This window comes from Antechinus flavipes, chromosome 2 (assembly GCF_016432865.1).
Source record: "Antechinus flavipes isolate AdamAnt ecotype Samford, QLD, Australia chromosome 2, AdamAnt_v2, whole genome shotgun sequence".
NCBI classification, from domain to species: domain Eukaryota; kingdom Metazoa; phylum Chordata; class Mammalia; order Dasyuromorphia; family Dasyuridae; genus Antechinus; species Antechinus flavipes.
Window position 1 is genome coordinate 467,968,357 of NC_067399.1, and position 144,179 is coordinate 468,112,535.

The 144,179-nt window shown below is 34.9% G+C and overlaps 1 protein-coding gene across 8 annotated transcripts; it reads left to right on the plus strand.

Moving 5' to 3' along the window:
* The first annotated feature begins 4,514 nt into the window (after positions 1 to 4,514).
* GAPVD1 (GTPase activating protein and VPS9 domains 1) lies at positions 4,515 to 92,882 on the plus strand. 8 transcript variants are annotated; one of them, XM_051979637.1, is made up of 27 exons: positions 4,516 to 4,703; positions 34,565 to 34,781; positions 35,590 to 36,433; positions 40,215 to 40,301; positions 40,770 to 40,904; positions 43,735 to 43,924; positions 45,500 to 45,580; positions 49,386 to 49,546; positions 54,259 to 54,388; positions 55,183 to 55,308; positions 55,821 to 55,994; positions 57,255 to 57,395; positions 59,679 to 59,813; positions 60,516 to 60,635; positions 62,736 to 62,813; positions 63,684 to 64,051; positions 65,564 to 65,651; positions 66,660 to 66,740; positions 71,029 to 71,151; positions 73,084 to 73,213; positions 75,962 to 76,071; positions 78,314 to 78,473; positions 80,230 to 80,417; positions 81,842 to 82,055; positions 83,552 to 83,624; positions 88,710 to 88,907; positions 92,039 to 92,882. In XM_051979637.1, exons 2-27 carry the CDS (start codon positions 34,597 to 34,599, stop codon positions 92,177 to 92,179), a joined length of 4,461 nt encoding a protein of 1,486 aa, XP_051835597.1. In that variant the 5' UTR covers positions 4,516 to 4,703; positions 34,565 to 34,596; the 3' UTR covers positions 92,180 to 92,882. The 8 variants fall into 8 exon arrangements, with proteins under 8 accessions (XP_051835600.1, XP_051835603.1, XP_051835597.1 ...); XM_051979638.1 differs by having other exon boundaries at positions 54,259 to 54,325; XM_051979640.1 differs by lacking the exon at positions 66,660 to 66,740 and having other exon boundaries at positions 4,515 to 4,703.
* Positions 92,883 to 144,179: the final 51,297 nt, after the last annotated feature.

Consider the following 144,179-nt stretch of genomic DNA (forward strand, 5'->3'; position numbering starts at 1 on the left):
TTAAGGCCAACAAAAAGGGTTTGTTTTTATTTTTAAAAATAATGTTAGGACATGTAAAGGACTGCTTGCCATCTGGGGGAGGGGGTGGAGGGAAGGAGAGGAAAAATCGGAACAGAAGTGAATGCAAGGGATAATGTTGTAAAAAATTACCCTGGCATGGGTTCTATCAATAAAAAGTTATTAAAAAAATAATGTTAAGAGTTCATAATAAATTCTATCTCTTCTGTAAGATGAGTAACTAACTCTTAGACTCAGGATAAGTTTCTTAACATTTATTTGCTTCAAGCAAATGCCTAGGACTTATTTACAAAGTTCTGAGTGGGTTGCGATCTATGTAGGAGACTTATCACATTAGAATGAAATCAAAGGTGCTCTGAGTGTTAAGGATAAAAACATTAAAGAGATAGGCCATGTTCAGATTGGATGAGATAATAATAATAGAGTGCAGAGAAATGGTAGAATTACTCAATTTTCATTTTGCTTCTATTTTTATTGCTAAGGGGAATGATCTTTGGACTAGAAAGGATAGAGGAAAGATGTTTAACAGAGAATTAAAACCTTACCGAAAATGAGGACATCATAAGAGGATGCTTAATTGCATTCATTGAATTGAACTCATCAGGTACTAGGATTGCTGAGAGGTTGGTAGTGAGCTTTGAAAGATTCTAGAGAATTGGAAAGAAGTTCAAGGATCTAAGAAAGACAAATTTTGTACAGATTCTCCAAAAAAGGGAGATCGGTATGGTCTACAAGTGTTAATTCCCATAAAATCCTATGATACATCATCAAAAGGATGGATTGAGAACTTTAAAATGGAAAATAGAGATAACTAAGGGTCAGTATCACTTTAACAAGAATGAGTCATGCCAGAATACCTTCATTTTTTTTTTTTTTGACAGGATTTTGATGAGACTGGTGGAAATGCTTTAGATATATTTTAGTGGCGCATTTGACAAAGTGTTTCATGTTCTTTTGGTATATGGATAGGCATCTGGTAGCACAGTGCTAAGCTTCAAGTTAGGAAGACACAAGCTGTATGACCCTGAACAAGACACTTAATTTCTGTTTACCTCAATTTTCTCAAATATAAAATGGAAAGAATAACCACCTATCTTGTAGGGTTGTTGTAATGATCAAATTATATATATATATATTTAAATCCTTAGCACAGGGCTAAGGCTCATAATAAACACTATATAAAAGTTTATTCCTCTTCCCTTCTCTGGATAAGATGGAGAGATATGAGCTAGATAATAGAACAGGTAGGTGGATTCAGAGCTTGTTGAGTGAGTGATTGGACCCTCCCAAAAGAAGCATTTGTGAGTCATTATCAATGTAGTAGGCAAATATTTAGCAAAAACAGCAACCTGTTTTTGATCCTGTGCAATTTATTTTTTTTTAAATCAGATAGCTTGGTTGAAGATATAGGTGTCATGTTTTTAAATTTGCTGATCTCGGTGGGTTAAGCTGAATAGGCTAGCTCTATCATGTTGAATTACACTTGGAATTCAAAGAGATCTTGACAGGGTATAGCATGAAATGCTAAGTGTAAAAATCTTAAATTTGATATAGGTATATGTCAAACCATATACTTGGCTTAAAAAAAAATCTACTTCATGAATAGGACTATGATTAGTCCTATAAAGCTACTGTGAAAAGGATGTGATATTTTTAATGGATTGCAAGCTCAGGATGAATAAATTGTGGCAGCTCCACTGCCCGAGGGGCAGAAATTGTATCCCCCAAAGCTTTTATGATTCTAAAGTGTATTTAAAAATGCAGTTCTTACTTCTGTCCTGGTCAGAACCTGGAATATTGAGGTCAGTTCTAGGTGTCACATTTAAGGAAAGATATTGACAATCTGGGGCTCTACAATCCATTTGGAATGGGGTGAGGATTCATGTGGATGCTGAATCATTACTTCTTTGGGTTGTTGTGAAAGAAATATCATGTAGAAGTTGGATGTGATAAGATACAAGATCCCTTCTAACTCTGAGACTCAGAGCTTCTGAGAAAATTTCAAGGAAAAGGTAGCACAGGATCTGGGTTTTTCAGAATGGAAGGACTTCGAGATGAAAAGTAGATAAGATAACTGAGGTTATGATGGTTGTACCCAGACTTTAGCTGAACTTTCTTTCAAGACCTGATTATCAACATTTCATGTATGAATTTATACCTCAGAAATTTGTCAATAAACATCGGGGATTAATTTATTGTTTTAATGATTGTATGGACTTAGTAAAGGGTTAATAATTCAGATTAAACTGTATATGTCCATATATCCATCATCTATCTATCTACCTACCTATTTATTTGTTTTCCTGCAAGGGAATAAAGATCTCAATAAACTGGAGGCCTGGTAACTGAATGTTGGAAAATAATAATAGCACTTTTTTTTATATAGTGCTTTAAGGTTTGCAAAGTGCTTTCAAGTTTTATCTCTTGTGAGCCATATCCCTTGTTGTATTTGTTTCAATTATAGGTAGATAGTGGGAGAAAACATTCTGAGATGGAAAGGAGCAGGAATCTAGTAAATGAATGGGAGTAGCATGACATGAGATCACTTAAACATTAATTTTCTTTTTTATTTAAAAAATGTTCATTTTATTTACGACGTTTGGAAGGAGAAAGAAAAAAAAAAACCCTGGTGGAAACAAAACATTGACTTTCAATGAGGTATCAAGGAGGAAAAAATCCTATTACAAACAAAACATTGACTTTCCATCAAATGTGTTGTTCTCTGATGTAGGATCAGAGGCCCTGTGTTCAAATTCCAGTTCTGCTACTTCCTACTGTTGTTAACTGAAAGAAGTTACTTTTCTTCTCTGGGCCTCAGTTTCCTCATCTGTAAAATGAGGGTGTTGGCCTGGACAATTCATTATTTATTTATTTATTTTAATTTTTAATAGCTTTTTATTTACAAGTTATATGCATGGGTAATTTTACAGCATTGACAATTGTCAAATCTTTTGTTCCAATTTTTCCCCTCCTTCCCCCACCCCCTCCCCTAGATGGCAGGATGACCAGTAGATGTTAAATATGTTAAAGTATAAATTAGATACACAATAAGTATATATGACCAGACTGTTATTTTGCTGTACAAAAAGAATCAGACTCTGAAATATTGTACAATTAGCCTGTGAAGGAAATAAAAAATGCAGGCAGGCAAAAATATAGGGATTGGGAATTCGATGTAATGGTTCTTAATCATCTCCCAGAGTTCTTTCACTGGGCGTAGCTGGTTCAGTTCATTACTGCTCCATTGTAACTGAATTGGTTCATCTCATTGTTGAAGATAGCCACGTCCATCAGAATTGATCCTCATATAGTATTGTTGTTAAAGTATATAATGATCTCCTGGCCCTGCTCGTTTTCACTCAGCATGAGTTCGTGTAAGTCTCTCCAGGCCTTTCTGAAATCATCCTGTTAGTCATTTCTTACCGAACAATAATATTCCATAATATTCACATACCACAATTTATTCAGCCATTCTCCAATTGATGGGCATCCACTCGGTTTCCAGTTTCTGGCCACTACAAAGAGGGCTGCCACAAACATTCGTGTACATACAGATCCCTTTGGCCTGGACAATTTATAAAGTTATTTTCCAAATCTAAAGTTATGATCCTATGACCTGCTCAAAGTCACAGAGTTAGGATTCTGATTTTTTCTTTTTTTCTTAAAGCTTTTTGTTTTCAAAACATCTGCAAAGATAATTTCCAACATTCGCTCTTGCAAAACCTTGTGTTCCAATTTTTTTCTCCCTTCCTTCCTTTTCTCCTCTCCTCTAGATGGCCAGTAATCCAATACATGTTAAACAAGCACAATTCTTCTATACAAATTTCCACGATTATGGTAATGCACAAGAAAAATCAGAGAAAAAATTGGAAAAGGAAATGTAAGCAAACAAAAAAGGTGAAAAGACTATGTGGTGATCCACACTCAGTTCCCACCGGCCTCTCTCTGGGAGCAGATGGCTCCCTCCATCACACGTCTATCAGAACTGGCCTGTAGGATTCTGATTTTTGTGAGTGAGGTGTTACATAGGGCATCTGGGAGGATTACTGTGAGGGAGAGGCCAGCGGGAGTCGTGAAGAGGGCTGGATTAGAAAGGCCTGGCTCCAAGTTCAGCCTCTGATACCTGCTGGCTTCTGACGTCGGGCAGATCGCTCAAACTCTGAATGTGCCAGGTAACTCTCTGAGACAGTAAGATGTAGCTCAGGGCTGACACTGCCTGCTGCACAGATGATTTTCGACTCACCGTTTGTCCATCTGCCTTGGTAGGTAAAAGCTTTTCACCGAAAGATTCCAATACCAATGAAAACACAAATTCGAACCAAAAAGAAGGTTCTGTTTTATAGATAAAGTATCTGAGGCACAAAGCAAGGTCGTTCAGCTGAAATCTAACTACTACTCGCCAAGAGACCTGGAAAAAAAAGACAGTGCAGAAACTACAAGTCCCAGCGGCCCCACGGACTGTCCCGCTCTGCGCATGCGCATCGGTGCGGAGGCTGGTGTCCCGGCTGAGTGAGGGGAGGCAGCCCCTGGACGCAGCGAAGGCAGCGCGGAGCTGTGGCGGCGACGGCGGTGGCCTGAGGAGCGGAGACAGGCGACGCCTCAGCCCCAGTTCCAGCCCTAGCCCCAGTTCCAGCCCCAGCCCCTGCTCGAAGATTGCCCCCGCCCTCCCGCCCTGATCTTCTCTGGTGAGTGTAGATTCCCACGGCCCTCTCGCCTCTAGCCCCTCGGAACCCTCCGCCCTTCCCAGGCCCGGTCCCGGTCGTCTGGGCCTAGGCCCCCACAGCCAGCGCCTCACGGCAGGTCCGGAGTCGGGAATGCGGAGCCAGGCCATGAGAGGCCTGGCCTTGCCCTCTGCGGGTGCGGAGGTGGGGGGAGAAGGGGATGCAGCAGGAGAGGGAGGGGAAATATGAGGGGGTGATTGCGAAGGGGGAGGGGACGAAAGAGGAACCCGGGCCGCGGCAGCCAGGTGGGAGAGCCCGCCTTGCCGGATCGAGAAGGTCGGCCTGCGTGGCGAGGCCGAGGCTCGGGCCCGGCCGGGGAAGAGTTGGGAGGAATGGAGGGGAGAGAGAGGAAGCGAAGACGGAGGGAGGGAAGAGGGAGGAAAGGGCTTTGGGGAAAACAAACAAAACTGAGCAGGTGGAGACAGCAGGAAGTGGCGGGGCAGGGGGTCTTGAAGTTTACATTCCTAACTGGTAATTCATTTGAGAAATAGACATCGACCCCTACAGGAAGCCCTTTTAGACCCTTATTAATTGTAGGGCCTTGCCTCTGATCATCTCCGATTTACCCCCAATACATATCTTGTTGGCACATAGTTGGTTTTCATGTTATCGTTCTCCTCTCCTTCCTCTCCCAAGTAGTGTCCACCTCTCAGGGTATTGTGAGGAACTATTGAGATATTATTTCTAAAGGGTTTAGTACAGTGCCTGGCATATAGTAGGAATTTTATAAATGTTTATTGACTGTTTGCTTGATTGTGCAGTGGGTTTATAAGGATGAAATTTGACAGAGGGATACAGTCTAGGCACGTGAGTATGCTGTAAGTGAAAGTGTGAAAGAGGCAAAGAAGAAATTTAGATTACTAATTGGATTGAGAAGGGAGAAGCAGTGAAAGCTTTGTGTGAAACAGGTCGAACCCAAAGAAAAAAAGCCTATATGGAAAGAGTGGCTTCTGCACTTGGTACCTGAATGTACAGAGGCAGGAGAAGGCTGGATGGAAAAGAGGTATGTAGTACAATTTGGTTAGAAAGAGTGCATGAAGATTAGCACATTGGAACTAGTTTCTGGAGGGTCTTTAATGAAAGACAGAAGAGTTTGTTGTTCATTCTTTTTAATCCTCTGAGACTCTTGGGGATCCCATTCAAAGTCTTAATGTTTTATATTACAGGCATATAATAGAATTTGTGGGAGTAGAAAGAACCTTCTATTTTTATTGTTAGGACAAGGGAAGATGCTGCTTCTATCCCATCTAGTATAGCCATTTTTGTAGGTAAATTTTGCTTCTCCAAATTTTATAGACTTTTAGTACTGAAAGAGACCCTAATGATTTTCTAGTCCAGTGTCTCATTTTATAGAGTAAGAAACAGGCCTAGAGAGGGAAAGCAAATTGACTGATGTTACAGAGCTGGTAATTATCAGAACTAGGATTTGAACCCTTGGTTCCTTGAACCAAGGAAACTTGAACCTATTTCCAGGTCAGTGCTTATATGAACTGATGACTTTAGATTCCTATTTTCCTTTCCACTCAAGTTATTCAACTTTTCTGAACCTCAGTATAGGTTCAGTAAAATGGTGATAACAACATTTGTAATACCTGCCTCACTAGTGTTCTAGTTTCAACTGTATGTAAAATGTTTGGAAAACTTGAAGTTCTATAAGTTATTAGAATACTAAGACTTGTGTTCTTTCAATTGTTCCTCAGAGGTAGTCAGAACAGTTCATTCTGTTACACCTGGCATAGTCATCTACATCAAGAAAGATGTTGATAAGAAATTTTGTCTTTCGAATGCTCTAGGGAAATTTTGGAAGGCATCTAGGAAGTGAGTTCTGAATAGAAACTGTTGAGATATTTGGCTTGAGATAACAGTGTATGGAGGGGTCTGTTATTTCACTGTCAAAGTCTACCTCTACTAAGATAGATCGCAATCCATAATAAATAAGTATATTCACCTCACAAAATGACTAAAAAGGGGATCAGCCATCCACAGTACTTTGCTAATTAAAGGAAGGGAAAATATTTAGATTGCAGCCAATTTATAGTTTTGAAGGCTAGCATAAAACATTCATTTATATTATACTAGGGTACAGTAGTAAGCCATGGTGATAATTTGAGGATAATAAAATGACTTTGTTGCTTTTAGATTTTATACTGAAGCCCACTCTGCTTCTCAGATATGGGAGCCCTGTAGAGATCTCTTGGCAGAAAAATTTTAGTTGTTAGACTTAGTTTAAATGTTCTGTTGACACATGCTACTACTTTCAAAGACCAAATGCTTATTCTTTATTGAAAACAAAAGGTGTGTGATATGTCAACAATAGCCTTCTCTTTAGTGAGGAAATTTGAAGGTACATAAGTTTGGTGAGTCATTCTCTTACAATTCCCTTCTGAACCTCTCTAAAGTTTTTTTGTTTTTCAGCTTCTTGTTGGAATCAACCTTTACACCAGCAAATAACTCTTAACTATTTTCTCAATATTTGGATGACTTTATAGTTGCAACTTTTAGTAGAATAATTGCTAACACCCTGTGTGAGACTTTCCTCCCTCAAAAATAATAAAAATGATGGGAAAAGAGTGAAGCTAATTCTTTTTAAAGGGAAAAAGGTGGTAAAATAGAATTTTACTGTATGTGATTCAGACAATTGAATACCGAGTAAGTTCTCTAAGGAGAAAGATTACATCTTTTCTTTACATAATGGGGATGATAATAGTAAATGAAAAAATTCAGTTTTTTATTCAATAGTTGAACCATCTACTTCACAAGACTGTACCTTTTATATAATTACTTAAATGTTTGTTGAAGAGTCAAATGGTTTTCTAAGACTAAATGTTTTATTTATGTAAACAAACTATTTCACTGTTCTTCTTCCACAAATATTTTAACAGAAATTTGAATGTTTTTATTCATTTTACATATTTATTGACTTCTGGTGTTTTTAGTAGAGATTTGGTTTGGGAGAGATAATCTTACACATCACTATTAGATGAAAGACTTATGTATTGTGAGTTTAGGTGATTGTCATCTTCCATTTATCTATGTTAACTGAGAGATAATAATCATCCAGAGTGAAAGATTTGGAAATGAAGTAGTTTATGAAGAGGTATAGTAGGAAGAATACTGAATTTGAAGTTTAAGGATCCGAATTCTATGACTGGTCATGATACTTGTTGTTATTTTGATATAAATCCTTTGGGGATTTTGGGGATTTTAAAAAATTTTTTGGGTAAATCATTTTGCTTGTCTTGGTCTTCATTTCTTTATTTATAAAATGATGGAACTTTGAACTATATTAGGTGTATTTTAACTTTTTTGTGTCATTGACCACTATGGCAATCTGATAAAAATTGTGGACCTTTTCTATGTATGTTTTGTTGCTTATATTCATAATTGAAGGAAATGCTAAATTTTTATTTAACTGTTAGTTAATATGAAATTGTAATTCTTTTTTATCCAAGTTCATGGGCAAATACTTTCCCCTTGATGTCTATGGACTTCTAGGGGAGTTAAGGATCCTTTGCCTCAATGATCTATCTCATTGATCACTTTCAACTTTAAATCCTGTCATGTCTTAGCTGAACTCACAGGATTTTAGACTTGAAGCTAGAATGAACTTTAGAGGTCATCTATTCTCTAACCTCTTCATATACTAGATGAGGAATTGAGGCTGGAAGAGGTTAAGTAACCTACCCAAATGTTAAATAGATAAGGAGATCTACCCAGGGTGTCCTGTCTTCAGATGGAACATTCTTTCTATTGTGCCATGTTTTATTTAACCTGTACATGTATTATGCCTGTCCTAAAGCATTTAGGTTACTAGAATCATTAAATGACTGTTCAGTCAAACTGGAGTTTACACTTTGATTTTAAAAAAGAAGGTGAGTCTCCAAAGTCTGTGCAGACAGGTGGCATATCTGGTGTTTGAATGGAATCTGCCTGGTTTTATTGATTCTCACTTGTCCTTTTTTGTTTCACTACTTCATTGTTGATAATCTGATTAACACTGTAGTCATTTTAAGAAAAACATCTAATATGAAATAAAATCATATGTAAAACTTTAAACTCTCAATTATATTCAGTTTGCCAAAAGGAAAAAAAAAATAGAATCATAGGATGTTCAAACTGGTCTAGGAGCAACTATCTAATTTTGTAGATGACATGGAGGATCAAAAAGGTTAAATTACATGCCCAAGGTCACACAACTAGTGTTAGAGGTAGAAGTCAGACTCTGATGTCTTCTGATTCTAATTTAGTACTCTTTTTCACCATTCTGAGCTATGTTACCTTTTCTGAGACAGAAACAATGTTTTTCCATTGTATCCTTTTCTTAGATCATAGTTTATGGAGCTAAAAGGCTCCACAAAGGTTCATCTATTACCTTGAACAGAATAAATGAAACCATAGAAGGATATTGGTGCTAACATTTAAGAATTAGAGTTTAACTTAAAATAATTGCACAGCATTATATGTTTGGAAATAGTCTTAAGCAACTATTTTACGTACTAGTCAACAGTAGGGGACAAAAAATTCAGTTTTTTAGTTTTTTTAGCATTATGAGATTTTTGAGCATATTAGAAAATGTTAGGTCAATATATGCTTATGTTAGGGAAAAGGGTATACTGTGATATAACTAAAAGTCTGCCTATTTATTAATTTCTTTCATAGAACCATGCCTAGAATTTTGAAGACACTTTGTCAGGTATTTGCCTTGAACTAAAAGATATTAGCATTGATAAAACATTGAATTTTTAAACAGATGACTTTTTTTATTTAATCAAAACTAGCTCTTAATTTAGATTTGTAGGATTTTATAATTAGAAGTGACTTTATAGTTAATTTAACTTGGCCCCTTTTTGACAGATGGGAAATTGAGGCCCAGAGAAGTCATTCTTAAAATCTGTTGAATATATCAGGCTATGAGCATAAGAAACAAAGTTTGGGAGAGACATAGACACAGTTACTGTCCTCACTTGCCCTCAAGTATGGTCAGGGAATGAGATATATACACAACAACTATTAATACCTACAACAAGAAATCACAAAACCATTAAGGAGTTATATAAGCAAAGCATTGTTTGGAAGAAATGTGAAATGGTCTTTATGGATGGAAAAAGGAGGATAACATGATGTAGGATATTAGAGAAAGCTTCACGTGAAGTTTAAATTTGAACTATAAACTTAGATTTTTTTTTTCCATAAAGACAAATTCTTGAAAAAATGTGTTTTATTGGCAAAACTTTCTCTAAAAGGGAATGGATTCAGTTCTTCCTTGCATACTTCTCATTGGAGTAAAATTAGTGACTAATCCAACATCTTCACTTTACAGATAAAGAAATTAAGGAAGTCTTAGATAAATTATCTGTTCAAATCAGACAGAAATAAGTAGCAGGGTTGATATTAAAACTTGGAACTTTTGACTCTAAATCTATTCATCTTTCCAACAATTACAGTTCTGACTTTTATTTGAAGTTAGATTTATTTTTTAAGTTCAACTCTGAAAAATAGCTAACATGGCTTAGTTGTAGAAGTTCTGATATATATATATAATTAGGAGGGAATATTACTGATTCAGATCTGTATTTTATATATCTCAGTTAATTCTCTATGATTAATAGGCTGTGGCTGTATTTTGAACTCTATTCTAAATCATGATTTCCTTAGTATGATTTAATAAGTTGGAATAACTTCTTAAATAAAGCTTTTATGCTTAGATGGATAGCCAGTTTTTTTCTTTTTAAAAAATATTTTTTGTCATCTGCATTCAGAGAGAGAAATGGAAACTGAATGCAGACGAAAGCATACTATTGTCATCTTTTTTTTTCCTCTTGTTTTTTTCTTTCTCTTGTTTTTCCTTTTTGTTCTGATTTTTCTTTCCCAACTTGACTCATGGAAATATGTGAAAAATGAATGTACATGAATAATCTATATCAGATTGCTTGCTAGTATGGGGAGGAGAATAAATAAGAGGAAGGGAGGGAAAAAAATGTGGAACTCAGAATCTTACAAAAATGAAAGTTGAAAGTCATCTTTCCATGTGATTGGAAAAATAATATACTATTAAAATAAAATTGAAAAAAAATTATTGATGTTTTCTGTTTCTATATTATCGTAGTTATACCAAATAGCTTTCCCTTTTCCACTCCCCCTCCAAAAAATGCATCCTATGTAGCAAAAAAAAATTTTTAAAGAAAAAAATTAGCATGGTCAAATTATGCATTGAAAAATTTTGAAAACATTTGCAATGTGTAACAATTGTGGACCTTTCACTTCTACAAAGGGGTAGGTTGAGGATATTATCTCCTATCTCTTTATTTGCTTGATGATTTTATTTTTATGATTTTGATTTATGATTTGCTTTTATGATTTTGTTGTGGTCACTTGATTTTTTTTGCTACATATGATTGTGTTTACATTGTTGTAGTTTCTGTGTTTTCTTGACTGTGCTTATTTCACTTTGCTGCAGTTCTGGATATTTCTATAAGTCTATTCATTCCATACATCTCTTCTTACAGCATAGTGACATTCCATTACCTTCATGTACCATGATTTGTGTCGTTATTTTCCAGTTGATGGGCATCTATTTAATTTTCAATTCTTTGCTATCACAAAAAATGATGTTATAAATATTTTGGTGTATAAGGAGACTTTCTTCTTATTAATAACTTACTTGGAGTAGAATACCAGTTATTGAATCTCTAATATGAAGGGCATTGATATTTTAGTTGCTTTACTTGCATAATTCCAAAAAGCTTTCTAAAATGGTTGTGCCGATTTTCAGCTCCATCAACAGTGTATTTTTCCTGTCAGTCTACAATCCTTCCAACATTGAGTATTGCAAATCTTTGCCAGCTTTCAGGGTGTGAGGGGAAACTTCAAGGGTTGTTTTGATTTGCATTTCTCTTATTATTACTGATTTGGAACATTTATTCAAGTGGTAATGGATATGTTGAAGTTTTTGTTTTGAGAACTTTGTTCATATTTTTTGACCACTAGATTTATTGAAGAGTAGCCACCATTCATATATGTATATATATGTATATGTATTTTTATAGTTTTACACACTATAGTTATATATCTTTACTAAGCCCTTATTGTATTTAATACAAAGTTTTTTTTCAATTTGGCCACTTTTTTTTTTATCCTAGATGCATTTATTTTGTCTATGCAGAAGCTTTTCAATTTAGCGTAATATAATTTATATTTTGTAATTGCCTTCTTTTTGTTTAATTAAGAGTAGTGGCATCAAATTCAAATAGAAACAATGGTAGCTTTCTGATTTAGAAATCCAAAAATTAATATTATCTATGCTGTATTTATTTTCTTGAATATTCCCTACTTACAATTTAATCTAGTTGGGCCTCAGGAGTTTTGCTGGCCTATAATTTCTACTCATTGCTGTGAGAAGTATAGAATCTCATTCAATTTTAAAAAATATCATTAATGTTGTGTTTCTGTTTAAAATGTATTGTAGAATATAGTGTGAGGTATTGATCTAAATCTGATTTCTTCCGGATTGTTTTCTAGTTTTCTCAGTAGGTTTTTTTTTTTAAATCAAGTAAGGAGGTTTTTTAACTGGGTAATTTATGTTTTCTACTTTATCACACATTGGATTTCTTTTGCTGTCCCATTAGAAAATACCATAACTCTTCTAACCCTATTTTCTCTAGCAGTTAGTTTTATATTTTCTCTTTTGTTTATTCTTAGTGTTAGATATCCAGAACTGGGAGAGATATTAAAGTCTCCTGTCACTATTTTAATACTGTCTGTGTCTTGTAACTCAGTTAATATTTCTTTTATGAGTCTGGATGATAGCATTTGGAGCAGATTGGTTTATTTGCTGATTGATTTATTGTGTGTATTTGTATATTGGGGGGGATGTTTTAGCACAAAATTTGTTCCCTTGTTTATTCCTTTTTACTTTTCAGTGTTTTTGCTTTTTTGGCACAATGGCAGCTCTGCTTTTTTGGATTCACTTGATACGTAGTAAATTTTTTCTCTCCTCTGTTTCATTTTTAAATGAATTCTTTGTAAGTAACAAATTGTAGAATTTTGTTTTCTTGTCAGATTTGTCACTTTTTCATTTTACTAATTTATTAGTTTTCATTTACTAGTTTACTAATCCATTCACATTTAAAGTTATGAGAATTAGATGGATATTTTCCTTCATTTCTAATTTGGATTTTTTTTCCAAGTATGATTTTCCCCCTCTTCTGATATAAAAACACAATATTATGTTACTTAAGCTTGTTTTTTTTTTTTTTTTTTTTAAGGTGGTCTTCTTTTCACCAACTCTACTGACTCTCACTCTCCTATATTTTGTTTCCCATTTGTTACTTCTCTCTCTCTCTCCCTCCCTCTCTCCCTCTCCTCCTCCCTCCCTCTTTCTCTTTTTCTTTCTTTTCTGAGGCAATTGGGGTTAATTAAGTGACTTGCCCAGGGTCATACAGCTAGCAAGTGTTAAGTATCTTAGGACAGATTTAAACTCTGTCCTCCGGACTTCAGAGCTGGTGTTCTATCCACTGCACTACCTACCTAGCTGTCCCCATCAGTTCTTTTTCTAGAAGTGAATAGTGTTTTCCATCATGAGTCTTCCCAGACTTTCTTACATCATTATATTATTGAGAGTAGCTATGAATTCATTCACATTTGATTATCATAAATATTGTTACTGTCTACAGTGTTGTTCTGTTTCTGCTCACTTCATTTTGCATCAGTTCATATAAAATTTTCCAGGTTTTTCTGAAAGCATCCTACTTGTCATTTCATATCACAATAGTATTCCATCATAATCATACCACAACTTGTTCAGCCATTTCTCAATTGATGACTTTCACTCAATTTCTAATTCTTTGTTAGTATAAAAAGAGCTGCTATAAATCTTTTTTTTACATATAGGTCTTTTTCTTTTATTTTTTTTAATCTCTGGATTACAGACCTAATATTGTTGTTATTGGGTCAAAGGAGGTAGGTGAGTTGTACAGTCTTTTGGGCAGAGTTCCAAACTGTTCTTCAGAATTATTGAAACAGTGAACAACAGTGCATCAAGTGTCCCAATTTTCCCACATTCCTCTAACATTTGTCATTTTCCTTTTGTTAAGCCAGTCTAATAAGTGTGAAGTAGTACCTTGTTTTAATGTACATTTCTCTATTCAGTAGTGATTTTAGAACTTTTTTTATATGACTATATATAGCTTTAATTTCTTCTGAAAACTTCATATCCATTAACTATTTATCAATTAGGGAATGACTTGCATTCCTATAAATTTGTCTCTGTTTTTTATCTCTTTGAGAAATGAGGCCTTATTATGAGTAAAATTTTAAAATTTTACCCCAGTTTTCTGCATTCCTTCTAATCTTGGCCACATTGGCTTTGTTTTGTACAAAACTTTTAAATTTAATATTGTCAGTTATCCATTTTACATTCTGTGATGCTCTCTATCTCGTTTGGCCATAAATTCTTCCCTTATTCATAGATATGACAGGTAAATTATTCCATGTTCTGCTAATATGCTTATGCTATCAGCTCCCCCACCCCCTTTTCTAGTTTAAAATTCAATTCTTTCCTTTTTTTATTCAATAGTATTTGATTTTTCTAATTACATGTAAAGATAACTTTCAACATTCATTTTTGTAAGATTTTGCGGTCCAAATTTGCCCCAAGGCAATTGGGATTAAGTGACTTGCCCAGGGTCACACAACTAGGAAGTGTCTGAGGTCCCATTTGAACTCAGATCCTCCTGACTTTAGGGTGGTGCTCTATCTACTGTGCCATCTAGCTGTCCCGATCATTGTATTGTTGAGGATAATAACAAAGTCATTCACAGCTGATTGTCCCAATTATTGCTATTACTTTGTACACCAGACATTTCACTTTACTTGAGTTCCTAGAAGACTTTCGAAGTTTTTTTTCTGAAAGTATCTTGCTCATTTCCCATAGAACAATAATATTTTGTTATAATCACATACCATAATTTATTCAACTATTCTCCAATTGATGGCATCATCTCAATTTCCAATTCTTTGCCCTAAGAAGAGAGCTGCTGTAAATTTTGTACTGTTAGGTTCCTTTCCTTTTTTTTCCCCCTCTTAAAAATCTCTTGGGATTCATGCTTAGTCATGGCATTTATTAGAGACCCGTGAATCTTAAAGTTGTATCTCATATCCTAAATTTGAAATCAGTATATTTTGCTTGGATGGTGAACATGGTTTTTAAACTTTTTTTCCTCCTTCTCTCTTGGTCATCATCTCTGTGTATTTGCATTCCTAGTTCTTTTCTTTTCTCTTTTGTTTCTTTAGTGAAAATTACCACCTCAAATTCAAGGTGGTTTAAAAAAAAATTGCCCATTATTTTTGTTATTCAGATAATAAATTCTGCTTTCATAATTTTCATTTCTCTTTTAAACCTCTCAGGAACAGCATGCTTGTGGTTTCATGTTCTCACATTCTAGAGAATCCTCCTTCTCATCAAGTGTTAGCTGTTTTTTGTTTTGTTTTGTTTTGTTTTGTTTTACAGCATTTATTTATAGATACCTGAACTTGTTTAAGGTCTTTGAGTTTTCTTCCTGTAATTTTTGGTAATAATCAGTCTTTTCCCTCTGTTTTTTCTTTTTGCAAACTTTCTGAGTGAGTGCTGAAATCTCCATGGCACTGGAAAGAAGGAACTGGGATTGGGATATAGGTTTGAGTTATGTGGTAAGCCTCTATATTAGTTGGGTCCTTAAGTTGGTTAGTATGGCCCTACTGCTGATTATTTTATGTTAAGTGGTGAAAGGCTGTATGAGCTCAGGTTAGGCATTAGTTTATTATTTTTTTTAAACCTTCTTTGGTTTTCCAGGTTTCCTAGACCATGGAGACAACTGAAGTTAATTTATTTATTTTTAATTTTTTTTTTTCCCTGAGGCAATTGGAGTTAAGTGACTTGCCAGGGTCACACAGCTAGTAAGTGTTAAGTGTCTGAGACCAGATTTGAATTCAAGTCCTCCTGACTTCAGGGCTGGTTGTTCTATCCATTGTGCCACATAGCTGCCCCTGAAGTTACTTTATTTTTGTGATTTCAGAAAGAGGTTTGAGAAATTGAGAATTTCAGAGAAAATGTCTAGTCTTTCATTTTCTTGGTCATATGACCTGGCTGTCCAACCCTTTTTAAGAGAAATATTTGTTAGGATTTCTTGATCTATATGAAGTTGAATAATGTCTGATGAAGGGTTGTATCTCTAAGTAAGCTATGTTAGGCAACACTAGGAAGCACATTGGCATTTTGACATTTTACCTTTAGATAGTATCCTTTAAGGCTTTTCTTGTTTGAGTTTTTTTTTTTTTTTTAAAAGGAAAGGCGGACTGTTTATTAGCCTAAATTATCTACTATGATAAATGTTTGGTTGGTCTTAATTCTGCACAATGTCAATACATCCATTCTGAATGTAATGAAAAGCATTAAAGTTTTTTTTATTTAGGACTCTAAAGTCCTTATTGTTTTTTCCCCTGACTCTTTGAAGGAGCAAAGTATATTTTTCTGTTTTGCAATTTAACATTATGTATAGTCAGGAGATTTTATCATTGTTCTCCATTTGTAGGAACAGCATGAAATACTTTCTTCCCAAATATTCTAATTTCCCATTTCTGAACTGTAGAGAAAAAGAGGTGAAAATGACCTCAGAGATCATCTAGTTCAACTCTCTCATTTAAGCTTGAGGAAACTGAGGCCAGGAGAGATTGATTTCCCATGATTTCACATGTTTTCACTTTCAATTATTGAGTGGGTAGGAAAGCTAACTTTAAAACTTTTTTATTCCAAATCTAGTGTCCTTTTTTATTACGTTTTGTTGTTTTTCACATATTTTATTTGTGTCCAATTCTTTGAGACTTAGTTTGGGGTTTTCTTGGCAAAGATACTGTAATGGTTGGGCATTTCCTTCTACAGCTCCTTTTACAGTAAGGAAATTGCGACAGACAGTGTTAAGTGAGTTGCCTACAACCACACAGTGAGTGTTTAAGGCCAGATTTGAACTTATTGTTTTCCTGACTCCTGGCCCTGTGCTCTATCTGCTGTACAATCTTTTTAAGTCTGGGCTATTACCCTTCTGTCACTCAGCATGCTTATAGGCCACAGTTGGCATAAATTTAATCAGGGAATGCAAACTTCTTTACAGTGAGTAATTTTAAATTGATATTGTGTAGATATATAGTCCTTGTCACTTTGTAGCCACAAAATAATAACTTTCATTTACATGGTACTTAATTTTCTCAAAATATTACCCCATAAATACACTTAGATTTTCTAACTTGTCCCATTGTGTTACATGATTTAGACAGGGCTTATGTTCTTAAGTTCATTTTACAAAAGAAGAAACTGAGGCCTAGGAAGATTATTATTTTTCCCCAAGACAGAACCAGGACTAGAAACCACGGTTCTTAGCACCTAGCTTGGTGGAGGTTTTTTCTCCCTCATTAGACCATACTGTATGGGTGTATTTGCTGTTTGTAAAATGAGGAACTTACATTAGATGATCACTGAGGTATCTTATCTTTAAATCATATGGTCTGACCATATGTTTGTCTAATCACGGAGTCATAAAATCTCTGATATGGAAGAGACATTGGGAAACCATATAAGAATTCTCTTTAACAGCCCTCACAAATAGACTTTGAATTCTTTTAGTGAGGATGGTCCAGTTACATTGAGATATTACAATCTTCTTTTCAGTAAACCTACTTATTTGGAAGCCTTTCTTTACATTTGTTTCTATTTCTGACCTCTATAATCACCAAAAATTGTCTAATTCCTCTTCTGTGTCACTATTAAATAATTGAAAGCAACTATCATGTCCTCTTGATCCATATATAGCATGATTTTGAGACTGTTTACCATTATGGTTGTCTGCCTTTGGTTACTCTCCAACTTAATCAATGTCTTACTTAAAATATGATACCCAAAATTGATCAAAGTACTATATATGTGGTCTTATGAGTGGAGGAGTACTGTGTAGCTCTCATCTCCCTGTTCTTTACCTTGAGCCTGCTTGTATATCCTTTTTGGAATATGTTTTTGTAATGTCACAAAATAGTTGAAACATTTTAGGGCATTATTATGCTAATAACTTCTATATAGTTAACATCGGTAGTTAACATCTTTGGATTCAGATATTTTGATTCACATATTTGGCTCATTCATTTTTTTTTGCAATTGAGTTAGATTTTAATCTAATAATTGTATAATATTGGGTACCTTTTGTGAGTAATAGTCACAACTCATTTATATATTTATAGTTTAAAGACACTTTTTGTGTTATAACATGAAGGTTTATAAACTGAGGAAACTGAGTAGTGGACCCTCAAGCCTTTTTTTGTTGTTATTTCTAACTAGTACTTAATTATTTTGTTTGCTTATTGTGTTTTTTTTTTCCTGAGACAGTTGGGATTAAGTGACTTGTCCAGGGTCACACAGCTAGGAAGTGTTAAGTGTCTGAGTTCAGATTTGACTTCAGGGCTGGTGCTTTATCCACTGTACCACCTAGCTGCCCCTTATTGTTTTTTAAAGAAGAAACAAAGTTTATCCTAGCTTCCTCAAAGTAGAAGTGAGTTTTCTAAGAAGTATCTAGACAGTTTTGAAGTATTCTTCTTTTATTGTTTGTCTTATTTTCATATTCAACATAATTTGATAAATGCTGATTAACATTAATATAAAAATTTGATGAAGAGGAGAAAACTATTTTATTGGCATACTCTATCCCTTGTAGGAATTAGATTGTTAGAATTAACTGGGGGCTAATTTATATAGTAGATATATGCATGTTCCCACTTTTTATCTTTTATATTTGAAATAAACACTCTTGTATCATCTAAGCAGTCTGGAGAATGTAGGTATTCTCACTCTAATAACATATTCTTTGTTGGTGAGCTGAATCATCAGAGAAAGGCTTTGCAATATAAAGGAAAGAGTAGTGTATCTGGAGTCAGAGGATCTGAAAAGATTGGCCTATATCACAGGTCAGACTAGCAACCCTGACATGCCAAAGATATCATTAGGAAATATTTAACAAAACAAATGAAAATGTAGTATGACATAATGCTAACTTGTGGTTTTCTACATCAATATGTAGCTGCAATAGTCCATTTCCTTTGTGAACACTACTGAGATGACCTGTAAGTCTCTTTCTATCTTTAAATCATTCTCTCTTCTTATGATCAGGTGTTATAAGAGTTATAAAATATCCTAGAAACTTAACTCCTATTGTATAAGAATCTTTTGTAGAAGATAGAATCATAGCCTCTTTTAGTTTTAGTTTTAGTTTATTCTTTTTGCAAGGCAATTGGGGTTAAGTAACATGCACAGGGTCGCATAGTACATATTGTGTCTGAGATTATATTTGAATTTAGGTCCTCCTGACTTCAGTCTATCCACAGTGCCATCTAGCTGACTAAATCATAGTCTTTTTAGAGTTGGAAGGGACCTCATCTGGCCAAGCAATTTAAGTCATAAGTACTGTCTACAGTATACTAAAGAAGTAGTTATTTTAGCATTAGCTTAATAGGGAATTCACTAGCTTTCCCCAAGCTCATTCTATTTGATTGTTTTTCCTTATTGTGAAGTAAAATTTGCTTCTTTGAATACTCTTATCACCTCTATGAACCTTAGTTCTGTCTGGAGACAGACCAAATCTAATGTCTTTTCTAAATAATAAACCTTCAGAAATTTGAAGACAGTTCTAAAGTCTAAACATTCCTAGTCCCTTAAATAAATCTTTGAATAACATGATCTTGAGATTCTTCCTTATCCTGGTCCTTCTTCTCTGAAAGTTTGTTTATGCTGATACTAAAGCATGGTGTTCAGAATTGTGCACTGTACTTTAGATACAAGGAAAAGAGTACTTTTGGATTTTATAATGTTGTATAATCATATAATGTCAGACCCAGAAGGGACCTTAGTCTATCTACTTCTAACTCCCTCATAGATAAGAAAATTGGGGTTTAGAGAGATAGATAACTTCTGACTTTGGATCATGTACTTCTTTTAATGCTACCTAAGATAATATATTATCTCTTTTGGCTACCATTTTTCTGTTGACTCATAGTGAACTTGCAAGTAACTATCACTTCCTGATATTTTAAATACTAAATTTTTTATTAGAAATTTAAAACTGAACATTAACAAAAAACTAAATTTGTCTAATAACTTTAAATGTTAATTAATTTCAACAAATAAAGCATCAAAACTTTTTTTATTATAGCTTTTTATTGACAAAACATATGCATGAATAATTTTTTTCAGCATTGATCCTTGCAAAAACTTCTGTTCCAACTTTTCCCCTCCTTCCCTCCACCTCTTCCCCTAGATGGCAGGTAGTCCCATACACATTAAATATGTTAAAGTATATATTAAATACAATATATGTATACTTATTTATACAGTTGTTTTGCTACACAAGAAAAATCGGATTTAAAAAGAAGGGAAAAATAACTTGGGAAGAAAAACAAAAATGTAAGCAAACAATAACAGAAAAAGTTTAATGCTATGCTGTGATCCACACTCATTTCCCAGTGTTTTTTTGTTGGGTGTAGCTGGTTTTGTTCATTACTGATCAATTGGAACTGATTTGGATCCTCTCATTGTTGAAAATAGCCACTTCCATCAGAACTGATCCTGCCATTACACACCGCTCAGATTGGTTAAGATGACAAAAAAAGATAATGACAAATGTTGGAGGGGATGTGGGAAAACTGGGACACTGATGCATTGTTGGTGGAGTTGTGAATAGATCCAACAGTGGGATATCCCAAAGAAATATTAAAACTTTTTAAAAAAGTCCATATAAAGAATATTTGTCCGTTCATGCTTATTTATTGAAAGACAACGTGGTATAGTGGATATAGTATTGGGCTTCAATCAGGAAGTCCTAGGTTCCAGTCTTATTTCAGATACTTATTAGCAGGGTGATCCTGGAAATTACTTAATCCCTCTGAACCCCAGTTTCCCCATCAGTAAGATGATGATGATCATACCTATAGGAAACAGTTGTGAGACATAAAAGGGATGATTATGTAAAGTGCTTTGAAAACCTTAAAGCACTGTTTAAATGTGAATCATCATTATTATCATAATAATTATCATAGTTGGCATGTACTCTGTTTCTTTGAGAATAGAGATATTTTTTGAAGTTTTTTTCCTTCATTCTAACTGCTTCCTAAACATGTCTTTATCTTTTATATGTGAAATCTGTTTTTTTTTTTTTTTTTAAACACAACTGCAGGATTATGTAGATATCCTACTGCTCTAGCCTATCACTATCTTTCGGATCTTGAATCTGTTGTCTGTTGTTTTAATTGTATTTTCCTAGTTTTATCAAATGAAAATTTTATAGTATCCTACTTTCCTAGTTTGAGTTTTCCAAGATGAAAAGATACACACACACACACACACACACACACACACACACACACACACACAACTGTGATTGTAGAAGTAACTTTGAGTTGAGGTAGCTGTATGTTAGGATAAAAGTTTCTGTTTTTAATTTCTGATAAATCATTTGGAATTGAAAGAAGGCCTTTTTTGATCTTGTTTAAGATTTGCTACCAGATGGATTAACAAAGTAAATAGGGAGGATGAGTGAGAATACATATTATTGTTACAAAATGTTAAGTTACAGTGTCTAAGGATCTTTTTTTGAATTTTTGTATTGTATCTCTCTGAATCAAGCTGTTATTAGTTTTTGAATGGAATAATATAAAATATTTGCCTTAGCTCCATCAGGTGAAAACCAGCTAATTTTCCTGTTGCATATATTTCATTAAAATGTGAGAAGCAAACTCATGTTTGTATGAGGTATTATTTATATTGGTTTGTTAATACTCCTGACAAATTGAGATTAAATGACTTCATTTCCATTGTTAAGATCTGCCCTTACTGAACCAGAAACTCTTTGGAAATAACGTACCATATTTAAACTGCTGAAAATTATATAGAGGGGATTTTAGTACTGGTGCTAATTTGTATTAAGTAGTTCTGGACGTATCTTCACATTTATATCCTTCAAATCTGGAATTTCTCCCAGTACTTAAGACAGTGATCTATAAACAGTAGGCACTTAAATTTCTTGCTAATGTTAGCAAAGAGGTAAATAATTGGCTTTTTATAATTTTAATTTTAATTAAATTTGTCTCCTGATTTGTTAAGGGTTTTGTAAAAGTAACATACTTCTATAAGTGATTTTTAGTTTACAAAGCCCTTTTAAAGTAGGTAGTATGAATTTTATCATTCTCATTTTATAGATGGAGAAACTGACAGGAAGATTTTTATTTTTTGTTTAAAAAATTTTAATCTCAAGTAAATGAATTGCAGTGCATAAAATGTAGCTATACCATTTCTGTTACTGAAATACCTTCTTTTATCTTTTTTTTTTTTGGTTAGTACTTCTGGCATTTCTTTTGATATTCTATTTGCTATAAGATATCTGCCATTGTTTCCATCTTCTGTACATGCCTTTGGAATATAAAGTGGTCAATATGCTGTACATTGATGTCTTATTAGATGTTTCCCCTTTCAGTAGAATAATTTTTGTTGTCAAAACTTCATTCTTTAAGGCATTCGTGAGTTTACTTCCCCTGTAGAATGTTCCTACTCTATCTGTAAATTATTTAAGACAATTCTCTCTCTCTCTCTTTTTTAAATCTTTTTTTATTGAAGCTTTTTATTTTCAAAACATATGCAAGGACAAATTTTCACCACTGCAAAACCTTGTGTTCCAATTTTCTCCCTATTCCCCTCTTCTAGATAGCAAATAATCCAATATATGTTAAACATGGTAAAAATATTTGTAAATCCAACATGGGCATACATATTTATACAATTATCTTGCTGTACAAGAAGAATCAGATCATAAAGGAAAAAATGAGAAAGAAAATATAATTCAAGCAAACAATAACAAAACAAGTGAAAATGCTATGTTGTAATCCACATCTCATCATCACAAGATTATTGGCGCTGATCATTGTTTATCTTGCCATTGCTGTGTACAATGAAATCCTGTTTCTGCTCATTTCACTTAACATTAGTTCATCTAACTCTCTCTAAGCCTCTCTGAAATAATCCTGTTGATTGTTTCTTATAGAATAATAATATTTGAAACAATTCTCTCAAAATCTGGTGTGTGCATCTATCCCTGGCTTTTTTCTTCTTCCCTATCATAAATCTACAAATGGAATGGTCATATTTTCCCAAAGTTCTCATCATTTCTGTTTTGCCACTTTACCACCAATAGGTCAGAATCAGACTCAGACTATTAGTTCTACCTGTTCTTTTGAAAAGCAAAATCATCATAGAAGCTTACTAATTTGTCATCTGCTGTCAGCAGAGGAATAGCTCCAGAAATGGTCTTAACCTTCCATTATTACAGTATCCTGCCACAAGTTTCTGATGTTGAGTAAGATTTTTAAACTATTGGCTCATGTGACCAGAAAGTTCTAGAGCCATAGCTTAAAATGTGGTCCTTGATGCTAGTAATTATAGTAATGGCATTATGGCATTGACAGTTCAGTTCAACAAACATTTATTGCATCCATATTGTATGTACTATAGTAGGTATTGTTGATAAAAAAAATTGTTGATAAAAAAAAATCTGCCTGCAAATTTATTTTCTGATCTAGAGGATAATAATATATATGGTACTAAGTTGCAGAGAACATAATTACATTTCCAGCCCTTCTCCCTATAATTTGTTCACAAATAAGGATGATATAAAGCTTAGTGTGAAGGTAAAAGGAAGTGTTCTAGTCAGATTTAGGAAAATTTGAGATGGGAGGGAATTGGGACAAAAATTCACAAAAGAGGTGATACTTCACCTTGAACCTTGAATGATTTTAAAAAGGCAGAATTGAGTGCCTTTAAGGCATCAAGATCAGCATTGATTCATAGAAGTGGGCAATGGCAAATCAAATTCAGGGAATAATTTATTGCCTATTTCAGTTGGAAGGTATGATGTGGGAAGAGGAGTAGTTGAAATGTCAGGAAATTTGGTATCAGATTGTAGAGAGCCTTAAAATTATATGATAGGTACTTTTGTATTTTACCCTATAAGCAATTGGAGATCCACTGAAAGAAAGTTTTGGAAAGGTAATATGGTTAGAGATTTTAAATTAGGAAGACAGTTTTGGCAGCTGTGTGAAGGATTGAGCAGAGATTAGATTCAGGATGACAAATATAGGAGGGGACAAAAGCAGCAGAATGCAAGTAAAGGTGGAATAATTGGAATTTGGCAATTCATGAGAGAGAAAAAGAAGAGACAGGGAGTCTTGTGTATGTGGGCACACCCACGCACATAGAGAGTAGTTTTAGCTGATTCTAAAGGATGGAGTCTAGATGCATAGGAGGATAATAATGTCATCAAGAGACTAAGGAAGTTTGTGGAAAGGGCATGTTTATGGGGGAGGATAAGTTTAGTTTTAGATTTCTAGTTAATTTCTCTACTTCCATATTCTTTGCTCTCCAAATCCATCAATAATTGCCATTTTGAGAAAAAAGTACATGTTACTTCACTGTTCAAACGTTAATGGCTCCTCACTGCTTCTGGGGCAAAATAAAAACAGCTTTCTCTGGCATTTAAAGTCCTTCTCAGTCTGGTTCCATTCTGACTTTCTGGACTCATTGCCATTTGCTCCCTTTTACTCATTTTAATAATCCCACCATACTGGACTATTTAGTATTCCCTCTTACATATCCCTCTTAGTATTCCATCTTGCATAGGCTTTCTTCCCTTTGCATAGGTTGTCCCTTTATATTTGGGATGCTCTTTTTTCTTTGCATCTTAAAACCCTCTAGTTTCTTCCAAGGCTCAATTCAGCCTCTTTAACAATCCTTTCCTGATTTCTCTAATTATTCCTACCAACTCCATATAACATCGTGCTATATAAATTTAACAGGCATATATCTCATGTTTACTTATATACTTATCTTCCAAATAGAATGAGGTCATTGAGAGGACTGTTTCACTAGCAAATTGCCTAGTATATAGTAGGTATTTAATAATAAATGCTGACTGTTTGAAGTGCTTAGAGGATGTTGATGTGGAAGAGACTAGTAGGCATTTGGATTTGTAGAAATGAATTTCATGAAAGAGATTAGGATTGGATATATATAACTATATTTAGAAGAGTTCTGGAATCTCAGAATTTCAAGAGATTTTAGAGATTCAGTCCAACCTATATCTGGACAAAAATCCACCCTTCGTTATACTCAATAAGCCATAGTCTAGCATTGCTTTAAAAGACCTGTATGGGGTGGTCAGGAAGAATTAGTGCCTCTTGATGTGAGGGTTTGCTGAGCCCTTTTTTTTTTTTTTTTAATTTTAATTTTTTAAATTAAAGTTTTTTACTTACAAAACATATGCATGGGTAGTTTTTCAACATTGACCCTTGCAAAACCTTCTGTTCCAAATTTTTCCCACCTTGCCCCCAAACCACCTCCCAGATGTCAGGTAGTCCAATACATGTTAAATATGTTATGATATATGTTAAATCTAATATATGTATACATAGTTATATAGTTATCTTGCTGCACAAGAAAAATTGGATCAAGAAGAAAAAATAACAGAGAAAGAAAACAAAATGCAAGCAAACAACAACAAAAAGAATGAAAGTAGTGGTCCACTTTCTCTGGGTGTAGATGGCTCTCTTTATTATTGAACAATTGGAACTGGTCTGAATCATCTGCTGAGCCCTTTTCAGGGAAGATCATCCACTTTTGGTATCTACCTTCACTCACCTCTTACCTATGGCTCCAAAAAGCTGTGGCATGAATAACATCTAATAAAGCCATCTTATTATATGGGCTATCACTAGTTGAAGGTAACCTTGATACTACAACCTAACATTGAGTTATCTGGGTGTCAAAGCTAACTGACTTCCTCTACTAGAATGGAAGGATGAGAACAATTTGTTTTAATAGTGGCTGAAGCAGGGACTGTGGAACACTTTGAGCTTTGCTAAGATCATTTACTGCATCTTGGGCCATTGCCAGTCATCTTGACTTTTTTGCCTTGCCACTGGACTTCATGGCTCTGTAAAAGAGAGCCTCACTTAAATCCAATTCACACTTAAGTTAAGGCATCATCCCATGATGTCATTGATCCTCTTCAAAATGAAGGACAAACGAAGGCCAGTAGTCAAAAGGAACCTGCTGCTTCCTAAAGCATTTATTCCACTTTTATATAAGATGTAATTATTGGGAGCTTTTCCCTTACTTAGTAGGCATTTATTATGCATTTGCTGTGTGCTGGACGCTGTCTTAGGCATTGATGATAGTAATAAAAGTAGTCCCTGTCCTCAAAGACTTGCATTCTGGTGGGGGAAACAGCACATATGCAGATGAGTGTATACAAAATATAGGGAATAGGGACTGACTTGTGCCTGTGGTGTATAAATAATTCTTTGGTGAGGAAACTTCCTCTTTCAATGCAATTTGGCACCTTCTAGGAAATTTTAATGGGTTATCTAGGATATTGAGAAATGTAGTGAATTGCTTGATGTAGCTACATAGTAGTTATGTATTTGTCTGGAGTGAGATTTGAATCCAGGCTCTGAGATTCATTTTTTAATGGCATTTTCCCCAAATTATATCCATTCATTTTCCCTTGGTTCTATAGTTCTGAAATTTAGCCAGATATTCCTTGGGGTTTTAATTTGGGGTCTCTTTCAGGGGGTATTCGGTGAATTCTTTCAATGGTTATTTTACCTTCTGATTCTGATATCCAGGAAAATTCTCTTTGATGATGTACTGAAAAATAGTGTCTAGGCTCTTTTTGTCATCATAGTTTTCAAGGAGTCCAATAATCCTTAGATTGTCTCTCCTAGATTCATTTTCCAGGTCAGTTGTTTTCCCACTTAGGTATTTACATTTTTTTCTATTTTTTCATTAAAATTTTTTTTTGCTTGACTTATTCTTGTTGTCTTATTGAATTATTCATTTCCATTTGTTAGTTCTGAATTTTAGTGAATTTTCTTTTTTTACTTCTTGTATTTGTCTAATTGAATTTTTAAATGTGTTGTTTTGTTCTGTGGAATTTTTTTTTCCATTTCACTAATTCTGTTTTTTAAGGAGTTACTTTCTTTTTCCATTTCACAAATTCTGTTTTTTAAGGAATCATTTTCTTTTTCTATTTCACAAATTCTGTTTTTCTGGGAGTTGTTTTCTTTTTCCATTTTATCAAATCTATCTTTTAATGAGTTATATGCCTTTTCCAAACCCTCTTGCAAAGTTTTCATTTCCTTTCCCCATTTTTCTTCTAGCTCTCTTTTAAGATCCTTTAAAATTTCTTCTAGGAGAGCCTTGTGTGATGGGGATCAGGTTATATCATTTTTTGGGGTGATCTGCATTTAGTCTCTTTAGGGTTTGAATCTGTTCTTCTCTTTTACCATAGGAACTCTATTGTCAGAGTTCTCTTTGATTTTTTTACTCATTTTTTAAAAAAAAGTTAAGGTTTGCTTTTAGGGCAGGAGAGGTTTTTCAAGCTTCCTCTATAAGCAGCCTGGCTGTGCTGGTTCAGTGCTGACTCATTCCTGGTGCTAGGTGGGCATGGCCAGGTCCTGTGAGATTCTGATGTTTTGGAGTTCATTATTTACCTTTTGTGTTTGTGTTGGATGTTTTCTAACACCTCTGCTGAACTATAGGCTTGCAACCAGGGCAGAGTAACCAACACTGCTATAGATTCCTCCCTGTAGATTCTCTGCCACACAGAATCTGCACTGTTCCAGGACTCTGCTCTATGTGTGCTAGTGGCTGTGTTCAGCCTGCTTACTCTTGGCCTGCCTTTTGCCAATCCCGATTAAAAGAGACCTTTTCTGGCAATCTTCGAAATTATCTTCTGCTGGTAATTTGTTGCACTTCCTATTTTCATGGATTCTGCCGATTCAGAGCTAATTCAGAGACTGGATTTGCTAATTGGTTTGAGAATTTTAGGAGGTCAGAAGGAAACGTGAGTCCTCTCTGCCATCTTGGCTCTGCCCCCCATATTCATTCATTTTTACAAGATTCTGAATTTCAAATTTTCTCCTTCCCTCCCTTCACTTCCCAAAATAACAGGCAATTTGATGTAGATTATATTTGCGTCACATAAAACATTTTCATACTAGTTACAATTGTGAAATAGGGAACAGATCAAAAGGAAAAAAAGAATTGCAAAAAATAAAGTGAAAAAAGTGCTTTGATAATATTCAAAGTACAATAGTTCTTTATCTGGATGTGGATAGCATTTTTCATTGGGAGTCCTTTGTAATTGTCTTGGATCATTGTATTTCTGGGAAGAACTAAATTACTCATAGTTGGTCGTCACACAGTATTGCTGATATGGTACTGACACAATGTTTCCCCTATTCTTCTCATTTCACTTTGTTTCAGTTTGTGCAAGTCTTTCTAGATTTTTCTGAAATCTGCCTGCTCATTATTATTATTTTTTTCAGTAGTATTCCATTACATTTATATACCACAATTGCTTCAGCCATTCCCCAATTGATGGGCATTCCCTCAATTTCTAATATTTTACCCTCACAATTTACTGCTTTAAATATTTTTTGTATATGTATATGTAATTATTTGTATATTTATATTTGACCTCTTTGGGATATAAACTTAGTAGTAGTATTGTTGGATCAAAGGGTGTGTACAGCTTGATTGTTTTGGATCATAATTTAAAATTGTACTTCAGAATGTTTGAATCAGTTCACAACTCCTCCAATAGTACATTAGTGTCTCAATTTTCTCATGTCCTCTCCAAATTTGTCATTGATTTTTTTTTTTTTTGGTCATATTAGGCAATCTAATAGCCAATACTTCAGAAATTTCTCTTTTTGAAAGTGATTTAGAACACTTCTTCATATGACTATAGGTAACTTGATTTCTTCATCTGAAAACTTTGGGCTCTGAGTTTTTATACTATATTATGCTGACCCTCTTGAGAAGCAAAATACACATAAAACAAATACAAAGTAATTGTGCATGTAGGCATTAATAGGCAAGGGAATTTGTATAGGTCTCATATAGCGTTTGAGCTGAGTTTACAAGGAAACTCCAGAATCAAAGAGGGTGTGATATGGAGTGAATTTATTCAAGGCATGTAGAAGGAGGACAACAGTAAGTGCAGTGTCATGTGAAGAAGTGGAAGAAGACCATTTTGAATTGTAGAATGTGTGAGAGATACTAATGTATAATAAAATTAGGTTGGAACCAATTGATGAAGGACTTTACATGCTAGACAAAGGAATTTATTTTTATGTTGGAGAGAATACTCTAGCTTATTGAGTAGGGAAATGATATGATCATATCTGTGCTTTAGAAAGATTTCTTTGTCAACTGTTCAGAGAATGAATTAGGGAGGGAAGAGTTTTGAGGTAAGCCTTAACAACAAATCTCAGAGTTCCTATATAACTTCTACCCATTTATTTGTAATTCTTACCTCTTGAGGACAAACAGAACAAATTGCTAACCCCTTTTCTTTTGTTTCCTTTTAAAATTTTATTTTATTCTGAATTTAAGAAATAAAGCAAACATTTCCATAACCAAAGGGAATAGAAAAACAGATCCATTGCAGATCCATTATGTAGAACTTCCTATTCCTTTCAAATATATAATAATGTTATCATGTAATTTTCTTTTCCTCTTTCCCCATTTCCTCCCCCAAATTTGAGATGGCTACCATTAGACACAAATCTCTTTGTGTGTTATTTTTCTGGATTCAAACTGCATCTTTCTTCATGGGATCTTTGTGGTTAATTTGGATATTTATAATAATCAGAATGCCTTTTGTTGTTCAGTTATTCTCAAAACAATACTGCACTTAGTGTATACAATGTTCTCTTGGTTCTATTAACCTTTTTTTTTTTTAAACAAATTTTTATTAGTATCTTGGTTTTTGTGTTACCAGAATTTCCTGCTGTTTCCTTACTCCTGGAAAACTATCCCATATAACAAAGATTTTTTTCAAAATCAATCAACAAGTATTTATTAAATGTTTAATATGAGCTAGTTGCTGACAATACATATATGAAGAATGAAACAGCTCTTACCCTGAAGTAGCTTTACATTCTAATTGAGTAGTATATAGAAGATATTCAATTAAAATTTGTTGGAAAAATGAATGAACAAAACAACAAAATAAAACAGTGAATCAACTATTTAAGAGTAAATCAATTATTTAAATTGCCCTTCACATTATCTAGTTTTCTGACCTGGCAGATTCATTATTTTCTCTTTTAGTCACCTCTAGGGTAGTTGTTGATAATGCAGAAATGTTTCATTTTTGCTTATAGAGGAATAAGATACTGAATTGTGTGATATAGACATTAATTTGTTTTTCAACATTTTCAGAATTTTATTTTTCAAAATACATGTGAAGATAGTTTTCAACATTCATTTTTATAAGACTTTGCGTTTCATTTTTCTCCTCTCCTTTACTTCCTCCTTCCCTAAGATAGCAAACATTCTGATACAGATTAAATGTTTGGTCCTTTCAAACATATTTCCATATTTATCATGTTATGCAAGAAAAATCAGACCAAAAGCAAAAAAGAAAAAAAGGGAAAGAAAAAAACACAAACAAAAAGGTGAAAATACTATGCTTTAATCCACATTCAGTCTCCATAGTTCTCTCTTTGGATGAAGATGGCATTTTCCATCTGTCTGTTGGAATTGCCTGGAATTATTGCATTGTTGAGAAGAGCCAAGTCGCATCACATCCAAGACATCATTTTGTCTTGTTGTTGTGTACAATATTCTGTTGGTGGTTCTCACACGTCAGTTCATATAAGTCACAAAGATTTTTTTTAAAAGCAAAAAGGAAAAGAATAAAAAAATCAGTTACACTGATGAGTGTGGGGGGAAACAAATGGACAACATATACGGTGTTTCACATTCATGGATATGCCCTATAATTGTACTCCGTAGCTTCTTTTTCAAAGGTTTGGGGTGAGAAAGGAGGTACTTCTTATCACTTCATTGGGGCCAAATTTCTTTATAATTTTGTGTTTTTCATTTTTAGTTGTTTTGTGATTGTATAAATTTTTTACATGTGACAATCCTTTATATGCTTGAAAACAATTATCATGTTCTTCTTTTATCATCTTGGTTATTCTCCTTTAGAATTTCTCTAGAGTATTGATGTCCTTTTTTTTTTTTTAAATGTCCTTTCTAAAATATGTTACCAGAACTGAGTTTCATTTGTGATATCATCTGTACCTTCCTTTATCTTGGATATCTTAGTGGATTGATAGGATCTGATGAAATTATCAAGAGAGGAAGGTGAAAGAAGAAGGTCTTATTATGGGTTTAGATATATTTAGAGAAAATATTCATACCAACTTTATGTGTAATAACAGAAAGCTAGAATAGAAATGTATGTCCAATGATAGGAAAATGACTTGAACAAATTACATGAACAAATTGAAAAGTCATTGATCATAGTGAATGAAGAATATGAAAAAATTAGAGGAAGTTCTGAAAATTTGTGGGAATTATGCAGAGTGAAGGAAAGCAAAGCTTATAATATAGGCTGCAATAATATAAATACGGTCAGTAATAAAAGTAGTAAAGCAGACAATGTTAATATGAAATGAATAAAGTTAAAAAATATCCTCTTACTTTCCATCAACAATAAGTAAACTTCATTTATTCACTATTACTCTGTCAGTTTTGCAGAATTTTTGGGAATGTATTTGATCAGGGGTATGTTAGGTTAGTATCTGCTATGGTAAAATAAATTATATTGATTTTTTTTTTTAAAGGCAAAATGAACTCTTTGGGCAACAGTAGACCCATTAAAAATTCAAAACATTGAAGTCTATATTCAAACTTCAAAATGGAAGTTTGAGATTAAGAACATTAGAACTGTTACTGTTCACATTTGCCAGAAATGCTACAGAAAAGTAAATGAAAATAAAGACTGAGAATAGACTAAAGGATTTAGCAGAGGGAAAGTAAGTGGTGATTTTTAATTAAGGATTTTTATTACTAGTTTGAAGTAGTTTTGGAAGTTAGATTTCTTTTCTTTCTTTCTTTTTCTTTTATTATTATAGCTTTTTATTTACAAAACATATGCATGGGTAATTTTTCAACATTGATTTTTGCAAAATCTTCTGTTTTAACTTTCCTCTCCTTCCCCCCATTCCCTCTCCTAGATGGCAGGTAGTCCAATACATGTTAAATATGTTAAAGTATATGTTAAATCCAATATATGTATACATATTTATGTAGTTATCTTGCTGCACAAGAAAAATTGGATCTAGAAAGAAAAAAAACCTGAGAAGGAAAACAAAAATGTAAGCAAACAATAATAGAAAGAGTGGAAATGCTATGTTGTGGTCCACACTTATTTCCCATAGTCCTCTCTCTGGGTGTAGCTGATTTACTGAACAGTTAGAACTGGTTTGAATCATCTCATTGTTGAAGAGAGCCATATCCATCAGAGTTGATCATCTTATAATCTTGTTTCCTTGTATAATGATCTCTTGGTTCTGTTTGTTTCATTTAGCATCAGTTCATGTAAGTCTCTCCAAGCCTCTTTGAAATCATCCTGCTGGTCATTTCTTATAGAACAATAATATTCCACAACATTCATATACCATAATTTATTCAGCCATTCTCCAATTGATGAGGAGCCATTCAATTTCCAGTTTGTAGCCACTGCAAAAAAGGCTGCCACAAACATTTTTGCACATGTGGGTCCCTTTCCTTTCTTTAAGATCTCTTTGGGATATAATCCCAGTAGTAACACTATTGGATCAAAGGATATACACAGTTTGATAACTTTTTAAACATAGTTCCAGATTGCTCTCCAGAATGATTGGATTCATGGAAGGTGGATTTCAAGGACCAAGTAGGGAATTGGCTTTGAGGAAGTATAGCTATTATAGATTATGATTGGAAGTTGAGAAGTATTCCAAGACAGTATCTTGTGGGGAAATCAGGGTCAAGGGAATTTTTGTTTTTAAGTATAACAGACTTGAATATATTTAGAGTCAGTATAGAAAAAGAGAGACAGAGATTGGAAATTAGAAAGTGAATAAATAATTAATTGGACAAACTCTAGAAGTAAATGGAAAGAGTTTGCCTTAGCAAGGAGAGAAGTGTGTGAGATATAGAATAAAAGAGAAAGTATTCTATGACGTTGTGGAACAGTTTTGAGGTATGAAACAGGGAGAGATGAGCAAATAAGCAAGTATTTTTAATTTACAAATAAAGAATTTGGGATTAACCAGAGGTCATGCGAATTATCCATAATTCTATAATTTGTGATGCCTAGGTATTATATGTCTTGAATCTGGTCTTCCGACTCCCAAATTCAGTATTTCATAAGGAAGGAATGAAAGCAATAAGTATTTAATAAGCACCTACTGTGTGCCACATTGTGTTAAAGTGTTTTATAAATATTATCTCACTTGATCTTCATCACTTTGGGAAGTGGGTGCTATTATCATCTCCATTTTACAGTGGCAAATTGAAGTTAAATGATTTACCAGGATCACCCTTAAGTTTCTGAAACCTAGTTTGAACTTTCTGACTCTGTACCCATTGCTCATTCCATTGCACCACTAGCTGCTTTATTTAAACAATAGCTAAAAGAAATCAGATTGGTCAATTCATATATCAGTGTTTACATTGATTATGGCTTGGTAAAAAGAATACACTGGATATATAGTTAAAAGACTCAGATTCAAATATTCATTCTGCTATTTATTTAGTCTGTGACCTTGGACAAGTCATATAATCATTGGGTCTCTATTTATTCATCTTTAAAATGAGTTGTTAGATAATCTCAAAAGACGTTTCTTGTTTCAAGTCATAAGTCATTTGTCTTAGGATCTGACCAAAATTTTCAAATCTGAGATTCTGTGATTTTCACAATTAAGATATAGAACTCAGTTCATAGATTTAATTTAAGAATTTTTAACCTTTTAAAAAACTTTTTTGAGGAAGTTTCTAACAAAATTGAAACTTAATGCACCAGGTAAAATGAGTATATATGTGTGTGTGTGTGTGTGTGTGTGTGTGTGTGTGTGTGTCTATCACTATATAAAATGGGTGTGTATATAAAATTCCTTCTTTTCTCTTTTATATAATTCATGTTGTTACTGTTGTTTTTCTTGTTGTTTGCATGTCTGACCTTTCATGACTCCATTTTCTTGGCAAAGATATAGTAGTTTTCTGTTTCCTTCTTTAGCTCATTTTACAGATGAGAAAACTGAGGCAAACAGTTGACTGTGTGACACAGTGTCACACAGCTAATAAGTCTGTGAGGCCAAATTTGAACTCAGGAAGATAAGTCCAGACTTAGTATTTTATCCATTGCATCACTTAGCTGCCTCTCTGCATAGGTTAAAAAAAAAAATCTCTGACGAACTTTTTTTTTTTTTTCAGTAGAGAAGAAAAGTTAAGCAAATTTGTAATTTATTACATTATTATTAAAAAGTTTTGTATCTTAAAGTATTTAGTTAATCTTTTTGTTTTTGTGTCACTTTTAGTGTTTCTGAATATATCCTTCCTCTATCACCTACCTAATAAGCCATGTTCAGTAACAGAATAAAAAGACTGTAGAACAAGAAGTTCAGCAAAACTAATTAATTCATCATTTAAGTCTGATAAAATGAGAGGTTCAATAACTTATACAAGGTCATTAAGTAGAAGAAGTAGAATTTGAATTGTAGTCTTTTGTGAACTGTGGATTTCCAATTCATTGCTTTTTCTGATTCAGTATGCAACTCCTCTAATTACATTTATTTTAAGAAATATGACCTGGCTAAAAGTTGTAAATGGCACTTTAACTTTTTAAAAAAAGTATCTGTTTTCTCTTTAGTGTTCACCTGTGTACTTCTTTCACATCTGAAGATGGTGAAGTTGGATATTCACACTTTGGCTCATCACCTGAAGCAGGAACGACTTTATGTGAATTCAGAGAAACAATTGATCCAGAGGCTAAATGCAGATGTACTTAAGACTGCTGAGAAGTTGTACCGTACAGCATGGATTGCCAAGCAGCAAAGAATCAACTTGGATCGCCTTATCATAACAAGGTATAAATGTAATTGAATTCTTAATATTTATGATAGACAGTAATTCTTTTCTACTTCTAAATTGCATGGCATACCAAATAAATATGCTTTAGACATGTTACCAATATTCTTTATCAGCATCAAGGTGGCTGTAGCAGAACTTGTTGTTCTATGCTAGCCTAGAACTTGTGCCCTTTTATTTTATTTTCCCTTGGAACTTTTGCTGTAACATATATGTTTGACTTATCATATAATAAAATTGTTCACATACAATTATACGGTCATTAAAAATAAATTCCCATGAAATTGCTTGCCTCTTCTTCCGTACTTGCTATGTGGGGTTTTGATTTATTGGCAAGTTTATATATTCTATTTTATATGTAGAAATATTCCTTTTTTGGTGTTCACTGAGTTCAGAATTAAAAGAAACCAGCAATAAAAGTTCATATAGGCCTAATTTGAATTATCTCTTTCATTTCTTAAGTGCACAAAGCAAAATGAATAATCCAGTTTTTCATAAGTGATAGTTAATGCCCAGTATTGTTTTAAGCAACTCATATATGCTTGTTGGTTGACTGATTAATGTAAATTCAGCTAATATCAGAGAGAACAGTTGTATGCAATAGCTGTCAATATTTCATATTTTTTCTTTTTAAATCACACTTGATAACATGTAAGTTCTATCCCACCACCATTAAGTGTATGGTTTTATTCAAATGCTAAAAGGCTTAAATGGTTTTAATAACTTCACATAATCTTCCTTGATAAATGGAAGTATTACTCACCTATTTCATTGGGATGTAATGTATATTTTATGTGTGTTTTTTAGTGCTGAAGCTTCCCCTGCTGAATGTTGCCAGCATGCCAAGATCTTGGAAGATACACAATTTGTCGATGGATATAAACAGTTGGGATTTCAAGAAACTTATTATGGAGAATTCTTAAATAGGTTAAGGGAAAACCCACGACTCATTGCCTCTTCTTTGGTTGCTGGAGAGAAACTGAACCAGGATAACACTCAGAGTGTTATCCATACAGTTTTTACCTCTCTCTATGGCAACTGTATCATGCAAGAAGATGAGAGCTACCTCCTTCAGGTTTTGAGATATCTGATTGAATTTGAACTCAAAGAAAGTGACAATCCTAGGCGTCTTTTAAGGAGAGGCACTTGTGCATTCAGCATTTTATTCAAGTTATTTTCTGAAGGACTCTTTTCTGCCAAACTCTTCCTCACAGCAACATTACATGAGCCAATCATGCAGTTGCTGGTTGAAGATGAAGACCATCTGGAAACAGATCCAAATAAATTGATTGAGAGGTTCTCTCCTTCCCAGCAGGAAAAGCTTTTTGGAGAGAGAGGGTCAGAGAGATTCAGACAAAAAGTCCAAGAGATGGTAGACTTGAATGAATCCAAACTGGTGGCCTTGGTGAACAAATTTATCGGCTATCTCAAACAAAACACATACTGCTTTCCCCATAGTTTGCGGTGGATTGTATCACAAATGTATAAGACACTTTCTTGTGTAGACAGGCTTGATGTAGGAGAAGTAAGAGCAATGTGTACTGATCTCCTCTTGGCTTGCTTCATTTGCCCTGCAATTGTCAATCCAGAACAGTATGGAATAATTTCTGATGCTCCTATAAATGAGGTGGCAAGATTTAATTTGATGCAGGTATGTATTTTCTGATAACTTTCACAAGACATACAATATTACATGGATGTATTTTTGACATTATTTCTAAGAAGTATGAAAAAACTATGACACCTACTGATATTTCTATAGTACTTTATATATATTATCATTTATTCTTCATCCTGACCCTATTAGGTGGGTAGCTAGCTAGCATTTATATAACACCTTAAGGTTTTCAATGTGCTTTACAAATATTTTCTCATTTTGTTCTCATAACTATCCCAGGAGGTAGGTGCTATTATTTCCCCCATTTTACAGATAAGGAAACTGAGGCATGCAGGTTAAGTGACATGTCCAGGATCACACAAATGCTAAATGTCTCTGCTAGCCTTTGAAGACTGGTCTTCTTGACTTCAGGTCTATATTCTAACCATTACATTAATAGCTAGTATTTATATAAGGTACTTTAAAGTTTGTAGAGCTCTGTACATAAATTACCTCATTTGGGTCTCACAATAACCCTTTGAAATAGATACTATTATTATCCTTGTTTTACATATAAAGAAACAATTCAAGAGAGATTAAGTGACTTACCCCGAGTGCCACATCTGAGATGGTACCATAAGTGGAAGAGCCCAGAATTTGAGCATGGGCCTTCTCATTTCACATCTGATTTTCTTTTTCCCTATTATATTATGATGTAAGAAATCAGTCTAATTTTTTTGGCAGTACTCTGAGATAAAATATTATCTCAGTCATCTCTTTTACTTAAATTTTATCCCAGTTTATTATTTATTATACTTAAGAAATGTTGTGATTTCATCAGTGTAGTTAACTGCTGTTATTATAAGTCTTGATATGGCTTCAAATCCTGGCTCTGACACTTAGTAAATATTACCAAAAAATGACTTTGGACAAGTCATTCATTAACGTCTGGACCTCCATTTGTGTCTTTTTTTTCAAGTGTATCTCTTGTAAACAACATGCTGTTAGATTCTGGTTTCTAATCCACACCGCCATTTGCTTCCATTTTGTGGGTGAGCTCATCCCATTCACATTCACAGTTAGAATTACTAATTATGAATTTTCTTCCATGTCATTTTCTTTTGTTTCTTCCCTTTTTCTTTTTATCCTGTCCCTTTTCAAAAGTCTATTTTGCTTCTAACCAGGTATTGCCTCTCTTAATCTGTCCTCCTTTTTATCCTTCTTCCTCTTCCCTCTTTCTCTTATCCCCTTTGCTTCCTATTTCCCTATTGGGTAAGTTAGATTTCTATACACAATTTAGTATGTATATACTTCCCTTTTTGACCATGTGACAGTAAGGTTCAAGTCTTGCCTGTTCACACACCCATTTTCCCTGCCACTGTAAAAATTCTTTCTTATGTGCTTATGTGAGAAAGTTTTCCCTGTTTTATTTCTCCTTTTTCTCTTCTTCCAGTGCATCTCTCTCTCTCTCTCTCTCTCTCTCTCTCTCTCTCTCACCTTTTCCTTGTTTTTGGAGATAATTCCAATATAATTGACTCAGATCCATTTTCTCTGTCTATATAAGTTTATTTTAAATGTCTTAATAATGATAAAGTTCTTAAAGAGTTACATGTATCATCTTCCCATATAAGAATATAAATAATTTAACCTTAAGTCCCTTCTGAGTTCTCACTTATGTTTTCTTTTTTATGCTTCTCTTGAGCTTTGTATTTGAATGTCATGTTTTCTATTTAGCTCTGGTCTTTGATCAGGAATACTTGAAAACTCTATTTCATTAAGTGTCTGGTTTCCCCCTAAAGTATTACTTTTGCTGGATAGGTGATTCTTGATTATAATTTTAGCCATTTTGCCTTGTAGAATATCATATTTGAAGCCCTCTCCTGCTTTAACTTGGAAACCACTAAAACTTGTGTCATCCTGACTATGGTCCTGCAATATTTGAATTGTTTCTTTCTGATTGCTTGAGATATTTTCTCTTTGATCTGGGAGATCTGGACTTTTGGTTATAATCTTGGGAATTTTCATTTTGGAATTTTTTTCAGGTGATTGGGAGATTCTTTCAGTTTTTATTTTACTCTCTAAATCTAAGCTATTAGGGCAGTTTTCCTTTATAACTTTCTTGAAGTGTGATATCTTAGAGTCTTTTCCTTGGTCATTACTTTCAGATGGTCTTATAAATTTTTTATTCTTTTGCTTTTTTGCTGAGGCAATTGGGGTTAAGTGACTTGCCCAGAGTCACACAATTAGAAAGTGTTAAGTGTTTTGTGGCCAGATTTGAACCCAGATCCTCCTGACTTCAGAGCTGATGCTTTATCCATTGTGCCATTAGCTGCCCCCAGTCTAATAATTCTTAGATTTTCTCTCCTTGATCTATTTTTTTAGGTCAGTTGTTTTTCCAATGAGACATTTCATATTTTCTCCTATTCTTTTGTTCTTTTGACTTGGGGTTTTTCTTTTTTGATGTCTTGTGGAGTCATTAGCTTCTAGCTGCCAAATTCTAATTTTTAAGGAATCATTATTTACTTAGCTATTTTTTCATTTTTGCCAGGCAGTTCTAATGTCTTGGTCTTTCCTGTCATATAGCTTTTTACAGTCGGATTTTTTTTTTGTTGTTTGCTCATTTTTCTGTTTTTTTTACTTTGAACTTTATGTTAAAATTGGGCTCTTCTCATTTAAGGATGGTGAATTACTGTTCCAAACTTCATGCTTTTTCCTACTGCTGTATTCAGAGCTAAGTATGGAGGTCTTCAAGTTTTTGATGCTTTCAAAGTGGTATGATCCTGGGAGAGGTATGGTTGCTGTTCTCCTGGTCTGTATATTGGTCTTTATGGGCTCCTTTCTTTGCCTTGAAACTAGGATTAGGGATCCTGCTCCCTTTTGATTGACCCCAGTGTGCTTCTTCATCCTGGAACTATGGCCAGAACTGCATATGGACAATAGAATTGCTAGTCAGCACCAGTTGCGTACTCAGTACCAGCAAGAAGTGCCTGTAATTTTAATCTTTTGGTCAAGTTGTTCAAGCCCCTTTTTATCTGGTGAAAGCTGCTGAAGCTGCTGCAGTTGCTGCCATGTGGGTGTGTGCACTGGACTTGCTTCTACCCCAATATTACAAACTTCTTAGGCAAAAAAAAAAAGTTTCATTTTCATCTTTTGTTGGCACTGCCATTCCAATTTTTGAATTGAGGTGTTATTTTAAAGTTGTTGGAGGCTAATGTTGAGAGAGTTCTGGTGGGTCCTCTCCTTTGTCATTTTGATTCTAATATATCTTCTCTAAAGTTGATATTTTTAACCCAAGTCTAAGACTTTAGTTGAATTTCATTTTAATTGATTTCATATTTGATGCTGCAGTTTATCAAGATCTTTTTTAATCAAGGTTTTATCTTCTAGTATATTAGCCACTCCTATCTTCATCTGTCATCTTCATACTTCATGAGCATGTTGCCTATGTTTTATTCAGTCCTTTGATAAAAAAAATGTTAAAAAACACAGTCACACACAGATCTCGGGCATTTCACCAAGGACTTGTCAAATTGATTTCAACTTATAGTCAATGTATATGGTTTTCTAATTCTATTTTCTTAACTTTTCCTTCATACAGATTTGTATTTATCTTTTTAAAATTTGTTATAAGGTCATAGGTCATAAGATTTAGAGCTGGAAAGTACCTTAGACATTAGTTTAATACAATTTCTTTATTTTTTACATGAAAAAACTAAGGCCAAGATATGATAAATGGCTTGTCTGAGGTCACATAGGAGATGCCTTGGCAGTCTAAATTCATTAGTGGAAAATGACTTGTTACAGAATACATCCCTAATATTGTTTCTAATTGCAGGTTGGCCGCCTTTTGCAGCAGCTAGCAATGACTGGGTCTGAGGAGGGAGATCCTCGATCAAAAAGCAGCCTTGGTAAATTTGACAAAGTAAGAATATAGATGTATTTTATTTTTAGGAATTCTAATCCTTTGATTTTTAAAAGTTGTGTGTGTAGTAAAAGATCCTCTTATTTGTATCTGATCTAGATTATATTTAGATGTTAGTGGATGGAAAAGACCATTTTTAAAAGTTTCTAGCTCTGCTATTTAAAAAGTTAGATTGGAACAACTTGAGGAAAGTAATAGAATCATAAAGAAATACTTTTATAAAACTTTCCTTTTCTTTTATACAGAAGTACTTCATTTATAAAAAAGAAATTGATATATATATATATAGGAATGTTAAGCCCATATAATAGCACAAGTTTTATATATATATATATATTTCATATGTTGGCACATAGCATTTTTTAGTTTTTTTATAAACCATTTGAAGAAGTACACTTTGTGCCATTACTCTAAATACTGTTCAGTAATCCTAGTGTCAATATTTAATCAAGCTTTTTTCTTCAACAGAGTTGTGTTGCTGCCTTCCTTGATGTTGTAATTGGTGGTCGGGCAGTGGAGACTCCTCCAATGTCTTCAGTTAACCTTCTAGAAGGGTTGAGTAGAACTGTAGTGTATATGACCTACAGCCAGCTCATCACTCTGGTAATGGCTTTCTTTTTTCTTAGGACTTGTGATATCAATTTTATAAATTGCTTTATAAATCACAAGCTGTATCAAATTGACCATAATTCATTTAGTGTTTATTAAATGTCTACTTAGTGACAGGCACTGAATCAGAGATAATATAAACAAATCACTGTCATCAAGGATATTACCCTTTATTGAGGGAAAGATCAACATGTATATAATTAAGTAAAAACAAAAATTAGTATAAAGTAATTTCAAGGTAAAGAGCTTCCAGATAATTGGCAGGGATTTGGGGTAGAAGGCATCAGAGAAAGCCCAAAGTAATCCTGGAGTTGTGTTTTGAAGGAAATGAGAGAGTTTTTGAGGAAAAGTCCAGATATGATGGACTCTTACATAAAAGTACAAGATGGAATGTTGTGTCTATGGAAGAGTGAATAAACTAATTTGAGTGGAGTAAAGAACAAAAAAAGGGGAGTTATAATAATTATAATTGGGAAAGTAGGCAGGATCTAGATTATGGAGGGTTCTCAAATATACTGAGAAACTGATATTTTTATTCTAGAATAGGGGGCTATTGACAATTTTGAGTAGAGGTGGAAGTTATCCATATAGTCAATTATTATGAATTTTAATACTAATTCCTACTACAATAGTAGAATATATATTGAATAGAGAGTAGATTGATATTTTTGACTATATTTCTCTGGACAAGTTAGTTAGCTTTCTTAGTGCCTTTGCAACTCTCTTGAGATTGTAAGTTGCAGAGTAGTTGCATTTCTTCATCAGTAAAGGGAGTTTTTGTTTTAGGATTTTCTTATACCAATGAAATTATAAGTCTGGAACAATAAATAATTCATTTTAAAATAATTATAGGAAATGTCCTTTATTGATTCCATGAAAATTTAGTTTACAATCAGTGTCATGACAGTTTAAGATCAATGTCATGGCAGTTTCAGAACTTTTTGTCACATAAAAGTTAGAGGGGGCAGTAATATATAATATGGTGTGCTTTAATGCATACAAGGGAAGGCCCAGTTTTAAGTGAAATATCTAGATGTGGAAAAATACAGATTTAGGGTGAAGAATATAGTTGTTTTCATCTTCAAACAGAAGAGAGGTCAGATAGAACTGTTTTTTTTTTTTTAATAACTTTTTATTGACAGAACCCATGCCAGAGTAATTTTTTTTACAGCATTATCCCTTGCACTCACTTCTGTTCCGATTTTTCTCCTCCCTCCCTCCACCCCCTTCCCCAAATGGCAAGCAAGTCTTTACATGCTGAATAGTTTACTGTATATTGTAGATACAATACATGTGTGCAGAACCGAACAGTTCTCTTGTTGCATAGGGAGAATTGGATTCAGAAGGTATAAATAACCTGGGAAGAAAAACAAAAATGCAAGCAGTTTATATTCATTTCCCAGTGTCCTTTCTCTGGGTGTAGCTGCTTCTGTCCATCCTTGATCAATTGAAACTGAATTAGCTCTCTTTATCGAAGAGATCCATTTCCATCAGAATACATCCTCAAACAGTATTGTTGTTGAGGTATATGATCTCCTGGTTCTGCTCATTTCACTTAGCATCAGTTCATGTAAGTCTCGCCAGTCCTTTCTGTATTCATCCTGCTGGTCATTCCTTACAGAACAATAATATTCCATAACATTCATATACCACAATTTACTTAACTATTCTCCAATTGATGGGCATCCATTCATTTTCCAGCTTCTAGCCACTACAAACAGGGCTGCCACAAACATTTTAGCACATACAGGTCCCTTTCCCTTCTTTAGTATCTCTTTGGGGTATAAGCCCAGTAGAAACACTGCTGGATCAAAGGGTATGCACAGTTTGATAACTTTTTGAGCATAGTTCCAAATTGCTCTCCAGAATGGCTGAATGTGTTCACAATTCCACCAACAATGTATCAGTGTCCCTGTTTTCCCACATCCCCTCCAACATTCCGCATTATCTTTCCCTGTCACTCTAGCTAATCTGACAGATGTGTAGTGGTATCTTAGAGTTGTCTTAATTTGCATTTCTCTGATTAATAATGATTTGGAGCATATTTTCATATGTCTATAAATAGTTTCAATTTCTTCGTCTGAGAATTGTCTGTTCATATCCTTTGACCATTTATCAATTGGAGAATGGTTTGATTTCTTATAAATTAGGGTCAATTCTCTATATATTTTGGAAATGAGGCCTTTATCAGAACCTTTGACTGTAAAAATGTTTTCCCAGTTTATTGTTTCCCTTCTAATCTTGTTTGCATTTGTTTCAGATACTACTGTTTTTAGGTTGCCAAAGATCAGTGTGTGTGTTGATGGGAGGAATGTAGCTGGTCTCATGAAGTGCATAGTTTTCAGACCAGGACTATAAGTTTTACAAAAATACATGATCACTCAAGTGGGTCTGATCATTTTTCCACCTATGATTTCACAGGCAAGGAAAACATAAAGGATTGACCAGTGAATTAAATTACCAATATAAGTATTTAATATGGAAGTTGCTAGAAAAGATGGGAAGAGGGGTTAGGAAGTATTAGGTATTAGAAAAGGGCTATTCCATACCAGAGATAGTCTGCTACAACTGAGCCATAAAAGGTTTTGAAGACTTTTTTTGGATTACCAAGGAGGTGCCATTAGCTTTTATTTTTGTATCTCAGGTTCTCAGCAGAAATATGTTATATCAGGATTTTGAGATGTAGTAATATGGTCCAGTTATAATGTATTAATGATTTTATTGCAAAATGTCTTTAGTAGGGGAAGTGTTATTCAATTTATTATATAGATATGTATATGAAAAAGGTATTAAAACACTGACTAAGAACTTATTCCTTTTGCAGGTTGGTTTTATGAAGAATGTCATGTTGGGTGACCAACTGAGAGAAGATAGAATGGCTCTTGAAAACTTGTTGGCAAATCTTCCCCAAGCTAAGCCAGGAAAAAGTAACAGTTTGGAAATGACTTCATATAATACACCTCAGTTGTCTCCTGCAACTACTCCAGCTAATAAAAAAAATCGCTTGCCATTAGGTGAGTATAGGGTAGTGAGGAACTTCATCTAGACTGGCTTTGTTTGCACTTCAAGGCAGTTTCACAAACATTTATTGAACATCTTTGTGGAAGGCACTATGCTTGGTATTTGTAGCATTGTATATTATATATAAGATGATTATGGTCTAGTGGGTAGCATGCAACTAACTCATTTAGGTGTTCTCTGACCAATGATATGTATTAATAATAATGAACCTCTGTTGTGTAGTTGTAAAATCCTATTATAAAGTTTTGTGATTATGCAAGATAGAGGTTTAGCATTTATTGTCCTTTAAGTCACCTGAGTGACAGTATATTTACTGTCTCCCTTTACTCGTTACTCCTCTGGAACTTATGATCCTTGAAATTTTTTTTTTGCTCAATTCTACTTTTTTGCTAAACCAATTAGCAGTGTTAAGTGGGACTGTGCCAGCAAATAAAATAGTAGACAGTAGAGTATGATGAAGTTTTTATTTAGTATTTCTTCTTTAGCTGTTATGTTTGCTAATGCTGTGGTACAGTCAGAAGAACTCTGATTCTAGAGTCAGAAGAGAGTGGTTTACCATAAAGTCTGACTGATATAGATAAGCTGGAAAGTCTTTTAAGTATGGTTTTCTTCAGGGCTTTATTGTCTGCAGCCTAGGGCCTAAAACCTAGGTAAGGATTCTGTACCTCTCTGAATTTCAGAAAGTTGGCCCCCTTTTTTTTTTTTTTTTTAAACTTTCTTTTGGTCTTATTACCTTGTCCCCTATAGGGTGGAGGATTATTATCCGCATTGGAAGAGGGAAAATCCACACCGGTGAAATCAGATTTTCTAAAGCTGAAAGTAATTTTTTTATTTTATTAGTTTATTCTAAAACACTGGTGTTGAGTTTTACTTCTATCAATGTAGATCCTAACCTCTAAACATTTTAGTAGACTGTTTTCTTGAGCTACTATGGTTATGGAAGGGGAAAAAAAATCATTTCCTGATGGCCAATCTTTTGGTAATAGGCTTCAAGATAATAGACATATACCTATTATTGGTCCCCATTTTTGGCCTTCCATATTTGGCCTTGCTGGAGCTTGTGTTGACATCAACTTTGTAAGTTACAAGGAAGCATTAGAAAATTACTGAAGTAGAATAATAATAATGATTGCTTATATTTGTAGAGCAAATGCTATATTTTTCAGATGAAGAAAATGATTTTATGATTTGCCTAATGTCATGCAGATAATAGTATAGCTAAGCAGTGAAATTTGCAGTATCTAACTGGATTGCCTACCTTTTCCATTATATTGTTATATTGCATTAGCACTTTATGTGAGATTAGAATATTTAAAAAGGAAGAAAGAAATGATGTCTGTTCATTTGGAGTTAACCATTTTCATAGCTTATTTCAGTGTACCAATTTTCATTTGTTGTACTTTGGAACTATTTTAGGGTTAAAACTAATATAAAAATTTTTTAAGTGTTTCCCCATAAGTCTTTTATGAAATTTATATCAGGTCATTGCATTTTATTTCACATTTCTAAAAATGTTTCTGTTGTTCAAAGGGTTGATTTTCTTTCTGTTTAATGCTGTCGAACCCCAGGACAACAGTTAGCAGCCATCACTGCATGGGATCCCTCAGCCACCAATCTCACAGCTCACATTACTCTAGTAACCCCATTTGGTGGGTAATAGGCTCTTTTTCTTCTACTTTAAAAAATTATTTCACAGAATTATGCTTTATGTGCATGTGCTAATTTTTTTGTGTAAATGGCTGTTTGAGATTTAAATATTTTAAGATTCTTGTGGCATTTGTCCCTGAAAGTTCACATATGTGGTTTAAGGAATGTATTTAAGTTGAATTCATTTTTCTGTGTCATTGTATTTATTTTGTACCTTTGTGAAATAAGTAATCAGAGGGGAGAACTTGCCTTTTTTTTGTAGTGCAAGTTTTAAATTTGATAATGTCAAGATTTATTTTTTACTTACAAAATAATTATTATTTACCATTATGACATCATAGATGTAAGAGAGACAGAACTTACTTAGATAACACTAAATTCTAGCAAAGGCTATGTCCTAAATTGAAATACCAGTAGGATTTGCTTGGTTAATTAAGTATTCTGAATTTTGAAATAGAAAGTGCTTTTTTTATGCCCTTGACCAAGATTTATACCTAACCCCTTTCAAAGAATTTTAGATCTAGGAAGGATTTCAGAGATTCAACCTATATTTAAACAGAAATCTCTTCTCCAGCATTCTTAAGAAGTCATTTGAGGTTTTGCTTGAAAATGATCCCACTATTTCCAGAAGTAGTCCAATCAAATAGTTCTCTTTGTTAGAAAGATGTTCCTTAAATGGAAGAAAAAACTGTCTCTCTGTAGCTGTCCTTTTGCTCTTAGTTCATCACTTTGAAGCCCAGATGAATATGTAAAAATCTCATTTCCATTTGACAGAAAGATTATATTTAATGAATTTGTGAAGAGTAAAGTTTGTAAGTTTGACATCTGATATCCTCTAAACCTTCAATTTCAATGAATTTACACATCAACAAAGATAGTCATACAGAGGATGAGTAACAAGTTGTCAGTAATATGGTAGAGATAATTTCTGCTTTAAGTAAAGGCTGGATTAAATCATCTCCAAAAATACTTCTAATTCTTAATAGTCTATGATTACATTATAGTATTGACCAGTAATTTCCAAAAGACCCATTGGATTCATCAACTTGAGAAGCAGTAGATCCTGGTTTGAGTTCTGGGAACCTACTTGATGTACTGGTAGTCAGTTTTTGGCTTATAGGAGAGAAAAAGAAAAAGGAGTAGTTACCGAGTCCCTGAAGGTTTGGATTCGACAGAAAGCACAATCTTTAAGTTCAAACATTGTAAAAAATTTCCTGCTTATATTTTTAGGCTTAGATTAATCCTCTGAGAGAATTTATGAAGAAAGAGGAACAGAACAAGCTCTCTCCTGGCCCCTTTCTTTTCTTTTTAAATTCTTCCTTCTTGATCTCTTAACTCCCATGAATTTCAACTATCATTTTTGTGTAAATTACCTTTAAATCTATACAGTCAGGTGTCTTTTGACTTCTAGTTTTCTATCATATATGCTTACTAGACATCTCCAAATGGCTGTTCCTTTGGGCATCTAAAAAGTCAGCATGTCCAGAGCAGCACTTTTTCTTCCTCTGAGCTCACCCCTCCTTTTGACTTTATTTAAGGACCCCAATTGCTATATAGATTTGCAGCCTTAGAATCCTGCTCTTTTTTTGTTTGTTTGTTTAGTTATTAAGGCAATTGGGGTTAAATTACATGCCCAGGGTCACACAGCTAGGAAGTCTTAAGTGTCTGAGGCCAGATTTGAACTTAGGTCCTCCTGACTTCAGGGCTGGTACTCTTTTCACTTCACCACCTAAGTGCCCTATCCTGCTAACTCTTAATGCCTTTTTGCCCCCTGTGCCCTGTCGGCTACCAGGTTCTTTTGATTTTGTTTCTACTACATCCCTTCCCTCCATTCATACAGCCACTATCTTGTTTCAGGCTTTGTCACTGCTAATGTGGATTATTGTGATAACTTCCTGCTTTGAGGTCTCTTCCCTTTTTCACTTCATCCTCTTCATTGCTGCCAAAATGTATTACTAAATGCAGATCTGATTATGTTTCTGATTTTCTCAAGAAACTTCTGTGCTTCCCTATTGCCTCTAGGATAAAATAGAAATTCATCTGTTTGATATTTTAAAAAATGCATCACTTCAAATTTGCAGGGAGTCAATCAGGATTAAGTGACTTGCTTGAATCACTAGTAATTATCTGAGGCCAGATTTGAATTTAGGTCCTCATTACTCCAGAGCTAGTGCTTTGAACTTTAACATCTGGCTTTATTTTCTCTTCAGGTTGCTTTTACACATTACTCTATAAAATATTTCAGTCAAAATGGCCTGGTTCCTGCATTCTCATATAAAACATTATATATACTCCCTCATCTTGACTTCTGAAATTCTTCAAGACTCAGCTTATGGACCATCTCTTACAAAAGGCTTTCTCTTTTCCCTTAGTTTTTAGGATGCTATTCATCCCTCTTTGCTGAGGGAAAGAACTTTGTTGTTGTCTTAAAAGTCTTAGGTGGCTGTGACTGTAGCTGGCATGCTATAGTCACTTAACAAATTCTTGTTGAATTTGAATTTGAAAAATTAGTTTGACAAATTTCTGCTTCTATACAGTTTATAATGTGATCTGACAATTCCTCTTGGGAATAATGCATGCATTATTTCAGTTTTATTGCTGAGAATACTGAATCTAAAGGAAATAAAATTACTAACCCATGGCCACAGGGCTAACAGGATAGAATCAGGGCATGAACCTTGTTTTGATTCCAGTTCTAATGCTCTTTTTCTACAACATTATTTAACCTAAAGTTTAGCTCATTTGTGTAATAGAGCTTAGCTAATCTTCCCCTTCATATTCTCAATAGCCCTCTGTTCTGTACCTTTCTAAGTCAGTTACCGTGGAGTCTTGTGTATTATCATCTATGTTTGTATCTTATTCTTCTATTAGAGTTTGAGCTTAGACTGCAACTAATCTTTTTATGCCTCCAAACCCAATATATAATGCGCTGTCCATTGTAAAAACTGAATTACTTATCAGTTTCTACATGAAGCTAATGTTCATATTTTAGTAAGTAGAACCTGATGCAAGGATGTTATTACCATCCCATATTCATATTGACTGTGAAACAAAATCTATTCATTTCAGGATAACAAATGTTTATTGATCACCTGCTGTGTTCAGAATCCTGTGCTTGACATGGGGAGAATACAGAATTGAGATATGACATAATGATAATTTAGAATTGCAAAGTAACTTAGAGATCATCTAGTCTATCTTTTTTGCTTTCCATATAACAGAAATTAAGACCCAAAGAGGGAAGTATACAAGTTACTCAAGCAAGAAGTAGCAGACTTGGCATCTTAATCTAGGTTCTCTGAATTTGAGTCCAATACTCTTTCCTTCAAATTATATTTTTTGGTGACATTTTGGGCCTTGCTGTCATGGCAGTTTGTGGTATGATAGGAGGCTAATACATAATAGGAATAATTTATATTATGTAGTAATATTTGACTGAGTGCTTCATATGAGATGAATTCATATTTTAGGTTTGCTATTTAAGATAGTTTATCTTTTATACTGGGATCTTCAATGTTGAATTCCACTTTGTATTATTAGAAGTTTCTAGTTAAAATCTTGAAAAAGGAGTCAGTAAGGTTATGAAAAGAAGATCAGTGTAATTCTACTTTCATGTCGTCCATAAGCTATATTCTGTAGTTTGTCCACTCTTTTTTTGTGCATGTGCAAGCATTCTACATTAAGTTTATTTTGACCTTTTATTTGTGAACCTTTTATGTTATTTTAAAATTTAAAACTTCACATCTGTGAGCCATTTACATTACTTAAAAAATTTCTTCAAAAGTTGTATTTGAAATTATTTATTAGCAACTCGGAGCAGAAGTCGTACTAATATGCTAATTGACCAGCATCCAGACCATGATGGATTTCCCCAAGAGACAATTCCGGAAGTGCAGCCAGAAGAAGTATTGGTCATTTCTTTGGGGACAGGTCCACAGCTTACTCCAGGCATGATGTCAGAAAATGAGGTATGACTATTTTGTTGAATATTAGTTATAGTCCCAAGGTTTATAGTAATAAAAATTCCTATTTCTATAGTGCTTTTAGGTTTACAAAATACTCTTATTTCAGTCATCCTATAAAATATCCTGGGAAGAACCTGAATTATTATCACTTTTTACATAGGAAATTGGATTTCTTAGGTAAAATGACTTGTCCTTGGTCACTTAGTATTAAAGCTAGACCTTGAAATAGGTTTTCTGACTCCAAATTCTTTTCACTGTACTATGTAATTGTTTTATATTCTTTATTTTCACATCTATTTTCCTTAAGAGGAGTATGTTTTTCATGAAAAATTATTTATTATAAGCATCTTACTTTGTTGATTTTGACAATTCAGGATACTTTATAAATATAGCAAGTAAAGGTACTGATGTTAGCAGTGGAAGGCCCAAGTTTGAGTTTGAGTATTAATTCTGTGACTTTCTAGCTTTGTGGCCTGATGCAAGTCTCTCTGATTCAAGACGAGGATTTGTTCTCTTCTACCAACTGCATCTTTTGAAATCACTCTAAATGTCTAGTGTCCTTTTCAAGTCTCTGTGAGCCTGTGAATAAATAGGCAAAAAAAAGTTTTGTTTTGTTTTGGGTTTTTTGCAGGCAAAGCATTTCAGTCATGAATTTTTATTAAGAATTTATTATCCAGGGCAGCTAGGTGGCGCAGTGGATAGAGTCAGGATTCTGAGTTCAAATTTGATCTCAGATACTTAACACTTCCTAGAAGTTGTATGACCCTGGGCAAGTCACTTAACCCCTATTGCCCTTGGAGGGGAGGAAGAATTTATTACACTTAAAAAAGATTTGTGATTTTTTTTTTTCCCCACAAAGGAACTTGATTTCTTTTTTTTTTTTTTTTAAATTTAAATTTTATTTTATTTAATAATAACTTTGTATTGACAGAATCCATGCCAGGGTAATTTTTTACAACATTATCCCTTGCACTCGCTTATGTTTCGTTTTTTCCCCTCCCTCCCTCCACCCCCCCCCCCCCCCAAGATGGCAAGCAGTCCTATATATGTTAAGTATGTTGCAGTATATCCTAGATATAATACATATTTGCAGAACCGAACAGTTCTCCTGTTGCACAGGGAGAATTGGATTCAGAAGGTAAAAATAACTCGGGAAGAAAATCAAAAATGCAAATAGTTCACATTCGTTTCCCAGTGTTACTTCTCTGGGTGTAGCTGTCTCTGTCCATCATTTATCCATTGAAACTCAGTTAGGTCTCTTTGTCATAGAAATCCACTTCCATCAGAATACATCCTCATACAATATCATTGTCGAAATGTATAATGATCTCCTGGTTCTGCTCATCTCACTTAGCATCAGTCCATGTAGGTAAGATTTGTGATTTTTGTAGGTGAGGATGACCTTTTAAATAACTGACTGGGTTGGTCTTGAGGAAGACATGGTCTGTCTCTGGGCTTGTATGAAACTGGTATACTTGTTCACTAATATGAGTTTCTATAATCTAGAAAAAGATAAATTAAGGCTCCAGTTAGAAAAAACAACTTTTAAAGAATTAGAGAAATCTGGAAGTGGAATAGGGCAACGAGATGATATAGTGGATAGCATGCTGGAGTTAGAAAGTCTTATCTTCCTGAGTTCCAATCTGGCCTCAGACATTACTAGCTCTGTGACTGTGGGCAAATCACTTAACCTTGTTTGCCTCAGTTTCCTTATCTGTAAAATGGTCTAGAAATGGCAAACCACTCCAGTACCTCTGCCAAGAAAACCCCAGTTGAGATCACAAAAAATTGGACACAACTGAAAAACTACTGAATAGCAACAGAAGAGGAATGGGTTGCCTACTGGTTTTTTATTGCTGAGTTTTCTTACAAGACATTTTGTATGTGGAAGTTGGTTCTTTCCAAGCCTCAGTTTCACTGTTTCTAAAATGAGGATTTATATGTTGCCAACCTAAGAGACTTATTATAAGGAAAGCATTTTATAAAACTTAAAGCATTGTAGCAATGTATTATTGCAGATAAAGAAAATGAACAAATATATTTTTAAGTAGATTTCTTAGGAGATTGTCCCATGTAATTGTTTAAACTGTATTTGATATTATGACATGCTAGTGCTTAAACTATTAGCAATTGGTTATTTAAATGTAGATGCCCAAAATGACCTTTTTTGGGAATTAAAGTTCTTATTTTATGAGATAAAGTGGTATTCTTCATCGTACACATTTCCAACATTTGCTTGGAAAAGAAGATCCTTTTGATTCAAATTCTAGCTGTATCTCTATTGTGTTAATTGATTTTGAATAGATCATGTAATATTTTAAAAAATGGACATCTGATTCAAAGACGAGTCAGGAGGATTGTGGTGAGAACTAATGAAAATATTTTGAAAATGCTTTACAAATATAAGATATTTTATAATGTATTTGATTAACATATAGAGATTAGGAGCTGAGGTTAACAGTAATATATTGAACCTTCATATTTGGTCAGATTCTGTAAATCTAAGTGCAAACTCAAGTCACATCAAATCACAATGCTTTCTGTTTCCAAGGAAAAATTGGAAAAGTTTTATGGTATCTCAGCACTTACTCTTTTAAAAAAGAGGACTACAGGAAAAACATTTGCTCAATTATTTCCTTCCTGTTGACAGTTTAATTTCACAGACTGAGCTCTCTTACTGTAAGTGAACCATTCTACAGACCTTTATGTAAAGTGATTTTTACATAATGAATTTACATAGTGAATTTGCCTCTGCTCACCCACTTCATTTAGCCTACATAACAAAAGCATACACAAAGCAATACTTTACACAAGTCACAAAATGTTCTAAAAACCAGACATATTATTGTACCTTGATAATAAACAGGTTTATGAAAGATAGATAATTATAAAGTATGTACAATACTAGCACATTAAAATTAGTACAGATATGTGGTATGTTGCTTCTTCCCCACCCACTGCACTCAGCCTTTTTCGGTGGCTGTGCCACTTTTTTATGAAGCTACTTAGAGGTGTTTGGACAGTGGCTCTCTTTCTCCTTCCTCTCCCTCCACAGCGACAATAGCAAAAAATGCTATCCTTAACTATTCTTTAAACTTTTAAAACTCTTAAAAGTATTTGGATCCATCTTTTCAATACAAGAAAAAAAATTCAAATGGTGAATTATTCTGTTAACTAATTTATTATTAACTTTTTTTTGGCGGGGTGGGGAGTGACTTCAGGTTCCAAAGTTTCCCTTTCTTTTTCTGCAATCTTTGCAACTAGGAGCTGAATTGATCTTCATTTGATAGTTCTTTTCCATAAGACTCAATCAATTCTTCTTTATCATTCTCATTTATTTTTAGCTCTAATTCTTATGCTCATTTATAATCTTGATACTCTCTTTTTTGAATGTTTTATCTGGCAAATCTGTACATTTTTGCATAATGTGAATTTACATAAAGCAAGAACTCTCTGTACTTATATACCTGTTTTGACATTAGGTCTTTCTAGTTCCCACAGCTGGGGTGGGAGGAGGGGAAATGGATAGATTTTGGGTTTGTAGTCCAGAAGACTCCTCTTCCTAAATTGAAATCTGACCTAAGCTATTTTTATAGCTCCATACACTTGGACAAGACATTTAATCCTTGTTTGCCTCACTTCCCTCATCTGTAAAGTGAGCTGGAAAAGGAAGTCAGAAACCACTTTATCTTTGTTAAGAAAAGAGCAACTGGATCATGAAAAGTCAGACTTGACCAAAACAACTGAACAATAGCAACTTTCTGGATTACTTAGATTGGAACTGGCATAGCCACTTCTGGGCCTGATCAGCACAGAGGCTTTAATTTCTCCATTTGTCTGACTTGAGCTTATATGCTCCTCTTTAGGCAAGCCTCATGGTCATTTGTTCGTAGAGTCTCACATTTTGATGCCAGAATTAGTGAAGTCCCACATAGATTAAAGCCCTGCAGCAGCAGCTCAGAATCCCTGGAGTCAGATCTCAACCTTCCCAGAAGTAAAACTTCAGGAATGTCATAGAGCCCATACTTCCTGTTGACACTCGTTTCTAATAAAGATTAATCTTCTAATGAAGATTATTAGGGAAGTTATAGGATTTCATTTCTTGCCTTAGAGATCCTAATTGTTAAAGAGTGTTCATAAAATAATTAATAAAGTTCATTTTTATATATAGAAAGTAGTACTGAAAGGTTCTTAAATTTTTGAAAATTTATTTAGCTAATTAAGACAAAACCCTTAAGGTAGTATCACTATGTAGTAGAAAGAGTGCTAAAGTTGAAGTTAGAAGATTGTGAGTTGCAGTGTAATAGAAAGAATGCAAGATTGTGACTTGAATTTGAGTGTTGGCTTTGCTACCTACAATCCATGTAACTATTGGCAAGTCACTTTTCTCTAAGTTTCCTTGTCTGTTAGAAAAGGGGTTGTAATAGTCCCTGAAATTCAAAGCTTGATGACACTAGAAATTCTGGCTCTGATGCCTATTAGTTGTGTGGCTCTTGAATCTTTCTTTACTTCTGGGTGCTTAGGTTCTTCATCCTTAGTATAGACAGGTAGAAAAATTCTTATGTTATCTACCTTTCAGAGTTGATTAGAAGAAAGTGTAAACCTTGAAGAAACCATGTAAATGAAAGGTTTTTTTTTGTTGTTGTTGTTTATTAAAAATTCCTTCTCCTTTTCATTGCTATAATTTCAATCCCAGAATGACTTTTATCTCTTAGGTCTTAAACATGCAGCTCTCAGATGGTGGACAAGGAGATGTCCCTGTTGATGAAACCAAACTCCACGGTAAACCTGATAAAACCTTGCGCTTTTCCCTCTGCAGTGATAATCTGGAAGGAATATCTGAAGGTGAAGGGTTACTTTATTCCAGGAATTGTGATTCAAATAGATTTTGTAGTTTTCTTTGAAGGAGCTTTATTAAGAAATATGTTTATGCAATCTTTGTCTTTGTGTTATTAACTATAGAGATAAATATTTGAATTTTGACATGCAAATTTGATATGATTTATAAAAAGCTGAAATGAGAAAAAAGAAAACTAAGCTCACTTCATTAAAATCTGAGTATTGTTGCCAGGCTTTGGCAATTTTATGCATTTCATATTGATGGATCAAAGTATCTGCCTTTTAGACAATATAGCTCCTTTAGAGGTATATAAATGATGCATGTCTAACTAGGACAAACAAATAAGCTAGCATTTTGTCTCCATAGTGTTTGTGGTTTTAAATTTTATTTAATTGTTTTTTCCATATTTACTTTTTTACTTATTTTCTAAACTAGAGCTAAAACATCATAACTCTATGTGATAAAACTGCTTGTGGTGGTTTTTGTTAGGCTTGTACTGTCAATCACATTTGACATATAAATGACTAGAGAGTGATTAGATTGCGCTGCACCTTTCACATACCTCATTATCCAGGAGCATACAATAGAAATATGCATGAAAATATTGAATGGTTAGTTTTGGGAGTGGGAGTTTTGATCATTTTTTTGAATCAGAAAAAAGACTGCCACTCCAAAGAATTTTGAAGTTGTGATTCAGTATTTCAACTTAATTCACTTATTAAAGCATTAAAATTTGTATGTAGTTCAGAAATGTGTCTTGTTTAAAGGCAATCACTGACAGAAAAAAAAATTTCTATAGGTCCTTCAAATCGTTCTAATTCTGTATCTTCTCTGGACCTGGAAGGAGAATCTGTATCAGAACTTGGAGCAGGGCCTTCTGGGAGTAATGGAGTTGAAGCTCTACAGCTGTTGGAACATGAACAAGGTAAGACATTATCAAACATCTGCAAATTACAAAAATAACCTTATGCTTTTGGAGGCCAGAGACCATGATACATATTTGTTTTCTATCTTCCAACTGCCCTTTTTCCATATAGATATTTGATAATTACTTATTGAATCAAATTGTAATTTTGCTTTTTAATGGGCCTAAATCTGACTCTGATAAGTCAGACCTTTTTCATTGCTTTGCATTTACATTAATAAATAAATACATGTTAATTTTAATTTTAAAAATTTCTTTACATTATAAGTATTAAACTGAATTTCCTCTTTGGCTATTTCCTTCTTTTATCAAGCATTCAATTTTGTCAGTAAGTAAAATTTGTAGGCTCACCTTAATATATTTTTCATGAATTAAAACTGTTCAGGGTAAATGAAAAAAAAAATCCCAAAACATTTCTAATTTGTAATTCAGAGAAAGACTCTTTTAAATTGCCCATAGCTAGATAGATGCCTATTTTATAATAAAGAGGGACTTCTTATTATTTTTGACAGCTACAACACAGGATAACCTTGATGATAAATTACGGAAATTTGAAATTCGTGATATGATGGGGCTAACAGATGATCGGGATATTTCAGAAACAGTGAGTGAGACCTGGAGCACAGATGTCTTGGGCAGTGATTTTGATCCCAATATTGATGAAGATCGATTACAAGAGATTGCAGGTAACTGATAAGGGTGTATGGTAAGCTCTCTATTGATATTTATGTAGTTGTTCCCTCATGGTTTTGCTCTAATAGGTGTCACATTTTAGGGTAAAGTGTATTTTTGTGTGCAAATTTAATTTTGAACTGAATCATTTTATTCTATTTATTTAAACATAGGCAAGATTGTCCTTTTCCTACACTTCATTCTGAAAGAAGATAATCACTCTCCTGAATTACTACAGTTTGCTCTTATTTTTAGGAATTGGCATCTGTTCTTAGTTTATTTTTACTAATTTTCTTCTTAAGAGTAAACTCTAGATCATTGAGAGGGGAATTAACTCTTTCTAAGTATGGGAATTATACCTGTAAATTCCAGTGTGATACGCAGCATGGAGAATTTCAGAAAGAATTAATTCACCTCTGAAAGTGCTATTCAGCTTGAAAAGGTGATATGTCTAGTCTTAGAAAATAATTTATCTACCAATGTATTAATGTATCAGTACCATATATTAGAAATGGTAATTTTTTTTCCCCATATGAACTGAAGTTAGAACAATTATTTCATTATACTGAGTTGAAAATCATGGAACTTCTTTTAGTTTTATGTTTTAATACAGCTATGCACTAATGTTGAGTCTTTTTACATGTATTTTTAAATAGTGTAAATAGATTTCTTAATTAGTCTTGCATTACTTTGTTCTAGATGCCAAAGGAGTATTATTCCTGGCATTGGAATATATGCAGCAGTAAGCTATATTTGCAGTTGAATGACTGCTATAGAGGTGTGTATTCCACTGCAAATACATTTTATCGCTCTGTGTACTCCATCATTCGCTAAGGTGCCAGAAGAAAGCTTATTTGGCCAATGTGTTCCTCTGAGGTTGAGTCTCTTAGTTTGAACTTTTGGAGTCTCTGCAGTGCTCTTGTTATCTGTGGAGGAGTGTATGTGGAGAGAGATGTTGCAAGCTGGAGCATTTATACCTGAATCAATTATATTGGCAGCTGGCCACAATGACTTGAATGATGTGTGTTCACTTCTAGGAGAGGAAAGTTTGGAAAAATAGGAAACCAGTCCATTGAATTTGAGTGTTGCCATGATTTATAGTAGCAAACCCTTGCTTTTTGTGGTGATTATGATTCAAAACATTCTTCCTTTTCTCTTAGCCCCTTGCATATAGGCTCAAGAATTTTGTAAGGCTGTGTTGGGTCTTTCTCCTTTTGTCACTGCTCTTTCAGTCCAGACCTTTGTTAACCCTTTGCTCCCCACTGGTTGTACAGGTGCGGCAGCAGAGAACATGTTAGGCAGTTTGCTGTGTCTGCCAGGTTCAGGGTCAGTGCTTCTTGACCCCTGCACTGGTTCTACCATATCAGAAACAACCAGCGAAGCTTGGAGTGTAGAGGTATTACCAAGTGACTCAGGTTAGTATCCTGTCCTCATTTCCTTTTTTTTTTCTTTGCACAGAAGAAATCAATTTAAGGTACTTAAATACATGGGTTGAGTGTATGTTTATTTAACATACATTTATTAGTCAACAGCTGTGTGCAATGCACTCTGCTTGGCTCTGGGTAGATTTAGAGTTAAGATAAGATCCCTTTCTTCATGGAACTCACTGGTTATAGGGGGACAAGATAGTAACTCTAATATGTGACATTATTCCTTTCAAGACTCAGCTTGAGTATCTCCTTTTACATGAGGCCTTTCCTTATTTCTCCAGTATTATTACTCTCTTTTTCCAGCCCCCATTGTATTTACTTTGTATTGATTTATCTTTGTACAAAGTGTTTCTTCCCAGTAGAGTGTAAATTTCTCAAGGGAATGAATTGTATTATTTTTGTCTTTTTATCTTTTGCATCTAGCATATAATAATACCTTTTGATATATTAAACACTTAATATACGTTGAATTATTATAAGTTATATTCTAAATGTATAGCACAGGTACAAAGCAAAGTGTTAAGTGAGATCCCAAGGGAAAGAACATTACAAATAGGGAAGATTTCTTCATGGCAGAGGTGGCATTCTTATTCAAGTTTTAAAGTGTGATTGGAAATATGAGAGGGAAACAGAGAGTGAAGGCATGCTAAGCTAAGCATAGAGAAAAATATCAGCAAAGGCACAGAGGAAGAAAAACGAACACTGGTCTAGTTTACCTGGAAGGAACATGATACATTGTGTATCCATGTGTCTGCATATATGCCCTTGCACAGACCCAAGTATGGAGTGATATTTGACTAGGCTGTTTAGATTGGGTGGTACTGGATTGTGGAGAGCCTTCAGTATGAAGCAAAATAGAAAGAGGGAATGGATAACTGGATATCTTTTATGCCATTGTAGCAAAATGTTTTCATTTGTGACATTTTTTGTTCATTAATATGACACAGAGAACACTGGACTTAAAGTCAGAAAGCCTAAAATTCAAGTCCCAGTTTTATAGCTTATCAGTATCTGAATTTGGACAATTCTCTTTCTTCTCTGAACTCTATTTTCTTTAACAGAAATGTGAAGTTTGAAAAATGACCCCCAGCTCTTAATCTGAGATTTTTAAATTTTGGGGAACTTTTGAATAATCATGGACAGGTATTTTCTAAATGATCAAATTCTGGATTAAAAAAAAAAAAAACTATTACTATTTGAATTACTCAAGACGAGAAAATTTCTCTATCTCTAAGTCTAGCAAGATATAGCATAGCAGGGTTTTTCAGAGCTGAGTAGGAGGGTGTCCTGTAGTTATGGTTAGGTTTGTGCCAATAGAAAAATTAATCCCTTTTTAGAGTCTAAAATTCAATATTAAGCCTCCAGGAATACTTTTATACAGCATTATAGTAAATCCATAAGTTGTATTTTAGTTTACATACTGAGTGACATTTTCTTTGTTGTGCTTCCAAAATTTGCTGTGTCTCTTATTAGAGGCCAGTTATCATAATAGTAAGTAAAATTATATTTACTCAAAGTTTGACCTGATTTCTTTAATTGAGAGGCAATTGATTTATTTTGACATGTCAATATCTTAGAATAGTTTTCAGAAATTCAGATACACTACCTGTGCCATTTTTATAAGTAGGTGATGTTTCTAATTGACTATGGTGACATATGCTTGAGTTGTTTTTCTAAAGACAATATGTTATAGAAGAGAGAGCTCTGGACCTGAGTTCAGATCTTGGCTTTAAAGTTTATGAGGTATGTGACTATTGGCAAGTCACTTAACTTCTCTGGGCCTGTTTCCTTATTCGTCTAATGGAGATAAAAGTATTTGCACTGCCTCTCTTATATAGTGATTGTGAGGAAAGCACTTCAATACCATTGAAGTGTAGTTTATTATTGCTTCCTAGAGACAATGTATTTGCTCCCTGTTATCCACACACCCTTGTTCAATGTATACGTACCAGTATGTGGTTTTTATATGGCTGGCTGGAATTGGGGACATTGCCTTGAATTTTATATGTCTGGTTGGAACTGGGGACATTGCCTTGAAACAGTTTTCATCTGTGCACAATTAACTGACCTGTTGTAGAATGGAATCCGTAACCTTGGCTTTATTAACACAGTGGCTAAGCAATTGAACTAACTGGCCCAGATATAGAAATCTATTTACACTGGTTTCATTAATCCTCAGGTGGGCATTTTTGTATATGGGTTATAGTAATTGAAGCCATTAGGAACTGACTGAAGCACTAATATGAGTACATGCTGTTTTTCACCCAGAAGCCCCAGATCTCAAACAGGAAGAGAGATTACAAGAGTTAGAGAGCTGTTCTGGACTGGGCAGCACATCTGATGATACAGATGTCCGGGAAGTCAGTTCCCGCCCTAGCACTCCAGGTCTCAGTGTTGTCTCAGGTATTTCTATTTTGTTTTATGGAAGAAATATTTTAAGGGTTTTTTTTTTTTTAATTTCAATAAGTTTTCTGTTGATGTCAATTTGTTATTTTAACATAAGTGCTACATCAGGAAAATATCTCTTTTTCAGATTGAAAGTGATTTTTAAGGTGTCTTATGGCCTGGTTTCAGTGTTTAAAAGCAATGAATTTTTCATTTAATTTTCAACTTTTTATTTGTATTTTCCTTGAGTGACAATGTGATACAGTGAAAGGATCATAACCTAATTTTTTCATTAGTAAAATAGAAATGAGGGTAATTGTACTATTTATTTAATGTGGTTAATGTGGGAAAATTGATTTGTATTGTGAATTGTGATCATATGAAGAAATCCAGGTACATACAAGACACATATATGGATGATAATCAATGTAAAATGCTTTGTAACGTCAAGAAAGATATAAATGTCTATCATATCATTATTATTACTATTTTCAGTATTACAGTATTATTTTAAATACACAGTAGCTTGCTATTATATTCTGCCATTATAGATTGATTCTTTTTATATTGTATAAATTAGTTTCATTAAACTTAAGCCTAAATATAAAAGTTACATGGTACTAATCAGATGATTTAGTCAGCATATGAAGAATTTGTTAATATTTAAAGGCATTTCTAATATTTTTCTTTTGTTTTGTGTTTATGTTTTTCTTTTGTAAGGCATCAGTGCAACTTCTGAGGATATTCCTAATAAGATTGAGGACCTTAGGTCTGAATGTAGTTCAGACTTTGGTGGCAAAGATTCTGTTACTAGTCCAGATATGGATGAAGTAGTCCATGGTAAGAAAGACAAATGTATGTGAAGTGTGCAGAAATATCATTTATTTGTCTCTTGTTCCAAGTGCCCCAAATATTTCATTATTTAATTTTATTGCACCATCAGTTTTACTACTACTATAGTACTATATACTACCATATAATTTCCCTTCTGCTTTCTTATTCTTTTTGACTATAGGGAATCTATAGGTATTCTCCAGTGTTCTGGAGGTATTTTCTTTTGTCTTTTTCAATTTAGAGGTGTCAGGTTTTTTCAGTAGCAGCCTAATTGATTTGAAAATAATACCTGTATAGACTTTAAGAATTTGTTCATGAGAATGATATGGTATCTATTAGTAGTATATTTAATAAGGAAAAAGTTGCCTGTAAAACATTTTAATTCGGATTTGTGCTAGCCAATGATAAATTTTTGATTATGTCAGTGAGAATACCACTTAAAATTTTTTTCAACTAATAAAGATTATTTTTTTCTTCCCACTTGCTCTTTAGATAAAAGGAAATCCTCGTAACAAATATGCAGTCAAACAAAATTCTTGAATTTTCTTGCATGCAAGATTTTTGAATTGTCCAGGTTAAAAATGTGTGTACATAGGTAACATACATACATACATATACATATAACTTTCTGTATAATATATGTGTCGTCTGTATGTGTATATGTATGTATATATGTATAAGTTCATCCTCTCACATGATGATATGAGTGCTTAGTCCTTTGCAATCATGGTTTTTGTGCTGAATAAGAGGTTTTTAGTCTTTTACAGTTATTTTTCTTTACAGTTTTTGTCTTATCCTATAAATTGTTCTGGTTCTACTCATTTCACTCTGCATTTGTTTTAAAAATCTTACCAGGTCTCAAACAATTCCTTCATCTTATGGCACAATAAGCTATCATATTTGTATCCTATGACTTATTCAGCCATTTCTCCATTGATGGGCACTCCCTTAGTTTCTCATTCTTTGCTATCACAGAAAGAAGTGTTAATATTTTTGTTCCTTTTTTTTTTTCAGTTGAAATAAATATCTTGTAGACAGACTGTATTCTATTTTTCTTTTTCTTTTGTAAAATTGTGTTTTTTTCTTTCACTGAAGCTAGAAGCAGAGTGGCTATTTAGGGTGGTCTATCATAGGCCTCAATTCTGTGCTGCTCTGTATTGGAGCTTTGACTTGTTCTGTTTTTCAACTTGGGCCAGTTCACACTTCCTTAGGCAGCCGGGTTCCTCATATTTTAAAACAACAATTTATTAAAATACATGTAGAAAGATGATGCCAACTTTAGAATAAAATTATTTTAATTATAGCAAGTGATTTATTTCATATATTTGGAGGTTTTTTCTTTCTACCCCCATCATATTCTTCTAACATTACTCATATTTATACGGAACCAAGTCATTAGCTATTTCTCTAAGATATGTGTAATATTTCTAGCCATTACATTTTGTTTTATGGTATGACATGTTCAGCTTTGCCATTTTTGTCTTTGGTCTGCCTAAGTTTGATGACAGACTAAGTATAAAACTCGACTATATTCTATCTGGCTTATCTTTCTCTAGTTTTCAAAAACCATTCATAATAGTAACAAGAAAAGTTATGTTAAGAGGTGGCCTTAAAATTATTTTACTGTATGTGGTCCTAAGAACCACATTTTCCCATTCTCCTGGTATTGTGGATGTAGGCAGAGGGGAAGAAAGACATAAGAATGGATTTACTATCTATCTATCTATCTATCTATCTATCTATCTATCTATCTATTTATTTATTTCAATTGAAATGGTTGAAGCAATTTATTACCTAGTAATCCATGGGATAAGTTCCTTTGGTTGGAACTAGAAATTGGAACTAGAAATTGGCTCTTAGACAATTTCTTACTTGAACCTTCAATTAGCTTGGTAGAATTTGTCTACAAAGCACAGATGCATTTGAATTGTCCTGTAAGACTGTGCTGGTAAGAGAATGCCTCCAGAAATTGGACTGTTTATGAATTTTTATTCATTTAATTCTGAAATGTATTCAGAAAGTAAATAATCATTTATTTGGGCAGGGATGGGAACTGAAAGTGCTAAAATATATTTATTTTTGACTCAGTTTCATTTTGTATTGCAGGAGCCCACCAGCTGACTTCTCCTCCTTCTCAATCAGAGTCTCTGCTTGCAATGTTTGACCCCTTGGCTTCACATGAAGGTAAATTATTGAAATTATTTCACCTCTTTAGAGTTCATTGGTTCATTGATGTCTAGCAACAGCTGTTAAAAAAATTAAATACTTTGTTTCTAAATTTCTAGTACTGAGCCTTTCAGAATTTAGCTAGTTTGGTCCTGAGACAATAGACTCAGCATAGTTATTATATCTGCTCTGGAAACTTTACTCACTAAGTAGATCCTGTATGAACTTGTACTCTACTGGAAGAATCCAAGGTACTTAATTACTAATGTGAAGCATTCCAGAAGAGCTGTAGTACAGTTTTGAAATGATCATAAAGAAGAAAATAAATATGGATCTTTGAGTTAGCTTTTTTTTATTGCTCTGTTTTGTTTTTTATATTATTTATATTTCTAGTATATTCCTACCCCATCTTCCTCCTGGAAAATCATCTCTTATAATAAAGGAAAATTAGGAAGAGGAAAAAACTCTAGTTAGTAAATCTAACATTGAAAAAAATTTGAAAATTATATGTAGAATTCTACTTCTATAGTCTTTCAGTTCTGCAGAGAATTTGAAGGAGGTACCTCGTCATGTATCATCGTTAAGGCCAAATTTGATTATTATAATTTTTCTGGGTTCCTTAACTTTAATAGATTTTAAAATTTTTTTATATTTTTTACTTAATAGTATTTTATTTTTTCCAGTAAAGATAGTTTTCAACCTTCACTTTTGTAAGATTTTGAATTCCAAGGTTTTTTTTTTTTCTCCTTCCTTTCCTTCCTTCCCTCCTGACCAAGATAGCAAGCAATCTTACAAATTATTTGTACCCAAAGAAAAACATCATCCTTTAATTGAAAGCCTTTGTTATGTTATTTGTATTATCAGTTGGGAAATTTTTCTTTATCCAAGGGGCTTCTGCTGTAGTAAGGCCAAAAGTTCACTATGCTAGACCATCACACCCACCACCTGATCCTCCAATCCTGGAAGGAGCCATGGGAGGAAATGAAGCCAGGCTACCAGGCTTTGGCTCTCATGTATTGATTCCAACGGATGCAGAGGCATTCAAACAGAGACATTCCTATCCTGAGCGATTAGTCCGCAGCAGGAGTTCTGATATTGTATCTTCTGCCCGGAGACCCATGAGTGATCCTAGTTGGAATCGGCGTCCTGGGAATGAAGAGAGAGAACTGCTTCCTTCAGGTGCCATTGGATCTCCTTTAGTGGCTGCACCTCCATCTTCATCTTCATCTCCTAGTAAAGATTCCTTGAGAGGAGAGGTGAGGAGCTCCAGATTTAGTAGAACAATGTTTTGGTAACTGTTGGTTTAAATGACCTCCTATAGGACTACTGACCTCTCAAACTAACATGGAGTCTGTTTGGCCAAGGAGGTGGGAATATCTGTGATTGAGTACAACTTGATGATCCAGTTCTTCAACCTTTGGGTCTGATGATCCCTTAAGATTCTTAAATATTATCAAGAACCCTAAAGAGCTAGGAAGTAGAGGCTATGACCCCATGCTTGTGTTGGTTATGTTTATTTATATTTACTGTATTTGAAATTAAAACTGATAAAATTTTAAGATATTTATTCATTTAAATAATGAATTCATTATATGTTAATATAACATTTTTGTGAAAAATAACTATTTTCCAAAACAAAGAGTAGAATAACTATTTTACATATTTTTGCAAATCTTTTTAACATCTGGCTTAATAGAATGTAATCAGATTTTTTTTATCTGCTTCATTCAATTTGTTGTGACATTTTGTTTTGGTTGACGTAAATCTGGTCTCACATAGGTACACAGTTGAAAAGCAAAGAGTATTTTAATAAGCCAATTTCATCTTAATTTTATTATAAAAAATTAATTTTGACTTTGGAGACACCCAGGAGTTGGTAGATCACTTTTAGAGATCCAGTGAGCTAGTGAAACTATTCCTTATTATGCTAAATACCCTGACATTTAGGATCCCTAGACAGTTTGTTTTTTTTGAAGTGATAGTAATTCCACAATTCAATTCAGTAAATGTTTATGAAACAATACACTAAATGCTAACATATAAAGATGAAACAAGATATTGTCCTAGTACTCAAGAAGCTTAAAATCTAGTAGGGGATATAATATATACACAACTAAGTCTAGGACTTTTTCAAGAGTCATGATTTTGTTCGTATGAACTCTTCTGCTTCTATTGCTGCTGCAGACAATAGTTCTCCTTGCTTCAGCTCATATTTCCTCGGAGTTTCTTTGAATAGAACCCTCATGTAACTTTATGGCTATAATCCTTTCCAAAATCTGATCCTCACACCACACATGCAAAATTCAGCACTTATTAATGATAGTAATTTAAATTTATATGGAATTTTAAACTTTTCACAAAACACTTTTCCCATGTCTTAACTTCATTTAATTCTCACAATATTTTTATGAGGTATGGAAGAGGGATTAATGTTAACTAACTTTTCAGTTAAATGGAGGCAAAGTAGTTCTGCTAAGATAATGCTAAGAAGTTAGTGACAGAGAAGGATCAGAAGAAATGTCTTATTCTTACTCTGTTGCTTTTCCCATTATATCCACTTTCCTTTCTTTTCTCTGTGGAATCCCAGAATATGTATAAAACTTGAAAAACTTTGTGTATTTTTAGTCAGTGCCATTTTATATGTAAGGTAGAGTACAATGATATTTCTGGTGAACCCTTATCCTAAGGATTTTTTAATTCTTCATAGATATCTTGAAAATATTTTGTACCTATCTATACTGCAAATAAAATGCTAAATCTTTCTGCAGACTGAAGAACGAAAAGATAGTGATGATGAGAAGTCAGACAGAAACAAACCTTGGTGGAGAAAACGTTTTGTTTCAGCTATGCCTAAAGGTAATTTCATAAAATTATCAGAGTGCTATAGTTTAGGATCAGAGAAATAAGAGTTCATTGATTTCAGTAAGTCAGTATTCCAGGTTTTGTGGCAATTAGATTATAACTTGTCTTTTAATGTGTTTTAAGTGGCTTATCTGAGATGGATGTTAAGATAAAGCTTTAGGATGTTAAGGTTACTGCTCTGCGACCCATAGTGTATTGATTTCTCATAAATCTGGAGAATATGTAGCTTTGGGATGTGTAAATATGAAATATTGCTGAAGTTCACTTAAAGATATTTTGAACAGGAATATCACTTTTCAAAACTGAATTAAAAAGAATTTTATCCCATTATGGGATTGAGCTTTAGAATTCAGTTATTTTGAATACCTGGAATAAATTTAAACTTTTCATCTTAATAAATTGAGAAGCTGTATCCCTTACATCTTAGCATGCTGGTACTGAAATTGAATTGTATGAGACCATGTGCTTTTCTGTGAACATTTTGGCATGATAAAGATGTTGATATTTAAGTTTGCACATGTGTTTGTACCTGAAAAAGAGATGCACCAGGAGTAGAAACAGGTGCCACTTTCACAGGCCTCCCCTTGGTAACCTGGGACTCCGGAGCTATGGATGACCCCTTTCATTCATAATTAGGGCCTCTTGCTGAAGAGAGAATGGCGTTCTGAGCTTTGAATGTGGTGTTTTTGTATTTTGTTTTTTTTCCCCTGGCAGGTTTCAGAGTGCAATGGATTCAACTTGATCTCTGTTGGTTGCCCTTAATTGATACTTTCTTATAAAAGAATCTCCAGATAGACTCTTGAGAACTCAAGTTCAGTTGTTTTTAAGAACATTTGTCTGTGGAAAGGATTTACACAGAGAATTTCTTAGGTTTTCAGCTTTTAAAACCTCCTTTCATTTAGAACTATTGGCACACCAGTATCTCCAAAATGACTGACTACTGTCTTCCCAGTACAGTGCAGTATGTTGTATGTCACACTACTGACTTTATTTAATTTCCAGCTCCTATACCATTTAGAAAGAAAGAAAAACAAGAAAAAGACAAAGATGATCTGGGGCCTGACAGATTCTCAACACTTACAGGTTTGTAGACCCATGGACTTCCTGGCTCCTTCATTCCCAGAGCACATATTCCATAACACTTTTTCTTGGGTGCCATAAATGTTATCTCTGTAGAAAAGTATGTTTGTGTGTATGTGTGTGTGTCTTTGTATGTGTATGAAATGATGGGGAATATTTCCTTCATAGCTCCGTAGCTTCTAATAGATGATTGTAGTGGATTATTAGTATGCTCTTGCTGCAGATCACCACCACCATCATCATCGTCATCGTCATCAATTTCAATTTATTATGAAATTTCTAAAACTGAACCTCTAGGCGCATTAACACAAATTATTATCTTTCAAAAAGACATTCCCTCTTGGGAGAACCCCTAGTAGATCTCAAGAATAAGGTCCACACCACGTCTTTAGCCCATGTATTTAATTGACTTCCCTAGATTTTATAGAACCCTAATTTTCTTTTTTTTCAGTCAATACCTTACCCTTCAAGTTAGTCATACTTACTGTAATACCATTATGTTAAACTGGAATTTCTATAATGGAATTTCAACCTAAGTAGCAGATAACACTAGGAAAATGTACTTATGTTTTACTTAATTTGTATTGCATATAAGTTTAGTATCTTATTGAGGACTTAGTATTTTCCTTTAGCAATAATACTTGATGTGATTATTATGAAACCTGGAGATAAGGGAAACTAAATGTGAGTGAGTCCCTGTATAGGAATATCCATGCAACTTCCTGGCCAGTGTCATCTAGCAGTGATGTCATTACTATACTGGATGCAAATCCCATCACAATCTTGAGACACTTCTTTGTCAGTTCATGCAGCCAATTAGCTGTGAAGTTGATTGTTCTTAAAAACTTTGCTTCTTCATCTCTTCCCCGACCAATGTATTTCCCCAGTTTGTTTTCTAAAAACTCCTTATTGATATTAGGCAGGCTGTATTTATATAATTAATTAATTAACCTAGAGTTTTGAAAGTTTTTAACTTATTCCAGTAACAATAGAGAATTTGGGTAAATTTACATCTAACTCCAATTTTTTATTGTGTTAGATTATAAAGATTTTTTTAAAATTAAAAATGGTTTGTTTAAATTGGAAAAAATCAACCCTGGGTACAAGTGGAATCCTATTTTAATGATTGCCATTTTAATGACTATTTAGACATCTTGTTAGGTAGGTCATGTCAATAATTGCTTTATTGATCAGGATATAGTTAATTCTCTTAAATGAGAAATTCTGTAAAAGCTGTTTCCCAAGTCATAGTCTTTATTTATCAGTTTATATAATATTGTGCATAGTACCTATATTTAAATACCCATGTAATTATGTATAGTGACAAAATGTTAAGTGATTTTAAAAATTGTGTTGATGGCCTTTGTATTTAATTTTATTAATTGCAGATTTATATTAGGTGAGAGGAATAAAGAATATTCTCTGGCTCTTGGTGCCTAAGCTAGTAGGAAAATGAAGTGTTATTGTGAGTTGCTTTGTGAAAAATGGGTATCAGACTTGATAGGTAATTTACAAAATAGTACCAGGAAGCATAGAGTAGTGGAAATAGTATTTAGCTTAGGGTGAGAAAAATTAGACTCAAGTCCTGTATTTCCTATTTTAGTAGCTCTGTGACTTTGAACAAGCCACTTTCTTCTCTGGGCCTTAATTTTCACATGTATAAAATAAAGCCTGTTTTACTGGATAATTTCTAAGGTCCTTTTTAGCTCTAACCTTCTGTGATTTACAAAAGAAGAGATCGGGTGAAGGAATAAGCATTTATATAGCATCCACTATAAGCTATGCATTTTGCTAAGCATCTTTTTTTTTCTTTTTAAAAAAAAAACAACAACAAATAGTGTCTCATTTGATCCTTGCAATAATCCTGGGAGCAAGGTGTTATTATTATTATTCCCATTTTACAGTTGAGGAAATTGAGAGAGATGGAGGTGAAATGGCTTGTCCTGGGGTCACATAACTAGTAAGTGGTTAGAGGCCAGATTAAAATTCCTGATTCTAAGCCCAGCATTCTTATCCATTCTACCATTAGCTGTCTCAGTGAACCCCAGCTTTAGGTGACTCTTTTCCAGGTTACACATTTAGTATAAAGATAAAGTTGGGATTTTAATAGTTTTCTTGGGATTGCAAATCCCATTTTTTAACACTAACTCTTCCCAAAGTATCTCACTTGAGAGGACTTGTGCTTCATTTTTATAATCTTCATCAGCATGTGAACCAAAAGCCAAGAAGTATTCTTTTTCAAAAAGCAAAACATTTTATCATCAAAGAATCATCAACACATTTTGGAAAGTGTTCAATTTTATTAGGAATTTATTTTAATGTAGTACTTGCGAATTGTGGCCCCTCTTTGCTTTAGTAGACAATCTTAATGAGTTACTCTGGCCAAAAATGTTCTTTATCTGGTGATCAATGTAGAGGCTCTTCACATTAGGTGAGTTAATTGTCTAATAGAAAACTAGTTTATAACAAAATAGTTACTACTGGGCCTGTTCCCAAAGCCTTTTCAGTTTTTCTCTTGGCTTTGTCTTTCTCTGATAGACATGTAGTGTGTCATTTGGCCTTTGGAACTTGACCTGAAAAGAGATTGTTTTCCTCTGGCATGGGCTTCTAGAATCTAAGAAGTTATAAATAAAAATAGGGCTTACATTTCTATATGAGGAATAATAGCTTTTTAACCATGAGAACATTCCATAAATAAAATAAAATGAAAGGGAATGTTTCAGTAGGTAGTGATTTTGTCATGCCTGGAGGACTTCATGGGGAAGTTTGCGGGCCATTTGTTAAGGATGTTTTGGAGGGAATTCATATTTAGGTGCAGAAAGAACTAGACAGACTGAGATTTGAATCCCTTTCAATTCAGATTCTGTGAAATGGACAGAACTTTATCTTTTCCATCTCTTTCCCATATAGTTGTTTTATGGGATGCAGTACCAGTAAATGTGTTTACTTTATTACAGTTTAAAAAATTCCCACTCTGTAGCATTGAGTTATCATATTTTTTTATTCTGAGTTTAATATTCTTTATCTAACTCCTTCAATGTTTACAGTAGCCACTCTGAGTACTCAAGAATTATGTTAGCAGTACTCCAATGCTTTTACCAATCTGGAAAGCCTTCAAGGGTAGGACCAGTATCATTGGGGTACAGTCCTAGCTAGGTGTGGATAGATTTATTTAAAGTTTGGATTCCCAGAAATTTTTTTAATGTGTTTAAAGTTTGGTTTCACAGAAATTTTTTTTTTTTTTGGCTATGGCAATATATTAAACCATCTACTAAGGCATGGAAGGCTTGCAATCTATACTGGTAGAAAGTACCCATAAATTAAAATTGTAAATCCTTTTAAATATTGAATGTAATATAACTATTCTGTTTCCCCTTTGAATTTGTTAAAATGGGATCCTACTTGTAAATTGATCTTCAAAGGTAACTACATTTCCCAGATCTCCCAGGATAATTGTATTTGTGATCATTGGAGGTATATTGTCTCCCAGGGACTTGTGAAACTCATCTAGTAATTAATTATTAATTATTGAGTGACTCCTCCCTTTATTTTGACTATGAGCCTATTTTGGAATGGTTTATTTTGCTGGATAAGTGACCACCCTCTTAGTAAGTAGAACTATAGTTTGATGATTATGAGATTCATACCAGGTGCAATTACAACATTCCTTGAACATCTGCAGCTGATCTTAGAATGCCTCAAGTAGTATTAAGTGCACAATTATGCTGTACCCTAACAGCCACATGGTCTCAGTTTGTGGGAATGTGAGGCAGCCTTGTTCAGAAGTGGTGTGGAAGAGTAATTTATGAATAAAAGATGGAACTATTTTCTTTTCTTTAAAAAGAACTTAATTCTGAGGTCTGAACAGTTTACCTTTTTCCCCCTTCAGCCTGGAGATGTCTCTGAGTAAATGGAGTCTACATAATAGAATTGCATTTGTGAAAGTCTTGTTCAGTATGCACCTGCTAATTCAGTTGATTTGGGTGTGACTACTTAGGAACACATCTCACCCTCTTACGTCTTCACTGAACTTTCATTGTGTAGAATGCTGGCGATGATGAGATGTGGAGCTGCTCATCCCAATTTACTGCTTGAGCAAAGCTCTCATTATTAGAAATGGGGATGAGTAGGCAGCTGCATGGTGCCTCTTAACATTGAGATATGTGCTCTTTTTAAGATTTGCCTCCTAATTCGCCCTTGGGATTTTCTTGTTACTGGTATCGTACTAACTTCAAAAGCAGTGCATATGGAAATGAACCAATTCTTGTGCATGTTCTCCTTGGTTCCTCAGATGATCCTGCTCCCAGGCTCAGTGCACAGACTCAGGTTGCTGAGGATATCTTGGATAAATATAGGAATGCCATTAAACGAACTAGTCCTGGTGAAGGAGCTGTGGGGAACTATGAAGGTGCAGGTAAGATCTAACCCTGGCCTATCGTCATCTCCATCTAGGTTTCATTCTTCTAATAGACATTTCTCAGTCACTGAAGATTGGAGCAAAAAAAAAGAACTTTAGAAGTTTTGAAGTGGGTGCTAGTCTTGGAAATGAAAATTCAATTTGTGGCTTTACCACTAACTTCCTTTGACCCCTAGACAAGTCATTTAACCCATCAAAATGCCTTCATTATCTCACAATTTCTTAGGGAAAAATGAAGGGGTTAGACTAAATGATTTTTGAGGTTTTTCCAACTTTGAACAGTGTATGTTCTAAGGTGACTTTTATCTTTTGTGTTTTTTTATGCTTTGTTCTATAATATCCCTTTCAGTTGTAAGATTTGGTGATTGTGATTCTAAGCATGATAAAAATTTTATACTGATTTTTACAAGGATTTGTTGGTATAGGAAATGTTAGTTGTTTGGGCATTTTGGATAAGTGATTCCCAGCCTATGGCCTATAGACTTTTGAGGAACTCTGGAGGTATAATAGAAATCCATATGCATATCAAGCACTGTCAATTTATTTTTATTTGTCCCTAACAAAATAGTGTTGTAAAGCATAATAAACAGAGTATATAGACTGAATGTTTTGAATATGTAATCACAATTTAAAATGTGTGGAGGTGGTTTTATGAATTCTAAAATACAAATTATTTAAAAGCGTTACTGGTTCTATTATCACAATAGATTTTCTCAATAAATATGTACTAAGAAATAGTACAGCCATTTTAATGGGGTGCAATGAAATTTTTGACATTTAAAGGTTTTCATAGTAAAGGTTAGGAACCACTGTTTAGAGAAGAGAAGAAAGTGGGAAATTATGTTTTTATTTTCAAAATAGGAATTAATTCTTAGTTTTTAATTGAAAATTGAATTGATAGTTCCTCCTTTTTTCAATCTAGATAGTTATGTGTCCAAATGGCCTCAGTGTTGGTTCTTGTGAAAGTATGCAATTGATTTTTAAAATCTTTTTGGAGATGATTTTAAGGTCTCATAGAATCATGGCTTTAGAAGTTTGTAAGACCTTAGAGATCATTTAGCCCAACCCACTTGGTTAGCATGGGCTCTGTCTTATAGCTCTGTTAAAACAATTTACCTAAGATTGAAATGTGTCAATTGAATTTTAGGAATTTAGGAAAAATGAACGGAATATACCTTTATGATGTCTGTAAATCTTTCCTTCTGATAAACATTGAGCGAGGAGATGTATTGTAGTGAAGAGGATAATAGAGTCAAGAAATCCAGATTCTGGTCTCAGTTCTGATAGTAATTACCTTTGTGACCTTACACAAGTAATCACTTAATCTCCATGGGGTCTTACTTTTCTCATCTCTAAATTGAATGGGTTATATTCGATAAGTCATAAGGCCCTTCATGGTGCGGTTAATTCTGTGATTCTCAAGCATTTTCTCAGTCATCTTCTACTTTGTCATGTTGGTAGTTGTAATTTTGTAATGATATTTTTTTCCACCTGCTTAACAGGGTCATCATGGCAATCAAATGAAAGACATGTCATACAAAGTATTTGTAACTTTAAAATGCTAGGAAATGTCAATTATTAATACAGAATTTTAAAGCTTCATTAGTGTTAGTAATCTATCAAATAGTAATTAAGCAAATCTATGTTTAGAACTTGTGCTAGATTAGATACACAATTTAGGTAGGATATAGTTTACCCTTGTAGACCTTAGTCCAGTAGACCTGAACTTAGTGATAGTTGCCAATCCTAAAATAAATGAGTTTTAGTATTTGAAGTTTTCTTCTGTTGTAGAGAAGTGCAATTTCCATATTGGTTTTCTCAAAGAAATGTGTTCACAATTCAAGACACAATTTCATTTAAAAACTCTTGACTCTTCAGCCTCTCTAAAACTAACAGGCTTGTGCTTTTGGGGGAATGGGTTTTATTTAGAAGTTATGGGGGATGGTGAAAGTATACATGACTCTCCTCGGGATGAAGCCCTGCAGAATATCTCTGCGGATGATCTTCCGGATTCGGCCAGCCAGGCGGCACCCCCACAAGACTCCCCTTTCTCTTACAGGTATGTGGGCCTTGGGGGCTGCACTTGGCATTTCTACCAGCCTTACAGTCACTTTGGCCATTTGTTTGCTCAGTTACTGTTTAATTTGGTGCTGCGAGAAAGTTTCCATAATGTACATAGATTCAGCTCTCTTGACTAGTACATAGATGGTCTAATAAGAGGAGTAAGCTATTTACACCAATAACCTCAGGATAATGGTGAATGTAACAAAACCCAACATCAAATCTTTAGTTGATTGATATGCTAAAGAAAAGGAAAAAATTGAAAGAATTGTTATTAGATAGCTAGGTAGTGTAGTGCATATAGCTCCAAGCCTAGAGTCAGAAAGAGTTGACTTCATATACCCTGGAGAAGTCAATTAATCTCTGTTTGGTTCACTTTTTTTATCTGTAAAATGGAGTTAATAGCACCTCCATCTCAGGATTGTTGTGAGGATCAGATGAGATAATAATTGTAAAGTGCCTGGCACATAGTAAATGCTACATAAATAATGTTGTCTTTCTCATTGAGATAAAGTGATGTATCTTGCACATCCAGTAGATGAATGAGTTAAAAAAGCATTTATTAAGGATTTACTATATTCTAAACATTGTGTTAAGTTCTGGGAAAGAGATTGTGTTTAGCACACAGTAAGTGCTTAATTAATGTTTACTGATTAAGTGAAATAGAAAATGTGAGGCTTTTTTTTTCTTTTAAGAAGTCCACATTCTTATTGTAGAAGACCAAATATAGAAGAAGTTTAACCACAAGACTCATGGAAAGACCCATAAGTCCTAATAGATTAGCAGTGAGATAGATGATAAGGCCTGGGTTCCTTAGGATAGATATTTCAGCAAGTCAGATAGCAGTGTTCTGGAGGGTATAATGTCAGGGCATATGGTTAAGGTCTAGAGGACATCCACTGCAATGGTAAGGCAGATAATAAGGCTTAGTAGTCCTCCAAATCACTGGCAGCGTTGTAGTTTGTTACTTCCAGCTTTTCCAACTAGTGTTAGCTTGGATGTTTCTATGACTTTTGCTTGAATATAGATGTTTTTCCTATGATATACTGATATATTGTAAAATATGAAGTTCTTTGTGACAATGCCAGCTCTTCTCATGGAATGTGATTTTGGACTTTGTGAAGATGCATCATTTTTGTGCTGAGTTGGCTGATCAGAGCATTTTACTACTGCATTCAAGAAGGAAGACTATCCATCATTTATTTGAAGACTCTTCTCGAATTTTATTCATTCAGGCATGTACATGCCTGAAATGACAAAATGACAAGTATATTCTCTTAATTGAGTATATTCAAGATGGAAGCCTGGACTTGCCAAGATTTCTCAATCTACCAATTGTTACCCTGCTGATTAATATGGAAAACAATGATACAATCAAAAGAAACCTGGAATAAACTTTTAGAAACTGAAGGATTTGAGGGCACTGTATTGTTTCTCTCTTAATGATCATGATTTTGAAAGAAAAAGCCTTTGAAAAATAAATGGCTAGCTGTATAGTTATTGGAACAAAGATTTGATTTATCACCACATCAAAACATCCCAATTTTGCCCATTAGTTGAGAAATTCCTTTAGTCAGAACTCTCTTAGATGTTTTCACTTTTTTGATCTATTTCATAGAATCATAGACTTTGAGAATTAGGAGGAACCCACAGCAGTCATCTAGTCTAAATTCATACATAGGAGACATCTTTACTATAGTGATTATCCAGCTGCTGCTTGAAAACTTTTATGGAGAGGATTCCCATCACCTGCCAAGACAGGCTATTCCACTTTTGGACAAATAATTATTCTCTACAAAGTTTTCTCCTTAGTCTAAATTTGCTTTTTTTGTAACTACCACTCACTGCTTCTAGTTCTGTCTTCTAGGACCAACAGAACCATTTTAATCCCTTGTCAACATGACAGCCTTTCAGAGGCTTGAAGCTGTCAGATACCTGAATAAAGCTATTGTGTCTCACCTGGGTCTTTTCTTCTCTAGGCTAAACATGTCCAGTTCTTTCAGTCTATCCTCTTATTGAAATATAGTTAAGACCCTTCACTATCCTAGTACCCTTCTCTAGACACTTAGCAATTTAACAACTCCCTTCTTAAATCTTTTGTACCAAGAATAGGTGCAGTACTCTATAGATGCTCTCTGATTAGGGCAGAGTACATTAGGATTCATTATCCCTATTATCATTGTCTGTCTTAGTTGTTTCAGTCCTCAAAAAAAAATTGGTTGCCATGTCATATTATATGAACTTATAAAGTCCACTAAAACTCCTAGATTTTATTCATGACAAATATTATCTAGCCATATCTTCTTCATTTTACTTTTGTGAAGCAGATTTTTTTTGTATCCAGGTGTAACACTATATTTGTCCCTATTAAGTTACATCATATTAATTTCAGTCGAGAACTTTGGTCTCTCAGGTTCTTTTCAGAACCTTCCTATATCACCTAGTGTGCTTGCTTCTCTTCATATTGGTTGAGCAGGCTGTTTTTACTTTTATCTAAATCTTTTTTTAATATCTAAATCTGAAGCTAAATTTATCTAAATCACCAACAAAAATGTTGAGTAGGAAAAGTCCATGCACAGGATCTTCACTGGAGTAGGCTTCCTGCCATGTTGACATTGAACATTATGTGCTCTTTGAATCTAACTGTCCATCTCAGCTCTTTATTTCTGTAGTGGATTATAATTTTTAAAAAATCTCTCGTTCCTGAATAATGAAACCAGTTTCCTGTATTTTTACTTCCTTCTAGGGATGCCAAAAAGAAATTGAGGCTTGCACTTTGCTCGGCAGATTCTGTTGCTTTCCCAGTGCTGACTCATTCAACAAGGAATGGTCTACCGGACCATACAGACCCAGAAGGTAAAGTGCTGCTTGATCAATGGATAATTATATGTTGTGTTTTCCCCCGTATTAATACTTATGACAACATGATTTATGAACCATTTCCTCCAGTAAGGACCTACTCTAATGCCTCATGCTTATGCAGAAGTGACCTTTAGTTCTTTAAGGTTAGTCAGTACAGAGTATGATGATTCACCAGGCATTAGATTATTAGAGCAACTGGACGGTGCAATGAAGAGAGAACTGAGCCTGGAATCAGGAAGACCTGAGTTCATATGTGGTCTCAGACACTTAATAGCTGTTTGATTCTGAGCAAGTTGCTTCACTTTTCTTATCTGTAACTAATATAGCATTTGAATCAGAATTTGAAGGCAGATCAAGCTAACTCACAGTGTTTAGAACTGGGCCTGAAATTAAAATCTGATTTCAAATCTTGATTCAGATGCTTATGACTAGTCTCTATTTCCTCTTTTGTAAGATGAGGATGATAAGAATGAATAGCAACTACTTCAGTGGTTTATTGTGAAGCTCAAATGAGATAACATGTAAGGAGTTTTGCAAACTTTAAACTGATATGTAAATAATAGTGATGATTATACTATTATTATTATTGTTCATTCTTATCTATAAAATGGGGATAATAAAGGCATCTGTCCCCCAGGGCTGGCATGTGGATCAAAGATAATAATTATTATAAAGTACCTAGTAGAGTTCCTGGATAGAAGTGTTATATAAATGTTAGTTATTGTTGTTATTATTATTATTAGAGAGTAACTTTTTTTGGCTACAGTAACTCAAAAAAAAGTGTAAGGTTTATTATCAGTGTCAAAATAGAGAGGGAATTCCCATGTGGACATAATCAAAATCTTTGAAGAATGCATAATTCATGTCAATACTTAATATGTGTCAAGTTCTAAAGGATGCAAAAATGAAATAATATATGATTTCCATTCGTCAGCAGCTTCCAGTCTAGTGAATGTGTCTAGGATATGGTCACAGGGAAGGATAATCTCATACTTTTGTAAAAAGATGATGGAAAGAAATGCTACCATAAATATTCCCAACTTATGAATAAGTTTTGTTCCAAAAATAATTTGTAAGTCAATGATTTACAATACAGTGTATGGTTTTTTTTCCTGAGTTTATTATACACATATGTATTATACACATATATAATAGTATATTATACACAGTGATTCTCTATCTAACCCACAAAAATACAACTAACTTCTGTGTTCCTGAATTGTTTACTTTTAAAATGTTCAAGCATCTTAGATTTCATTGGTATAATGATCTGTTGAAAAAGATGAAAGGGTCCTTTATGTCTTATTTAGTAGATGACTTTTGTGAGTTTTTGTGACTGAAAAAGAATAAGTGTACATGGATTGAAAAGTTTCATCATTTAGTGACTAAAAGTGATCATTATTAATTCTTTCCTCAGTCTGCTAGTTAGGTCCTCAGATAACAGACATAAAGAACGCCATCATCTGACCTTTATTTAAATGTGTTCTATGTTGCTAGAACCTGCTTTAGCTTGTGCTTCAATACTATAGTCTTCAAGAGCCCAGTGTTACTGTCATGTCATAATTTGAAGATTTTAATGTGATTGTACTAGTTATGCATTGTATGAAAGGCAGTTATCTTTAAAAACCCTACTCTGATAACTTATCCTGAGTTTCAAGTGACTTTAGCTTTTGTTAAAGCTGTGCCAATTGATTAGAAGTAGCATTTATATAATAATAGCGGGCATTTCTATAGTTTTTTGTGGTTTGCAAATATCTTTACAAATATCTCATTTTAGTCTTACTACAGCCTTGGGAAGTAAGTGCTATTATTATTCCCATTTTACAAATAAGGAAACTAAGGAAGGTGAACCCTTGCCCAGGGTCGCACAGTTGATTAAGTATTTGAGACTAGATTTGAACTCAACTTTCCTAACTCTAGATCTAGCACTACCTTTGAATCTGGGCTTGGCATTGAATCCTGTGTTTCTTGTCAGAGCCCCACTGTCAGCTAAGTACATAGAAATTCTTTAATAGAGGGTAATGATGAAATTTTTTTGCCAATGCACCTCAATATAACTATCTACTAAGGCATTGAGAAGGTGGTCTGGGAGACCATGTATGCATTGTGGTAGAGCAGATGTGATATTGATCTGGGATTCTAAATGCTATGGCTGTGTTAGATATTATTGTTTTTTGCAAGTTCATGGAAATACATGGCAGTAGTGTAAATTGCTTATTTTTTTTTTAATTGTTAGACAATGAAATTGTATGCTTCCTAAAAGTTCAGATAGCTGAAGCAATTAATTTACAAGACAAGAACTTAATGGCTCAACTTCAAGAAACAATTCGCTGCGTGGGACGCTTTGATAATAGAACTTGTCGGAAACTGCTGGCATCTATTGCAGAAGACTACCGGTACTTTATCTACCCATTCAGTTTTTAAAGTCAATTTTCAGCTTCCTGTGAATGTAGTTGTTTTCTTTTTTTTTTTTTTTTCCCTGTTGAATCTTTTAGAAATGAATCAAGATGGTAGGATTTAATTTTATTATGGAAAGAATTGGTAGACCTGATTAGAGAAGAGAGATTGAGAAATGGTGCTTTCATTAGTATTGTAGAGAGATAAGTTATGGAGAGATGTACTAGTTTTTGGTAGTAGCAGGCCTGGAATGTATATTTCTTTAAGGCAGAGGTCGGGAGCCTTTTTTATGTCAATGTTATTTATAACATCATTAGTGAGATATACAAAATTACCAACTTATAAACTCAAGCAGTGGGAGGTTGTGGTTCCTAGCTTTCAGCTCATCATCACCTGCAGTTGCCTTAGCAAATTATTTCACAGGCCTTATATGGCCCCTGCTTAAGGTGATGTTTGAGAGACAGCAACATTGCTGGAATAGATTCATCATTTAGGGAAATTCTCCCTTTATTTAATTATTTAAATAATTTAATTTATTTAATATTTATGTGAATTTACTTTTGCTCAAAACAAAGGTTGTATTGTATTAGTTGTAAAATCATTGAATTTGGAGACAGGAGAACTGAATTTGAATCATGGTTCCTAAACATACAGATAGAAGACTAGACAAATCACTTTTCTAACTGAATGCCAGGTACCTCATTTTAAAATAGACATGGATTGTGAAGGAAGTGCTTTCATATCCCCGTTTTGATGCTTCTAACTGATGGCTTTCTAACTGAATGCCAGGTACCTCATTTTAAAATAGACATGGATTGTGAAGGAAGTGCTTTTTTGACCTGAAAACACTATAGAAATGTGATTATTACAAACAGTAATGATAAAGGGTGTGAGGGCTTTGATCTGGAAAAGACTTTGGCTAAAGGAACCCAGAACTGTATTAACATGCCTATTCTGTAATTCCTCTGGACTCGTATAGATTGACTTTCCTTTGTCTCCTTTTTTGCAGATTATGAGCCAGTCTCAAAATGTTGTCTTTGCTTGTGATATTCTTCACTGTTATGCAAGACAGCAAGGCTTGACCCAGAATTACATTATCTGCAGAAAGAGGATTGAACTGAGTCATATCTTAATTTCCTTCCTAGCTTGCTATATGACTTCGGGAAATCACTTTGTTTTCTCTCTTTAGTTTTTATCACCTTGCAGAATGGTGAAATGTAAGAATTGTAGAAATCATCTAGTCCAATCCCTTCATTTTGCAAATGGAGAAACTGAGCCAAAGTCACACAGCTAAATAATGACAGAGCTGCCTCAAATCAACACTGATTTCTGATTTTGTAAATTAAAAGAATAATAGAATCTCAGGTTAGAAAGGGACCTTGGGTATCATAAGCTAGTTCAATCCTTGGCCATAGGAGGAATCTTCTCTATAGTCTCTTTGAAGATTTCTGATCATTAGAAACTTATTACCTTCTGATAAGCTCAGTTTGCTTTTGGTCTGTTCTAATTGATAGGAATGTTTTCCCTATGAAAGTCCATCAAATCTATAAAAGCAGGACTTACCTCTCTTTCTTTAAGGCCCCTTCTAGCTTATCTCTGTGTATTGTTTAGGAAGAGTGATTATTTTTTGGAGTATTGGTTTATGAGCAAGTGCCAAGAAAACAATTTCTTTATAAAGACAATATCTTGGTCCTAAAAGAGATTTTACTATGATTGTCTATATCTGGTGTTTTTCAAAGTATTTTTCTTCTTTAGGAAAAGGGCTCCATATATTGCTTATCTCACCCGTTGTCGCCAGGGTCTACAGACTACACAGGCCCATCTAGAAAGGCTATTGCAGAGAGTTTTGCGAGACAAAGAAGTGGCTAACCGGTATTTTACCACAGTTTGTGTGAGATTATTGCTGGAGAGCAAAGAGAAGAAGATTCGGGAATTCATTCAAGGTAATTGGCTTTGGATTCAAATTTCAGTTTTTTGGTTCTTTTTGCTGACAGATTGCATGGAACCTGTGATTAGAGACAGGAGATCGAGGTTTCATATCCCAGTTTTGATGCTTCTAGCTCTGTGACTTGGGCATTATGCATACTCATTATACATATTCTTAATTCAATGCAATAAAGGTGTTTTAAGCATATAAATGCTATTTTTATTATTTAACATATTATTCAATATATAATAAAAAATAAAATCATTATAAAATAAATTATTTGATTTTTAATTTAATTTAAATTAATGAATACTTTATTTAAAGAATAATAAATTTAGTTAAGTTAATGAATGATTTGCTATTTGATGAGTATTATTAGTAGCATCTTCACTGCCCTCAAGGATGCTACTATTATTAACATCATCCCTGCCCATCATCTCTTTCAATAGAGGAAGTAGATACGTAGAAATAAGTGTGAAAAAAAGGTTGAATGTTATAATGACCACATAATGTGAAGTGCTTTAGGAAAATCTGAGTATTGTTTTTGAAGGAAGGGAAAGATTGCAGTAGATGGTGATAAAGAAGGAATCTCTGTCTTGCATGGGAAACATTTAAAAAATGGATTTGGTTTTTTTTTTTTTTTTTTTTTTGTATAGCCTTTTATTTTCAAAATACATGCAAAGATAGTTTTCAGCATTTACCCTTGTAAAGCTTGTTCCATATTTTTCTTTCTCCCTTCTCCTCACCCCTTTACCCTAGACAACAAGCAATCCAATATAGATTAAACATGTGCAATTCTTTTAAATATATTTCCACATTTGTCATGTAACACAAGAAAAATCAAATCAAAAAGAAAAAAAAAAGAGAAAAAAAAAGCAAGCAAACAACAAAAAAGGTGAAAATAATTATGTTGTGGTCCACATTTAATCCCCAAAGTTCTCTTTCAGGATGGAGAAGGCTCTCTCCATCACAAATCCATTGGGATTGGAATGAATCACCTCATTGTTAGCATGGGGAATATTGAAGATAAAATGTAGGCAAGCAGGAGAGGAGGAGGAGATAGGAGAACAGCTAGTCCAGTCTGGCCAAAATCTAGAATTAGAGAAGGCTAGATAGATAGTTTAAAGCCAGAGTTTAAGGGGCAGTCAGTTTAAGAAGTTGATAGTTGATAGTTTACTTATTAGGCATAAAGTGCTATTGAAGATTTCTAAGCAAGAGAGTTTCTACCCTTGCATCTTTAAGTTTTTATATACTCGCCTTTTGTCCTGTTTTCACCATCTTCACTGTAATCATTTTTAAAATCAGGAGAATACAGAGACCTGGGACTACAACAGAGTTTGGTATCTTTTTTTTAGCTGGCAGTTGGGATCATAGCCAGAGTTAGCTTTTTATTTTTCTCTCCTCCTTAAATTCTACTTTGTGGGTTGTTTTGCATTGAAGACTTTCAGAAGCTCACAGCAGCTGATGATAAGACAGCTCAGGTAGAAGATTTCCTGCAGTTTTTATATGGTGCCATGGCTCAGGATGTCATCTGGCAGAATGCTAGTGAGGAGCAGCTCCAAGATGCTCAGATGGCAATTGAGCGAAGTGTGATGAACCGAATTTTCAAGCTCGCCTTCTATCCTAACCAAGATGGAGACATTCTTCGTGACCAGTGAGTGCTAACATTGTTCTGGGCCTGTGTTTTGCTCAGCTGTCTAGAAAACGGCAAGATATCTTTCGAGAGTTGGGGAGGTAATAGTGGAGTGGTCATTGGTCACTAGGTCAGAACCTATGAGTTTGAGTCTCACCCTCACTTTTTATTAGTCATGTGACAATTCATTTCACCTCTCTGAGCCTCAGTTTCTTCATTTGTAAATTGATTATAATACTTCCTACCATACCTGCTTCACAGACCTGTTGTAAGATAAATGCTTTGCAAATTCTGACTTGCTAAAAAAGTGAGAGTAGTTATTATTGTACTATCTAAAGAAGACTCAAAAGCAGGCTAGCCAGCACTTGGTAGTATTTATCTTGTCTTATAAAGCAAGACTTCTTTTGGGGAAAAAAAAGGCACCTTATAATACTTTTTTAAAATGTTTACACTTCCAGTGTTGCAGAGTTGATCTGAAGATCATGTGCTATAATTTGTAGCCATAATTGTGATACAAGTCATTATTATTTATTTTAGAGTACTTTAAGTCTTTAAAAAATTATCTTTTTACTGATTCTTTTGTTTTTGAACATATCATATCTGAATATATTCCTTCCCCTTTCCTACTTAGTGAGCCATCCTTTGTAACAAGGATTAAAAGAGAAAGGAAAAAAACATAGTTCAGCAAAATTAGTTAACACATCAACCATGACGGACAATATGCACTACATTCTGTATCCATAGTTTGCCATCTCTGGAGTGGAAAAAAGGGAGGTGCATTTTTTCAGCTTTTTTCCTAGGGCCAAGCTTGTTTATCATTTCTGCAAGCTATTTTGGAGGTTTTCTTCGTTTTATATTATTTTCAGTTATATTTATTGTTTTCCTGTTTCTGCTTACTTCACTATCAGTTTGTATGTCTTAGGTTTTTTGTATTCTTCATGTTTGTCATATATAATATTCCTTTGTATTTAAATATGTGCCTCAATTTATTCCATTCCCCAATTGATAGAATCCTACTTTGTTTCCAATTTTTTTGATATCATAAAAGGTGACATTATAAATATTTTTATGAATGTAAAAATGTAAAACCTTTCTGTCTTTCACTTTCTGAGAGGTAGTTACATGCCTAGTAGAGAATGGGAATCAATTGGTCAAAGTGTATTTTTCTTTTTTAGCATAGTTTTAAACTGCTTTCCAGAAGAATTGGGTCATTATCATCAATTCTTTATCATGTTATTGACAATGATATTGTTATTCATTTTAATGTTATTATGATATTATTGATGATATTATTATTTATAGTAATGATAATATTGGGTCTACCTATAATTAATTTCAGTGAATTTCAATACACTCTGAGCAATTTGTATACTTGACTTCAATTTTGAATTTTAAATATCTTTTGAAAGATAAATTTGAAAGCAACTGATGTTATTTTAATCTATATCTACAAACAGGATGTGTATAAACCTAAAGAAATAAATGACAGCTATTGAAATATTTTTTGTTGTTTTTAGGGTTCTTCATGAACATATCCAGAGATTGTCTAAAGTAGTGACTGCAAATCATAAAGCACTTCAGATACCTGAGGTAATATAATACAACAAACTTTATGCTGAATAGTTGGGTGGTGGTAAAAGTTACTTGCTAATTTTAATTTACCAATTTTCAAATAATTAATATTCTAAGATCTATAGCATAGTTAAAATATGATTTTAAAAATTACTCATTAGGTTTCAAGACTATATTATCCCTTAAAGTGGTTGTTTTGAGCACAAGATACCATCAAATAATACTTGGATATAGAAAAACACTGGTCTGGTGGAAAAAGTCTCAGTCAAAAAACTCAGTCCTGGAGGCAGCTAGTTGGCACAGTGGATAGAACACTAGCCCTGAAGTCAGGAGGACCTCAGTCCAAATCTGGTCTCAGACACTTTTAACATTTCCTACCTGTATGACCCTAGGCAAGTCACTTAACCCCAATTGCCTCAGCCAAAACCAAACAAAAAACTCAGTCCTGATTTTGGTATCAATTAACTTGGAAGAAGTCATATAACCTCTTAAAGTCCATTTCATCATCTGTAAAATGGGATAAGTACCTTACAGTGTTTAAGCTTGCAAGGTAGTTCTAAGGTTGCTGATATTATATGGAAAAGGAGATTAAATTAGTCACATGCTAGAAAAGTTTTTTCTTTTGTTGTTTGCCATTTATCTTTATCATAAAAATGGGATATAGAAAATAATTCCAGATGTTTGTTTTGGTTTTATAGAATCATGGTATATTAAGAAATAAATAGGACATTAAAATAAAAAACACAGAATATCCTGCCTAAAAAGAGACTTTGAAACATGAAACATTTAATATTAGAACTAGAGGACTCTTAGAACATAGAATAATTTCAGATTTGGTAGAGATATTGGAATAATATGGATTAAAAAGATAATAAGGATATTTGAGTGGAAAACTTTGGATTAAGAATTTTTTTTAAGAGTACTTTAAGGCTTTAAAAATTATCAGTAAAAACTGATATCTTTTGTTTTTGAATATATTGTATCTTTGTATATTCCTCCCTTATTTGAGAGAGAACACTTATATGTCTGTGATTTAGTAACTTATATCAGCAGCTTGTTTCGATTATATTTTGATTCCTTCTCTTCTCCAAAATGGGATTATTTACAGTCTGATGGGATAAGGATCTTAGTAATTTGGAGGTCTCAGTTCCCTAGGCTCAGAATCTTCTATATTTTTATCTTCTATATTTTTATGATTTATGGACCCATATCTCCACTGAAGTCTTTGTTGTATACTTCTCATTACTTGTTGGTAATCTCAGGCTCTCAAATATTGTGTTATTAGCAGGCCTTGATGGCTAGAAAAGCTTTAAGGATTAGTATCAGGGATTGATGTGAAGGTTTCAGGACCAATCTAAGTGTGGAGAGATACCAGAATTTAGCCATCAAAGGATTTTCTTTTGACCAATCTAAGTGTGGAGAGATACCAGAATTTAGCCATCAAAGGATTTTCTTTTGTTTTCTTTCCTTTTGTCCATAGCACCTTTTATAACCACCCACTAAGACATGGAAGAGTTCTAAGCAATGTTGCTGGAAGTACTATTCTCACTGACTAAGGTCATGAATCTTGAAGTAATGAATTCTGTGTTCTGTGAACATTTAAAAAAGTTTAGTGCATTCTTCCCTTGCTTAATGAGCTCCAGAGATTCTCTCTCACAGTAAAAAATTCGTATTCTTCTTGGTCTTTAAAGTCCTTTATAACTTAGTGCCTACCTACTTTTTTAGGCTTCTTGCAGATAACTCCTTTTTGTATCCTCATACTGCTATCCTCACACTCTGACCCTTTCCTTGTTCCTTATACATCCTTAGTCCATTTTGGGTTTTTTTGTGCTTCCATGTAGACTGTCCTCCAGGCCTGCAATTTACCCTCTTCTCACAACCACTTGTTGAGATCTCCAGCTTCCTTCAAAATTCTACTCAGTAACCACCTTCATTAGGCTTTTCCTAATCCACTCGGTTTATAGTGTCTCTGCTTTAAAATTATATTCATTTTTTCTTTCCCAACGTTTTCCTCCTCCTTTCTTTCTCTTTTCCCTTCTCACCTTTTTTTTTTTTTATGAAATATTAGTTCCTTTAGGTGAAGATTATCTTGATTGTATTTATAGTCCCAATACATATGACAGTGCCTACCACTTAGTAAGGACTTAAATGATCATTTATTGGAAAAAGAAAAAAAAGGAAGTGATTGTACTTTTGTCCTGTGACCTTTTCAGACCAAATCTGAAGTGTTAGGAGAGAGGACTTAGGACTTAGCAAGTATTTAAAGATTTGTTTAGCTTGAGAGGGCTGCTCAGTGGTATAGTAGATAGAGAGCTCTGGACCTGGAGTAAAGAAAACTTGAATTCAAATGTAGCTTCAGAAAATTAATAGCTCTATAACCCTGGGCAAGACACTTAACCTCGTCTGCCTCACTTTGCTCATTTGTCAAATGATTTGCAGGACGAAATGACAAACTACCCTAGTGTTTTTGTCAAGAAAACTCCAAATTGGGTTATAAAGAGTTAGATGTGAATTAGCTTGGAATAGGATGAATTTATGAACACAACAGCCATATTTATGGATTATTACATGGAAGGATTATTAAATTTATTTTGTTTGATTCCAATTCCATGAGGCATAAATAAGAACAATTGTGAGGAATTTTATAGAGGAAGATTTTAATTAAAAGTAATGAAAATTTTCCCCAAATTAGAATTATCGTAGAATGAAATGACTGTTATAGAAGAGAATGCATATTATTAGAAATCTTCAAGCAAAGGCTGGCCAACCATCAATGAGGGATATTATAGTTTTCAGCATTCGCTTTTGAGTTCCAAATTTTTTCTCCCTCCTTTTCTTCCCTTTTTCCCTTCATCCTTCTCTTCTTTCCTCCCTCTTTCTTCCCCAAAATAGCAAGCAATCTGATATAGATTATACATGTACAATCATTTTAAACATATTTCCATATTATTCATATTGTAAAAGATAAATCAAAACAAAAGGAAAAAAACCCAAAAAGGGGAAACTATGGTTCTTTCTCGCATGCAAATGACAAATTTTTTTTTGTCCATTTATTTGTTTCTCTTCTAATTTTTAAAATAACTTTTTTTACCACATACATGGCAAAGGTAGTGTTGGGTTTTTTTTTCCTGAGGCAACTGGGGTAAGTGACTTTCCCAGGGTCACACAGCTAGGAAGTGTTAAGTGTCTGAGGCCAGATTTAAACTCAGGTTCTCCTGACTTCAGGGCTGGTGCTCTATCCACTGCATCGACTAGCTGCCCCCAACGATAGTTTGCAACATTCACCCTTGCAAAACCAAATTTTTCTCCCTCTCTTAAATTCCTCCCATAGACAGTAATCAATCCAATATAGTTTATTAGGTTTTCTGTTTGTTTTTAGTGTGGCCTTTGGAGTTAAGTAAGTAAACTAGGCACCTGTTTTTGCAAGAATGTAAAATAAATTTTTCCTGCATTCAAAAAAATTTAAAATAAAGAAAAAATCTATGGGAACTAATAAAATAAAAACAGAAAGAATACAGCCATTCCACAATTGATAAATGGTCATATGAAGAAATAGTTTTCAAATGGAGAAATTTTTTTTTATTTTTTTTTCAAATGGAGAAATTAAAGGCATTTTTAGTCATTCAGAATTCTTATAAATTTGAGTCAGTTTTTTAATATATTTTAGAAATGAGGCCTTTATCAGAAATGCTGGATATAAAAGTGTAAACCAAATTATCCATTTTGCATTTCATAATGTTTTCTAGTTCTTCTTTGGCCACAAACTATCTCTTGTTTTCCTAATTTGCTTATAGCATCACCCTTTATGTCTAAATCATGAACCCATTTTGACCATGTCTTGGTATAAGGTGTTAGGTGTTGGTCAGTACCTAGTTTCTGCCATACTATTTTTCAGTTTTCCCTGCAGTTTTCCTGCAATTTTTGTCAAATAGTGAATTTGTTCAATTTTGCTAAATAGTGAAACTCCAGAAGCTGGAGTTTTGGGGTTTATCAAATACTAGATTACTCTAGTTCAGGGGTCCTCAAACTACGACTGCAGGCCAGATGCAGTAGCTGAGGACATTTATCCCCCTCACCCAGGGCTATGAAGTTTCTTTATTTAAAGGCCCACAAAACAAAGTTTTTGTTTTTACTGTAGTCCGGCCCTCCAACAGTCTGAGGGACAGTGAACTGGCCCCCTATTTATTTGAGGACCCCTGGCTCTAGTTAGTGATTTTTGTGTCAGGTGAACCTAATCTGTTCCACTGATTCAGTACTCTTATTTCTTAGCCAGCACCAAATGGTTTTGATGACTAGAACTTTATAATATAGTTTTAGATCTGGTATAGTTAAGCCACCTTCATTTGTGTTTTTTTTCATTAATGAAACACAAATTCCTACAGAGATGAATATTAAAAACTATATATGTATTGGGAAAAATAAAATACTATTGAGAAAAAAAATAAAATCAGATATAAAAACAAACAGATGATACATTTTTGCACAAGTGAGTCTTTTCCCCTCTTTTATGATCTCTTTGGGATACAAATCCAGTAGTATCACTGTTGGATTAAAGTTTTTATATAGTTTTATAGCTCTTTGGGCATAGTTCCAAATTGCTTTCCGGAATGGCTGAATCAGTTCACAATTCCAGCAACAATGCATTAATATACCAATTTTCTCACATTCTCATTGTCTTTCCTTTCATCTTAGTCAATCAGATGGGTGTGAGGTGGTACCTCAAAGTTGTCTTAATTTGCATTTCTCTAATCAGTAATGATTTAGAGCATTTTTTTTCATATGACTATAGATGACTTTGGTTATAGAATGAATACTTACTTCAGGAAAGGACTAGATGCATTTTGGTCATCTTTTAAGTTTCTGAATTGAAATCTGAATTTCAAATCTGAAATTCTGTCACCTAGTATGATTTTAAAGCTAATTTCCATAGAAATGTTTTTACAAAGCACATCTCTTTTTCTCTGGCAATTAAATATTTGTTCTTCTGTACTTGTTAAGAGTTACTGATGTGAAAGTGGCATATTTGTACACTATAGTCTTTCACAGTGTATTGCTGGTGTGGGTCTTGTTTAGGCTGATGTATGAATCTCTTCTCCCCTTTAGGTCTATCTTCGGGAGGCACCATGGCCATCTGCACAATCTGAAATCCGCACAATAAGTGCTTATAAGACTCCCAGGGACAAAGTACAGTGCATCCTGAGAATGTGTTCCACAATTATGAACTTGCTAAGTCTGGCCAATGAAGATTCAGTCCCTGGAGCTGATGATTTTGTTCCTGTTCTGGTGTTTGTTTTGATAAAGGTGAGTTAGCTACTTATATTTTTCCATAGATTGATGGTATCATTGATGAGATTATTTTACTGATGCAGATCATAGCCTCTTCTTGCCTTCTTTTGTGGTAGGATTTTTGTCCACATCTTTCTGTGAGCCACCTAATTTCATACACACCTTTCTGTTTCTTTTAGTATTTTGAGGATATATGTGCAGCAACATTAAGCTGCCTTTTTTTCTTGCACTCTCACTATATAATTAGCTTGAATCATTTTATGGCTTGAATAATTTTATGGTTTTTGTGTCATTGATGATCTCTTTTATGATATAGATCACTCAATTACCACTGTTAAATAGAATAATAATATAGTGGGTTTGTTAAGCTATAGAAGCAGGGTAACAGAAAGATTACAAATGAAGGTAAAATTTGCTCTTTACAAACCCTATGTACATTATCTCATTGGATTGTCATTTGATTTATAGGTTGCTAGTAAAAAAAAAAAATAACCCACATTCACAAGTTTCAGGTTCCAGTTTACTTCCAAAGGCATTTTGCCTCTTGTTCACTGGGACTGTGTCCTGTTATTATACAGATGTTAAATGACAAGATCTTTCAGGGGGGAAAAAAAAGGCTGGGAAGCCTAGACTCCTGACTAAACATTCTTTCTTTCTAACAGTGTCAGAATCTATGACGTATAAATAAACATATAATGCTTATTTTATATTTTGGTGCCTTTGGTAATTCATATGCCTAATATTCTTTTGTACAATTTGCCACACATTATATTGAATATATTAGATTTCTCATCTTTTACTAATTTTAGGAATATAATTATTTGTTACTTTAAACTCTGGGGCATAGATAATCATAATGTTTGCTGTCACTTTGATTTTTACATTTCAGAATGTTTATGTTGGTGTATTTATTTTTTAGAAAGAATCATTTGGTATTTAGATGTCAGTGGTAGTATTTGTACATGCTGTGATAATGTTGTATAAACTGTATGGTTTATTCTTTGTTCTGTCTGCTTAACACTAGAAGGACCAGAATTTAAGAATACTTTATTTTCCAGGCAGTTTGGGTTAAGTAACTTGCCCAGTTTCACACAACTAGTAAATGTTCCATGTCTGAGGCTGGATTAGTACTTAGGAACTCTTGTTTTTGGGCCTGTGCTCTATCTACTGTGCCCTCTAGCTACCCCCAGGCTCTTTTATAAAAATGAGTAGTAATCTAAATGTTTGGCTTGGCGTCAAAAGCCTTTCTTACCTAATAGTTTATTATCCAATTTTTGCTTAGCTTAGTTTTAGTGCCCCACAGCTTCTGTGGTCCAACCTTGTCTCTATCCATAATTTATTGGGGAGGAGAGAAGGCTAAAGCGTACTTTTTTTCTTTTATGAATCTAAACTACATGAGAGAGAAGAATTAGAGGATAATTCATTCATTGGTCTGAACACAGAGAAGTGAGTTTAGCTTACTGCTGGACCTAGGAAAAGAATCCTTTTTTATTGTACATAGGATACATAACTGCCAGTGAGCTAAGATAAAGCCACCTAATATTGGAGAGGAGATTAAAAGAGCCCAAAATATCAGAGATAAAAAGGGACTTTGAAAAGTATTTCCATTATATAATTCCCAAGTGGTCATCTAATTTTTGCTTGACCACTTTTAACAAGGAGAAATATTATTTAAGTGGCTCATTCTATTTAGTGTTCATGAACCCCAAATTTTCCTTTTTACAACTTTTACAACTTCTACCTACTTCTCTAAAGACATTTAAGCCTTTCATTTACTTAAAAACATCTGTGTTATTCCTAAATTTTCTTTCCACCAGACTCAAGCTTATAATTTCCTTCAATTGATTCTCATAAGGTGCAATCACAAAACCTTTTACTATTGTGATTGTCTTCCTCCTGAAATTTTACCAGTGAACTTCCTAAAATAATCTTTCCCTTAATAGTGAACTCCCTCTGTTCTCTGATTTGGGCAGAATAGAAAAAGACTGTCACCTCCTTAGTTCTTTGCTAGTTGCTGTTCCTCTTAATGGAGGCTAAGGCCCCATTAGCTTTTTTGGATTTTTGGCCAGTGACATAAGTTTAATATAGCTTATAGAGCTTGTAATCCAGTACCGTTCCCAGGTTGTCTTAAAAAGTGAGTCTTTCATACCTTTTGTCTTTGCAACATGGGAATTTTTGTGGAGGGCAGAGAGCAGATTTGACTCTTCTGTGTAACAGAAAAAAAGTCCAGCAGAAATACTTAGTAAAGTGACCTCATATGACATCTTCCTTGTCATTTTTAGCTGACCTCTTTAGGCACTCCTGTCTCTTCTTGTACTTTTGATATTGTTTTTTAAACTATGTGGAAAACTATTTTTAACAGAGAGGAAAAAAATCCATCTGGATTCTGTTTATGAAGTAACAATAACAATAAGTTATTAATTTTAATAATACCTAATTGTGTATAACGCTTATTATGTGCCCAACATTATGCTGTGTACTTGACAAATATCTTACTTGGTCCACATGACAAGCCTGGGAGGAAGGTTTTGTTCTTATCTCCATTTTACAGATGAGGAAATTCAGGGAGTCCTAAGTGATTTGCTTAAGGTCACACAACTACCGTGTTTCCTTGATAATAAGACCAATCCCGAAAACAAGCCCTCCCCTTACTGTGTAAGATTCCTCTAAAATAAGCCCTCTCCCGAAAATAAGCCCTATTGAGATTGCTGCTGTAGTGAAGGTGATCCCCTGCGCTACAAGCTGCATCCAATCAGAGCTGCAGCAGTGAGCGCGTCATCCTGTTCTTCTCCAGTGATTTGATTAAAATAAGCCCTCCCCTGAAAATAAGCCCTCTGGTGTTTTTCTGTCCAAAAAAAATTTTTTTTAATAAGACAGTGTCTTATTATCGGGGAAACACGGTAGTAAGTGTCAGAGGTCAGGCTTGAACTTGAGTTGTCCACATTTCAGGTTTGGTACCTATTTACTGTACCACTTGACTACTTGAATAGAAAGAAAAAGAAAAACAACCATCTGGGAGTGTCTTTGGCTGTAATACTTAGCCTCCTTGACAGATAATTCTGGGGAGAAGCATATCATAATTCTTTAAGTGCTAAAGATTTATGGTTAATCTTTAGATTAATTTGTATTTGTTGTTTTTCCTCCAGGCAAACCCGCCCTGTTTACTGTCTACTGTTCAGTACATCAGTAGCTTTTATGCTAACTGTCTATCTGGAGAAGAATCATATTGGTGGATGCAATTCACAGCAGCAGTTGAATTCATTAAAACCATTGATGACCGGAAGTGACCTACTCTGAAGCCTGCTTGGGCAGGCAGACTGTTAAGGGGAGCAGAATTTCTTAAATAATATTCACCAGCTGCTTAGCAGGCTGAAAATTGTCCTTGTATATTGTACAGAGTTCAGGCATTTTCAACCAGATCTTTACTAAACAGATTAATGAGATAACTAGCAGGTTTTCTTTTCTTTGTTTTTCCCCCATTATTCCCATTTCTGGGTTGCATATTTTATTCTCCCCATTCTAAGTAGAGCTGCAAAAAGGGACCACATTTTTCAGGTATTTTGGAATATAAAAACCTCTTGGGAAAATTCCTAGGTCATCATTCATGGATAGCTATTCTTTCCTTTTCTTAAAAAAAAAAAAAAAAAAAAAAAAAAAGGACCAGGTCACCTCTTTTAAGATATCTAGTGTTGGCAAGAAAACACCCTCTGAACTTGAAGGTTTATAATATTTGAAACATTAGTGGCATTATATCTAAGTCTGTATACCTAAATTGAGAAGCTGAGAAGGAAATGTAAATATATATATTTATATTTGTTGTACTATGGACATCTTCTGACTTTCATAAACAAGGAACTTCTGTGTCTTGACAGTAGGTTGTGTCATAACCCTGTTGTGATATGGTTTCCTCAAAAGAACCTAAGTTGAGCTTAAAACAAAAAAAACCATAAATATTTATTAAAATACAATGTAGTTTATTGAACTTTCCAAGAGTTTGATACATTCAGTGCTACAGTTGATGGCAAGTGTCAGTTTTTGGATCTTTCACCATGAAGGTTTGGGAACTTGCTTATAAAATAAATGGACTGTGTCTAGAGATAAGCACTGACTATAGAAAGGAATAGTAAATATCAGATACCTTATTGTAATATTTTTCTTCTGAAATATTGTGTATACTGTACAAATCTCAGACAGAGCTCCTTATGAACCTTAAATTGTAATATATGTTTTGATTGATTATTCACATTGAATGCATACGCCAGGGGATTCAGTGAATGGCGTTTTTTTTACTAAGTGTTCTTTGTATTGTCTGCTCTAGTGGTGCAGGTTTTACTAGTCATAAAATATTTTAACAAATCACACTGTTCTTATAAAAATATATATATATTTTATATATATGTATATATAATATATATATATACACACATACATATATATTCATAAATAGGCACCATGTCAGGGTATTTGGGCAGATTTCTATTATTTTCTCCTTTCTTCTAGCAAAATGTGTCTTTCTTTTCATTTAGATGATTAAGCTGACAGATTGTCTTTGGTGCCTGAGAAGTTGACCAAGCAGGACCTTGACAGCATTAAGCACATGTCTTGTATATAAGTGATCACTGGCTGGTTTTATTTTGTACTTCTGTTATTTCTCAGTATAGATAATAATCACTTCTTTTACATAATGGAGATACTGATTCTTTTACATAATGGAGAGCTGAGTCAGCTTCTTAATGCTAATAGTACCACCTTGTTCCCTAAAGTATTTTTATTGCTTGCCCTTGGATAAGGATGTAATAGCTAGCCTTTCATGAGCAAGGAAAGACACAGTCTGTTCTCTTTCTTTAGAATGTGCTGTTTGACATTTCTAAAATACTGAGGGAAAATGACTTTATTCTACCCTTCTCCCTTTTCTGTTCATTTACTTGAAGATATCAAGTTATGTAGAAGTAGGTGTAGAGTTAGGTGTTTGTTTTTAATGGGTGAACACGTTAAACTAATACTGCTAAACTTTCATCCTTCATTTAAGTTTTTAAAAAATCAACAAAATACAAATGTGTACAGTATACTGTTTCCTAGGCTGTGCCTATCACAGTTGCCTTTGTTTATTATAGGTCAAAATCTGTTATGTATACCATTACCAAAAACAAATGAAAAAACCCAAACATATTTGTATGATAAGATTTCTAAGATTCAGCCGGTCAACTTATTTCCATTGTATTTTAAAAGTCAATTGTAATGGTATTTGATTTTGATAATTTAATGAGAAATATTTGTTTCCTCGTGCATTGACTGCTCCCTTGTCCCAGGGACTGTTAAAATCTGTTCTCTATCATCAATGTGAAAATTATGGGATTCAGAAATGAACTTACATAAAGTTATTGCTTTGGAGAGAGGGTGGAGAGTGGGGTAAAAATTTCATCTCTTTATAATTTTGACTGGAGGCATAGTATTAAAGTGCTGGAGCAATAGAATTTGCCTTATTTAGTAGCTGTCTACCTGTAGTTTATGCAAATGCTTGAGCCCATAGTAAGCACACCGTAGAAATTCAGTTTCTGTGGTTATACATTCTTTTTCATTTGTGATAGAGATGATGACAATACTCTTAGTCCTATCAGGGGAGGTTTTTGGCAAATTGGTATTAGAGACTTCATTCAAGAAATAGTTAACATGTTCATTCTAGAAACTTCACAGACAAGAATTATTTCAGATCAACAATGATCTAATTGTGTTCAGTGTCAGGTTTTGTTATTTTATTGATATTTAAGCATGGGAGTCAGTACAATTTGGTTGGTTGTGTGTGTGTGTGTGTGTGTGTGTGTGTGTGTGTGTATGTGTGTTTTGAGGGGAAGGGAAAAGAAGTAGTATGGGTTTATAATAGTAATCTAATATATGCTTTGAAGATTTGTACTGACTTTTCTTCCAATAACTTAAAATGGAGCATTAGTGTGAAGGAACTTAGAACCTCATTTTTCACGCTGAATGAGTTCACAGTGAGTATTAAGTTGGGACACTGATTCACACTGGAGTCTTGCAAAATTAACCTTGTAGTTAGAACGTTGAATTTAGGATTAGAAGACTGGTATTTCAATCCTGATACTTCTGTTTAGCCACTGTGGGACTTTAGGCAAGTCATTTCTCTCTAGGCTTTAGTTTCTTCATCTGTAAAATGATGGGTTTGGTTAGTATGATTTCTAGACCTCTTTTATAGTCCTAATTTTTTTCCCACTTGAAAACAAAACTGATTTTTATTTGCTTCTAAAAATTGAGTAAAAGAAACATAATTAAAGATTTTGAGTTTTCCCCAGTCCTTCTGTAAAAGGAGTTTTCTCTTTATGGTTTACATCAGAATTTCAAAAAAGAGCTGTTAATCTCTTTCTTAACTCCCCCCCAAAAACCAAAACAAAACAAAACAAAAAACAACAAAACTTCTCAACCCTGATTATTGAAAGTTATTTATATAAAAACATTGTTTGATAAATGTAATACAAAGTAGGTTTTGTCACTCATAGATATCTTTTTCTGATGTAACTTTTAAATATTCTTCATATTGTATATCTATAGGAAGGTGATTTTTTTTCATGTAGTTGAACACAAAAGTGTCTAAGTCAAAAAGAAAAAAAAATAACCCAAACAAGAAGCTATAAGAAGGCCCCTTCTCTCCCTAAACAACAACCACAATAGCAACAGCTATTTTGTTTTGCTATTCTGTTTTGATACGAGAATCTTTAGCTATAGGAACAAAACTTTGGAAGCTATAAACTTGTTTAGAATGCCGCAAAATTTTTTTCCAAACAAAGGTCAATGAAATGTATAAAAATGGTTGTTTCTCCCCCTAGATGAAGGTAAAGGTGGAAGGAAAAAGAGTAGAAATTTGTTCATTTGATTACATGACAAATGGTAGTAGCTCTCATTAGGAATAAGCTTTTTGTCTCATAGGATGGCTAAATATTAAAAAGACTAAATCCTGAGGTCTTTTTTTTTTAAGGAATTATTCTTTCTGGTTATAGACCAAATTTACCAGAAATAACCAATATGATGTGAAAGCTGGGTTTGGAGTTAGGACCCTTCATGAACTACCCTTAATACCTCAAGAGGTCTTGGGTTGCATTTGCTAAGGTTGACATGTCTTCTTAGTTGTGGATATTTGTATTGGCCAGTCAACCTAAAGAACTGACCAGAAAACTGAACCAGTCAGCCCACGGAGTTGGCTCAGGGAGATTCTTCCCCCTCCACCCCCACCGTGTTCTCTTGTCCTGAGCTTGAGTGGATGACTTCTCAGTATCACTGCTCTTCTTAGAACTGCCCAAGAGCTGTAGGGTTATCAGAGCCCAACAGGAATTCCATTGTTAGAGCTATTCCTCTTGATATGCTGTATAATTTTTAAAAATGTTGTTTAAATGTTTCTTCTCCTCTACGCCCACCTTCATTTTTTGAGAGAAAGTCTGCGTCTCCCCTATTTTTAGTTTCTTTTATTTGAGCAAGATTATTCTGAAGAATTTTGAATGTACCTGCCATAATTTGAAAAGAACAGTTTCAAAAACAGTCTTTTTAGCTGAAGCTTTTTCTTTTTTTTTTTTTTTTTTTAAAGATTGACAGTCGGTGTTTGAAAAAATGTTGAATGCCAAAATGTTTGGGAGCTCTTTGCCAGACTAATGATAACTGAATATATTATAGAATGTAAACAATACCAGAAATGGGTCCTCAGTCAAGAATAGCTTTGCTCTTCTTTAGAAAGCTGCATGTTAATGAAGTCAAAGAGTTGTGTGGTCAGTTGAAGACCAGTGGTATAGCCAATGATATGGCAGGACTTTTTTGGTAGTAGCCAAACAGGAGGTCAGACTTCAAAAAGAGAGTGTTTTGTATCTAGCCAACAACAGTCAGTATGGCTGTATGGTTTTAGACTTCATCTCTGCTGAATATTCCGTGTTGTGTATTGTGTGCTTCTCCTGTACTGAAAAGCTTTGTACTGCCTCTCCTCTCTGAAACTGGTAAAGCCTTTCTATAAATCTAAATTAATGAGCTTGCACAATCTTGTATACCTACAGGAAACTCGTCTTGTCTCTAATGTGATTATTAATGTATTATATCATTCTGTAAAACTGATTAAAAAAGGAGAGCAGTTTAACTCCCTGGAGTTTGTTTCCATCATCATATTATATAGTTTGTCTTATAAGCATTGTTGAAAATTTTTTGAGTTGTAAATATTATTGTTCTTCATGAATTCACACTTACTTTTTCCTTAAGAACACTTGAAAATGTGTGTTTTGGAAGAAGGAATTTGAGAGGCAGGCTACATGACTATCATGGAAAAAAGGAACACTGACCTGGGAATAAAAAAGACCAAGTTCTAGTCTTGGCTTTACCTCTAATTTTCCATGTGACTGAATATTGCTAATTGTAGGTCATAGTTCTGTAGCAATTTAAAGTCTATAGAGCACAAATAATACAAGAATTATGGTCCTAATAATAAATGAAGAAGCTGAACAAGGTTCAAGGCCGAAGTAAGCTTTCTTCCACTTTTAATGTTTAACAGCCTGAGATTTCCATTTGGAAAATTGGATTCAAATTCCAGTTTTTCTGACTTCTTGACTTTGGCCAGGTTTCCTCTTTGGGCTTCAGTTTCCTGCTCTATAAAATAAGATAGAACAGGTATTGGTTTATGTGATTTTAAAAAACTAGCTTTAAAATCATGAAGACAAATGTTTCACTTTTAGCACAGTTTCTGTCCCTAATTACAGAAGATATGAAGCAATTCAACTTGTTGAAAATTGTATGACTTAGTTTTGATTATAGAAGTAGACACCATTAAAGACAGTTTGGTTTAATGGAAAGAATATTGGTTTTTTAGAATCAAAAAGTAGTTTTAAGTTATACCACTGTCACTTTGTAGTTATATAACCTTGAACAAATCATTCTCCCTGAGCTTTAGTTGCCTTATTTATGAAAGGGAGAGAATAATGTTCATACTACTTACTATACAGAGTTGTGATACTCAAAACAATGAATGTATGCAGAATGTTTTATACGTGTGAGCTCTTATAGCTAAATTTTCTGAATTCACACTTAGTCATTTCAGTTGAGAAAAACTACAGATATGGAACCCTTCCTTTCAAACATCATCCTACCTTTCAGATAAGACATAAAGGTAAGGAAATAGGAAAATTTTTAAAACTGTTCCTTCACAGACCTTTCTTTTTATGGAATACATATAACTTTAGAAGGGAACTGTTAAAAATTAAATTCAAGCTACAATACTTTAATGCATCTGGGACCTCATATTTATGTTCCTATCCTTTGTGATTTTATCTTTCTCTTAATGCACCAGAAAAAAACATTTCAAAATAATGAAAGTCTCTAATTCTTTTAATAATTGGAGAGTAGAAATGCATAGCTTATTTCTTACTCATGTAATGAGCATTCATGTAGTAGATGTTTTTTTTTTTTATTTACGAGATATATACATGGATAATTTTTCAGCACTGACCCTTGCAAAACCTTCTGTTCCAACTTTTTCCGTCCTTCCCTCGACACCCTCTCCCAGAAGGCAGGTAGACCAATACATGTTAAATATGTTAAAGTATATGTTAAATACAATACATGTATACATATTCATACAGTTATTTTGCTACACAAGAACAATTGGACTTAGAAATAAGGTAAAATTAACCTGAGAAGGAAATCAAAAGTGCAAGTAAACAAAAACAGAGGGATTGAAAATACTATGTTGTCGTTCACACTCATTTCCCAGAGTTCTTTCCCTGGGTATACCTGGTTCTCTTCATTATTGAACAAATGGAACTGATTTATTAGTTCATCTCATTGTTGAAGAAAGCCATGTCCATCAGAATTGATCATCATATGATATTGAAGTATATAATGATCTCCTGGTCCTGCTCATCTCATTCAGCATCAGTTCATGTAAGTCTCTCCAGGCCTTTCTGAAATCCTCCTGCTGGTCGTTTCTTACAGAACAATAATATTCTACAACATTCATATACCACAATTTATTCAGCCATTCTCCAATTGATGGGCATCCACTCAGTTTCCAGGTTTTTGCCACTACAAAAAGGATTGCCCAAGCATTTTTGCACATTTGGGTCTCTTTCTCTTCTTTAAGATCTCTTTGGGATATAATCCCAGTAATAACACTGCTGGATCAAAGGGTATGCACATTTTTATAACTTTTTGAGTGTAGTTCCAAATTGCTCTCCAGAATGGCTGGATGTATTCACATTCCACCAACAATGTATCAGTGTCCCAGTTTTCCCACATTCCCTCCAACATTCTGCATTATCTTTCCCTGTCATTCTAGCCAATTTGAGAGGTGTGTCTCAGAGTTGTCTTAATTTGCATTTCTCTGATTAATAATGAGTTGGAGCATCTGTGGCTAGAAATAGTTTCAATTTCTTTATCTGAAAATTGTCTGTCACGATGCAATGAAAATTACATTCAACAAAAAGCCAGGGGAAAGTAGACCAAAAAATAATTGGAAACTAAATAATCTCATACTGAAGAATGATTGGGTGAAACAGCAAATCATAGACATAATTAATAACTTCACCCAAGAAAACGATAATAATGAGACATCATACCAAAATGTATGGGATGCAGCCAAAGCAGTAATAAGGGGAAATTTCATATCTCTGAAAATTGTCTGTTCATATCCTTTGACCATTTATCAACTGGAGAATGGATTGATTTCTTATAAATTAAGAGTCAATTCTCTATGTTTTGGAAATGAGGCCTTTGTAGATGGTATTTTTCAAACTACTTTTTGCATATAAATAAGTAAAAGTTTGCACCTTTATTGAGACCCACAGTGCCGCTTTCCATTGTCTTTTGGGTTATGTGTAATTTTGATTCTGTCTGATATTGTAGTGGTTGGTACCTAATTGGTAACCATATAGCATTTCATGGGGAAATACTATTTAGAAGTGAGCTTCTGTGGAAGTAAGAAGTTTGAAATCATTGTGAAAGCACTATTTCCCAAATATGATCTAGCTTGCTTTGCCTATTCCATTCCTGACGATCTCATTGTCTGTCTATAGTGATTATTCAGGATGTGTACCCATGGACCAAGTCAATGAACTGCCCCATTCATTAGAACTTGGATAATGGGCATTCTTACCAATATAACTTGAATTGTTGGTCTTTCTTTTGAAGACCAAATATTTGATTGAGAAGGCCCTCTAACTGAGCTATAAACAGCATATTATTCACAACAAGGACATATGAAAAAACTTTTGCTTGATAAAGAGTCCCTTACTCTCTTTGGACTCAAGCAGAGTTAATTTTAAAAGTTTTAATTTTAAATTTAAATTTTAAAATTAGTCCTCCTTATATATGGCAATACTTTATATTAAGAACTTAGAATTATGTATATATTGGCCTTTTTTTGGAGACCAATTTATTATCTATAGCTATTAGCTGTATTTTCTAGAGCATGTTGTGTTTTGACTACTGAATGAATTTAATTGGTTGATCTTATAGCAGCAGCAGCCCAGCTGCAGGAGCAGTAGCAGTAGCAGTAGCAGTAGTAGCAGTAGTAATGATAATGGAATTTACATGGGGTTTTAAGCTTTGAAAAATGCTTATTTGTTCCTCAAAATAACCTTGAAAATTAGGTGTTATTTTGTTACAGCTGAGAAAACTAATGTTCTTTTAGATAAAACAACTTACCCAATTAGCTAATTGCTAATTGTGTGAGGGAGGACCTGGCTTCAGGTTCTCATGACTTAGGACATTTAATCAGACTGATATTTCTACAAGTAAAACATTGGTGCTGTTAAGAAAATATGTCAGATCACTTCAACAGCTGAGAATCTCAGTTTGATTGGAAACCCCCCTAGCCAGGTGATGATGGGGTAGCACTTTCCATTCAGTAAGCATTTATTAAATGTCTCCTATGGACTAGGCATTATTTTAAATTCTGGGGATACAAAGAAGGACAAAAGACAGTTCCTGTTTTCAAGGAGCCCATATTCTAAGGTGGGAAACAACACAGAGTAGGACAAATTAAGAAAGATGTTAGAAAAAACTAAAATTTACATGGGGAGGATGGGAGAGAGTGAAAAATCAAGGATAACAACTTGTTTGTTCACCTGGGTGACTTAGATAATGGTACCTTCAACAGTAATAGAAAAGTTAGGAGAAGGGAAAATTTAGGGAAGAAAGATATACTTAATTTTGGCTGTGCTAAGATGTCTAACAGACATCCGGTTTGAGATGTCCAGTGATCATTTGGAGATAGGAGATGAGTTCAGCAGAGCAATTAAGGCTAGCCAACAGTAGATTTGAGAATTACCAGCAGAGATGTCATTTGAATCCATGGGAACTGATAAGACCACCATGTGAAATAGTTTAGAGAAATAAGAGAAGAGCTTGTGCCTCTATGTTAGTGGGCATGACCTGGATGAATGTTCATCTGGGGCATCAGGATAAGTGAGGCGGGAGAATTTGAAAAGAGCAATGTGAAATCTTAGAGGAGAGAATATGAAGAGAGTGTTAAAGGCTGCCCAGACAACGAAGATGAGAATTAGGAAGAGGTCTGGCTATTAAGTGATCATGGGCAACTTTGCAGAAGGTATTTTCAGTGAAAGGATGATGTCAGGTGTTAGGCTGTATGTTGGAAACCCCTTTTTAACATTGCCTTGAAGAGGGTAGCCATGAAAGGCAGGGGAAACAGGATGGGAACTAGTACAGATGGGTGGACCAATGAGGGTTTTTTGAACTTGAGGAAACAGGCTCATTTGTAAGTTGTAAGAAAGCAGCCAGTAACAAGGAGAGATTGAAGATAAAGAACGGGGATTGCAGAGAGGACACTCTTATAGAGAAGATGGAATGAGATCTCTTGTAAGTGTCTCAGCCCCACTTCCATTCTCCATAAAATGGAGAAAACAATTATACTTTTATCTCATAGAGTGATTGTGAGGAAAATGCTTTGCAAATCTAAAAAGTGCTATACATACATACATACATATGTATGTATATGAATTACTATTACATCACATTCCACTTTGTGGAAAACGATTTGGCTAGATGAGTGTCATACACATCAAATTTATTTCCTATTATGAGTCATTCAGTTTGTAACACCCAAATCTTATGTTTGCATAAATATGCTCTGAATTCAATTCATGCTAATAAAAAGTACAGGCAGGCCTTTAAGAAGAATACAGTTTAGTCAGTACTCTTGCTTCTAGTAAGCCACTGTCTATATCCAGGAGTAGATTTCCCACCTCCCAGATTTTAATTCTCTGAACTTGTATAATCTCCTTCACTTTTCCAGAGAAAAACATTGTTTTTCCATCTTTTATTTAGGTCTTGAATCTCCCATTGATATTGTCCAGCAACTCTAATATGCCTAGTCTTAAGAAAGTTTCATAGAACTACCAAAAAGTTAAATAAATTGCTGGAAGTCACACAGCTAATATGTATTAGAGGCAAAATTTGAGCCGAGTCAGGAAGACCTGAACCTTTTCCCCAATCACTGTCACATGGCTTCTCAGCCCTTATGTTAATTTTAAATTAGAAATTCAGGTGGCCAAACTGTTGGCTCCTACCATTCATTTATTCCTTAATCATTTAGTAAGCTCTTATCATGTAGGAAGGCACTGTGCAGCTGACTGGAGGAAGATTAAGTTTAATTTCAAAGTCAACAATGAACTTTCTTTGAGGCCTTATTGTGTGTAACATTATGCACTTGATTTGATGTCCAAAGACAAGAATATTGCCTGCCAACAGGGGATCTGAAGTCTAGAGGGGTAAGACAGAATATAATACATAACATTGTAGAATAAGAGAATCAATTGTTTTCATGGTTTGCACTGGCTAAAAAAATCAGCAGCATGTTGAGTGAGCCCCCTTTTGCAAACTAAGGAAAGCACACAAGATGGATGGGTAAGCACAAGTGATTGGGTTCTGTGTTTTGGAAGAAAAGACCCATATCAATGAGAACATATTTATTGCTAGCAGGGTCTTTGAAGGTTATGGAATCTAACATCCTTTTACAGATGAGAAAACTGAAATCCAGGGGAGGTAAGTATAAGGAATGGGATTGGTAGGCTGTAGGTCCTTTAGTATTAAATCCAATTCTGGAATATTGGTGTAAGTGCATCAGAGTGTAAAACCAAGAGTAATACAAAGTCTAAGTGTGCAGGTCATTACATTCAGGCAAAGATTTCATTGATGAGATGTCATTTAGAGTCTCAGCTATAGATATCCCATATCTGTGTAAAGTCCAGGAGAATGCAATGCAAAGAAATTTGTGAAAGACTTAAAAAGACTTGTGACTTTATTTTGTGTGGGTATGGTAACCTACCTTTAGGTCACAGTCTTTGTATACCATTCTAAGTATTCATAATCTGCCTGCAGTCTGCCCTTTCCATCTTGGTAGGACCTGCCAATGTTTGCTTTGCTGATATAGCCCTCAAGATCTTGGGCATCAGAGTAGGACCTGAATTCTCAACTATCCTTTAATGCCCAAACCCAAATCCCCTTATCCAGTAAGATTTCTCTTAATTTCCTGGGTCTATCACCACTTCCCTTAAAGATATCTTCCACCTCACACAGGATTTCATTTACAATTTTCAAATGCATTTAATAGATAATACTGTATATTTCAGGATCATAGAAATCTGAAAAAGCTATTGGAAGTTTTCCAATCAGAATTTTGGTTCTTCCCCTAGAATCCAGTTTTTTTTTTCCCCCACTTAATATTATTTCTCTTCCCCCCTCCCCCCCATGATATGGAAAGATAGTTTTCAACATTCAATTTTGTAAGGTTTTGAATTCTATATTTTTTCCCCTCTCCCCTTCCCAAGAGCAATCAATCTGATATGGGTTATGCATGTACCATCATTTTAAATATTTCCATATTACTCATGTGAAAGAAAAATCAGAAAAGGAAAAAGCACAAGAAGAAAAAAAAGTGAAAATAGTATGCTTCAATCTGTATTCAGTCTTCACATTTCTTTCCTTAGGTGTGAAAGGCATTTTCCATCCCAAGTCTATTGGAATTTTCTGGATCACAATGTTTCTGAGAAGAGCTAAATCTATCATGGTTGATCACACAATCACACACATGTTACTGTGTATATGTCCCCCTTCCCTCTTTCCTTTCCTTCCCTCCTTTCTTCCTTCCCTCCTCCCTTTTTTTCCTTCCCTCCTCCCTCCTCTTCCTTCCCTCCTCCTTCTCTTCCTTCCTTCCTTCCTTTCCTTCCTTCTCTTCCTTCTCTTCTCTTCCTTCCTTTTCTTCCCTCCCTCCTTTCCTCCTTTGCTTTTCTCTTTCCTTCTCATTCATTTATTTATTTTTAACACACATTGCTTTATAAATCATGTTGGTAGAGAAAAATCAGCAAAAGGGAAAAACCATAGGAGAGATTTAAAAAAAAAAACAGAAAAAAAGAAATGAACATACCATGTGTTTGTTTATATTGTCTCCTTAGTTCTTTTTCAGGATACAAATGGTATTTTCTGTCTAAAGATTATGGGAATTGCTTTAGATCATTGAACCACTGAGAAGAATCAAATCATTCATAGTTGATCATTGCACATTATTGCTGTTATTGTGTACAATGTATCCCTGGTTCTGCTTGTTTAGCTCAGAAGATCATTTCTTATAGAAGAATAATATTCCATTACATTCATATACCATAAGTTATTCAGCCATTCCCACCTGATGAACACCCATTCAATTTCCAATTCTTGCCACCACGAAAAGGGCTGCTACATTTTTGCACTTGTGAGTCCTTTCCCCTTTTTTATGCTCTAAGCAGGATATAGACTCAGTAGTGACATGAGTGGATCAAAGAGTTTGCACAGTTTTATAGCTTCCAAATTATTGTTCAGAATGGTTGGATCATTTTAGAACCCAGCTTCTTAAACTGTGGTTCAAAATCCCATGTGGATCCTATAACTGAATGTGAAGGTCATGATTTATTATCAGTAAATGTTTGATTTTTATACCAGTTTTACATTACTTATATATATACCTGGGTTATGTAAAAAATTATCGTGCCAAGAGTTGCAAGTGGAAAAAGTTTTAAGAAGCCTTACACTAGAACTTTTCTCATTTCCTTTTCTTTCTACACTTGAAGTCACATAAACCTGCCCTAGTTCAGGTCCTTATCGCCTGTCACCAAGATTATTGCAACAGCCAATTGATACATTCTGGGTCTGGACTCAGGAAGACTCCTTTTCTTGAGTTCAAATCTAACATGACTAGTGTGACTCTGTGCAAGTCACTTACCCCTGTTTGCTTCAGTTCTTCATCTGTAAAGTGACCTGGAGAAGAAAGCAAACCACCTCGCTATCTTTGCCAAGAAAACCCTAAATAAAGTCACAGGGTCAGACATTAACAACTTGATCATCTCCCTGCTTTCTGTTTCTAGTCAATCTGAATTGATAATCAGATCTGACTGAGTCACTCCTTTGTTCAAGATGCTCCAGTGGGTTCACTCTTTTCTAGATTCAAGTATAATCTCGATTATCTGGCTTTTAAAGCCATTTACAATCTGGTTCCTGATTACTTTTTCCTGCACACTAAATTATAGCCTTATCTTAATGTTCTTACACATTCCATTTTTAGATCTCGGTGCATCAGGCACAGACTATCTCCCAAGTTTGGAATATGTTTTCCATCTCTTTCCTGCTCCTTCCCCATCTTTTTCCACTTACCCATTAAGCACATGGATTCATGTTTTCTCCAGTCCAATGTCAGTTTCTTGAGGGCAAGGGCTTTCATTTTGGTGCCTGTTTCTAGCATACTTCCTAGAACCTAAGGGCTTAATAAATACTTATTAGATAAGTTCATCTAGTCCATCCCCTATATTTTACGCGTGCTTCAAACAGATTAAGGATTTCCTTGGTACCAGAATTGGATTTGAACTCTAGACCGCTGATTTCAACTTCTGGTGCTCTTTCCACTTTACCAGACTACGTCTTTAGTTTTATGTCTGTGTATTCAGTCATCAGCATGGTAATGGCCATGAAAATAGGAGCCATGTCTTTGAATTTTCTGTTCTTAGTTCATTGAACAGCTCATACACACAATAGGCACTTAACTAATGCTGTTGAACTGAGTTGAATCCTTTTTCCCGTTTTAGTCTATTAATCTATAAGAAAGTAGCGGGCGAGTCTTCTCTACTTTCAGGCCCTGAGTTTCCGACGTGTGGGCGGGGTCGGGGTACTCCTTTATATCCTGTGGAAAGGAAATAAAGCTCTGCTGCCACTGATACAGGTAGGTCGGGTACTGGCTTCTTGGAAGGTCCAGGCTTGTGATCCGCTGTCCAAGAGGTTCCTGGTGCTTCAGCCCTTTTGCAAGTTCCAAGAACTCCCTTTGCCTCCCTTTCCGGATGACCCGTTTGCTTCCTTCACTACTACAAGAGTAGTGTGGGTCTTCAGCAGCACAGTGGAATGAGCATTGATTGGATTTAGAGTAACAGATCCCGAGTTCAAATGCCATCTCTACCATACAAGTGACTTTGGGTCAGCCCTTCTAGGCTATAGTTTTCTTATCTGTAAGACTAGGGATTGGGCGCTGAAGTGCCTTCCAGGTCTAAAAGTCATCATCCTATTGGCTCTTCTATAGCCGAGCCCTCTCATCGGAGCCTAGCGGATCAGTCTGTACGCGTCGCATCTTTCTTGCCTGCCCGAGCGACAGATGGCGGCTTTCGAAAGAGGACTACTCTGAGCTTTGGGGGCAGCGGAAGGGAGGGATAACGGATTCTGTTAAGGCTATCTGGGCGTAAGTAGAAGGGGCGGGGGGCGGGGAGCATTGCGGGAAGATTGGCCACCCTTTACGCTCGCTTACAAAGTGAGCCCGAATGGAAAAAGCCTCCTTCCTTTGGTGATCACAGCCCCAGGTTTTGCTGTATGGCTCCCGCTTCTGAGAGCTCTCGACATCCTAGCCCTAGTCCCCGGTAGCCTTTAGTCAGACCTTCGTGGGAAGGACGTTTCACTCTTAGAGCTGTAGCTCGAGGTCCTCTGCAGGAGTAGCACCGCACCGACCACTGGAGCCAGGCTATGATCACGGTGGCGAAATGGGGGTCCTGCCTGCACTTCTGGGGCCCCAGGCAGAAGGAAGAAGGGGAGAGGAGAATCATTTATACAAATGTGAACCGCCCGCATCGCTGCTAGAGAGGTTGCGGCAGGGACACGCCTACTGAATGGAAGGAACCCTTCTAGAGGGCATTTTCCTCAGAAGGTCATTAGGTCGAAGTCTGTCCTGGGACCTAGGAGTGTTGGTGTTGGTAACCTGAGCATTATGTTGCAAAACGAATGTAAAGTGCCAGAACCAGTGATAGGAAGGGGAAAGGAAGGGAATCCCGTTTAAAGGGAAGGGATGTCAGTTCAGTTCAATTTTGTTGAAGTTAGGGAGGAAAACAACAAAAACTAGGACAGTTGGATAGAACACAATGGAAAAAGGGTCAAAAAGACTTCCTGACTTCCATCACTAGCCGTGTGACCCTGGGAAAGTCACCAAGTTCTATTTGCCTGAGTTTCCTCACTGTAAAAGGAGCTGCAGAAGGAAATGGCAAACCACTCCGGTATTTTTGCCAAGAAAACCCCAAAAAGGGTCACACAAAGAGTCAAGACACGATTGAATAAACGACACAACAGCAACATAAAGGAGGAAAAAAATTTACTTCCTAACAAAGAAAGATGACCAAAAGTGGAATGGGCTATCTCTAGAAGTGAATTTGCTATCACTAGCTCTCAGCAGAGGTTGAAGGGATTATTTGTGGGAGTCACAGATGCCTGTTGAAAAAATAGTTGAACTAAACTGATTCTTAGGTCCTTAGTGGACATGAGATTATAGGAAGAGCAGCATATATTCATTGGTTAAAGTGCTTAAACTTTTCCTAATCTGCTATATTTTTCTTAGGAAATAGCAGAAAAGTAAAGCTCAAATAGGTACATATGACTTCTCTGTCTTAATCTCAGCACTTAACATGCATACTCAGCAGTCTTTAAGGGATATTCATAAAATCTGGAAAAAAAACTTAATGATCATTTAATCCAACTTCTTTATTTTACAGGAAAGGAAACTACCACTTTGAGAGATTAAATCATTTGTCCAGTCCGTCACACTTCCTTCTGCTAATTGATCTATGTCTTACCTAGTCTTCTCTTTTTCTCCTTTATTGTCAACTCTAATTGTTTTATTTAACCAGATATCCTGAATATTTTTCCATGTCTGTTGAATTTCCATTTATTCTTTAATACAGAACTCAAGGGCAGAATCAGGATGGTGGAGGAAAAGCTAGGGCTGGCCCAACTTTCTCTTTAAAGTTGAAATCCAGAAACTGTCTGGGTAGCCTTCCCTGATTCCATCTTTGAGTAATACTTTCCTGTCAGACCTCACACTGTGCTTTATTTATAGTCTCCTGTGCCTCCAGGAAGCACCTTTCCTGATACTCTAAGATGTTGTTAATATAGTTTCTTGTTAACCACTCTTCTGATTTTTTTTCTCTTCTCACTTTCATCATAGTGAGAAAACACCAACCCTTAATGATGTTAGCAAGCTGAGATGGAAACTTTCCCTGACCACAAACTGAACCACTAATAATGTGTTTCCAGATGCACAGAGAGAACTTTTAAAAGACAAGCAAAAAATGCTCAGCTTGCTACCTGCTGTGGCCATGCTCTTGTGGTCAGACTGAAGGAGCCACAGACTTGTCTGATCATCCCAGTAGGCATTTTGGCCTGCTAAAAGATCAGGCAACAGAGAGGCAGGGTGGTGTAGTATGAAAAGCACTGGACTGAAAGTAGGAGAACTGAGTTCAAATCCTGTTCTTATCCCTACCTCCTTAGATTCTTCTGCTTAAGATGGACTGGATGATTCCTAAGGCTCTTTTTAGTTTGAAAAGTCTATTTTGAGGTCCATTCTGGGGATCATAGATTTAAGGATGGAAGAGTCCTTTGGGATCATCCAATTCAATCTCCTCATTTTATAGTTACAAAAACTAGGCTTCAGTTTCCCCATCTATAAAATGGATTGTTTATAGGAGAGGCTACATTGCTCCAAATCTATGATTCATGTGAAATGACTAGAGAACCAAAATCCTTTCCTATTTCTTTAGAAGAATTAATATTTGAAACAGTGGTAAGGATAACAATCATAACCCTTTATATTTGTGTAGTGCTTTGTGATTACAAAATATATTATCTCTATGATCTTATATGAGCCTCACAATAATACTTTGAGGAATGTAATACAAATATAATTCCAGCCCTCACCTAACTGCCCCATTTTAGAGATGAATCTGGAGCTCAAGCGAGTGAAGACTAGAATAAGATCATCCAGCTTTAAACAGCTGGATCCCTGGTTCATCATGTGTAAAATGGTGGTGATGAAACTTGCCCTGTCTCTCTCACTCAGGTGTTATGAATCCAGGGTTTTGATGCTTTGCAAATGGAAGCCATGGGCTAGACTACTAAAAATCTAGCAAGTGACAAGCAGACAGTAGACTTGAGCTGACTAACTGAATTACCAAGTTGTACCCTGAATTCAAAAATAACTCCATCTTGTAGTAGCTTTTTATTTCCATTAGCAGTATCAGCTATCAGGATACAAATTGGCAGCAAATTCCTGTGGCCTAGGAAATTAGATCGAACAGATCAGAGATATGTTAAGAGAAGCCCAGGGAGCTCAAGGTCATAGGGAGGAGGTGTTGGTGGTGGCGTCAGAAATGGGATTTAAACCCAGGATCTCCAACTCCAGAGCAACTGTTCTTTCCACTGTACCATAACATGGGCTCTGAAGGGAGGGAGAACCTTTAGGGCCTGCTGTAAGCAACTCTGGGGAGGAGTTCAGATGACAAATCTAGGGTTACTCTGCTGATAAATGTCTGAGGCCCACTTAAAACTCTGATCTTCCTGACTCCAGGTCCAGTGCTTTATTCCCCTTATACCAATATATATATTGATTTCCTCACACCCTTGCTTACCTGAAGATTCTATCGAAGACTTAATGGAATGAGACCTAGCCCTTTGCCTAGGTATATAAACTACTGTGATCTGAGCCCCCTCCCATATATTTCCAGCTCCTCCTCCATACCCTTCCTGACTTATAGACATATACATAGCCCTTACCCATTTCTACAGAAAAAAAGCTCCATTGCAAGTTCTTTCTTTGTTTTTTTTTTTAAATAATAGCTTCTCATTTTCAAAATATATGCAAAGATAATTTTCAACATTCACCCTTGCAAAATCTTGTGATCCATATTTTTCTTCTTCTCCTTTTGCCCCTCCATTAGACAGCAAGGAATCCAATATAGGTTAAATGTGTGCAATTCTTCTAAACATATTTCCCCGTTTATCATACTGCACAAGAAAAATCACATCAAAGAGAAAAAATAAGAAGGAAAAAAAAAGCAAGCAAATAACAACCACCACCACCAAAAAGGTGAAAATACTATGATGTGTAGATACAGATACTCTATCACAATCATTGTTGAAAAGAGCCAAGTCTATCAGAGTTAATCACCACATAATCTTGTTGCTGTTTATAATGTTTTCTCTCTCTTTTTAGTTTATTTATTTTTAATACACATTGTTTTATGAATTATGTTGGGAGAGAAAAATCAGAGCAAATGGGAAAAACATGGGAGAGATAAAAAAACAGAAAAAAGAAGTTAACATACCATGTATTGATTTACATTCAGTCTCCATAGTTCTTTCTCTGATTGTAGATGGCATTTTCAGTCCAAAGTCTATTGGGATTCCTTTGGATTACTGAACTACTGAGAACCAAGCTTTTTATAGTTGATCACACATTCTTGCTGTTATTGTGTACAAAGTATCCCTAGTTCTGCTTGTTTCATTTAGCATCAGTTTGTGTAAATCTTGCCAGGTCTTTCATCATCTTGTTCATCATTTTTAATAGAAAAATAATATTCCATTACTTTCATGTACCACAACTTATTCAACCATTGCCCAATTGATGGACATCCACTTCTTTTCCAATTCTTTGCTACCACAAAAACAGCTGCTACAAACTTTTTTTTTTTTTTTTTTGCATATGTGGGTCCTTTTCCCTCCTTTATGATTTCTTTGGGATACAGACCCAGTAATGGCATTGCTAGGTCAAAGGTTATGCACAGTTTTATAACCTTTTAGGGGTAGTTCTAGATTGCTCTCCAGAATGGTTGCATCACTCACAACTCCACCAACAATGCATCAATGTCTCCGTTTTCCCACATCCCCTCCATCATTTATCATTATCTTTTCTTGTCATTTTAACCAGTTTGAGAAGTGTGGAGTGGTACTTCGTTGATTTGCATTTCTCTAATCAATAGTGATTTACAGCATTTTTTCATATTACTAGAAATGGCTTTATTTAGTATATCTGTTAAAAAGAAGAGTAATAACCTGGAAAGTCCATAGAACTTTAAAGCTTATAAATTTCTTTTCTTACAATTAATCATGTAGTAAAGTATAAATATCTGTATTTTACAAATGAAGAAACTGAGATCCAGAGAGGTTAAGTGACTTTTACTTTTTAATGATGTTTTATTTTTTCCCAATTGTTTGTTAAAAAAAATCTCTCTATATATATATATTTAAAATTGTGTCATTCTTTATGCCCAAATTATGTATCCATTTTGACTTTATTTTGGTATGGGGTTTTCCCAGCAATTTTTGCCAAATAGTGAGTTCTTATTCCAGAAGTCAGAGTTTGGGACTTTATCAAATACTGGATTGCTATAGGCCTTGCTTATTGTATCATGTGTATTTAATCTATTTCACTGATCCTCTACTCTATTTCTTAGCCAGTACCAAATAGTTTTAATTACTGCTGCTTTATAATATAGTTTTAGGTTTGATACTGCTAAGCCATCATCCTTTGTATTTTTTCATTAATTTCTTGATATTCTTGACCTTTTGTTTCTCCAGATGAATTTTATTATTATTTTTTCTAGTTCTATAAAATAATGTTTTGGCAGTTTGATTGGTATGGCACTGAATAAGTGGATACTGATAGTCTCTCTGTCATAAGTCTATTAGAATTGGCCTAAATAACTTCATTGAGTTGTTGAAAACTATCTTTGCATGTATTTTGAAAATAAAAAGCTATTATTAAAAATGAAAAGCAAATATTTATTAAGTTAATCACTACATAATCTTTTTGTTGCTGTGTATAATGTTCTCTTGGGTTCTACTCACTATCCAGCATCAGTTCATGTAAGTCTCTCCAAGCCTCAGTGAAATCATCTTGCTGATCATTTCTTATAGAACAATAATATTCCATTACATTCATATTCCATAATTTATTCAGCCATTCTCCAACTGATGGGCATTCACTAAGTTTCCAGTTTCTATCCACTACAAAAAGGGCTGCCACAGTTTTGCACATGTGGGTCCCTTTCCCTCCTTTAAGATCTCTTTGGGATATAAACCCAGCAGAAACACTGCTGGGTCAAAGAGTATGCTCAGTTTGATAACTCTTTGAGCATAGTTCCAAATTGCTCTCCAGAATGGTTGGATCTGTTCACAATTCCACCAATAATGCATTAGTGTTCTAGTCTTCCCACATCCCCTCTAGCATTCATCATTATCTTTTCCTGTCATTTTAACCAATCTGAGAGGTATAAAGTGTTACCTCTTAATTTGCATTTCTCTTATCAATAGTGATTTAGAACATTTTTTCCATATTATTAGAAATGTCTTTATTAAATATCTCTGTTAAAAAGAAGAGTAATAACCTTGAAAGTCCATAGCACTTTAAGGCTTACAAAGTTCTTTTCTTATAATTGACCCATGAAGTCAAATGAACAAATGAAGTAACTGAGGCTCAAAGAGGGTAAGTGACTTTTACTTTTTAATGATGTTTTATTTTTCTCATTGTTTGTAAAAAAAAATTAACATTTATTTAAAGAAAAATTCTGAGTTCCAAATTATTTCATTCCCTTCCTTCTCCTTAAGACGATAAACAATTTGATACAGTCATACATATGCAATCATGCAAAACATCTTTGTAATAGTCATCTTGTAAAAAACAACTTCCCCAAAAAAATCATGAAAAAAAATTGAAGTGAAAAAAAGTATGCTTTGATCTGTATTTAGACTCCATGATTTCTTTCTTTGGGGTTCTTTGGAATTATTTTTACTAATAATAGCTAGGTTATTCGCAGATGATCATTGTTCAATGTTGCTATTACTGTGTATCAAATGTTCTGTTTTTAGTCAGTTCACTTTGTATCAGTTTGTATAAGTCTTTCCAGATTTTTCTGAAAGTATCCTGCTTATTATCTCATATAGTACAATAGTATTCCATTACAACCATATACCACTATTTGTTCTGTTTGTTCATTCCCCCAATTGATGGTTATCTCTTCAACGTTTAATTCTTGCCATTACAAAAAGAGCTGCTGTAAATATTTTTGTACAAATAGATTCTTTCCATTGCTCCATTTCACCCCCTTTAAAAATCTCTTTAGGATACAGAACTAATGCTGGTGTTACTGGTTCACATGGTCAGCAATACCAGAGTACTGCTCACATGGTATGCATGGTTTTTATAACCCTTTAAAAGTAGTTCCAAATTACAGAATAGGTGGATCAATTCACAACTTCAACAGGGCATTAGTGTTCCAATTTTCCTACATGCATTCCAACATTTATCATTTCTCTTTTCTATAATTACTTTTAGAAAGATCATATAGGTAGTAAATTCTGGAACTAGAAAGCAAGGTTACATATGGACCATAAGCAAACACTCATTGAGGTGCCTTCTGTGACAACCCAGCCTGATGACCATTTCCTATTGGTTAGTTTGACATCTTATCTATCCATCCATCTCTCTGTTTGTCCATCTGTCAGTCTATCTAGCTATCTGTCTATCTATCCGTCCATATATCCCTCCATCTGTCCGTCCGTCCGTCCATCTATCTGTCTATTTTATCTGTTTGCCTGTCTGTCTGTCTAGGTCTATTTAGTTCCATTTCTATAGCTTTCCCATTCTGGTACTTTAAAGGTCCAAATTGCTTCTGTTAACAGATGAGAAACTGAAACTCAGGATAAAATTACTTGCCTAGGGTCATACAGCTAGATTTGAAGCAAGTCTCCTGACTTCCAAGCCTAATGCCTTTTTATGACACCATGTTACCAAGTGAATAAATGCTTTTCCAAAGTCCCTTGCAACACTAAAATCACGATTCTACTCAACCACCAAACATTTTTAAGTACCTACTATATCTCAGATAATGAGTAAGTGCTAGGAATACAGAAATAAAATCTGTATCATCCTTTCCCTCAAGGATCACATCATAGTGAAAAAACCAAGAGTTGTTGAGATTATAGAATTTTAGAATTGACAGGGACTTTATTTTTATTTTTATTTTTTTAAGTGAAAATAATATGTTTTATTCCCTATTCAATTTTCACAGTTCTCTCTCTGGATGCCAATAGCACCTTCCACCATAGGTATATTGGAATTGCCTTGATTGACCTCATTGCTGAAAAGAGCCACGTTTATCACATTTGATCAGTGTTCTCTTGATTCTGTTTACTTCACTTATCATCATATCATGTAAGTCTTTCCAGGCATTTCTGAAATTAGTCAACTCATCATTTCTTATAGGACAGTAATATAATATTGCATTTTTGTACCATACCTTATTCAACCATTCCACCAATGATGGACAGCCATTAAATTCCCAGGTCCTTGACATTTCAAAAGGGGATGCTACAAACATTCCACGACAGGGACTATTTTGCATTTAAAAGAACTTTCCAATTTATGTTTGTTGGATTTCAACAAATATTTCTTTAGCAACTATCGTATTCAAGGCACCATTTTAGGGATGCCCTTAAGTAGTTTATATCTTATGGATTACTAATTTACAGTAATAATAACAATAATCTGTATTTATGTAGTGTCTCAGGTTTGCAAGTCATTTTACACACATTATATAATTTATTTCTTATACCAATCTGGTGATATAAATGGTATTGTTATCTCCAATTTACAGAGAGCAGATTGATACTGAGAGAGGTTCAATGACTTACTCAGAATCACACAGTAGTATCTGAATTAGGATTCCAAACCAAAATTTCCTAGCTCCAAGTTCATCACCAGACCCTAAATCCTCTCTCCCTCATTTGAAGCTCACAACAACCCTATGTGGTAGGCTGTCTAAGCTTATTGTTCCAATTTTGAGGAAAGTGAGGTCCAGACTAGGCAAATCATGTGCTCAGTTTCAAATGTGGTAAATGTCAGAGTGAGAATTGGAAACCAAATCTTTTAATTCCAACTGCAAACTCTTTGCGGGGATCACTGCTCCGTCTCCCCTAAGACATTGCCAGAGCACTTTAAGGTTTAGGAAAAGAATGGAATGTTTCTTTTGGGATGTCTGAACTTACACCTACTGAATAACTACTTGTATGTGCTAATAGGGACTGGAATTAAATATTGATTGTGGAGAAGAATGGTAGGTAAAAGACTGCGAGGAAAGCCAGAACCACCAATTATGTTAAGGATCAAAAACAAATTCTTTTGGCATTTAAAGTGCTTCACAAATGGTCTCTCACCTACCTTTCTAGTTTTATTGCACATTACCACTACTACCCATGGAGTAAGCAGAAAAGCATTATCTTCTCACGGACAAGTGAATTGGAGATAGAATAGCACAGCTTGCCTCCACTGAGAGGTGCTATGAACCTTGTCCTTTCTGAGATCTATCCTCAATGTCCCCTTGCCCAGCTGTCTACTGTTGACTTGGATGCTGAGATCAAACCTTCATTTGCCTTGCTCCTGTTCCATCTGAAAGTTGACCTTTCCATCTGCTATAAATTGAATAAGAACAAGAAACTTCTAATCAGAAAGAATTCCACATATTCTACTTGTATTACCAGTACTTAGGATGGTGCTTGGTAATAACAGATGCTTTTCAATTCTATTCAAACCCATCACACACTCTATGGTCCAGTCAAACTGCCTTTTTGCTATCTGTCATGCCTCTCCCATTGCTATTTCTTTGCCCAAATTGTCTCCCATGTTTGGTCTTCATCCTCTCCTTATCTCTGCCTTTTAGAAGCCCTAATATCCTTCAAAATTCAATTCTAAAACTCCTCCTACATTAGCCTTTCCTGATCTCTCGAGCTACTAGTGCAAAGTTACCGTATTTTGGGTTCTATTTGTGTGTGTGTGTGTATGTACATGCATGCATATATACATATCTACGCATAGTTTTTAAATTTTTCTTTTCAGTTCCATATTCTCTTTCTCTATCTCTTCACACACATTGAAAAGCCAAAAAACATAATATTCATTACACATATTAAATCATGCAAGATACATTTCCATATTAGCCATATTTCTCCCTTTCTCCCCCCAAAAGAAAGAAAACAAAATATGCTTCAATCCATCAATTCTCTCTTTGGAGGTGGATAGTATTTTTTATCTTAAGCACTTTGGAAGTGTAGTGGGTCATTGAATCCAATGATCAGAATTACTAAGTTTTTAACAATTGATTATATTGCTGTTATTGCGTAAATTGTTCTTCTGGTACTGCTCACTTGACTTTGCATTAGTTCAGGCAAGTCTTCCTAGGTTTTTCTTTCTGAAACCATCCTCTTCACCATTTTCTATAGTTCTTTCTATTCCATACTACTCCATAATACTATTCCATAGCATTCTTATGCCATATCTTGTTCTTCCATTCCCTAGCTGTTGGGTATTCCTTCAGTTTCCAGTTCTTTACCACCACAAAAAGAACTGTTACAAATGTTTTTGTACATGATATTCCTTTTATTTTTTTGGAGTATAAACTTAGTTGTAGTATTGCTGAAACAAAGAGTGTGCACAATTTTATAGTTTTTTAGGAATGGTTTCAGTTCTCTTCAGTTACTTTTTTTTAATTTCCTTTATATTTGGCCATTTGAATTGTTTTGTTCATTGCATTTTTTCCATTTCACAAATTTTGTTTTTCAGTGAATTGGTATCTTTTTTATATCTATTTTGTAAGGAGCTATATACTTTTCCCATTTCATCAAATCTACTTTTAAGTAGTATTTTTCAGATAGTTTTTTTTTTCCACACCCTCTTGCAAAGATTGCATTTCTTTCCCCCATTTTTCTTTTCTCTTTTAAGATCCTTTTTGAAATCTTCCAAGAAAGCCATGTGAAATGGGGACCAGCTCACATCTCCCTTTGGGGCTTTATCTAGAGCTGAATGGCCTTTAGGAATTTCAGGGTTTGAGGTCTGTTCTCTCTCTCCTAAAAGTTGTCCATGGTCAGAGTTCTTTTTGCTTTTTTTGCTCTTTTTTTTTTTTTTAAGGATTGAGATCTGCTTTTAAGGCAAAAGAGTGACAGCTGCTTTAGTTTGCCTTGAGGCTGGTGTTTCTGACTGGCTGGGAAATTGTGACTGAGAACTGAAAAGAAAATGAGTGACTTTTCATTTGCCTTTTGTATTCACTTTTGAGTGTTTACAGGGAATCTGCTAACCACCCCCTTGCAGCCAGGACAGAGTAGCCTAAGAGACTTACAGAAGGTTCCCCAGTATGTGGATGCAGTAACATTCTGACTCCCCACCCCACCTTCTTGCCTGGGGCTCCCTGTGCTATGGTCTGGGCTCAGCACACTGTCTTCCTGCCCTATTCTGAAGTTCTTCCAAGGTATCTTCTTCTGGAAATGTGTTGTATGCCAGATATTTGTGAACTCTGTCACTCCAAAACCAGCTTCTTAATCTTCTGTTGATTTGAGAGAAGGTCAGAAGGGGTCACAGAGAGTCACATCTACTCTCCGCCATCTTGACTTCACCTTTGGAAATAGTTTCAAATTGCTCTCCAGAATAGCTGGACTAGTTCACAGTTCCACCCACAGTCCAAAGAGAAGTTAGGGCTGGCAAGTAGACCTGAGAATCATTTGCATGAAGATAGTAATTGAAACCATGGGAAATGATGAATTTTTTGTTATAATTATTTATTAGTATTATTTAGTGGCAAGTGACATTCCTTCTCTGAACCCCTTTCCTTGTCTAGAAAATGAGAATTGTAATACCCACATTATTGACTTTTTCAGGTCTTTTTTTGAAGAAAGTAGCATTTTTTCCATTATTTTTCACCCTCTTCCTTTGGATATTCTCTTCTATTTATGTTTTCTTGCCACTGCTCTCTCCTGCTTCTCTTCCTACCTTCTGAATATTCTTCTATTTCTTTTAGTGGATCATTATCATCATCATTATCACCTTCTTCTTCTTCTTCTTTTTGGTGAGGTAATTGGAGTTAGGTGACTTAGCCAGGGTCACACAGCTAGTAAGTGTTAAATGTCTTGAGATTGAATTTGAACTCAGGTTCTCCTGATTCCAGACCAATGCTCTATCCACTGCACCATCTACCTGCCCCAATTGGTGTGGATCTTCTTCCAGGGAATGCCTACCAATAGTGCCTCTGTTCTGGATTCTCTTCTCCTTCTATTTCACTATTTTACCTGGTGGTCTCAGCAACTCCTATAGTTTCAATTATTATCTCCATGTGGATGACTCTCAGGTCTACTTGCCAGCCCTAACTTCTCTTTGGACCTCTAGTCTTGGATCTCTAATTACTTTTTAGATGTCTTGAGCTGGATACCTCTCTCATAGACAGCTTAAACTCATGTCCAGAACAAAACTCATCTTTTCCTCAAAATCCTCCCCTCTTCTAACTTCCTTATTACTGTGGTACCACCATCCTTTCAGTCACATGCGCTTACAGCCTGTCATCTCAGCTCCTCACTCTGTCTCCCCCATACGTCCAATCTTTAGTCGCGTTTTGTCCTTTCTATGTTCATCACATTTCTCTTCTATTTTTTTCTCTCCTGGCATAGCCTCCACTCTCATCACCTCACAACTATTGCAAGAGCCTCATGGTTGGTCTCTCGCCTCATCTTTCTCCCCTCCATCCTCCACTCAACTGTAAAAGTGATCTTTCTAAAATGCAGATCTGACCAACTTTCTGTTCTCCCACCTCCAGCCAATAACCCCAACTAGCTCCTCGTTACCTCCAAGATCAAATATAAAAATTTCTGATTTTCAAAGCCCTTCATCACTTGGAACCTTCCTATCTTTTTTCTTTTCTTACACCTTACTCTCCCTTCCACAAACTCCTTGAGCCACTGATTATGGCCTCCTGACTGTACCTCAAACATGATATTCCATCTACTGATTCTGGACATTTTCCCTGAAATTCTTTTCTTCCTCATCTCTGCCTCCTGGCTTCCTCCTTTTCTCTTTTTCTCCTTTCTTCCTTTTTTTTTTTTTTTTTTGCTCCCTTGTTCCTTATTTCCCTCCTTCCTTCCCCCCACTCTTTTACTTTCCCTTTTTCTCTCCCCTCCCCTCCTTCCTCCTTCCTTTCCCTTTTCTCCCTTTCTCCCTTTCTCCCTTCTTCCTCCCTTTTGCAAGAATCCTTTTCCATTCCTTCTTAACCTTAGTGCCATCCCTCTGAGACCACCCCCAATTAGGCAATATATAATTTGCTTCTACATGGTCCTTTGCATGTTGTCCACCGGTACTCCCCCATTCCCTATTAGACTATAAGCTTTTTAAGGGCAGGGGCGATTTTCGCCTTTGTTATTGCTCAACACTGCTTGGCACATAGCGGGTGCTTAATACACGCTAAAGTGCTGGCAAATTGAAAATAGGAATAGGACCAACGTTATGGGTTGCTGTCTTTTTTTCTCCCATTTTTATTTCCATCCACATTTCCTATTACTTTTCACCTTGGCTTTTCCTGGGGCGACATCGTGTGGCCAAGTTTATAAATGACAAGTTCCGTCCCCAAAAGGGGCTCTCCGCAGGTAGCAGGAGAAGGAAGCGGGGATTGGGCGATTTCTTACAGAAAGCGACTCGGAGGCAAGATCTGGGGAGTCCTTCTGTCCCCGGGAATTGATGTCTTCAGCCAGTAGCCATAAATGTGGAGAAGGTACAAGAGTAAAAATGAAGGTGTTCCAGAAAGGGCAGGTTTCTGTTTAATTATATAAAAACTTGGTACTCGCATTAAATTAGCACGGGCCTTCGGGGAAGAAAGTTGGATGATCATTTCTCCGGCACCTTAAAGGTTTACCCTTCATTTTCCTCACAATAGCCTAGTTGGGGGATGGGCAGGGCAAAGTATAGCTATCATTACCCCTCCTTTGCCTTAGGAAAATGAAACCTAGAGAAAGAAAATGATTTACCAAGATCACACAGCTATTCAGTGTCGGGGTGGGACGGCTTCCTCACTTCCTTACACTCCACCAGAATTCTCCCTCCCTGAAGGTTGTAAATGCAAAGCCATTTACAAAAGGTCATTTGTCAGAGGTTGGAGGAGAGATTCCTGCTCCGATTTAATGTGGGCTTGATGTCGTTGAAGCCCTTCTCAGTTCTATAGTATTCTATAAGAAATGGATCAGTCGCCATATTTCTTCTTCTTCTGGGCTGCCTGTCAGTATCACGAACATATTTGTGTATTCCTAACCATCCTAAAGTGATAAGGATAAAGTAAAGGGTTTCAAGTGAATTTTCTGACATTTTACATTTCTGAATTTCTGACATACACCAATTTCTCTATATCATTCTATCTTCATTATTTGTTCTATTATCATGGCCTGCATGCTTACTATATTTTTTTCTTCGCTTTTTTTCTTTCCTCTATCCTTCTCTTCCTTTTTCCTTCCCTTCCTCCCTTTCTCCGTTTCTCTCTTCTTCTCTCCTTCCTTCCTTCCTTCCTTCCTTCCTTCCTTCCTTCCTTCCTTCCTTCCTTCCTCCTTCCTTCCTTCCTTCCTTCCTTCCTTCCTTCCTTCCTTCCTTCTTCCTTCCTTCCTTCTTCCTTCCTTCTTTCCTCCTTCCTTCCTTCCTTCCTTCCTTCCTTCCTTCCTTCCTTCCTTCCTTCCTTCCTTCCTTCCTTCCTTCCTTCCTTCCTCATACTTTCCTGTCTTCCATTCTTCCTTCTCTCTTCCTGTCTGCCTTCCAGTGTTCTTTTCTCCCTTTCTCCCTCCCTCTTTTCCTCCCTCTCTCTTCTTCCCTTCCTTTCTTCCTTTCTTCTGCTCTTCTTCCTCCCTCCCTCCATCTCTTTCTTTTCCCCCTTTTCCCTTCTTCCTTTCTTCCATCCTTCCTTTCCCCCCTCACATTCACCTCCTTTTTCTCTCCCCTTCAAAAATATGACTAAGTAATCACATTGGATAAAGTATATAGAATTCTGCAATAGTATTCCCTCCTTCTCTTACAAGAGGATAGAAGTATATTTCATTCTTTGTTGTCTAGTACTATTACTGTTTTTCAGTTATGCAGAATGTAGCTTCTTTTTAGTGATCTGTTCATTTACATAGTTTTAATCATTTTACGTATTTTCTTGATTTTGTTTATTTCACTCTGCAGCAGTATGAGTAAATCTTCCCATATGGCCCTGAATTCCTTATATTCTTCATTTCTTATTGCACAATTATATTTCAATACATTCATGTATGTAATGACAGCTTAATTCAGTCATTCTGAAATTCACTGACTTGTATCAAAATGAGCATTCTGTTTTTTTCATTGCCTGTTCTTCAGGTTGTGGCCTTATTGGGCAAGGCCAGGGTCTTAAACATATTATTTATTCAATAAAAAATGACAGACACTCCTATTTGTATAGCACTTTACAATTTATAAAGTAATTTTCTCATAACATCTGTGAGATGGGCAGTGGATATTTTATTTTCATTTTGCAAGTGACATAGCCAAGAGAAGCAACTTACTTATGGTCACATAGACAGTAAATGACAGATCAGATCCTTAAATACAAGTACTTAGATTCTTAAGGATGAGGTCCTTTCTACTATATTCCACTACTTTAGATAGAATATCCCTATGGTGACTAGCATTATTATCACATTTTGCATATCTAAAATCATAGATTTTAGAATTAAAAGGGATTATTTTTAGAACATTTATTTCAACCTGTTCATTAAAAAAGTTTTGTTTTAATCATCCAAGATCTGTCTTCTCTCCCTTCTATCTTAAACTTTTAATTGAGAATAAAAGAAAAACAAAACTCATTACAAACATGTATAATCAATCAAAGCAAATTTCCACATTGGCCATCCTGCATCGTCAGACTTTTACCTTTCTGAGTAGCATGTTTCATCATTAATCTTCTGGAATCCTGGTTGGTCATTATCTTGATAAGAGTTCAGCATATTAGTATCTATCACATTTATAATTTGTTTATCCAATCCTCAATTTATGGGTACTCCCTCAAATTCCCATTCTTTACCATCTCAAAAAGAGCTCTAAATACTTATGTATGTTTTCAGAGCTTATTTTTCTTAGGACTAACTAATTCCTTCCTTAACCTATACTTATTTCTCCCTCTTTTCTTTTTCTCTTTCCCTCTTATTTTCCTGATGAGTAAAATATATTTCTTTACCCAACACTCTGTGTGTGTGTATGTGTTTGTGTGTGTAGTCTTTCTTTTTTGTTATTCAGTTCAAATAAGACTTTCAAGTGTCAGCCTCTCTCCAACTTACTACTTTTTGTATAGAGATCTACTTGGGCACACTGTATGAGATAATTTTCCTTAATCTTCTTTTCATTTTCCCCAAGTATTCCTCTTTCTTTCCATTTTTTTCTTAAGATCATGAAGACATAACAGAACTACTCCCTGATCTTGTCTAATTGAATTCTCTCTATTGAACCCTGATGATAATAGTTTTTGGAGGACACTTATCTTTTCCTATGTTGAATGCAAGCAGTTTTATTTTTCTTAGTTCTTTGCTCATTCATGTTAACTTTTTTCCTTTTTTCTCTTCTTTTCTTTTCTTTTTTTTTGCTGAAATAATTGGAGTTAAGTGATTTGCCCAGGATCACACTTCTAGGAAGTATTAAGTGTCTGAGACCAGATTTGAACTCAGAATCTACTGACTTCAGGGTTTAGCTGCCCCCATGCTAACTTTTTAATGTTTCTCTTCACTCTTGTATTTGAATTTCAAAATCTCTCTGAATCTTTGTTTTTTTTTTTTCTTCAGGAATGCTTTGAAGCCTTCTATTTTTATTAAATGGCCATTTTCTCCTTGAGAATTATATTGTTTTGCTGGTTAAGTTATTCTTGGCTGTAAGCCTATATCCTTTACCTTCTGGAATATAATATTCTAAGTCTGCCACTCATTTATAGATGTGACCACTAAATTGTGTATGATCCTGACTGTATATTTGATTTTTTTCCTAATTGCTTGGAGCATTTTTTCCTTGGAAAATTTGGATTTTTATTATGATACTCCTTAAAGTTTTCTATTTGGGGTTTCTTTTGGGAGGTGAATAGTGGTTTCTTTCTATTTCTTTTTTTTTTTAAATAACTTTTTATTGACAGAACCCATGCCAGGGTAATTTTTTACAACATTATCCCTTGCACTCACTTCTGTTCCAATTTTTCCCCTCCTTCCCTCCACCCCCTCCCCCAGATGGCAAGCAGTCCTATACATGTTAAATAGGTTACAGTATATCCTAGATACAATATATGTGTGCAGAACCGAACAGTTCTCTTGTTGCACAGGGAGAATTGGATTCAGAAGGTATAAATAACTTGGGAAGAAAAACAAAAATGCAAGCAGTTTATATTCATTTCCCTGTGTTCTTTCTTTGGGTGTAGCTGCTTCTGTCCATCTTTGATCAATTGAAACTGAATTAGATCTCTTTATCGAAGAGATCCACTTCCATCAGAATACATCCTCATATAGTATCATTGTTGAGGTATATAATGATCTCCTGGTTCTGCTCATCTCACTTAGCATGAGTTCATGTAAATCTCGCCAGTCCTCTCTGTTTTCATCCTGCTGGTCATTTCTTACAGAACAATAATATTCCATAACGTACATATACCACAATTTACTCAACCATTCTCCAATTGATGGGCATCCATTCATTTTCCAGCTTCTAGCCACAACTAACAGGGCTGCCACAAACATTTTGGCACATACAGGTCCTTTTCCCTTCTTTGGGGTATAAGCCCAGTAGAAACACTGCTGGATCAAAGGGTATGCACAGTTTGATAACTTTTTGAGCATAGTTCCAAATTGCTCTCCAGAATGGCTGGATGTGTTCACAATTCCACCAACAATATATCAATGTCCCTGTTTTCCCTCATCTCCTCCAACATTCCGCATTATCTTTCCCTGTCATTCTAGCCAATCTGACAGGTGTGTAGTGGTATCTCAGAGATGTCTTAATTTGCATTTCTCCAATTAATAATAATTTGGAGCATATTTTCATATGGCTATAAATAGTTTTAATTTCTTCGTCTGAGAATTGTCTGTTCATATCCTTTGACCATTTATCAATTGGACAATAGTTTCTTTCTATTTCTATTTTGACCTCTGCTTCTAAGAGATCTGTGCAATTTTCTTTTCAGATTTCTTGAAATTGGATTTAAACTCTTCTGTTTGGTCATTGTTTTTGGAGGAATGATTCCTAATATTTTTCTCCTTGAATTATTTCCAAGTCAGTTATTTTTATTATGAGATATCTTATATTCTCTTCTATATTTTCAGCCTTTTGACTTCCTTCCTTCCTTCCTTCCTTCCTTCCTTCCTTCCTTCCTTCCTTCCTTCCTTCCTTTTTTTCCTTCCTTCCTTCCTTTCTTCTTTCTTTCCTTCTTCCTTTCCTTTGCTTTGCTTTCCTTTCCTTTCGCTTTTCACGTTGGAGTCAAGATGGCAGAGAGTAAAGGTCTTTGAGCTTTTTCCTAGCTTCCCTCAGATCAGAATCAGATCAATCCTCTGATCAGGTTTTGGAGTGACAGAATCCACAAATATTTGAAGTGTAACAAATTTCCAGCAGAAGATATTTTGGAAGAACTTTTGTCTCAACCAGGTGTTGGGGGAGAGCCAAAATACAGCAATGTTGGCTATTCCATTCTGGTTCAAAAGCCAGTGGATTAGCAGATTTACTGTGAGATTTCCAACACAACTACAGAAAGCAAATAGTGAGTCCCTGAATCCCTGCATAATGAGCTGGACTTGGCCATGCCTATCCAGCACAGTAAAGAAGCTGGCAGCACTGGCCCTAGGGCAGCATGAAGCCACCAAGCTGTGAAGTTTGGGACAATCTTCCTTTGGCTCTAAGAGCAGATGTCAACCTTTAAAAATGAATAAAAAAGCAAAAAGTGCTCTGACTATAGATAGCTATTACGGAAATAGGGAAAAACAAACCTCATCCCTGAAGACACTAAAGGCAAAATGTCTTCAAATTAAGCCTCAAAGGGTAATATAAGTTGATCTCCAACTCAAAAAGCTCTTTTGGAAGAATTCAAAAAGGATCTTAAAAGAGAGTTAGAAAAATGGGGAAAGGAAATGAGAGCTTTGGAAAAGGAAACACAGAAATCATCTAAGGAAAACCCCTCCTTAAAAATAGTTTTGGTGAAATGGAGAAAGAAAACAACTCCTTGAAAACAGAATTTGTGAAATGAAAAAAAAATCCAATGAACAAAACAACTCATTTAAAACTTAAGTTAACTAAATGAAAAAAAAAAAAAACCCAAAAATGCTAACTGAAGAAAATTCACTAAAAATTAGAATTGAACAAATGGTAATGATTAACTCAATGAGACATCAAGAATCAGTCAAACAAAACTAAAAAAAATTGGAAGAAATGGAAGAATGCAAAATATTCATTGGAAAAGCAATGAACCTGTAAAATAATTCCAGGAGAGACTGTCTAAGAATTATTGGATTACTTGAAAGTCACAATGAAAAAAAGAGCCTAGACATTATCTTTCAAGAAATCATCAAGGAAAGTTTCCCTGATATCCTAGAACCAGAAGGTAAAATAGCCATTGAAATAATCCACCACCTACCTCCAGAAAGAGACCTCAAAATGAAAACAACAAAGAATATTGTAGTTAAATTCCAGAATTATTAGATCAAGGAGATTTCAAGCAGCCAGAAAGAAACAAATCAAGTATGGAGGAGCCACAATCAGGATTACTCAGGATTTAGCAGCTTTGACTTTAAAAGATCAAAGGGCCTGGAGTATGATATTCTGAAGACCAAAGAAGCTTGCATTGTAGCCAAGAGTCATTTATCCAGCAAAATTAAGCATTATCTTTAAGGGAAAAAAATATGGATATTCAATGAAATAGGGGATTTTCATTTTTTTGATGAAAAGATTAGAGTTGAACAGAAAATTCTATCTTCAAATATAGAATTCAAGAGAAACATAAAAAGGTAAAAAGATAAGGAAAAAACCCAAGGTTTTTAAAATGCATACATCCTTATATGGGAAGATGATATGTTTAATTCTTGAGAACTGTGTCTTTCTGAGGGATATACTTAGAGGTACAGGTATAATTTGACTTTGCTGTAATGATATAAAAAAAAAAACTAGGGATGGAACAGGAATTATACTGGAAGAAGGGAAAAGGGGATGCAAAATAGTGTAAATTATATCACATAAAGAAGCAAAAAAGACATTACAGTTGAAGGAAAGAAGGGAGGGGGATGAGCATTGTGTGAGCCTTAATCTCATCGGATTTGGCTCAAAGAGAGAATACCAGACCTATTTAGTATGATATAGAAACTTGTCTCATTCCATAAGGAACTAGGAGGAGAAAGGGGAAAGGAAAGGGGGAAATTAATAGAAGGGAGAACAGAAGTAGAAGGGGAAAGGGATAAGAAAGGGGGGAGAGACTGTAAAAGGGAAGCAGATTGAGGGAGGTGATGGTCAAAAGCAAAACACTGGTGAGGAGGGAAAGGGGGAAAGGAAAGAGAAAAGTGTAAAGATGACAGGAAATATAAAATTAGTAATTTAACTGTGAATACGATTTTGATGAACTCTTCCATAAAATGGAAGTGGCTAGCAGACTGGATTAAAAGCCAGAATCCTACAATATGTTGTTTACAAGAAGCACATTTTAAACAGTGTGATATGTATAGAGTAAAAGTAAAAGGATGGAGCAGAATCTATTATGCTTCACCTGAAGTAAAAAAAAAAAAAAAAAAAAAAGCAGGATTGATGAATCTGTTCTCAGATCAAGCAAAAGCAAAAATAGATCTAATTAAAAGAGTTAATGAAGGATACTACATCTTGCTAAAGGGTACCATAAATAATGAAGTAATATTAATACTAAATATATGCATCAAGTAGTATAGCATTCAAATTCCTAGAGGATAAATTAAGAGAGCTGCAAGAAGAAATAGATAGCAAAACTATATTAATGGGGGAATCTCAACCTCACTCTATCAGAATTAGATAAATCAAACCACAAAATAAACGAAAAAAGACGTTAAAAAGGGAAATAGAATTTTAGAAAAGTTAGGTATGATAAACCTTTGGAAAAAACTGAATGAGAAGAGAAAGGGATATATTTTTTCTTGGCAATATATAGAACCTACACAAAAATTGACCATGTATTAGAATATAAAAACCTCAAAACCAAATGCAGAAAGACAGAAATAGTAAATGCATCTTTTCCAGATCATGATACAATAAAAATTATATGTAATAAAGGATCAGAGGAAAATAGACCAAAAATTCATTGGAAACTAAATAATTTAATCCTAAAGAATGAGTGGGTAAAACAACAAATCATAGAAACAATCGATAATTTTATCCAAGAGAATAACAATAATGAGACAATATATCAAAATCCATAGGAGGCAGCCAAAGCACTTCTTAGGGGAAATTTTGTGTGTCTAGATGCTTACTTGAATAAAATAGAGAAAAATAAGATTTTTTTTTCTCCTCATGAAATCATTGGCTTCCCTTTGATCCATTCTAATTTTTAGGGAGTTTTCTGCTTGAGTAAGTTTTTTTTAAAATGTCTTATTTTTTAAAAATAAATTTTTAAATGTCAAGCTGTTAATTCTCTTTCTAATTCTTTCTTCCATAGCGCTCTCTTTTTTTTCATTTTCCCCCTTAAGTCCTCTCATTCCATTTATAAAAGTATTTTAAAACTCTCTTTAAAAGTTTTGCTATGTTCTAGGAATTCTAGTTGAGTCCATGCTATGTTTTTCTCCAAGACATTGCTTGATGATATTTTGGAGTCATTCTGCTCTTCTGCAGTTGTTTCTTGGGCATCCCTGCCATAATGAGTAATTATTGTGAGATCCTTCTTCTTCTTCTTTTTTTTTTTTGCCTGTTCTTTTCCAGTCTAATTCCTGATTTCAGATTTGGTGTTAGAAATGGACTTTGCCATAATTCTGGAAGGAGGGTATGGGCTGGTCATGTTAGTACTTTCATGGGGTGTTGAATATTAACTGTGAAAGCATCTTAGGAACAGACTAGGGAACTATATATTTTCAGTGCTTACAAAGTGGTCTGATTCAAGGCAAAGCTTACTTGCTGCCCTTTTGATCTGAGCTTCCAGGTTTCTGATATGGGCTTGGGTCTGGGCAACAGTAGATTGTTCCTGGACTCCACCTCTATCTGCCAGCTGGAAAGCTTTGTTTCTTTAGAGTTACAGAATTATAGGCTCCCCTTTAGAATAGGATTCCTGCCTTGGCTATTTCTTTGAAGGTTGGGCTAGATGATAGAAGTCAAATTCTGCTTTGAGCTTAAGAACTGAACCATCTCATTGATATTTGCTCGTGATCTTTCTCCTTTTTCTTTCCAAATATCACTTAAACCCCTCCTTGTTGGGGGCTACATGTTACTCTTTTATGCAAGTCCCCTTTTTACTCTATCCTAGATCTGTGCCTTGGAATTGGGTAGTTTGTGACCAACCTGCCAGTTAGCACCTGTTCCTCTTGCAATATCCTGGTATGGGTGTGGGAGAATCCTGGAGGAGTGAGACATTTTCCTGTCCTGGTGTATGAGCTTTCCCTGAGAGCTGCAATGTTCTGGGTGAAGCAGCATATCTATCAGTTCAGTGTCCTCAGACTTCCCTGTCTGTTGTTGTATACTGAGCTGGGATGAGCAAATGAGTCACTGTGATTTTTTTTTTTAATTTTCCCATCGGGATTCAGTCTGGTTGATTTTGTAGATCTGTTTGGAGGAGTTTTTGGAGGGGAGCTCCCTGTACTGCTTCTTACCCCTCTACTGTCTTGTCTCCCTTCAATCAATTCATTTTGCAGATGAGGAAACCAAGTCTCAGAAAGTAAAAGAGACTGCCCATTACCACCCAGCTAATAAGTGTCAGAACTAGCATTCAAACTCAGATTTCTTGATTCCAAATCCAGTACCCTTTCTACTACATTAAACTGGTTTAGACTGGGAAAGGATGAAGAAAGCCTACTAGGTGAGATGACATCTGAGGACCTTCCATAGCTTATTATTTCGGGAATTGTAGGAAGGTCTGAACATTTTTATTAGCCTCATTTGTGGAACGTTTTCAATTCAATTCAACAAGTACTTCTTTATTGCATTTGTCAGTGGCACCATGAAAGAAGTACTGGATTTGGAGTTTGGAGATCAGATTTTGAACCCTGACTCTGATACTATTTGTGTTGCTTTGTTCATGGCACTCAACCTCTCTGGGCTCAGTTTTTTTATCTGTCAAATGAAGGGATCAAATTAAATGATTTTGAAGTTCTCTTCCAGTTCTAACATGGAAATAAGGAGTTGGATTTGAATCATGGCTGTGATACTAGCTTTGTGATTTTTGAACTCCTCTATTTTTCTCCCCCCTCCCCCCCATCTCCTTCCTCCCTAAGATAGTAAACAATTTGATACTGGCTGTATATGTGCAATCATGAAAAACATTTTCATATTGGACATGTTGTGAAAGAAGAAACAGGCCAAAAGAAAAAAATAAATAGGAAAAAATAAAGTGAAAAAATTATGCTTCAGTATACATTTATACTCCATTAGTTCTTTCTCTGGATGTGTACAGATAGAATTTTTCTTCATGAATCCTTTGGAATTTTCTTGGATCATTGTATTGCCGAAAGTAAGTCACTCGTAGTTGATCATTATACAATGTTGCCATTACTGTGTATAACATCCTCGTGGTTTTGCTCACTTCACTTTGCATCAATTCATGTATTCCTTTTCCTTTTTTGAACCTTAAATTGATATTATGTTGATCTTATCAAGTACCAGAACATTGAGGAACCTCTTAAATAAGAAATTCAGAAGAGCCTTTCTGAAGTGTTGGAAAACAAAATGGATGAAGAAAGTCTGTTGTCCAGTCTATAATAAGCAAATGGGCAGGTAATTCAAAGAACTCATTTATCAGTATATATTTCTTGGTCTTACATTGCAAATGAACAATGAGTTATACTTCAAATTTAAAAGGAGTATGGGCTGAATAGTCTTTGGGGAAATCACAAATGATTCTAAGTTTTTTCCTGACAAAGACACATTTAGAAAAATATCACTATGCTTCTAGAGGTGGAAGCAGCAAGGCAATATTATATTGAGAGTTGACCTAGGAGCCAGTGAGAGCTGAACTGAAGTCCCAGCTCAGACATGTAAATTGTAAGGAATAGGGCAACCTGTATTAAGTGAAGGAGTTTTCCTATCTAGGAATTCTCTGAAATCATAAGTGATGCTATATGGCAGTGAGTCATGGAACACTGCATCCTCCAAAGAACTGTTACTGATAATTGCTAAAATGGCAGTAGAAAAGCATGTGGTCCATGTGCTTAGGCTGCAACACTATTTTATATTTATTTTTAATGGTATTTTACTTTTCCAAATATATGCAAAGATAATTTTTAACATTTATCTCTGCAAAATCTTGTGTTCCAAATTTTTCTCCCCCATCTTAACCCTCCTAAGATAGCAAGCAATCTGATATACATTAAACAAGTGCAATTCTTTTTTTTTATATTAAAGCTTTTTATTTTCAAAAGATATGCATGGATAATTTTTCAACATTAACCCTTGCAAAACCTTGTGTTCCGATTTCCCCTCCCTCCCCGCCACCCCTTCCCCAAGATGGCAAGTAATTCAATATATGTTAAACATTGTAAAAATATATGTTAAATCCAATATATGCATACATATTTGTACAATTATGTTGCTGCACAAGAAAAATCAAACTAAAAAGGAAAAAATAAGAAAGAAAATAGAATGCAAGCAAATTACAACAAAAAGTGAGAATGTTATGTTGTGATCCACACTTAGTTCCCTCAGTCCTTTCTCTGGGTGTAGATGGTTCTCTTCATCACAAGATCATTGAAACTGGCCTGAATCATCTCGCTGTTGAAGAGAGCCACGTCCATCAGAAGTGATCGTCGTATAGTCTTGTTGCCATGTACAATGATCTCCTGGTTCTGCTCATTTCACTTAGCATCAGTTCATGTAAGTTTCTCCAGGCCTTTCTGAAATCACCCTGCAGGTCATTTCTTACAGAACAATAATATTCCATAACATTCATATACCACAATTTATTCAGCCATTCTCTAATTGATGGACATCCACTCAGTTTCCAGTTCCTTGACACTACAAACAGGGCTGCCACAAACATTTTTGCACATTTGAGTCCCTTTCCCTTCTTTAATATCTCTTTGGGATATAAGCCCAGTAGTAACACTGTGGGTCAAAGATTCTGCACAGTTTAGTAGCCCTTTGGGCACAGTTCTAAATTGCTCTCCAGAATGGTTGGATCATTTCACAACTCTACCAACAAAGCTGCAACACTTCATTTTTTAAAAAAGGATTATGTATGAGAACTGGTATCACTAAAGAAATATATAAGAAAGAAAAATAACTAGGATTGGTGGTGAGGCAAATGTTGAGGATAATCCCGGGATATCATTGGTGCTCTGTAGTAGGTCAGGAAACATGAAAAGAAAGGGGAAAGGCTACTAGAGTATTAGATGAATCTTGGGTAGTGAATTTATGGGGGGCTGCAGACAAGGGCCACAGAAGATGAGGACTCTTGGATTGGCTGGGATCTGCTTTGTTAAAAGGGACAGCTGCATGAGGGAGGTCTTAGATCCATTGGAGTTTTGGAGTAAAGTGAGAATTAACATCATCAGATTCTCTATTGTGCTGACTATTTGCCAAGGAAATGTTTTTCAAATCTTAAAAATACTAGAGAGATGGAAGCAGTTCATATTATTCCCTTTGTCATTATTTTTTAATCATAATAGCAGAAAAGCTGAGGAAGGGCCTTTAGAGATCACTGAGTTTCATTTCCTAGAGGAGATTTGAGGCTAGGAAAAGGGAATGACTTGCCCAACCAAGGTCACACAGCAAGGAAATGGTCCTCCCTCAAGAGTCAGGGGATAGGAGGTGGTGTTGAGAAGAGGGGCTTGGCTGTGAGGGCCCTTCGCCAAACCTTGGGGAAGCAAGCTGGAGAGATTCCCCCTGCGGAATATGAATGGAATTAGGAATCAGAGACAACAGATTGAGCTGGCTGCCAGGTGACTGAGTTGTTGGGGGAGGGAGAATGAAAGAGGGGGTGCTCGTTGGAGGCTGCCTCCACTAAGGACTGCAGATTGAAACAGTGATGAAGATAAATGGAAACCCCTTTGGCAGAAAATCTGTGGATAATCAAGGCTGATACCTGTTTAGAGAGGCCTCCCGCCAGCCTTTGCTCAGGGAAACATTAGGATAAGACTTTGCAGTGAGAGCCACCTTGTTAGTGCTGAAACAAGGGGAAAAAATGAAAATCACCAGACTCTCATTAAAGAATAAAATGATACATGGTATTTTGGCAGGAATTGGCTGCTTCAGAGTGCCTCACTTGCTCAGCAGGTCCATCATTTCTTCTTTCTTCTAAAATAAGACTTTAGGGGAAGCCTGTTATAAGAAATAGTACCTTAAGAATATTATAGAAAAGAATACCTTCAAGGGGGAAGGGTCAGTGATGCCCCTGAGGAAGAGGATGCTCTAAACAGAGCATGACACTAAGCAAGAGGGCTTGGGATGGCTCTGAGTATGAGGGGAGAATGAATTTGGGAAAGGGCAGAGAGCCAATCAAAATAGGAAGCAAAGATCAATGGATCAAGGTCCCTGGTAAATGGAATTTGATATAATGTTCAAAGATTTTATGGAATTAAGGTAACAGGTGATCATAACAATCTTACTGCTATTAGATTTGGGCTGTCTATCATCTGTACTTGGAATCCTATGCTTCTAGTGGTGGAAGCAGCAAGGCAATATTATATTGAGAGTTGACCTAGGAGCCAGTGAGAGCTGAACTGAAGTCTCAGTTCAGACATGTAAATTATAAGGAATAGGGCAACCTGTATTAATTGAAGGAGTTTTCCTATCTAAGAATTCTCTGAAATCACAAGTGATGCTATATGGCAGTGAGTCATAATTTCTGCTTATTCTTGAAAGCCCAACTCAATGGTCATCTCTTCTGTGACACTTTCCCTGATTCCCTTTTACTACCTACCAGTAATAACCTTTCCCCTCAGAACTCATAGAACACAAATTTGACCTCTCTAATGTACCTCTCATGTAATGTTGTATTATAGCTATTTATCTGGGTCTTATACCTTTGGGCAGCTAGGTGATATGGTGGGTAGAATTCCAGGTCTGAAGTCAGAAAGACTTGTCTTATCAAGTTCAAATCTGGCATCAGACACTTTCAAGCTGTGAGATCTTAGCTGGGCAAGTCACTTAACCCTGTTTTCCTCAGATTCCTCATCTGTAAAATGAGCTGGAAAAGGAAATGACAAACCACTCCAGTATCTTTGCCAAGAAAAGTACCAATGGGATTACAAAGAATTGCACATGACTGAAATAACTGAACTACAATAACAATTTCCACTTTTACCAGATTGTGAGTTTCATGAGGACAAGAACTTTATTTTGTGAACCAATAAACATTTAAACTTTAAATTTCTTTTGTCTCATCTGAATTTTGTGTTTTTTTTTCAGTTTAGCCTATCCCAGGACTCTACACACAGCAGGTTTCTTTTTTCTTTTTTAAAAGTTTTTTTATTAAAGCCTTTTATTTTCAAAACATAAACATAGATAATTTTCAGCATTCACCCTTACAAAACCTTGTGTTCTAATTTTTTTCCCTCCCTTCCATCCACTCTTTCCCCAAATCGACACATAATCCAATATATGTTAAACATGTGCTATTCTTCTAAACATATTTTCCACAATATTTCCACTGCACAAGAAAAATCAAATCAAAAAGGAAAAAAAATGAGAAAGAAAACAAAATGCAAGCAAACAACTAAAAGGGTGAAATTACTATGTTGTGATCCACACTCAGTCCCCACAGTCCTGCCTCAGGGTGTAGATGGCTCTCTTCATCATAAAACCATTGGAACTGGCCTGAATCATCTCATACACCATATCTTGTTCAGTCATTCCTCAATTGATGGACATCCATTCAGTTTCCAGTTTCTGGCCACTATAAAAAAGGACTGTCACAATCACTTTTGCACATATGGGTCCCTTTCTCTTCTTTAAGATCTCTTTGGGATATAATCCCAGTAGAAATACTGCTGGGCCAAAGGATCTGCACAGTTTGATAACGTTTGGGGCATATTTCCAAATTAGTCTCCAGAATGGCTGGATCTGTTCACAGTTCCACCAACAATGTATCAGTGTCCCAGTTTTCCCACATCATCTCCAACATTTGTCATTATCTTTTCCTTTTTCAGCAAATCTGAGAGGTATAAAGTGTTATCTCAGAATTGTCTTAATTTGCAATTCTCTGATCAATAGTGATTTAGAGTACTTTTTCATATGACTAGAAATGGTTTCAATTTCTTCATCTGAAAATTGTTCATATTTTTTTTTTTTTTACCATTTATCAATTGGAGAACATTTGAATTCTTATAAAGTTGAGTCAATTCTCTATATGTTTTAAAAATGAAGCCTTTATTAGAATCCTTGAAACATAGCAGATTTCTTAATCAATGTTTATTAAATTGAATTGAACTGATTTGAAATTAGGAGAGTTCTATGAGCTCATGAAAAGCCTTTATGTAGTTCTTACATCCTGCCAATGCGCATGCCTACTTGAAGATGATCAGCTTGAAAAAAAAAAAAAAGCAGAAACACCATTTGGGAGCCCATGGGATGTCTAGATGAGAAACCCATCTTCTATCCTCCTCCCTCATTTCCAATCTAAAAGGCTAGTCCTGAAAACATCTACATTGATTTGTTGAGCAGTCCATTTCCTGATTAAAACCTACTTCCATTTTGGAGTAAGGATATTCCACATTTGTGTAGCCTTTATAGTTTACAAAGCACAGGGCAGCCCTGGAAGGCATTGTCTTCTACCCTAAATTCCTTTGCCTCTTTATCCTTATGATTTTCATGCACTGGTTGTCCTCAACTTTGTCATCTCCAGCATCTACCTTTTGCTTCTGAGCCTCTAGAAGAAGAGATTTACTAGAAGAATCAGAATTTAGGAATATTTATAGAACTAACTGTTAAATTGATGCAGTACATTTGCATATACTTGAGCTAGTAAGAGAAAAAAAATTATTTTAAGCCAAAATCATATCTGCTTATAATTATTTGTATCTCAAATGTGCTTGAATATACAGAAGTTATAAGTTGTAAAAAATTCATATCAAATTATGAAAAAAAATTTCAATGACACAATCGACATACATGGTCCCTTTGTTTACTATGCTTCCTGAACCATTATAAATTCATGTTAACTTTTATCAATTGAGACATTAATGCACTAATTTAATTGATCAAGTTGTGACTGATCCAACCATTCTGAAGAGCAATTTGAAACTATACCCAAGAGACAATCTAACTGTGCATACCCTTTGACCAAGCAATACCCCTTAGGTCTGTTTCCCAAGGAAATCAAATGAAAAGGAAAAAAATCTACAAGTACAAAAATATTTATAGTAGCTCTTTTTATGGTAGCAAAGAAATGGAAATTTATAAATTGGGGAATAATTGAACAAGCTGTGTCATATAATTTTGTAATAGAATACTATTGTGTTCTTAGAAATTACGAAGGGATTGGTTTCAGAAAAACATGGCAAAACTGTTGGAAAACATGAACTAATGCAAAGTGAAGTGAGAAGAATCAGGATATCATCATCATGTATAGTAACAGCAATGTGGTAATGATGATCAACTAAGAAAGATTTGGCTACTCTAATCAATACAAATAATATAAAACAGTTCCAAAGGAATTATGATGTAAAATACTATCTGCTTCCAGAGAGAGAATTAGGGAACCCTGAGTACAAACTGAAGTATAATTTTTTTCACTTTATTATTCTTGATTTTTTTGAAATATGGCTAATAGGTAAATGTTATGCATGATTTTACATGTATAATTGATATGATACTGCTTGCCTTGTCAGTGGGTGAGGAAGAGGGTAGGAGGGAGGGAGAGAATTTGGAATTCAAAATTTAAAAAGAAAAGAATGTTAAAAATTTTTAAAAGCTGGTAATATACAAGAAGAATATTAATTACAGATAAATAATTTCAAGATAATTTAAGGAAGCAAAGAATATGAATGATTTTAGGTAATCAGAAAAGACTTCCCAAATGAACTGACATAAACTAAGCCTTAAAGAAAATTAAAGACACAGAGCTGGAAGTAAGGAGAAAGTGTTTCAGACATTGGGAGGAGCTGGAGAGGGAATGTTGAGTTCAAGAAACAATAAGGAGCCCAGTTTGGCTAACAATATGGAGGGCATAAAAGGAAGTGATAAGAAATAGGTCTGAAAAGGCAGATGAACCAAAGTATGGAGTTTTTCAAATAACAATGAGTTCTTTCTTTTAGCTCCTCAACAAACTTTGTACTTCATTACCATCATCTTCTGCTCTTCTGCTCCACTTTCTGAGAAAGAGATGTCTTTTTTTTTTTCCATTAAAGCTAACTTTTCCACTTTTATTCTTGATCCTTTCTTCTCCCATCTCCTCAAACTTACTTCATGATCTGTCTCTCTGTTTCTGCTTTTTTCTCTTTCTCTTTGTGTCTCTCTTAGATGCAAACCCTTCCTATCTCTTGACTTTTTGTCCATGATCTCCAAATATACTAGTGTCACCCTTGCTTAAAAAAAACCAAAACCCTTTTATTGACTTTGCTTTTCCCTATAAGTCTTTGTCCTTGATATCACTTTTCTCTGCTAAACTTCCAGGTCTGTACATTCTCCCTTCTAATCGCTCATTTACTCACTCCTCAGTTCCCATTTTTCCTTTTCATGATTGAAGTCCCAGTAAAACTGTTAAAAAAATGTTTCCTCTCACTTATTACAACATTTCTCACTTCTGTGCACAGACTGGCTCCTATGCCTGAAAAGCACTTTCATCACTGTCTTTCAGCGTTATTATCTTTCTTTAAGAATCAGTTCAGTGAATCCAACCATTCTGGAGAGCAATCTGGAATTATGCCCAATAAGTTATTAAACTGTGCATACCCTTTGATCCAGCAGTGTTTCTACTGGGCTTATACCCCAAAGAGATACTAAAGAAGGGAAAAGGACCTGTATGTGCCAAAATGTTTGTGGCAGCCCTGTTTGTAGTGGCTAGAAATTGGAAAATGAATGGATGCCTAACAATTGGAGAATGTTTGGGTAAATTGTGGTATATGAATGTTATGGAATATTATTGTTCTGTAAGAAATGACCAGCAGGATGAATACAGAGAGGCTTGGAGAGACTTATATGAACTGATGCTAAGTGAAATGAGCAGAATCAAGAGATCATTATACACTTCAACAACAATATTGTATGAGGATGTATTCTGATGGAAGTGGATTTCTTTGACAAAGAGACCTAACTGAGTTTCAATTGATCAAAGATGGACAGAAGAGCCACACCCAAAGAAAGAACATTGGGAAATGAATGTAAACAGTTTGCATTTTGTTTTTTCTTCCCGCGTTATTTTTACCTTCTGAATCCAATTCTCCCTGTGCAACAAGAGAACTGTTCGGTTCTGCACACATATATTGTATCTAGGATATACTGTGACATATTTAACATGTATAGGACTCCTTGCCCTCTGGGGGAGGGGATGGAGAGAGGGAGAGGAAAAATTGGAACAGAAGTGAGTGCAAGGGATAATGTAAAAAATTACCCAGGCATGGGGTCTGTTAATAAAAACTTATAATTATTAATAAAAAAGAAAAGAATCAGTTCAGATACTCCATGCTCTGGGAAGTCTTCCCTGATTGTCCCAGCTGAAAGTATCCAACAACAGCTCTTTTAGTTTTACTTTGTCATACTTGTTTGTTTATGTGTTGTATCTCTCTTCCTTTCTCACCTCCATTAGACTACAAGACTTTTGAAGGCAGATATTTATCATTTTCGTGTTTGTATACTTCACACAATGTCTGACACATAAGACAAGTAATAAGTCTTTCTGGAATGTTTGTTGAATGAAGTAAGAAATGTAAATATTATTATCCCCATTTTACAGATTAGAACACTGACATTTGGAGAAGCAAAGCAATTTGCTAGGGGGTATACAGTTAACAGATGACTGAGCTAGAATTTGAATCTAGTTCTTTAGACTCCAAAGGTCAAGTTTGTTTCTAATATATCAAGCTATTTGCCAAATTTTAGTAATACTCAGAGCTCAATCTGAAGGTGGATGAATTCTGTGCATCTCACAGAATCTGGAGAAGAGAAAATTTTAGAGGGCATCTACTTTAACTTGAGGATGAATCTCTTCTACAACATTTTTGACAAGTAGTTCATGTTTGAAGACCATCAGGGACAGGAAATTTACTATCTTATAAAATGGCTCATGATGTTTTTGTGCAATTCTGATTACTGGATATTTCCAACTGGATATTCCATAGGCATTTCAAACTCAACATGTCCCAAACAGAAACCATTATCTTTTCTCTCAAATCCATACCCCTTCCTATCTTTCTTTTATCTGCCAAGGGTATCACCATTATGGTGTTCAGGATCATAACTTTGAAATCTTTACCTCTTCCCTCTTCCTAATCTCTGTATCTAATTCAATCCAATCTGCATCCAATCTGTTGCAAAGTCTTGTAGATTCTATTTTCATTACTTCTCTCACCTTTTCCCTTCTCTCCACTTATACAATCATCACCTTAGTTTGTTTGAGCCCTCATAATTTCTTACCTATCTAGTTTCAACAGTCTTTTCATTGGACTCTTTGCCTTCAATCTCTCTTCTCTCTAATCCATTCTCCATATAGCTGCAAAATATTATTCATAAAATGGAAGTTTGATTATGTTCCTCTTGCTTAAGAAATTCCAATTGTAAAATTGTTATATAATTTTCTTTCCCTGTTTTGTCCCTGCCTGGTTTAGGGTATCAGTACCATATTTGTGTCATAAAAGGAATTTGGTAGGACTCCTTCTTTCCCCATTTTTCCAAATAGTTTGCACAGTATAGGAATTAATTGTTCTTTAAATGTTTAGTAGAATTTACTTGTAAATTCATCTGAGCTAGAGATTTTTTCTTAGGGAGTTAATCAATTTCCTAATAAATTGTTCAATTTCTTTTTCTAAAATGGGACTATTTAAGTAATTTATTTCATTCTCTGTTAATCTGGATAATCCATATTTTTGCAAATATTCACCCCTTTCATTTAGATTATCGGATTTGTTGACATACAATTGAGCAAAATAGCTTCTAATTATTGCTCTAATTACCCCTTCATTGGTGGAAAGATCACCCTTTTCATTTTTGACATTAGCAATTTGATTTTCTTTTTTCCTTTTTCTAATCAAATTAAGTAAAAGTTTATTTATTTTGTTGGTTTTCTTGCTTTCAATTTTATTAATCTACCCTCTTAATTTCAGAATTTCAAATTTGGCATTTAATTGGGGATTTTAATTTGTTCTTTTTTTTTTTTTTTTTTTTAGCTTTTTTAGTTGCATGCCCAATTTATTGATCTCTTTCTCTGTTTTGTTCAAGTAAGTATCCAAAGATATAAATTTCCCCCTAAGAACCGCTTTGGCTGCATCCCATAAATTGTGGTATGTTGTCTCATTATTGTCATTCTCTTGGATGAAATTATTGATTGTTTCTATGATTTATTATTTCATCACTTATTCTTTAGGAGTAGATTATTTAGTTTCCAGAAATTTTCTGAAAAGGTGCAATTACTATTTCTACCTTTCCACATTTGATTTTGAGGTTTTTATACCCTAATACATAGTCAATTTTTATGTAGATGCTATGAACTGCCAAGAAAAAAAAGTATATTCCTTTTTGTCCCCATTCAGTTTTCTCCAAAACTTTTCTAAAATTTGATTTTCCTTCTTAACTTCTTTCTTGTTTATTTTGTGGTTTGATTTACCTAGTTCTGATAGAGTGAACTTGAGATGTCCCACTAGTGTAGTTTTGTTGTCTATTGCTTCTTGTAGGTCTTTTAACTTCTCTAGAACCTTGAGTGCTATATGTCTTGGTGCATATATATTTAGTATTGATATTACTTCATTATCTATCATACCTCTTAGCAAGATGTAATTTCCTCCTTTATCTCTTTTAATTAGGTCTATTTTTCTTTTTGCTTCATCTGAGATCAGGATTACTAATCCTGATCTTTTTACTTCAACTGAAGCACAATAGATTCTGCTCCAGTCCCTTATCTTTATTCTGTGTGTTTCTCTGTTTCAAGTGTGTTTCTTGTATACAATATATTGTAGTATTCTAATTTTTGATCTACTCTGCTATCCATTTTGTTTTTTATGGGAGATTTCATCCCATTCACATTCACAATTATGATTACTGTGTATTTCCCTCCATCTTATCTTTTTTCTTGTTTGTTCTCTCTCTCCTTACACCCTTTTCATCCTCAACATTGTTTTGATTCAGTCTGCCACATCTCCCAGTCTGACCTCTCTTCTGTCAGATCCTCTCTCTCCCTCCACCCCAACTGCCTTTATTTGTTCTCTTCCCTTCCTACTTTCCTATCCAGTAAGATATATTTCTATATCTTATTGTGTATATTATTCCCTTTTTGAACCAACACTGATGAAAGAAAGGTTCAAATGTCCATCACTCACCCTTCCATCTTCTCCATTGTAACAAGTTTTTTGCATTTCTTAATGTGAAATACTTTACCCCATTCTACCTTTCCCTTCCTTCTGTACCCAGTATACTCTTTCTCATCCCTTCATTATTTTTTACATCATTCCTTCAAATTCACCTTACACCTATGCCCTCTGTCTATATATATTCTTGTATTATTAATGGTACAATTTTTAAGAATTATATGTATCATCTTCCCATGCAGGAATGTAAACAATTCTGCCACATTGAAATCCTTATGTTTTCTTTTCCACTTTTACCTTTTCAGACTTCTCTTGTGTTTTGATATTGGAGATCAATTTTTTTTTGTCCATTTCTGGTCTTCTCCTTAAGAAAGCTTGAAACTCTTCTATTTCATTGAATGTCATTCTCCCCCTCAATGCTTCCCTTGGAGTAAAATGCTTAATTTTGCTGGACATGTGATTCTTAGTTGTAGTCCTAATTTCTTTGTTTCCTGGAAATATCATGTTCCATGATCTTTGATTCTTTAACATTGCTGAGGCTATGTGTGTACTCCTGAATGTCACTCCTTTCTTTCTGGGATTATTAACTTTTTTTACAGTATTTTTTCCTTAAACTGATAATTCTATAATTTAGCTATAATGTTCTTTGGAGTTTTTATTTGGGGACTTTTTTTCTGAGGTGATCAGTGGATTCTTTAAATTATTATCTTACCTTCTGGTTTCAGCATATCAGAGCAGTTTTCTTTGAAAATTTCTTGAAAGATGCTGTCCAAGTTCTTCTTTGGATTATGGTTTTCAGATAATCCAATTATTCTCTTGGATCCAGGTCAGTTGTTTCTTCAATGAGGTATTCTACATTTTCCCCTATTTTTTTCATTCTTTTGAATTTGTTTAATTGGTTCTTGATGTTCTCATAGGATCATTAGCTTCTACTTGCCTAATTCTAACTTTTAAGGAGTTGTTTTCCCCAGTTAGTCTTTATAATTCCCTTTCCATTTGGCCAATTGTACTTTTTAGGAAATGGTTTTCTTTGGTGAATTTTTGTATCTCCTTTTCCATTTGGACAATTCTACTTTTTAAACAGTTGTTTTCTTTTCCCAAGCTGTTGACTCCTTTTTCCCATAATTGTCTTGAAGCTCTCTTTCTTTTCCTATTTTTTTCTACTTCACTAATGTAATTTTTAAACCTCTTTTTGAGTTCTTCCATGAAATTTTTCTGGACTTGAGACCACTTTTTTTTCCTTGGGATTTTGCCCAAAGGTGTTTTGAAATTGTTGTCCTCTTCTGAGTATGTATCTTGGTCTTTTGTCACCATAATAACTTTATATAATCAGATTCTTTTGTTGTTGTATTTGTTTGCTCATCTTTTTATTTGTGTGTGTGTGTGTGGGGGGGCTTTCTTCCTTTCTTTTAAATTTGAGCTGGGCTTTCAGGGTAATTGTCTCAGGTTTCTTGTGCCAGTGACTGTAGGCCTTGACTATTTGCATTGTATTGCTTTGATGCCCACAAGAGAATCTCATGTCTAGTGCCATATCAAGGGTTTGGGATGTGTTATGGCTAGTGCTACTGGAAGCAGTAAGGGTCTGGCAGCTTACCTGGTGCTGAGCAGGGTCCTAGTGGCATCCAATTTCTGGCAGCCAATGGAATGATTCTGTATTTCCCGGGGCCACATTGGAGCACATGGCATCTGGCCTCTAGAGGCTGCCTGTTTGCCTGGGGCTACCCTGAAGCTTGGAGGTGGCCCAGAGCTGGCAGCTGGCTGTTTGCTTAGACATCCATAGGGTTGGTGTCTACCTGTTTGCCTGGGTCTGCACTGAAGCATATGGCTGGTCTCAGAGCTGGAGTCAGACCTCAGAGTTGCCCTGCCTTTGCTAGGCACGTGGAGGGTCCTCGTGTTGCTGCTCCACCACTCTGTGGCTCAGGATCTCCCACTGGTTTGCTGCTGGATTCTGGGACACTTCCTGCCCTCCTCTTTGACCCAAATGAGACAGATCTTTCTTTTTGATCTTCCAAGTTTTTTGGAATAAACCACCCCCCTCCTTTTTTTTTTTTTCTAGATCTGCTGATCTAGGATTTGTTTCAAAGTGCTATTTTATGACTTTTTGAAAGTGAATACAGAGGGAGTTACAAAGATTTGCTGCTTATTCTGCCATCTTGGCTGATGAAAGTAAGAAACGTGGATCTTTATTTTAATTGAAACTTGCCTCTACAACTTCTACCTATAGCTCCGCCATGCAAAAGAAACCTAAACTTCCATATGATAGCCCTCTAGCTTCTCAAAGATTCTATCATATTTTTCTGAAGTTTTTACCAGTGCCCACATGTACAAGAACCTGTCACATAGGAAAAGGAAGAAAGGAATCATCAGGGTCTTCGGATAAGAGAGCAGGTTGGGTAGGGCAGGAGCCCATATGTTCCTGAAGTAGATGGGATTGAGGGACATTTGGAGAAATGACAGTGAGATTCACCACCAAAGTGAGACCATTGGTATAGCCTCACTGCATCAGATCTCTGGTCTGTGAAACAGTGCTATTTGGTCTAGGGAAAGGCCTGATATTCCTCTCTGGCACCTGATCAAAAAATTCAAACATCCCTAGATTCCCTTTAGAACCCTTTATGAATCTGTTATCTAGGATGGGGGCAGGGGAAGGGGGAGACTAGAAACCACATCATTCAGGGACTGGTTGAAGGAAATGGGGATATTTATCCTGGAGAAGAGAAGACCTAAGGGAAGAATGGCTGTTCTCTTTAAGCATTTGAAGAAATGTCATAGAGAAGAGGAATTAGGCTTATTCTATTTCCCCCTCAGAGGACAGAACTAGGAGAGATGGGTGGGAGTTATAGCCCAGCACATTCTGCCTCAATGTTGGGGAGGGCTTCCTACCAATCAGAGTTGCCCCAAAGTATAGTGGGCTTCCTTGGGAAATGATGAATTTCCCGTCTCTGGAGGCCTTTAAGGGGAAGCCGGATAACTACTGTTGAGAGATAATGGACAGGGGCTTCATGTTCAGAAAGGGCTTGGGCTAGATGGTCTCAGAGGTCCTTTCCAGTCCTAACATTTCTATGTTCTAACATTTCATGTTCTGAGGTTCTAAGGTTGTATGTAATAATATTGTTAGTATCGCCCCCGACAGGGTTGTTGTAGGGAAAGTACTTTGTAATCTGCAAAGCATTGTAGAAATGGGGGCTGTTATTATGATTGCCAAGGTCCCTTTCAGCTCTAATGTTTGAGGGTTCGGCATTACTACATTTCCCATTCTTCCCCTGTGAGGGACAGGGGGCCCCAGGAATAGGGTTTTCCCTCCCACTATTGTTTCTAAAACATACAAATCATTCTGGGTCCAGCTCTTTATTTCATTAGTTGAAATGTACATTTGAAAACAACAGAGGGTGAGGTTTAAAAGCAACATGCAATTTTTATTACGTCGATCTCCCAAATTGCCATTATTTTGGTCCCTGCGGTGTTATTGACCTTGATTCTCTCTCATTTGCATCCAACATTTTTCATCCTTTGGAATATGGTGTTTTGGGA

Bases quoted from the DNA above. Each gene is read 5' to 3' on its own strand.
- GAPVD1 (XM_051979637.1), top strand. From the start codon at position 34,597: ATGGTGAAGTTGGATATTCACACTTTGGCTCATCACCTGAAGCAGGAA. The intron at 65,652-66,659 runs GTAATTTCATAA...TTTAATTTCCAG, and splicing joins TGTTTCAGCTATGCCTAAAG to CTCCTATACCATTTAGAAAG. The intron at 83,625-88,709 runs GTAATATAATAC...TCTCCCCTTTAG, and splicing joins AAGCACTTCAGATACCTGAG to GTCTATCTTCGGGAGGCACC.